General features: G+C 41.4%; 3 protein-coding genes across 5 annotated transcripts in view; all 3 read left to right on the top strand.

Moving 5' to 3' along the window:
* The first annotated feature begins 10,267 nt into the window (after window positions 1-10,267).
* Window positions 10,268-56,875, top strand: LOC311240911 (serine/threonine-protein phosphatase 2A catalytic subunit beta isoform-like). The gene is made up of 8 exons (XM_084329523.1): window positions 10,268-10,709; window positions 12,270-12,308; window positions 14,288-14,458; window positions 46,830-47,003; window positions 50,223-50,312; window positions 54,876-55,037; window positions 55,736-55,854; window positions 56,205-56,875. The coding sequence occupies exons 1-8, from the start codon at window positions 10,608-10,610 to the stop codon at window positions 56,275-56,277; spliced, it is 930 nt and encodes a 309-aa protein (XP_084185649.1). The 5' UTR covers window positions 10,268-10,607; the 3' UTR covers window positions 56,278-56,875.
* Window positions 56,876-60,356: 3,481 nt separating this feature from the next.
* Window positions 60,357-68,770, top strand: shld3 (shieldin complex subunit 3). Of its 2 annotated transcripts, none has more exons than XM_084329537.1 (3): window positions 60,357-60,433; window positions 64,516-65,313; window positions 67,895-68,770. In XM_084329537.1, the coding sequence occupies exons 2-3, from the start codon at window positions 64,696-64,698 to the stop codon at window positions 68,096-68,098; spliced, it is 822 nt and encodes a 273-aa protein (XP_084185663.1). In that variant the 5' UTR covers window positions 60,357-60,433; window positions 64,516-64,695; the 3' UTR covers window positions 68,099-68,770. The 2 variants fall into 2 exon arrangements, with proteins under 2 accessions (XP_084185663.1, XP_084185662.1); XM_084329536.1 differs by lacking the exon at window positions 60,357-60,433 and adding an exon at window positions 60,913-60,995.
* An 18,344-nt stretch (window positions 68,771-87,114) lies between these two features.
* Window positions 87,115-129,965, top strand: part of LOC311240881 (phosphatidylinositol 3-kinase regulatory subunit alpha-like) — a 68,239-nt gene continuing 25,388 nt past the window's right edge. Inside the window, exons 1-8 of one of the 2 annotated variants that reach the window (XM_084329483.1) lie at window positions 87,115-87,287; window positions 87,664-88,157; window positions 88,298-88,427; window positions 96,514-96,606; window positions 97,727-97,798; window positions 99,903-100,019; window positions 102,192-102,390; window positions 105,420-105,502. In XM_084329483.1, the coding sequence (XP_084185609.1) occupies window positions 87,966-88,157; window positions 88,298-88,427; window positions 96,514-96,606; window positions 97,727-97,798; window positions 99,903-100,019; window positions 102,192-102,390; window positions 105,420-105,502 (886 nt within the window). In that variant the 5' untranslated portion in view covers window positions 87,115-87,287; window positions 87,664-87,965. Of the gene's footprint in view, window positions 87,288-87,663; window positions 88,158-88,297; window positions 88,428-96,513; window positions 96,607-97,726; window positions 97,799-99,902; window positions 100,020-102,191; window positions 102,391-105,419; window positions 105,503-115,942; window positions 116,050-129,965 lie in introns of those variants that run through there. The other variant, XM_084329484.1, reaches the window with a different exon arrangement.

Genomic DNA, 129,965 nt, shown 5'->3' with positions numbered 1-129,965 from the left:
TGACTATCTGTATGTCATGTATGTCATATATGTCCTGATGAATTGAAAATGGGGGACCCTGGTGGAAACAAGACGAAAGTCTTTCTCTGGTCTGCATCCCCTTAACAATTGTGTGTATTGAGCTGTACTGTATTGTACCCATTCTGCAATCTGTTAATAAAGTTTTCAATCAATCAATCAATGTGCCAGCTAACTTGCTGTCAGGTAGAGCCTGGAGTAACCTTTCAATATCACTAACCTCAACCTGTTGAAAATCAAATGTACACCCTTTATCTTTCATTATGATATTCTTAATTATGTCATTTGATTTTGTATTGTTTGAGATGTGCATTCCCTGCCTGAGCTGAGATATCTTACTTGCATAAAAATCATTAAAATGGTTGGCAATATCACATGGTTTGGTTAGGACAATTCCATATGACTCAACAAAAGGTGTACAGACATTGGATTTTCTACCCATAATTTGATTTAAAACATTCCATAGATTTTTACCATCATTTCTCACATCATATAACCATGGTTTAAAATATTCCCTTTTTCTCACCTTATTTAACTTTGTGACTTGATTACGTAAGGAACGGTACTTTTGTCTGTCATCTGCAGAACTGGAACACACTGATGCTTTTTTGGCTACAGTATGTCTCTCTCATTCATTAAAATTCATTAAAAGCTACTATCTATCCATGGGGCTGATTTGTTTCTGACATAAATAAGTCCAGTGCAACCTCTGGGTCATCCTCACAACATACCTCCTCCCAGTTTATACCCAACATTTCATTAATAAAACCTTCTACATTAAAACTCTTATATGACCGTGAGTGAAATTTCAGGGGAGCTCCCACAGACCGTAGTACAATATATACATACATGAAACACATATAACACTGTACATAACAGAATATTTTAAATAAAGTGCATGATGAGTGGTAACAGTGATTATCAAGTCCAGGTAAGTGCATGGTGCACGTGAGGGGACAGTCAATGAGCGTTTAACAGTCTGACTGCTTGGGGGAAAAAGCTGTTCTTAAATCTTTAACTCTTGGCATGTATGGACCGGTATCTCCTCCCTGAGGGAAGGAGCTGAAAGAGGTGATGTGCTGGGTGAGACTGGTCCTTGATGATACACTTGGAGCGGTGGAGGCAGCGGGAGGTGAAGACGGAGGTGATGTTTGATAGAGGAGTCCCGACAATCCTGCCTGCCGCCTTCACCACCCTCTGTAGAGCCTCTTGCTCTGCCTTTGTGCAGCTGGATAACCACACAGACTTCACACAGACTGTCTGTACAATACTGCTGTAGGCCTATAATACTTATGTAAATAAGTAAGGCAATTGAAATATATCTGCAGTACAGCTCAATACACACAATTGTTAAGGGGATGCAGACCAGAGAAAGACTTCCGTCTTGTTTACATCAGGGTCCCCCATTTTCAATTCATCATAAATGTACAGTTCCCTCCCCCTTGTATATATTTACTGTATGTCACAAATGTAACAGTACTGCATGGTCTGCATCCCCTTAACAATTGTGTGTATTGAGCTGTACTGCATTCTGCAATCTGTTAATAAAGTTTTCAATCAATCAATCAATAAATCAATCAATCAATCAATCAATCAATCAATCAATCAATCGGTCACTGTACCCATTCTGCAATCTGTTAATAAAGTTTTCAATCAATCAATCAATCAATCAATCAATCAATCAATCGGTCAGGTCACGTGTACCCATTCTACAATCTGTTAATAAAGTTTTCAATCAATCAATCAATCAATCTGTTAATAAAGTTTTCAATCAATCAATCAGGGCCTGTGGTCACGTGTACCCATTCGGCAATCTGTTAATAAAGTTTTCAATCAATCAATCAATCAATCTGTTAATAAAGTTTTCAATCAATCAATCAATCAATCAATGAATCAATCAATCAATCAATCCCGCAGTGCAACGTGACCCAAATCATACGGCAATCTGTTAATAAAGTTTTCAATCAATCAATCAATCAATCCCGCAGTGCAACGTGCAACGTGACCCAAAATCACGTCACCATAAAGTTTTCAATCAATCAATCAATCAATCCCGCAGTGCAACGTGCAACGTGACCCAAAATCACGTCACCAAAATCAGCCAATGGAAGCGAGGGGTTGCTATGTGCGGTGCTTGTATGTGCGTGGCTTGTAAGCGCTGGTCTGAAGGTCTGCAGCTGGATACTATTGACTGCTTGGGGCACGTGACGTCACCCTCGGGTGCTCCTCGTCATCGCCCTCTGGGGGTGGCTGACTGTCTGTCTGTACGACGGTGCTAAGTACACTGGGCTGAGGTGTCTCTGTTTCTTCACACCTTACTCTGGAGTCCAGCTCTGGCTCCTCTGTCTGTCTTGCTCTCACATGTTGTCTTTGTGACAAACTTGACTAGCCTGTGTTTCTGCACGCTCCCTTTACCAGGATGATAAACTAGGAAAGCGGGGCTTCCCTTGTCGTGCCCTACAAAGAGTCCTTTTTCACATCTGGACTTGCGCTTTCCCCTGTCCGGCAGGTAAGCATGACACACTGATCCAAATTGGTGCCTTCTAGCTAGATTACACTTCTTTCCTGTCAGTGCTGTATACAGGGTGGTGCCCGTGTGCTTATTAAAGCACCTGTTTCTGGTGTAAGCGGCTTCTTGCACCGCATAATGCCATAGGCTCTTAGGTAAATTACTGTCTACTAGCTTACACCTAGCCATTTCGAAAAGGGTGCGCCATTTCCTCTCTGCCACTCCGTTCTGGTGTGGGGGATATGGACATGACGTCTCGTGTCTTATCTTGCACCGTCTCAACAGTGATTGGAACTCACTGTTTGTGAACTCGGTTCCATTGTCGGACCTCAAGCATCTTACGTTACCATAAGGGGCTACGTCTGCCAGGAATTTCTCCGTGGCCTGGAGTGCAGTGGAAGCTGCTGACCAAATTTTTAGGTGAAGCACAAATTATTATATTATATTATATATTAAATTATATTTTTTAAACATCCCCAACGCTGCAACACCCCCATTCCTCCCAGGTGTCAGGCTCCTCATTCGCTTCCATTCATTTTGGGGACCATGTTTAAATATCATACTTCTGAAGTATAAACAAACTATACTGCTGTGACGATTTCAATAAAACAGTCAATGGTATGCAAAACTGTACATATATATATCTAACATGTATTTACCACCTTCCTCTGCACGAGGCCACAGGTGGGTTTTATGTAACACAAGGACAATGAATGAATGAATGAATGAATGAATGAATGAATGAATGAATGAATGAATGAATGAATGAAAACTTTAATTAACAGATTGCAGAATGGGTACAATACAGTACGGCTCAATACACACAATTGTTTTTTTTTTATCCACTTTTTCTCCCATTTTCTATATTTTCTCCCATCCCAATTTCGTATCATCCAATTCAACCCTCCCCTGTCACGAACGCTGTTTCTTGCCTCCCACAAGCCGGCTGCAATGTGGACTAAGTCATACATAGCACAAGTCCCCTCCGGTACTTGAGGTAACAGCAGTCGCATCTTTTCACCTGCGCAGCTCGATCTCTCAGTGTCGAGGAGTAACGCGTGGGAGGCTCACGCTGCCTCCGACACTTCCTGATTCTACTGCGCAGGCGCACCAACCGACCTGTACGAGTCGCTGTCCACAATGCCCGATCCCCACCCATCAGTTTCCCACCCCCTAATACGGCCAATGTGTATTAGTATGAACGACCAGCTAAACTGAAAGCAATGTGGAGCGCTGGGCTCGAACAGGCGAGCCCAGCGTCTCCGCATTCGTGGCGAGCGCCTTGCCCACTACGCCACGTAGCCGCCCAATACACACAATTGTTAAGGGGATGCAGACCAGAGAAAGACTTTCATCTTGTTTACATCAGGGTCCCCCATTTTCAATTCATCATAACATGACATACAGATAGACAGTACTGCTACATCTATATATGACATACAGAGATATAGACAGTACTGCTACATCCAGACATTTATGACATACCAGATCTACAAATATACATTACTGTTTAAGAGTACAACGCCTGTCATATAGACCTATAGCGTTGGAAACTCTGATTAAGGAGAGGAGAGGAGAGGAGAGGAGAGGGAGAGGAGAGGAGAGGAGAGGAGAGGAGAGGAGAGGAGGGAGAGGGAGAGGGAGAGGGAGAGGAGAGGAGAGAGGAGGAGTGTTACAGTAACGTTACACAAACTGACATTCTAAAGCCGACACTTACCCATAAAGACGGTACCTCGATCGATCTCATCTTTCGTTGAATAGTGCAGCTTCTCCATGTGACGAGTCCGACTCGAGCCGCGTGCATTAATCCCATGTAAAATGTAAACAATAGCCATGTGCATCGCGAGCCAGCTTGTTGCATCAAATTGATGTTTGGCTTTTGTCTCCCGAGTGAAGTTAGAACTACACTACTGTTACGGACACGTATTGTTCTCTGAACAATTCGGCTGGCTAATGTTAGCTCACGTTAGCGTCCAGGCTAAGCAAGCTTTCGTTTTACAAACACTACAACTTACTTTTTTCTGATCCAGATGCATAAGTCTACTTCTTCATGTTGCTCAGTTGCTGGTTTATACTTCGGTCCTAATGTTGGCGCAAAGTTTAATTTAGCCTACTGAGTTGTTACAGCTGTACAGCTTACAAAACTACTATCTTGCTCTTTCAATGCTGCCTTGCGCACAGTCAAAACAGTCCAGCTGCAGTTCCGTAGGTTAGGTTTAGCTGGGGCCAATCTCAAGTTTCTCAAGTTTCTTTATTAGTTGTCATACTTCTACATGCTTCTTTCTGTTACATTTTGTATAAAAGTATTCTGTACTACTGTATGACAACTAATAAAGAAACTTGAGATTGGCCCCAGCTAAACCTAACCTACGGACCTGCAGCTGGACTGTTTTGACTGTGCAATGCAGCAATTTCTGATTGGATTTTCAAGGCTGTCAATCATTCAACCTCTGTGTATTGGATTGCAAGGCTGTCAATCATTCAATCCCCCATTCAATGGCAAGAGTTTAAATGCACAGACCGTGCTTAGATGATGTTAATAGCCTATTTTGATTGGCTATTATTTATTATTTATTTAACCCTGGGTCAACCTGTGCAGCCATCTGCACGAATATTTACTGCAGTCATTACTGCAGTGCAGGCCTGCTCAGAGCTGTCAATTTTGGCCATTTTTGAAGAAGAAAAAAATTCACTGGTATTTATTTTACAGAGGAAAACATTTATAATAAAATAATAATAATAATAATAATTTAAAAAAAATATATATATATGTAAATCAATAATAATTATGAATTATGAGTGAATTTGTGTTTCACGTGTTGTCATAGAGAAACCTCCACTGCTGGAGTGTGTCACTCTTTGCTTAGAGAAAGTAAACAAACACTGCTCCTGTGCACACATCTGTAAAAGACTGTACATATCTAAAGCCTCCTATGGACTCGTTGCTTACTGGACCGGCTAGATCCGTGTTAAGCGCAAGTGGTGCCTTTACTTTTTCTGTGGGATTTCTGTTTCTCGATTGAGTAAACTTCCCCGTTTTGCACACTACACATTCTTTGTCAGGTCTACGCTTTTCACCTTCAATGTGCATGCCTTCTGTCACTGCTTGCAGTTTCAGTAAATCCTCGTAATTACAATGACCCATAATCTCATGCCATGTCTGAATATCGTGACTGACCGTCACGCTACACATATCATTATTATCATTACACTTGTCGTTGTCATTACACTCTGTTTGCAGATAATACATTCTCTGGTACATCTTTATGTTAAACCGTGTACCGTCAGGCTCTACAAGAACATTTTTACCTTTATCGAAGAATACTTTGGCACCGCTTGCAGTAGCGGCTATTACAGAGAATAGTCCTTGTGGGAACGATGGTACGTAGACTAGAGAGCGTTCTTTAACGTCACTGTACGCCGGCGCCCCCCACTGTCCGTGAGGCATACCTGTGCGTCTCCTCTCTCTTGCGCCAACCCGTAGGTGCACTTCCCGTCTCTCCGGGTGGAAGGTGTTGTCAAAGTTCTTGAACCGACTCCTGTCGTTGATGACGTGGGACGACGCACCTGTGTCCACGATCAGTCCCTTCCTCTGGGCCCGCTGCAGCTGCGCCGGCCTGGCGACGCACGCTGTCCGCGCCCCGAAAGCGAAGTCTTCTTGTCCCGTTATTCTCCGGGCGTCGCCTCGATCCGTCTCACGTCGACCGTCGCCGCCATCTTGTCCGCTGCCGCCATCTTGTCCACAGCCGTCATCTTGTCCGTAGCCGCCGTCTCGTCCATGACCGTCATCTTGTCCATGCGCGTATCGCGCGTTCTGGTCGTGTTTCTTCATGCACGCTCTGTCTGTGTGCCCAATGGATTTGCAGAAGCTACACCAGACAGTCTTTGTGCAGTCGCCTCTCCGATGGCCTTTCTCTCCGCATCGCCAACACGCCAGCTCCGCCGTGGTCCTGGTCCTCTCCCTTGGCGTCGCTCGGGCCTTCAGCACCCTCTCTCCCGCCTCCGCGGCGGCTGGGTGGGTATCTTCTGAGGCCTCGAAGTTTCTTAACTTGGCCTTGAACTTTCCCAGCGTCATGTCCGCTGAACCGTGTGTTACCAGGAGTGTGAACGGTTTGTACAGCTCCGGTAGTCCTCTCATCACCATCGCCATCATTAGCCCATCGCTTGGTGCTTCTCCTGCACTCTTCAATGCCGTTATGGCCTGCTCAGCTCTGATGACGTATTCGGTCACCGTCTCGGTGTGCCCCTTCCTCAGTCCTGTTAGGGTTATGTAGAGGGCCACGACTCGGGGTCTTCCTTGCCCGATATAATGCTCTCTCAACACCCCCAGGCTTTCTCGGCCTTTGTCTTTAGTGTCGCGGAATATCAGCCCCAAGCTTGTGTCGTCGAGCAGTGGCGCTAACTCACAGTACGCGTCTGCGTTACGCTTGTCGTCCAGGGCTTGCTCTTCCGCCGTCAGTGGTCTCGTGGGGGCTGTCAAGATCGTCGTCTTTAGTCCAACACCGTGCATGCAGCATAACATGCGCTCTTCCCAGAGCTCATAGTCCTCTGCCTTTCCATTGAATGAGGGCCATTTGCTCCTTCCCTTGGTCGCCATCCTCTTGGTTGATGGTAGGCGTAGCTTTAGCTCTTGTTGGCCTAGCGTCTAGCCACGCGGTGCTCCCGGCGCTAACCTAGCCTATACTTCAGCTAAGCTTGCTACCCTTATTATTTCGCCCTGGCGTGATCTGGGCCCATAACCTGTTGACAGAATCTGGCTATGGGGCGACAATAATGTCGTCAAGAGGCATGGTTTCTATCTTTAGCCTTTGGCGTGGTTTATTCATTCACATGGTAAACAGCAGCAGTTCTAGAGTTCTCCTCTCTCTGAGAAGCAGGTGGAAAAGAGGGGGAGGAGACATCTCTTTAAATACTCGCCACCTGGTGGTATCATGAGTGGCTCCGCCTAGAGCGCCCTCTAGTGGAAACAGTTATATATGCAGTTAGACAGTTACTTGCAATCCTACATAGAACCTCTAACTTTAACAGAAAGGGTTAATCAATGATTTATCACGAATGTATCCAACATGAACGTGGTACAATCAATCTCTGGGGACTCTTGGTGTGTGTTCCCTGCATGTCCATTGGTCCCTAATCCACCCTTGATTGTTTTCACTTCCATTTCCCTACTTCCTCATCAGCTCAGGCATTGCAACTGAACACCTTTAGATCACAAGCTTGCTCCTCTTGCTGCTGATAAGCGAGGAAGTGAGCCCTGAGTTGCCAGTTTACCACTTCCTCCATTTATTATTGACATCAAACACACGTTATTACTTGCTAAAAATAGAAAAACATTTCTTTGTTGTATGGATGCAATGACATCCTCGTAAAAGGATATGTTGTGTTCGTCATGTCAGTTTGTTTGTGTGTTCCTGTACCTCATACGTGACCTCTTGCAGGCAGTCCTGGGCTTGTATGCGATCTAATTGTCTATGAATGCAGTATGGAGGCAGCATATCTGGAAACATCTATGTGTGTGTTTCTGTGTGCTGCATGTCTGTCCGCTGAGGTCTTTATAATTGTGAACATATAGAGCCCTGAACTAAATGCTCGGTGGGGTAGTGGGACAAAATGGTATTAGCAGACACATGGGATATTGCAGTTTGATTGATTGATTGAAAAGTTTATTAACAGATTGCAGAATGGGTACAGTACAGTACAGCTCAATACATACAATTGTTAAGGGGATGCAGACCAGAGAAAGACTTTCGTCTTGTTTACATCAGGGTCCCCCATTTTCAATTCATCATAACATATATGACATACATGACATACAGATAGACAGTACTGCTACATCTATAAATATATGACATATCAGATTTGCAAATACAGTACTGTTTGTGATACAAAAAGTGTCCAGAAAAAGAGTGTATATACATTTGACGTAGAAACTGTACATTGGAGGGGGTTGGGTGGGTGGGGGCTGTACATTGGAGGTGGGGGGGGGGGGGGGGGTTGGTAGGGGGGGGGGTACACTGTACACTGTACATTGGAATACTGACAAAGCCATACTTGGTCATTTACTGCACAATTGGGTTAGGACATTTGTAGGGGCCAGTTTCGAATTGCAGTCTCCCGTAGGTGTTCTTTGAGAGTGTTTTTGAAAGTGGGTGGTGATTCACATTCCTTTACAGCTTTGGGTAGGGCGTTCCACAATGATGTGGCATAATTGCGAAACGTGTTTAGTCCCTTGTTTGAGCCGAATCTGGGTTTCACATGATTTGTGGAGCTCCCTCTGGTGTTGTGGTATTCACTGACCTTTGGGAAGTATTTTGACATGTACATGGGTACCTTGGTCGCGTAGTGTATCTTGTAGACCAGGCCCATTGCAAGTTGCTGTTCCCATGGGTCTATTTTCATAACTCAGGATGAGCAAATATGTTAGAAAAATGGGTTCTGGTTTCCAGGGGTGTAAAGTACTTGAGTAATTGTACTTTGTTACAATACTTAAGTACTGTTTTGGGGGATTTGTACTTTACTCGAGTATTATTAGGTTTGTATACTTTGTACTTTTATTACATTACATTTCAGAGAAAAAAAACATACTTTTTACTCCTTACATTTAAAATGCAGACCTACAAAGTACAAATCTCACAGGTCCAACCATTTTAATTAGTATATTTTAATTGTTTATCTGGCCGAACTAACATTAACGTTTTTATCCTGCAACCGCAGGTAAACAGCCAATCAAATCCCCATCAATGTAAAATAAACTCGCCCATACCCATGCTGATTGCTCCTTGTGCAACACTAGAAAGCGGGGATCTTTGATTAAACACCTGCTATCAGAAGAATAGACAGTCAGATCAGCATTATGCTGTGGTTAATATTGTGATATTATTCAGGGTACTCCAGTCCAGTATTCTGTCTTTAATATTGTGATATTATTCAGGGTACTCCAGAATTCTGTCTTTAATATTGTGATATTATTCAGGGTACTCCAGTATTCTGCCTTTAATATTGTGATATTATTCAGGGTACTCCAGTATGCTGTGGTTAATATTGTGATATTATTCAGGATACACCATTCTGTTTTTAATATTGTGATATATTATTCATGCTGTGATGTGAATGCCATCCATGTTAGTTTACCTTCAATGGAGAATGGCATTCAATCATTTTAATGCAAAAAAAGTGTCCTCTGTTCTTTCATTTCAGCATTGTCTATCGCAGAACACATTCCATTGTGGGCAGAGTGTATGCTTGGTTTCATTCCAGCCTTGCCTAAACACCAGCTGATGATTTCACTAATTGGCTCACCTCTTCAACTAACTCACCTGGTGCAATGTATAGTTAAAATGAAAACTTGGCCCACGATGAAATGAGTTTGAGACCCCTGTGGTCTATCCCTTTAAAAAAATATATACTTTTACTTTTTAGTACTTAAGTACATTTAAAAGTAGGACTTTTTTACTTTTACTCAAGTGTGTTTTTAGCCAGATACTTTGAGTTTTACTTGAGTCCGATTTTGAGACGGTACCCATACTTTCACTTAAGTATAATTTCTGGGTACTTTTTACACCCCTGCTGGTTTCCCAATCTTTTCTGAGTGAGGTGACCCATTCTAGTAAAAATAAAAACGTTTATTATGACAGTTTTGTCCCCCCCCCCCCCCATCTTTTCCCACTAGATGGCACACATGTGTGTCTTGGAGTGGGCGGAAATGAGTGTGTCAAGGCCCCGTATGTTATTGTAGCTAGCTCTTTTAGCAGGTCGGCTAGGCGGTGTGACGCTGCTACATTCGATCGCGCTCGATTCTGCCGCATCGGGGAATTTCGATCCATCGACTCCCTCCGCACTAACTGTTCGTTTTGGACATAAGTAATCCTCGATAATATATCTATCATGATATAAAGTAATTGCACTCGTTGTTATTTGTTGGTCTTATCGTTGACTTGGGAACCGGTTTGGCGGGACTAGATCGGGCTAACAATACGGCAGGCTAACAGCTAAACCGGGCTAGGCTCGCAGAAACAACCCCAGTCGTTTGCATCAGATCGGTAGGTAGCTAACAGCTAGCTAACAATCTACCACGGCTGTCATGGAAGACAAGACTTTTACTAAAGAATTAGACCAATGGATCGAACAGCTAAACGAGTGTAAGCAGTTAACGGAAAACCAAGTCCGAACACTTTGTGAAAAGGTAAGTTAAACAAAGTCACCGAGTTATTTCCGAATGAAATCGACTATTGTCTGAATGTGGCCTAGATTGTGATCGTGGACTAGACTAATAACTGGGATGAATGAGGTCGGCTACATTGATCCTGGTCGGCGAATAATTGTCTCTGATGTTGAGTACGAGCTGGCCGACTACTACTAGAAAGAACACATATGGAAATGAACGCTTGTTAATTGCACACAACTAAACAATGTAAAACTAGGTGTTTTTCCATTATCATTTTCTCCCAAGGTTTAGGACGATGCATTTACAATCCCTAGTAAATTCCAGAAAGTAGTCTCATCCGTTTTTCTACCTAGATAACAGGGGTTTAATGGGCTGTTTACATCTCTTATCATGACGAGGTGGTCAGTATATCACATTAAGAAGACGAGCCATTGCCAATTCCGTGTTAAAATGTAGCTAGTCATAAGTTCAAATGTAACATTGTTGCACCATAACATAGTATTCGTAGTGTAGATTGGGAATTTTGCAAATAACTTTTTTATCAAGCATACTGATGCATTTGTTCCTTAGAAACCATCCATTGACTTGTTCAATTTTCTAATCACATCCCTGCCTAAAGTAGCCCTTATATGTGGCTAAATGAATGTGTAATGTGCGATGTAGGGCAACACCCACAGCAGCAGGCAACACAATGAGGCACAGGGTCAAAGATATTTTTAAACCTTGTGACAAGATGTCATTTGTTATTTGATGAAGGTAACACAAGCAAGGAAACACTTTCAACACTGTTGCCTATCAGAATGGGCCAATAAAGGTTTCCCTGTGTAACACTGATTTTTAGTTTCTTGAAAAACCTTACCCTCACAGAATAATTAAAGCAACATGCCAATATTATGGGAAATGTGCTTACCGTCTTCACCAGAGTCAGACAAGAAGATAAGATGCCAATTTCCTCTCTGTGCATTCAGTAGAAACCTATTGGGCTGCAAGCTAGCTTTGCTTTGCTAGCACAAATTAATATAAGTGGATACGGACTACTAGCCTAGCTTAAAACTCCTGGAGAGGTGTTTTTGGCTAGTGAACCATATCCACTTCTATTCATTTGTGCTAAGCTAGGCTAGCTTGCAGCTGGATAGCTTTCTAATGAACACACAGAACAAATAGGTATCTTATCTGACTCTGGAGAAGACAGTAAGTGCATTTCCCATAATGTCTTCATGTTCCTTTTAATTGTTTTCCAAATTAATTAAATCTGACAACCAGCCTGAGCCCAGTCCTCACATTTTTAGGCTTTTTCCTCACAACCGCTCCATATACTCCATTCACTTCTTTATTTTTATAAAAAAAAATTGCTGTGACCAGCAGCTATATAGGTCGCTGTCGGTTGGTTGGTCCACAAAAATCTGTGGTTGCAGCTATTGCATATTTGCACTTGTTTTAATAAATGTTCAATATTATTCCCCCCCCCCCCCCCCCCCCCCAACTTGTTTCTTACTTTTTGTAGATTTAACATTTTGCTGTGTGCTGTGACGGTACTGTTTGAAATGATACAATTTGAATCTTGTGTCTCCTTTCTAGGCCAAGGAGATCTTGACCAAGGAGTCCAACGTACAGGAGGTGAGAGGTTTCTGATGCTGTCAGGATGTGCACTAGCCTAGACGATGTTCCCCATGAGTAGATTTAGGCTGTTCAGCCACATTTTCCCCCAGGAGAGTAGTTAGTGGAGGCTCTAAGCACCTCGGAGGAAGGGGGCGAGCATACTAGCTTAAACTCGCCAACATTAATAATGCGCTTAGTACTGTCTTCTCCAGAGTCGGACAAGAAGATGGATACCATTTTTCTCTCTGTGCTTTCAGTAGAAAGCTATCCGACTGTATGATAGCTTGGCACAGCACAATGAATAGAAGCATATGCGTAGTGGTTAGCCTAGCTAAACTCCACGAGAGGTGTTCGCTAGGCTAGCTGCTATGCATCTGTTTCCATTCAGGACATCTGTGCAAGGGAGACCTGGCAAAGATGGCAGCATAAACATGCACCAAAATCATGATTTTCTTTTTTCGAGCCTCCAATCTGCCCCAAAAAGCAACTTGCAGATAGCTTCTTCCATGCTATGATATTGCCTGCATCTGCTTTAGCAGCTACTTAAGTCGATACAAAGAATTTGGTTTTCAGAGCCAATCTTAAGCACCACACACTTTTAACAAAGAACCCAAGGGAAACGTATAAAGCTGCTATTACACAAGGAAACAGCATACATTATTTCAGAATGAGATGTACTCGCAGACAGGAAAGAGTTAAAACATTGCTGAACACAGCGTTCTTGGCATTCGTGGAAAGATCAGAACGTTTGTTGCCAAGCAATAGAATGATGACTGTCTCGTCATTATGTGCGCCTACAAGAGTTGTTTAAATCCCGGCTGGATTTAAAATCTAAACTTCCTAGCTATGTTTTCGACTGCTTAGCTGCCTGTGAATGAATTACCACCGAAGAGGTGCTCTACAAGTTGTCATTTTTGGGCAAATTGGAGGCTTGAAAAAAACCTCATATGGCATCACGGCAGATTATGAATGTATCAGTGCTTTTGGCAGTGAAAAGGTGGAATACATGCACCCCTACTAAGAACCTGTGGGCTTACCCTATCTGTCAATATTATATCCATTGGATGTCCTTTCCTTGTAAGTAAGTTTAGATATTAAAGGAAATAAGTGATGACCAGTTGCTCTTAAAGATTGATTTCTTTGGAGCGGCTAAGTGGCGCAGTGGGCAAGGCGCTCGCCACTAGTGCAGGAGATTGGCATTGCTACCAGCTTGGCTGGTCGTTCATACTAACACAATTGGCAGTGTTAGGGGTGGGAAGCTGGTGGGTGGGGATCAGACGTTGTGGACAGCGACTCCTACAGGTCGGTTGGTGCGCCTGCGCAGCAGAATCAGGAAGCAACGGGGGCGGCGTGACCCTCCCACGCAGACCCTCGCCGCTGAGAGATCGCGCTGTGCAGGTGAAAAGATGCGACGGCTGCCGCCTCGTGTACCGGAGGGGACATGTGATGCAAGGCTTCGTCCACATTGCAGCCGGCCAGTGGGAGGCATGGCCTAACAGCGTTCGAGACAGGGGAGGGTAGAATTGGACAATACGAAATTGGCATGGGAGAAAAATAGAAAATGGGAGAAAAAGTAGATTAAAAAAAAAGATTGATTTCTTTGCATTTGGTTTTATATAAATTTAATTCGGTATTAGATTTAGTAGATTTATCATAATCTTCAGTACCTGAGTATATCTGTGGATATAATCCAATGATAATATCAGGTTGGTAAAAAACTAGGCAACCATTAGCCAATAACATTGTTGTCATGATATATCTGTTGTGCCATAATGGTCCCAATACGATATTGCCACAATATTGAAAATCAATGTTTCTCACGACAAGAGTGCATGTTTGGTTACTTGTTAAATGGATACAACAGACTGTCTTGACACTATGGCACGAAGTTGCTCATCAAAACACCTTTGGCAGACATTGTAACTTTAGTAACCCATTCCTTCTGTGAGATGCCCGGTCATAACAGTTATATTCATTGGTCCATACCCATTCTCTAGGTGAGATGCCCGGTTACGGTGTGCGGGGACGTGCACGGACAGTTCCACGACCTCATGGAGCTGTTCAAGATTGGTGGGAAATCCCCAGACACCAACTACCTGTTCATGGGAGATTACGTGGACAGGGGCTACTATTCTGTGGAGACTGTCACACTCCTTGTAACATTAAAGGTACAGTGTGTTTTTTAAGTGTTTTTGGTGGGGATCCAATTTGTGTGTGACATTTATGTGTCCAATGTATAGGCTTGCAATGTTCTAGGCATTGTATTGAGTGTTTGTGGTTATGTGTGGACAGTGGTAAATTGTAGATTGTTATGCTACTCATCACGTTAACCTGTTAAGCTGCAGCCATATTTTCAGGAAATCTGTCTAAACGTACATGCCCAAGTAAATGGAAGATTGCTCCACTTCTACAAGGTCAATTAGCATGTTCTTGGTATCTAGGGACATCTATGGGCCCCAGGGAATGTATTCCCAGTGTCAGAAATATTGTGTCTGTTTCTATGCTTGAGTAAATTGTACTGACACAAAGAATATAAATTAGAATAGTTTTTTTGCATCTTTGACGGTGAATAGCACCATGCTAACATTGAGGTTGGAGGAATTTAGCTCACTGAGCTCATTCAGCACCTTCTTGAGATCGAATGTGCAAAAGATCTAAGCAAATGAATAAAGGGGGAGATGATAAAAAATATACACTTTGACTGCTGTTTTGATAGGGTTAGGGTCTTTACTCTTGGCTACATTTAAAAAAGAAACACAACATTAATTAATACGGTCTGTATTGATTGATTTATGATGAGGACAGCAGGGACCACAACTTAACAGGTTAATTCCTTCCACAAGCACAGTTGTATGTTAATGTACATTAATGCTACGATGTGACATATTATATTGACACATTGGGCGCCATGGGTTATATCCATCAATATACCCAGTCTGCCACCGTTGAAAGCCTATGGAGATGTTTACCTTCTTTGCAGGGCTATAACTTTTTTTAATTGTATTGCTATATTGACATTACTATGGCCCATTCAACATCGATTATCTATCGTTCAGCATGTGGGAACGTTATATTTTTTCATTCATACATTGTTGTGTTAATACCTTCTAGAATATAAGTATGTTTTTAATCTTTTCGGCTGTAATTCCAAAAACAGTAGTTATAGGCCCTGAAGCATATGATAGATTATCGATTGGCGTTTGTTTCCTATACAGGGCTCTACGCTAACCTTTTCTAAATGAGAAAATTTAGGAGAGCACCCAAAAATATTTCAAGTAACAGAGTTTTTTTTATTTATTTTTTAAATGTATATTTGTACTGTGCGTGCATGTGCGAACGGGACACACATCTGTGCAATAGCACATACCACCAAAGTCACTGGCCCACTGTGTGTGTATCTGCGTGTGCAAACGGGAATGGGACACAGACATTTGAACTATTAAGTGATTAATGCCTACTGTGGCAAAGTTGTAGCCAACAACTAGGCCTAATAAGAAAGGCAGTGACATTGAACAAAAAGGAGACACTGGCATTACCACCAGGGCCATCAGTAGAGGGGACTGTAAGGTGCCCTTTCGGTATACTACCTTTGCTAAAACTGTGTTCTCTGTTAAAGGTGGTAACTACTAGGGTTGACCTTCGAAGCTTTTTTTGGCAATCGAAGCTTCGGGGCCGAGCTTCGATTTTAATTCGAAGCGTTGAATTTTTTTTATCTTATGTTGTGGGACTTGTACAGAACTTTGGTAAACTTTGTTCTTTTTAAATGTGCTCTATAAATAAAGTGGATTGGATTAATGAATTAAGTAGCCCCTTTCGTGACTGACGCAGCCAACAAGGTTTCACTCGGCTGTGTGATTTAATTCAAGGTGGATCGCTGTTGTCGTTTGAACAACTTCAGATTTCATGGGAACTACCAATCCCCCAAATCAAGAGATGAATTTTTAAGATGTTGAAGATGAATGAAGTAAGATTTTGATTATTTGAAATATGGCCTGTGTAGACTAAACGATGCACAGAATTATGTCAGTCTACAACAGGGGTCTCAAACTCAATTTACCTGGGGGCCGCTGGAGGTAGAGTCTGGGTGAGGCTGGGCCGCATCAAATATTCCACAAAAAAGGGTTTCAAGTATTCAAAAAAAAAGTACAACTGATCCAATCTTCTCAATCTTTAGCAATAACATTTCAGAACATGAACAGTTCTTCAGAACATGAATGGTTCTTCAGAACATAGGCTTCTCAGTGGTGTCAGTGGACTCATCCACATCTATGGAAATGCACTGTGCATTTTTTTTTCTATCACAAATCTGTTTAATCAAATCACCAGCCAGTATTTCAGTTATTCTGGTTGCTGTGCGATCTGAGGGGGATTTGCTTTTGTTTGCCTTCAAACATGGTCTCCATCACTCAGTCATACATTATTTTCAAATTGCTACCCTTCACAAGAGCTACCGTTTCTTGGCATATAGTCACATTGGTTTGGTGCTGGGACTCGGGATGAACGCATATTTTTCAGTCCATTCACCTTTGAATTGCAGTCGACTTTTCTTTTACTGACCATCTTTTAAAATGCCATATTTTTCTGCTGGCGAAACTAGGCTAGTAGCTACATTTATGATTAATCTCACAGAGATAAAACTGGGAGCGAGTTTACTGTAGATGCGCCGTCAACTCTGCTCTGACATTACTGAAAGAGAGAGACGACATGCAATCCGTGAAGACCTGCCCTACTCTGCATCTGATTCGCAGACTGTGGGTGAGGGGGGGAACGCTGACGGGATGCTGAATGTGATTGGACCAGACCCGTACACAGACAGACAGTTGTCAGTGCAGCCAGCCGCTTATGCAGAGCACTGCTCGCAGTCAGAGGAGATAGCGAGGATATATTTTCCTTAAACTTTACTTGATATCACTCCGGAATCACGTTTCAACCAAGTCACTAACATAACGTTGCTGTCATGAGCCTGCGCTATGGTAGCCTACAAGTGATTAAATAAATAAAACGTCCAACTCTCGCGCAACGACTCGGCGGGCCGCATTAACACTAAACATTGACGTCAAGTAGGGGGCCGCAAAATATCATCCCTCGGGCCGCAATTGGCCGTGAGTTTGAGACCCCTGGTCTACAAGGTCCGGATTCTACATGGTCCGGCAATGTAGATCTTGTAGACTCCACTACAGACTAATTATCAGTGAATGTTCATGCATTTTTAAGAAGGGCTACTTCCACAAAAAAACAAAGAACTCACCAAAACATCTCAGTAGCACCTTATCTAAATGTTCTATTTCATATATGGAGATTCATATTTATTTATGTATTGCATGCATTTCTACATTTTATTTCCTATTTTGTTTATTCATCCCAGTATCTTTCTTTCTTATGTGTGGAATTCTACAAGGCATTTACATTTAGTCATTTAGCTGACGCTTTTATCCAAAGCGACTTACAAGTTCTGTACGACAGGTCATCAGGAAGGATACAACTATCAGCTGAGTAACAATATTCATCAAAGTGTTGCGTGTTACAGTGTAGGTTCGTTTATTAGGACAAGTGCATCACAGTAAGGTTAGTTAGGGTTAGATTTTTTTTTTTTTTTAATTTTCAGATAATGGTTGAAGTGCGTCTTTAGTCGACGGCGAAAGATTGGACGGGATTCGGCTGTCCTAACTGGGGTGGGTAGTTCATTCCACCATTGTGGGGCAAGGACTGAGAATAGGCGTGTAGGTGGTGTATATGTGTTTGAGGATGATATCCTTCAAACAGGCAATAGTCATGATATAATTTGGGCAGTGGTGAGCTGGGTTACTTTCCTCTAGTTTATTTGTCCCCCGGCCCCACCCAATGGCCCCATATGCATGCGCGCACACACACACACACACAAACCGAAAAAAATTAAAAATTGGATTTTTTTTTTGAAAAATATAATTTTTATTTATTTTTAACTTCGATTTTTTTTTTTTATGTTCGAAGCTTGTGCCATCGAACGAAGCTTCGAAGCATTTAAGACAGCCCTAGTAACTACTGGAATAGCCTACCAGTTGTGATTAGAGAGTGCCCCACATACTCTATGTTCAAGACCCATCTTAAACTGCATCTTAAAGGAAAACTCCAACATTTTGGGAAATTAGCTTATTTAACATCTTCCCTGGAGTTAGTCAAGAAGATGTATACCTTTTTTGTCTCTGTGCGTGCATTTAGCTTTGGGAACAGTCGCTCCGTTAGCGTAGCTTAGCTTCATCACTGGAAGTGGGGGGGGACAATAGCCTGATGTTCCCTTACAGTATACAGTCACCAAATACACTCCAAATACAACTCAAACGTTCATGTAAACATGTTGTGACCTGTGTATTTACCACGTGGAGAAATAAAAAATAATTGAATTAGACAATTACGTTTTCTAAGCAAATATACTCTGAACTATTTTTGCCTAAGCACTCGTCTCTGCGCGCAGCCAGTTATTTCTACGTGAAGCCGTGTTTGTGGACATTCTCATTAATTCAAAGGATCCGAACCGATTGAAGTTTATGGATACCATGACTTAAAATCCTCTTACCTTGTGATTAAAAGCCTCCCCAATTTAGAAAACAGTAATCCAATGGCTGGTATTGATAATATAATACTAACTACTGCACGTAGCTAACCGGAGCTAACACAGAACAGGACGGTCAGTAAAGCAAATATAATGACTGCCTTTCTGGGGTTTTCAAAATAAAAGTGCAGCGTTTATAGCAGCGGAAAACGTTTATTTTGTACATTATCTAACATGAACACGAACCTAAACTAACGTTACAACTAACCTAAAGTTAGTTTAGGTTCGTGTTTTTTAAAATATATCGCATATGAGTAATGGAAATCATTCAGTTCTGTTTTACGGACTCTTATCTTTCTAAAAATATGTGTGGTATTGTAGATTTTTTTCGTGTAATACATTTCGTTTCATTAGTATAATGTGCTAGTGAGTACAATGGTCATGTGGTGTGACATGAAAGTTATTCTGTACAAAATTGAAAAGGGGTGTATTTTAATTATGTATGTCTATTTATCAGCATTCCTCATCACTACTATACACATTTCTAGCATTTCCTTGTGCAAATTAGTTACATTTTGCACATTTTTTCTTAATCAAAACTCATGGTAAGACGATTGCACTAAATTTGACTGTATTTCTAATTCATTTTGGCAAACCTTCTTGTAAAAACACCAAAATGCTAGAAATATTTGGTTACACTGTTATTTATCTGTCCCATTGATGATTTTAACATTTCTTACCAAAAAGCCTTCATAATTTCATAATTCTGAAAGTCACACCAAATTATATGCCGTCACGCCATATGATGAATCACACCACACAACAACCCGTAATGCAAAAACAAACAACCAAAAACATATGAATTATATCATGGGTTCAAATTAAGAATAACTTGTATTTTACATCATATAGCACTTGGGTTCTGAACAAACATATGAATTAATCGTCCAACCGTTACAATCAATTGTAATAATCATTGAAATTTCTTTTTAATAATTTTTTTTATTTAAGACATACATTAAATGTAGTCGAACATAACAGTAGAATCATTTTGAAAAACTGTTTTAAAATAGTGTCTCACAAAAGACATTAATAGCACTTGGGTTCTGAACAACTGAAGAAACATCGTCCAACTGTATTAATTCCAAGGTGCAGTCATTTGAATATTTTCCTATCAATTCTAAAAATCATTGAACATTTATTTCTTTTGTAATTCAAGGCAATTTAGTTGAACAGTGACTGAACAACAAGCCTCAATTATGTATTGCCGGCTCAGTACTGATTGAACAGAAGCCAGTCGTAGTTGGAAAGCATGGCAAACCGACTGCATTGCTGGGGTTGTGTGATTTTACTCAGTATTTATTTTTGGTGGTAGAAAATGCAGTCGGGCCTCCTTGGCCACACAAAAGCATTCTGCCTCCCAAGCTGCTCCAGACAATTCACCTTCAGCTCAACCTCATCTATTTCCATTATCTGCCCCACATATGGCCTTTCTCCATACTTCACTATTACAAATAGCCCCTCGACATACTTATCATCATCATCATCACCATCTTTGTCAATGAGATCTGACTGAACTTGAATGATGACGGGACCTTTGCTTGATGGGTCAGGTGGCACCTCAGCAGGAGAGCTACTTTACTCGGCACGGGGTTTTGTTGTGGTCAAACTCAAGTTGAGTTGGCTGGTAGCAATCTGTTTTCTCAGACCCCATGTCAAATCTTCACCTTTTTCATCCAAGTGTGTGTGTGCGTGCACGCGTGTTTATACTATGAGATTTCTAGATATACTGGGCTTTTCTACCTGTGTATAGCACATGTTGTACAACTACAGTAATATATTTTATATAGGGATGCCCCGATCACGTTTTTTGCCACCGAGCCATATCGGCCGATACCGATCGTTTTTGATAAAAAAAAAATTATAATTATTTTATATATATATATATATTTTTTTTTTATAAAATATATATATTATATAATTAGACTTGTACTTGTATTATCTGCGAGACATCGCCACCACGCAACAAGCTCCACTGTCTTTGTGTACTTGAGTAGCCTCCAGCTAAGGCCAGGATTCTCCGGAGCTGCAGCTGGACCCTATACTCGAGTAGCCTCGAGCTACGGCCAGGATTCTCCTGCGCTGCAGCTGGGCCCTATTGGTATAACGTTACTGTGCTTTGGTCATATCACATTCAACATGCCCTCAGCTCGAATACGCGTCGAATCAGTGTTATAAGACATTGATATCAGGAGCTATCTGTAGCTACTGCTAGCCGGATATATAACGTTAATATTTAGTATATTTGAGTTCAATGGTACATTTCGTTTTGAACAGTGAACTAACTTGCGCTAACGTGAGCTAACGGGTATCATACACGTCTCTACTAGACTATTGCTGGAGCATTTGTTGATATCAGGAGCTATCAGTAGCTAGCCGGCTAGATACCGTTGGGTTAGACAATGCCTCATCATGTATTAAACTAAAAGTAAATAGTTGACTGGGTCATTTTGTAACGGTAGCTAACGTTAGCTCAGGGAGACGCCGTCCTCCTGTCCCACTAGACTAGACTAGACCCGTGTTTACATGCGTGCGGGAGGGGCTGGAGGGAGGAGCAGACGCCGCACCACCCGGTGTCTGAGACAGAACTCAGCGAGTGAGATCGGTTTTGACGATCGGCGAAAATAAAGCATTATCACCGATCGCATATTTATACTGATTATCGGCCGATAACGTTCGGTGGCAGATCGATCGGGGCATCCCTAATTTTATACGTTTAATGGTTCAATTTACTTTTCTCGTCTTCTTCTCAGGACATCCTCTCTCCTTACAGGATCTCCATTTAGCCTCTCCCTGTATTCTGTCTGTACTTGCCATTCCTCTATGAAATCTGTCTCAAACTGAAAAACAAGTGAAAGGGAAATATTTCAACTACAACATCTTGTGGATAGACGTGGATTTAGTTTGAGAAATGGAATAGTAGGGAAGTAGGTATACCTTAGAAAACGTGTTTATAATACAGTGACAAAGTGTTAAAAGGACAAAATATTCATTAAACTTAAGTATTAGTTATAAAATATGTATGAAATAGCATTATATATGTAGGTATTAGTTATAAAATATGTATGAAATAGCATTATATATGTAGTTAAATGCAGTTCATATCATATAGTGTGACACATGAATCATATGGTGTGACGAGAAAACCCTGCCACACCATATGATGAAGTGTCACACCATATGATGTTTCATGAACTTAGCACACCATTGTGCATTGGGGTTATATGCTAGCATGCTAACAACATGCTCATTGGCACATGGCTATATAGATTTAAGTTTAGTATTGACTAAAAAGTATCTTATTTTTGGCATTTTTGCGTAAAATGCATCACACCAAAAGACAGTGTCAAAGGTCTAAAAGTGGAAGTGCCAAAATATACCTTTATATATTGAGAAAACTAAGAGGGCTAACTCACCTTCTAACCTTGTAATGACTTTTCAGAGATGTTGTCCTACTTCCTGAAAAGATGAAGGACCCCTCCACCACAAAGGTTTCCAAACAATTGCCTGTTGAAAAATATGAAAATGGTGTCACACCATATGATATCCAATTTTGGGACAAAATCTTTTTGTTTCTGGAGCATTAAAAATATTATGCCTAGACTTTTAGAAGATCACACTAACAAGTAGACATCTGAGTTGTCAATATGTAGTTAAATAAATAACAAATGCATACATTTTCTTGTTTTTATTCAAAATCAAACTTTGTAAAATTTTCGTGGGACAGTCGCACCATATGAGCTTTTACTCATTTGGCTGACATTTTTTAATAACTGGAACAATATTCGCAAAAATGCTCTGTGCATTCATATAATACTAAATGTTCTGTGCAATATAACAAAATGTTCTCATATCTTTTCATTATTTACTTATCTTTGACACTAAGGACTCCAAAAAGGCCATGTCACGTCAACCACCTAAATACACAGGTCACAACATGTTTACATGAACGTTTTGGAGTGTATTTGGTGACTGTATACACTGTAAGGGAACGTCAGGCTATTGTCCCCCCCCCCACTTCCAGTGATGAAGCTAAGCTACGCTAACGGAGCGACTGTTCCCAAAGCTAAATGCATGCACAGAGACAAAAAAGGTATGTATCTTCTTGTCTAACTCCAGGGAAGATGTTAAATAAGCGAATTTCCCAAAATGTTGGAGTTTTCCTTTAAGGCAAACCAGAACTGTGATCATTTTTAATCTGATTTAGTTTATGTAACTTGTTTCTTGTTTTTCTTGTTGATTGTCACCATGCTTTTACCCTAAGCAGGCTATTTATTTATTGAAAGTTTTGCTGTCTCCTGGTGTAAATTAGCTCTTGCTACAACCCTGCATGTTTACATTTTGTATTTTGTACTTGATGTTCATTAACATGTGCTGTCCCTATCAAATAAACTATCAAATCAAACTACTGCTACAAAAGTAACAGTCACTTAACTTTAGCTTTTGCCCCTTTTATGCATACAATGCCTATGTTTGGCTAGTGTTGTTCTTCTAGAAAAATAATCCTTTCAGGGTTGCCTATTGAAATACTGTACACCTCCAGTACAGAAACATTGTTTATTAGGGATGCCCCGATCGATCGGCCACCGATCGTTATCGGCCGATATTCAGTATAAATATGCGATCGGTGATCGGTGATAATGTTTTATTTTCACCGATCGTCAAACCCGATCTCACAAGCTGTCGCTGAGTTCTGTCTCAGACACTGGTGGTGCGGCGTCTGCTCTCGAGTCCAGCCCCTCCCGCACGCATGTAAACACGGGTCTAGTCTAGTGAGACACGGGAGGACGGCGTGTCGGCGTCTCCCTGAGCTAACGTTAGCTTAGCTACCGTTACAAAATGACCCAGTCAACTATTCACTTTTAGTTTAATACATGATGAGGCATTGTCTAACGGAACGGTATCTAGCCGGCCAGCTACCGATAGCTCCTGACATCAACAAACGCTCTAGCAAGTATAGTAGGTAGGTATGATACCTGTTAGCTGTTAGCTCACGTTAGCGCAAGTTAGTTCACTGTTTAAAACGAAATGTCCCATTGAACTAAATAATTCACTGAGGCGTTGTATTAACGTTATATATCCGGCTAGCAGTAGCTACAGATAGCTCCTGATATCAATGTCTTATAACACTGATTCGATGCGTATTCGAGCTGAGGGCTTGCTGAGCACAGTTAAGTAACGTTATACCAATAGGGTCCAGGTGCAGCGCCGGAGAATCCTGGCCGTAGCTCGAGGCTACTCGAGTATAGGTCCAGCTGCAGCTCCGGAGAATCCTGGCTGTAGCTGGAGGCTACTAGAGTACACACAGACAGTGGAGCTTGTTGCGTGGTGGCGATGTCTCGCAGATAATACAAGTACAAGTCTAATTAACTAATCTAACCCTAACTAACCGTACTGTCATGCACTTGTCCTAATAAACTAACCTACACTGTAGCACTCAACACTTTGATGAACATTGTTACTCAGCTGATAGAGTTGTGCCCTTCCTGATGGCTTGTCGTACAGAACTTGTAAGTCGCTTTGGATAAAAGCGTCAGCTAAATGACTAAATGTAAATGTAAATGTAATTATATAATATATATATTTTATAAAAAAAAAAAAAAAATTATATAAAATAAAATTTAATTTCTTTTAATCAAAAACGATCGGTATCGGCCGATATGGCTCACGACGATCGGTGATCGGTATCGGTGGCAAAAAACGTGATCGGGGCATCCCTATTGTTTATGAGTTTGCGTGTCAGGTAGACCAGGGGTTCCCAAACTTTTCAGGCCAGGACCCAGAAAATAAGGCGTCGGAGAGCTGCGGCTCAATGCACATCGTCAGGCTTTTTTTTTTCTTTTTTTTTTTCAGGTGACAGATTTTTTAAGCCAAATATCACTTCAATCCTATTAAGTTAGTTCAAGTTAGTTATTAATTTATATGTGCTATTTATGAGAGGGCTAACTTGTTGCAAAATAATAATGATAATAATAAAATACTATTGTTGCTTCGGTTGTTTTCAGCGTTTTATGTGCATAATCTGTTATTTAGTTTGAAATGTTCGTTGAAATAAGTAGATTTTTCGTTTTTGTTTATTTATTAAGTTAATATAAAACCATATAGTCACATTTTAGAATACAATAGAATAGAATTTTAGAATACAACTAGAAACACTGTCCTGGCCTGCTTCTAAGTTCAGTGGCCTGACAATTTTTTTTTTGTTAAATAAAAAAAGATTTTTTTTTTTTTTATCATCTCGCGGCCCACCCGTGGCTGCTCGCGGCCCACCTTTGGGTCGCGACCCCGACTTTGGGAACCACTGAGGTAGACCATTGATTGACAGTCGATTCTGCCAATTACGTCACACCGCTTGCACTCCGGCCGTCCGGCGCTGCAGCTGGACCCTATTGCCCACCTCTGCTGTTGATAACGCTAGCCAAGTTAGCTGTACACACATACACAGTGGGCCAGTGACTTTGGTGTAGGTGGTGTAACAATGCATCGCAATGCATCGATCCTAAGGGGAAAATTCAACTGCATTGATTTGAAAATGTTAGAATCGATTATCGCAATTTTTATGTGTACACAGTGTTGCTATTCTCATGTCAGTTACAGCCAACACAACGACATACGCTACTGCATCAATGTTATGATTAACAAAGCAAGGCATTCGTTTTGTTGCATTAACGTTATATTACTATTGCTATCAATAAATCTAGGTGTTCTCAAATCTATTGCTATTGGTAAGACTAGAATAAGTTACATTAACTTGTGTATCGGAAAACGCTCGCATATCGCAATGGCGGACTTTCAGGAAGTAAAAGAGAAAATGAGAGCTTCCGATTGGTAATTTCCCTTTTTTTTTTTTAAACCAGTCACGTCACTACTGTGATTGGACCGTTGGAAGCATGATTGAGGCTGTAATCTTCACTCGCACACCGTGCAAGTAATTGATTTTTTCGGTTCGCACACATATTTCTAGGGGCATATGCAAGCAATATCGTTGCACTGTAGAGCCCTGCTATACAAGCTATAGTAAAAAATTCAAATGTATATGATCGGTATACATTATGCTTAATCATGCGTGAAGGAAAGAGCGGGGGGGGGTCGTTTATAATTCCTTGATCGTCAGTAACGGCTTTATTTACTATGGGTTGATACGTTGATCAGATGGTTTGCAGTGAAATTAATAAACAATCGGGCTGAAAATAACGTTGGTGTCCTCTTCCCGTTCGCCGATGAGACTGGAGGAGAAAGATCCCAATTATTTGACGCCGATCTCCTACATCCATTTCCGGTTTGTATGGCGCAATAAACGCCGAAATCATATAGAATATTGCGTTATGAAAGCGATCCAAATGCACTATAGTGTTTGTCTGGAGTCCCGTAACAAGATGTGACTGCCGGAGGGATTTCCTCAACCGATCGGCACTTACGGTTTTGGCGAGTGTAACTCGCCCGACCATCCACCAGGCGGCTGTATTGAGGCGTTGCAATCTCATACAGGGTCCCGCTGGAGTCCGGAGGTTGGCTGGATGAATTATGAATGCCATAACGAAAAAATTAAATATTGATCCCAAAAACGGCGTATGTCGTTCTTGGCGTTCAACGCATGGCGGGCAAAAACGGCCTAACTCGTTCTTGGCGCAGGATGTGTTAAGGTACTCTTGTGTGAGGCTATGTGGACAGAGGTTACTACAGAACCTATATGAGGTAAAGTTCCATTGGCCAGAGAACAAAGGCTTACTTTGTTGGCTTTGTCATTACATAACCTTAATATCATTACACATACACAGCAGGTGTTAGCAGTCACTCCATCATTTTTAAAGAGCAATGTTTGCACATGGCCTTTCATCAAACTGATCTACATAATGTCATGTGATTGCATTTGCAGGTGACCTGCCAGGCCAAAATGAAGTAACCTGGCAGGTAACTTCAATTAGGGGGAACCCCATAGGAACACCACATTTTGGTGTAGCAGGTCACATGCAAATCACACCTCTGGAGTTGCTTCTGGATTGCTTATATTAAAACCAGTACCGACTTGCGAAAAATCCAATGCAGCTACTCCAGCTAGTATTACTTCCTCAGTTTGAGGAACAACTGTATGTAAACAGTGCTGTGATTATAAACACCGCTCTTCACAAAAAGTGAGTGTTTTCAAGATTATGTAATGACAAAACCAACAAAGAAGTTTTCAATTATTTATGCTTGGCGCCCGTATGGCCACCATTTTGTTTTCTGGCCTATGGTATTTCCTCCCAACCTCGTACTACGCGGCTGAGCGTACTATAGGGCAACATGCTTGAGATTGATCAGACGGGTGAACAAGTGAATTCAGGCTTAACTAAAACCCTACTTGCGTCCCTGAACTATCAGCGGAGAGCTTCCACAGCTTGTACCACGTCGTCTCTAGTCTGACATGGCTGTTTGTTTTGTCAGCTGCCAGTGACATGCGTACTGCCGCCAGCTGACAGGTGACACTCTGTTTAAGTGCTCTTCCCCACCCCGCACCGGCACTCCTAAATGTAGGGTTAGGTGACATTTCCTGTACAACTTGGACTGTGAAATGACACCAGTCGGATGTCTTTTATTTGTCTGTGTGACAACATATTTATGATGCGATTTTCATTGAATACCGCCTACTCTTCACCAATTTCCCTCATAAACTCCTTAGAATACCGCCGGAAATGAGTTCATATGAATGCATTAAATAAATAAATAAACAAACAAACATACATACAATTACATTTCATTGTTAAAGGCACCTTTGCATTTATCCATGACTGTATACCTTACAAAAGCAGTATACCTCCTAGCTCAACCTAAAGGTAAATGTGTGTCAAGAATCAGGTTTATATGGTGTGTGTGTATTTGAGGGTGTGATCTCTTGTCACTTTAGTGGGTTGTTACGCTGACTGTATAATACTGTGGAGATGGTGTTATTGCTTGTGTTGGTGTGAGGCTTGTGTGCATGTGTGTCAGTCATAGTGTTTTCATGTGCTCTGTGTAGACATGTGACGTTTCTCGTCGTGTTATAAGTACAGTGTGCCTGGCACCGTCTGGCGCTTGTCTATACCTGTGCACGACCCACTTTGTGTGTTGTGAGATTTTCAAGAGGTGCACATACTCACATAGCCCACATAGTCTACACATACTCACAACACCCCGTGTGCCAAGCCCATTTTACATGCAGGTCATACAACCATTAATGGACCATCACTCTGTGTGTGGTGTTGAGTGTAAGTGGGAAACTGTGGACGAGGCTTTTACTCTTGAGTTGGTCACACTGGGAGAGTTAAAGGTGCTCTGTGTGTGTGTGGTGTGAGGAGTAGACTGGTATTATTATTCATACTTGATGACGACTGTGTTAATGCTTGACACATTCGGAGTGACCACAGTACACCAGTCAGCATTTCTCCCCCCCTCATAACATTTGTGTGAAATCTCAAGAGCCTGGTCACATGATGACATACTGTAGAGTGGATATTTATTTTGCAAGCTGGCACTGGTTTTAATAGAAGTGCTCCCCTGAAGGTGGTCATACATAGCATGGATACACATAGAGAGGTGGGTAAGCAGGGGGAAATACACTAGCAAGGTACACACTTTATTTAAATTCCCATCTGTAGTGTTGGAGGGTGCTTGGTAATTTTGTGATGCGAGCCATGTCGATTTTTATATATTTTGTTTCTCGCCACTGAGTTGTGTTAAGAACTAATTCCTTCTGTACTTACCTCTGTCAAACTAAAGATGGTGGCAACAATGAAACTACAAACTAGGGATGCCCCGATCGATCGGCCACCGATCGTTATCGGCCGATAATTAGTATAAATATGCGATCGGGGAATTCCGATAATTAGTCATATTCGCCGATCGCGGAAACTGATCAAGTGGATATCTCACTCGCTTGTCTCAGACGCACAGGACCTGCAAACTGCTCCTCCTCCCTAGCCCCGCCCGTACCCGTGTAGAGTTTGTAAACACGGAGGCGGACCTCCTCTGCTGAGTCTAGATAGTGCATTCGACCTGAGCTAACGTTAGCTACCTAGCTATCGTTACTGTTTAAACAAAATTACCCAGTCAACTATTCACTTTTAGTAGGCATTGTCTAACGGTATTTAGCCGGCTAGCTACTGATAGCTCCGGATATCAACAAATGCCCCAGGAAGTCCAGTAGCCCATGTTGATATCTCCGTTAGCTTGCGTTAGCTGACGTTAGTTCACGGTTCAAAACGAAATGTCCGATTGAACTAAATAGTTGTCTTAACGTCATCTAGCCGGCTAGCAGTAGCTACAGATAGCTCCTGATATCAATGTCTTATAACATTGATTGAATGCGTATTCGAGCTGAGGGCTTGCTGAATGTGAAATGACCAAAGCATAACGTTACCAATAGGTCCCGCTGCAGCGCCGGAGAATCCTTTTTGGAGCTAGGGCTACTAGAGTACACACAGACAGTGGAGCTGTTTGCAGATAGCGAGCATTTTGACTTGTTGCGTGGTGGCGATGTCTCGCAGATAATACAACTACAAGTCTAATTATATAATATATATATTTTATATAAAAAAAAAGAAAAATTATTTAAAATAATTTTTAATTTCTTTTTAATCAAAAACCATCGGTATCGGCCGATATGGCTCACGACGATCGGTGATCGGTATCGGTGGCAAAAAACGTGATCGGGGCATCCCTACTACAAACGTATTCAGAGAAAAAAAAGATTATACAATATGTTGAGTAGGGATGGGAATTGATAAGATTTTATCGATCCGATTCCATTATCGATTCTGCTTATCGATCCGATTCTTTATCGATTCTGCTTATCGGTCCCTGCTAAATTTTTTATTTAAATAAATAAATTGGAAATGCAACAGAACTAAGCTGGTTAGAATAACAACATGCAACTTGACATTTCTGATTGTCATTTATTGTTGAGCCCCCATGTCAGAAAAATACAAAAACTGTAATTTGAGATTCTCTTAAAATGTATTTATTTTTAGAAATTTTTTATTCTTAAACTAATTTAATCTATTGAATAACGACCTGTTGAATGTAACTACAGTTCAATATCTTAAACTAATTTAATCTATTGAACCGTAGTTTCATTCAACAGGTCGTTATTCCTCTGACTTCTCTGTCTCTGGTCTTTCAGGTCTGTCCTGTAAGGTATTGGCTTGTGTTGCTACACGGACATGTTTGTATGTTGCACGGTACTTCCTGACTTACCTACTAGTAAACAGTCAGCGTGATCACACGCTCTCCGTCTCTTATTACCGGTATATGTGAACTAAAGAGTACAACAGCCCCCACTTTTTTTTTTTTTTTGTACCTGTACTACCTGCTGTCAGCTGTTATCTCTCTCTGTGTGTTTATGAGCTTCGTTAGCTGGTGTTAGCTTTAGCGTTAGAGTTAACTCTGTGGCTGTTAGGTTGCCCCGAATTAAATGAATGACTCGGTTCTAAAGCATTCGAGTAGTTTTCAATCACTGCACTTAGAAACAGTCAAACAGCGGGAGCATTTCGGGAGCATATGACCAAAAGAAAACCCAGGCAATTTCAAGCCTCAAATAGTCTGCCATGGCTACATGTGTGGCGCTAACGTTATTGTTTTGAAATGCGCAACTGTCAGAAACACCTGGCAGCGATAAGAGGAATCGATAGTCACGGAGGCATGCGATTCCAGGAATCGGACAATTAGGAACCGGCTCCCAACGGGAACCGGTTTTCGATTTCCATCCCTAATGTTGAGTACAATTATATTTTACTGCATGAGATGTTTTAAAATTTGTCATGATCTCAACCAAAAGCCTGGGAATTGTGCAGTGAGTGGTTGTCATGGTAACTAAGGACTCTGTAGCAGGAACCACTGGATGTATAGAAGCTGGGCCCCGTTCCCCGTACCTGGCTAACTGAGTTAGCCGGATAATTTTCAGCATAGCTTGACTTAAGCCAGACATTTCCATTCCCCGACGTCGGATTTTCTAAATCGCCATGGTAACAGATCAGAAAGTTTGAACCTGGTCGAGGGCAGGGTTAAGTTCAGTTAGCTGGATGAACCATGGCCACGCCCCGCAAAGAAATGCCAGCTCGCTTCCTGAAATATTTCTCAGTCTAGATCCCATTATGCCATTCTGAATTATGTTTTTGTGCTTCGTTTGAAATGTAAAATAATAGGTCTACCTAGAATGCTGATAATAAATCATATTCAGCCTATGAATTTACTTTGTCCTATATAATGCACGTCATATTTATACGGATACGGCGCTCGCGACACACAGTTATTTTAATAACGGACTAAACGGATCATTGCAAATGTGAATCCTGCAGGGATATTTTAATGAATGAAACCTATCTATCGGGTGTTTGGCTCTGATTAGTTTAATATTCTTCGCTGTCTATTTGCTTAACGGAGCACCCGGATGCGTTTCATTCAAGCTGAAGCGTCTATGCGCGGATTGTGGATATGAATTATGAGGAATGTGAATCTGTGGAGTATTTAATTGTATCACTGTCACTGTGACAGTGTCACACGTTATTGTGATATTGTAACTGGGATTAAAATATATAAGGAGATGCGCTGTTTGATGGATTTGATGACGTGACGTGACTTGATCAATTGAATGAGCCTTTGACGTTTTTGATGAATGAATTTGAGAAAATGCATTTATCTTTTCAAGCACTGTTATCTGATGATGAACATGAGGTGTCACTGGTATAAACCAAATCAATTCAATGCATGTATGGATTAGGTCAGAAACAGATTAAAACCTGATTAATAGTGTAACTGCAAGCCTCCCTCCAAGCCTCTCTTTGGAAACCATGTATTTATATAGTACATAATACCTAAGCACATACAGTACAGATATCCTCATAATATAATTCGTATCAATTAGATATACTATTTGGGCTTGTTTTTATCCTTATTCTGAAAGAGTTGAACTAATTATTTTCGCTAGCAAGATCTCATTTGATTATTCATTCCATAAGCCTACTGCCAGCAGGCACGTTTACAGAAATATAATCTGATTGATTGGGGTAATGAGGGATTTAAAATTAGCCTATAGATTATGCATTTAACTTGTCGGCGAGGCTATTGAGCCGTACTGCATTGTACCCATTCTGCAATCTGTTAATAAAGTTTTAAATCAATCAATCAATGCCGTTAGAAGATCAGGATTTCTGCGATCGACGCCTGCTGTCTTTTCAGCTGAGGCGGCCGCGCGCAATTATCCTGAGTCTCACGTCTGGTTCAAATGAACGAGACTGAATCCACCTTCGAGGAACAGGAACATCCCGGATTCAAACATCGGGTTAATTGAATCTGGATAATGGGACTTTTGATCGACTTAGTTGAACCAGGTACGGGGAATAGGGCCCAGGTCTAACACAATTCTGTGATTTTTTTTTCCATCACAGAATTGTGTTTCTTAACCAAATGAACAATTTTGTGTTGTCAGTAGTTTACCAGTTCTTGAAATATGAAAGAAAAACAATGATATGTATGATCGATGTCTGGATACGGGGGACTCCCCATTCAAAGAGATGGGGGTCTGATCTTGTTAATCCAGTTAGTCCCTGTCATCAAGATGGCGGCAGAGTGAACTGACTTGTCTTTAGAGTTTGATCTGTTGATGAAAAGCTAGCTTTTTGGAACCCGTTGTAAATCCAAATATAGGTCTGTTTTCAACCAGTACATTTTTATTTTTTACTATTTTACAGCCACAAAATATTGCACAATTATATATAAACATATTTGAATATACTCATTTGAAAATAATTTGTTTTCTAGTCTTAGTACTTGTAAGAAAACATGTATTGTATCCTTTCCTATTTTTGGTGGTGTGGCTTTAAGTTTTTTGGATCACTGATTGAGCCTTTAAGATGAACAAGACACCTAACAACTAGAGACGCCAGGCGCTTATCTGTGACATAGTCAAGTCGCACTGTCCGCAGCTCTAGAGGTTACATTGGTTCAACTTTTGTTTAGTGTCTTGATAAGACCAATGCTTTGTTGCGTACAGTGTCATGTGCTGGTCTTGCGTGTGTTTTCTATGTACACTAAAGCTCCACAGTGTCTTGTCCTTGTGTTCTCCCTCTGGCCTGATAAATAAACACGCCATGCATATTCTGTTCTTTTAAAGGAAGGGTTGGGGTTTTCATTTAGAACATATGATGTTCATGGGCTTTAGATTTGAAGATACATTTTTGGTGGGGATTTCTGGACTGTTCTTCAGTTCAGGACGCATACAACTAATTTGATATGGTTCTGGGATCGTTTTGGGGAAATAAAGGTGTAAGCCCTTAGCCCTGACCTGTGCACATCAGAAAGAATGAAGTGAAGTGTATTCTTATTGCGCAAAATCACATTACAGTGGGCTTCACAAGCACACAATGGAATAACACCCCCTGACCTAAAAATCTGAATGGAAAAAAGGGAAGACATTTCAGTGATTCAATGACAGACCCCCCCCACCAGGCAGGGTGCAGGGTGCAGGCAGGGTGCAGGCCAGGCACACTCACTCAGCAGAGACGGCCTGGCAGGGCACCACTTTCATTTCCAGGAGAAGACCTTGCACCTATACACGCATACACACATATAACACCCATACATAACAGACGAGACGGACCCATACATGTGCACAGACAGACTCCACAGCCACACAATTAAGATGAATAATAATACTGGTTTGATGCACTGCATTTACTGTATCTTTGTTTAGTTGTTTTCATCACTTGTTGCCACACCCTTTCTATGAATATTACACATATTCTTCCTCTACTCCAACCACCTGTTAGCAACTCTAGTCAATGGTGTATGAAACCACCCCTCTCTAAAGGACACCATTCAGGCAATTTCCACTTCCCAGTTATTGTTACTATTGTCCTCTGTATCGGGCAAATATTAGTGAAATTTCATGGATCGGTTATTGGCTTTTACATTTACATGTTGTCATTTAGCTGACACCTTTATCCAACGTGACTTACAAGTTCTGTATGACAAGTCAGCAGGAACTCTTTTAGCTGAGTAACAATGTTCATCAAACAGTGTTGAAACTTGGGTGCTGCAGTGTTGAGTAACTTGAGTGCATAGTAGTAGTAAAGACATTAGTATAGTAGGAAGAGTGCATGATAGAAGACGGTAAGAAGGTAAAGTGTCCACTAACAGCAGAGCAGTAATGCTGTCCCCGAATCCTCTTTTTGGGATTCGAACTTCATCAGGGTTTTTCAAACGAACCTTCGAACCTTCGTTTTTAATAATAAAAAAATAAAAAATCAGATTTTTATATATATTTATAAATATCCTCAAACTAAATCCTCAATTTGAATAAAGTGATTAATCTGAGTCTTAGAGATTAATTAAATTAGTCTTTTTCATTTGATTAAATCAACTTTCCAGACCCAGACCCAGCCCAGGGAGAAGCCCCAGCCCCACTAAATAAATTAAATCAACTTTCTTTAACACATTGTCCGCCATGCATTGTACCCATCCTATGCCCAGTCTGCCAGTGCTGTAACCCTATGGAGATGTTTACCTTCTTTGCAGGGCTATAACTTTTTAAATATTATAGCTAGAGTTGTTCCGATACCGATACGAGTATCGGAAAAGCCGCCGATACTGGCTAAAATGCTGGTATCGGTATCGGCGAGTACCCTCTAATGCTGCGCTCCGATACCATATGACGTAATTTATCAACAACACTGTGGTCTGTTGAGTAAGCATTATAAAACAAACGTGTGCTTAATCGATTAAAGTGTCAATGCCATTTGTCATTTTAACAGCAGATACTTTCTTAAATGTCATCGTCCCGACAGAGCGGTGTTGACGGAGAGCTCATGGGTTCGCTTGGTGGCTGGTGTTATTACTATTAGCATTGAACAGCTAACCGAAAGCTAGCTTTAACATTACCTTGGCTAAAGTTGGGGCTATTCATATAATCCAGCAATAATGGCTGCAGACCTGCAAGCAAAGTACAGCAAGTTGGCAAAGGAGTATTCCAAGTTAAATCACAATGTCACCAGTAACGTTACAGTCTTCTATGGTCTTCCCATATACCGGTAGCTCATGCTAGCTAACGGTAACGTTGTCATTGCACAATTGCACGTCGCGTACACAATTAATGACATGTTGCGGACAGCCATATCGGCGACAATGTTTAGCTTTTAGTGCCAAGTCTGAGTCTGAGGCGGAGTCTCAAAAGAGAATGTTGAATATTTATTGTGCAAAAATCACAACAGATGCGACTGCTACTGAACGGAGCCTTGTAGACAGACTGAGTAGGGTATATCTGCAGAGCCAGTGGGTAGCGAGTGCAGCAACGTATAATGTCCGTGTGGATCATTGGAGTAGGGTATATCTGCAGTGCTGAAGCCCCATACTCATTGATTAATGATACTAATACAAATCTATACAATCACCTGTTGTTGAATAAATACCATTACTTTCTAGTTATGACTAAAAAACAGTATATATAAAACAGTATTTGTTAAAAAAAAAAAAAAAAAATTATATTTATAAAAAATTTATATAATATCGTTTTTTTTTTTTTATGTATGCACTGGTATCGGATAAATATCGGTATCGGCCGATACCCAAAGCTTAGGTATCGGAATCGGATCGGAAAGGAAAAAATGGTATCGGAACATCTCTAATTATAGCTATATCAACCAGCGTTTCCGTTAGCCGGTAATTACCGGTATTTGACCGGCAAAATCTGTTGAAGTCCGACATATTTAATCTCTCCGGTCATAATGTCTGGTGAAAATAATTCCCTCTAAGCACAATTTGATTATTTGAATTGTATTCAAATAGGCTAAAATTAAATAGCCTATGTGATGAACGAAACAATCATTACATTTGTTATCGTTGCTTCACCAAGCAGCCGGTCTAATATGACGACGCTGTGTCAGCGAGAGCTTGCTGCTAGATTTGCGAAAAGCATGCAGCTGCAGACTCACAGAACCCACCAGCTTTGCTGGCACAGTGCAGTACACAGTGCGGTCCTGGAAACACAGCTGCTCTGCGGGTCTGCAGCTGGATGCTTCTTGCAAATCTAGCAGCAGCAAGCTCGCGCCGAGTTACAGCTTTGTCATAGACCGGCTGCTTGGTGTAGCAACGATGAAACAAATGTAATGAATCGTTCATCGCATAGGCTATTTAATTTTAGCCTATTTTAATACAATTCAAATAATCAAATTGTGCTTAGAGGGAATTATTTTCACCGGACATTATGACCAGCACCAAGTCGTTGGGAGATGGAGATATACATCACGCAAACCGCAAACCCACGATACTGTTGCCGTCTCTCTCTGCCAAATTTCTCATTTCTTCGCTTGATATAATTAATACAAATGTCCAATATAACGGAATTCGTTAGCTCATAAAAATGTGATTATAACAGACTGCTGTTTATTAATGTCGGGCAGACTGCCCACAGACACCTCAAGTCGGCAGCAGCACGCAGTCTCGAGGGACTTATTTTATTTGGAATATATTAATGACTGTATATATGCAAAAGTAGCCTAGTTTTAAGTTAAAATATTATAAATGCCTTGAGGATGTCATTCTTTATATAGGCCTATCAATTGTTTTTAAGCTCAATAAACTCTGACCGGAATTTATCCCATTTGTCCGGTAGAGTGAAATCTACCGGACACTCAGACCTGCAAAAAAAAATTCTAACGGAAGCGTTTCCGTTAGCCGGTAATTACCGGTATTTGACCGGCAAAATCTGTTGAAGTCCGACATATTTAATCTCTCCGGTCTTAATGTCCGGCGAAAATAATTCCCTGAGTCTAAGCACAATTTGATTATTTGAATTGTATTAAAATAGGCTAAAATTAAATAGCCTATGCGATGAACGAAACAATCATTACATTTGTTTCATCGTTGCTTCTAATAATGACCGACGTTGTCAGCGAGAGCTTAGTGCTGGGTGTGCGAACTTTTGTGAAGCTGCAGAGCCGGAGCAGCAGCAGCACAGTGCAGTACTCCAGCAGTACTCCAATTCAGCCATTTTCAATTCAATGTTGGGTGGGGGGCGCTGCTGTGCGGTCCCCAGAAAAGAGCCAATAACAGCTGAATCTGCTGCTCTGCATCGACATACTCTCGCAAATAAGTCATTGGGAGGTGGAGAGAGAGAGTCGTCACGCAAACCCACGATAATGTTGCCGTCTCTCTCTGCCAAATTTCTCAGTTCTTCGCTTGATATAATTAATACAAATGTCCAATATAACGGAATTCGTTAGCTCATAAAAATGTGATTATAACAGACTGTTGTTTATTAATGTCGGGCGATTGCCCACAGAGGTCTATTTGATTTAAAGTTGGCAGCAGCAAGGAGTCTCGGGACTTATTTTATTTGGAATATAATGACTTTATACGCAAAAGTAGCCTAGTTTTAAGTAAAAATATTATAAATCTACATGCCTTGATGATGTCATTCTTTTGTTTTGTTGTCATTCTTTTGCCTATCAATTGTTTTTAAGCTCAATAAACTCTGACCGGAATTTCTCTCATTTGACCGGTAGATTGAAATCTACCGGACACTGAGGCCGGCAACAATTTTTTCTAACGGAAACCCTGGCCTCAGTATGAGTTTAAGATGTGAACATGGTCATGTTTGTTAAATAAATAAAAAGAAGGGAAAAAAATATTTTTTTACTCCCATTTTTTTTATCCCGTTCTTCTGAAAATAATGTGATCTGCCCCCGATCACGTGATCGGATCGGGACATTCCTAGTTTAAAAAACTTTAAATATCAACATTATCTGGCCATCCTCAGTATTAAATACTATCACTCCTCTGACCTCATCTATGGGATGCGAGCATGCTCGAGCACACACATGGAAAGGGAGAATGGCTTATAGCAAACTTAATGATTTTAGAATATTTCAGCCAATGAAATTAAATGTTTATCATCAACTATCCAGTTCGTTTTTAGATTAAAATTTGTGTTAGACACATTGGACCGGTTGGTCTGTGTCTATTATGAAATGACAATTGTGAGTCATTGAAGGTCCGCGCTGGTCTGTCTATTTTGAAATGACAATTGCGAGTCATTGTAGGTCTGCACTGGTCTGTGTATTATGAAATGACAATTGCGAGTCATTGTAGGTCCACGCTGGTCCGTGTTTATTTTGAAATGACAATTGTGCATCATTGGAATTCTGATTATTTTTTAACTGGGCGGGTCTTAGGTATCGAAATGTGTCACCGATTGACAGAGTTCGGTACCCATCCCTAGCTTAGAGATGGAATTAAAGGAAGTTAGAATTTAGAGTTAGAAGTAGAAGAAATGTCTTTCATGCCCTGTTTGAAGAAGTGGCTTCGCCTTCTTACGCCATTGACTTGACCTAATGCCGCAAACAACGCGCACACCAAATGTTTCTGAATGTTCCCACCTCATGAAAAATGGAAACCCGCTCTAGTGCAGGGGAAGTTTTAAATGAGGATAACAAGGCACTCAGAACGACAACACCTCAGCTCTTTATAACTCGTGATGGCCTCAATCAGCCATGACTTTCTCTAGTTCAAGGTCTGCCGTTTCATCCGGAGGGCCCCACTGAACACCATTCATTTAAATTTCATGGCTTCCATCGTGGAACGGTTGCAAAGAGATCTCTGGAAGGACATAGAAAAACACACAGACACGGTGAGAAGAAACGATTAGTCCCTGTGTTTTGACCCGTTGCTTATTTCTTTGAGTTGTGATACTCTGTGTTTAACAACTGTTGGGGTTGTGTGTGGACCTGCCCTGCATTTAATTAAATTCGATAAAGTCATCTGTAGTGGTAGCCAGGCCACGTGAGCGGATCGGCGCTGCCGAGAAATCCGCTCTTCGCTCTTTAAAGCTTGGTCCGCTCCGCTAATCGTTCATGTTGACCCCGCCCCCAAGTCGCTCTCCGCTCGATCCCCGCTCACCTTGAATCGAGCGCTCCCCGCGCCAGATCGCTCGGCATTTTTTTTTTTTTTTTTTTTTTTGAGCATGGTGTAAATTAGCTCAAACTACAACAGTCTACACCCCCTGGGCCCCTTAACAATTGTTTGTATTGAGCCGCATTGTAATTGTACCCATTCTGCAATGTTAAATAACGTTGTTTATCCATTCACTAGCTCTATTAAGCGATGATAGGCTAGCCGAGCCACAATGCTATGGTCGCTGCCATTAACGTTAGCATGTAAGCTAACGTCAACAACAATGGCGTCGATACTTTTTCTAACGGGAGTGAGTGAAGGAGGAGGAGTGAAGCCTGAACAGGATATCACAGGTTCACCCTTCTCATTGGTTGAAAATGGCCTTCATGTTTGTACATCGCCATCTGTTGCTTTGGCATTGTACTGCATGTATATTACATCAACAGTGTTAAACCACTGTGAGCGACCTGGAGTGGATTGGAGCGGAGGAGAACTCTCGCTCCGGACGTCGCGCCGACTCATTTTAAAACCCACTCCTCGCTCACGTCAAAACCGGCCGCTCCGCGCCCCCGCGCCGCTCACGCTCCGATCCGCTCACATGCACTGGTGGTAGCAGGAAGGGATGGATAATATACACACACATAGTCAGTAGTGATGTGACGATTCATCGATTCGCATCGGTGCACCGGCATAAACATTCACGATGCGAGTGCACCGGTGGAATAAGTCCGCATTGGCTACAATTCAGGCTGAACTCGCGATGCATCTTGTTGTAGCGTCTTTGCATCGGTCAAAACCGATTCATTCATATAATTTCTAGGGATGCACGATAATTATCGGGCCGATATCAGCAATTATGACGTCATCCCGATAAACCCGATAACGTTATTAATAGCTCCGATAATATAATATATTTTTTGGTAAAAAAAATGCGGTGTGGGTGAATTGGAATGAAGTGCGTTTGTTTTGACTGTAGGCTCCTCCCGTTTTGTCAGTACTGTGGTACGACTGATAGCGTTTGGTTTAGGAACGGGGCGTTTTACACAAATCCAGCGCTCCCTTTCTTGGCTGTGACGTAGCCACGCAAGTTTCTGGAAGCAGCGCGGGCGTACTCGGAATTTCAGAGGAAAAAGTTTGCTTGCTATTTGTAATAAATGCAATGCAGAAGTTCCACAAGGAGGGAAAAGGGCAACAACTTGTAATACATCCAGCCTGACGGGTCATCTGCGGCATCACCACCGCTACGATGGTGTGTTATTGTGTTAACTTAGAAGCCTACGACGACGTGAGGAGCTAAGCAAAGCTATCCCCTTTCATGGCTGTGATGCAACCCTTGGTTGAATACGCAGTCACTTATAGCTCCGTAGTAGCCAGGTTAATTTGCACCACCAAGGACTGCTTAAAAGCTAGCGGCTTGAGCCCTTAGGTCATTTCTGTCAAACTTCTTTAATTTAGCAAACGACTCGTCAATAGGTACAAGCGTGCTCGCGCCGTCGTCGTGGGCTTTTAACACCGTAATTAGAGATGTGGTGATGTTGCAGGTGACTTGTTGTGGTGGTGATGTGAGGTGGTGATGTGTCCACTCAAAGCCTTTTTTTCAAGGCTCCGCTTTGAAAAAAGAAGAACAAAAAGCTTTGAGCGTCTTAGGTTGGATGTATTATAAGTTGTTGACGGATTGTGAATTTTCATTTGGAAAAATAAATATGGTCACTTTATCAGTCAAAACTGTTGTCTTGGCTTTTGTTTCTGTTGTCTGGTTAGGTCACATTTAAGTTGGTGTTAAGTTATTGTCCTGGGAAGTCTTTTTATGTATTATTGTATTGTGATATGTTTTGTTTCATGTTGAGAAAAAAAATTTGATCAAAAAAAAATGTACATTAAAAAATGTTTTATAATACAATAAATATCGGCTTGAGGAGCATAAAGTTATCGGTGTCAAAAAAGCAATATTGTGTGCATCCCTAATAATTTCCTCTCATCCACTTCTGTCAGCAGTGCACTGTGACTGCACACAGCAGAGACTATCTTTGCTTCGCTACTACAGAAGGCGAGAGCCGCGTCACAGTTATCAACAACAAACAGTGGAAGTCGAGGAGGAGACATGAATAGAATTGATCAACTGGCTAACGCTAGTAGCCTCTGGCTAACGCCAGTTAGCCGTTCAGCTAACACTAAACTACAGTGTCTAACTAACTAACGTGACTCTGCAACACAGTTCCATTAGTGAGGAAATGGGGGGGGGGGTATATTGAAGACGCTTGACAACAGGTTCAAAGATAACTTCACATTTATTGGCAATTCGTTTCTCTTTATATCGCTTCCTCCAGGTTCCAACTGTGTTGACAATGCAATCCTGGTGTGGTCAGCTACGGAGCATCAGAACGCTCAAACTCAAACGCTCTCTCTCTCCCTCTCCCTCTATCTCTCCCTCTATCTCTCCCTCTCCCTCTATCTCTCCCTCTATCTCTCTCTCTCTCTGTTCAATGATTTAAAGTGGCCAAACGTTACAATATAAATACTAATTGGATAGTTGATGATAAACATTTAATTTCATTATCTGAAGTCTGCTATAAGCCATTATCCCTTTGTGTGTGATTATTATTGTCTCACAGTAGTGTGTATATACATTGTGTGTGTTTTTAGCTAAAGTCGATAGAAAACACAGTACTATGCAAAAGTCTTCTTAGGCACCCAAGAGTTTTTATATAAATTGTCTTACAGTAGATTATTTTATTTTTAATAATAATATAAGCTGCATATAAGGAATACAACCAAATCCTCTGTCATACCATAAAATTGTATCAATATTTTTCATCGTGTTGAATCAAATCGTATCGAATCGTATCGTATCAACGGGGTGAATCGTATTGCATCGCCCGGTGCTTCAAATGTATCGTTAATGTATCGTATCGTTGGCACCGTATCGAGATGCGCATCGCATCGGCCTCAGTGATGGAGATGCACATCACTAATAGTCAGCAGGAGTTGGGCAACACTAGAAGTTCATGTTATTTTGTCCGTTTGGGATTTGTTGAGACAAAGCTGTCTTACTCCATGTATCTATGTTGTAGGTTGGCGTGTAAGCCTACCCATGTTGTATGTTTTTTTTTGTTTTTGTTGTTTATATTTTGTCTATTTGTGATCAGGCTCCCTCCAAAAGCTTTAAATAGCTTCTTGGGAGACCTGGGCCCTATTCCCCGTACCTGGTTCAACTAAGTCGATCAAAAGTCCCATTATCCAGATTCAATTAACCCGATGTTTGAATCCAGGCTTTCCCTGTTCCTCGAACGCTGATTCAGTCTCGTTAATTCGAACCAGACTTGATACTCAGGATAATTGAAAAGACAGCAGGTGTCGATCGCAGAAATCCTGATTTTCTAACGGCATTGATTGATTGATTGAAAACGTTAACAGCTTGCAGAATGGGTACAATACAGTACGGCTCAATAGCCTCGCCGACAAGTTAAATGCATAATCTATACTAGGCTAATTTTAAGTCCCTCATTACCCCAATCAATCAGATTATATTTCTTTAAATGTGCCTGCTGGCAGTAGGCTTAACACATTCCCGGCCATTGGGGGCCGTCTAATCTCACGCTATACGGCCAGCATTTTAAAACAAACTTGCATTGTGCGTGAGGCTGTTTGTAGAGCTAAATCTATACTTTATCTTTATCTATACTGTCCATTCTCATTGTCAATTGAGACCATAAACCGTCCCTTCAAAATGGCTTAAAGAAAAAAAAAATCATCAATACGTTCCCATTTTATAGCGTCTTGAATATAAGCATTATATGGGATTTGGTCTTGTATATTTCCTGGAAGGCGAGATACAGGGCTCTAAGCTAATAACATTAAATCGAATGGCGTTTCGGCACTACAGAAGCTAGAGCTAAAACTCAAAATGCATATTGTCGGTATTCATGGTCCACCATGAATGCATGAAAGGGGGGCGCGGGGGATGTCGTTTCTGATTATTGATTACCAATAACGCCGTTAGCCTCAGTAGCCACATTCGCTGATCGGCTGGTTGAGTATGATAACAAGGCCTGATCAGCATGTAATTTACGTGAAAAAGATCTTACCGTGGGCCGGTTGGATCCCCAAAAGGATTTCCCAGTTATCGATCGCCATCTGGTAGATCGATATGTCCATTGGCTGATGTATTCCTTTACTGCATAGTGAATTCGGCGTCGCAAAAGGTATTCCAAGCTACAGGCTACACGTATAGATTCCAGCAAACAGGAAACTCCATTCAAAGTAGGGCTGGGCGATATGACGATATTATATAAATATCGGGTACAGTTCATTAACGATACACTTTTTCAACGTATCGTGGATATCGTGATGTTTTGCCCAAGAGGATTGTGTCGCGTCAATCTGTCCACACGTTACGCGTTCATATCTCAGCCCGTGCTGAGATATGCCCATTCCGCGGTCTGTTAATAAAGTTTTCAATCAGACGGATGTATGGAAAGGCTTTTATTATAACATTCGTTGTAGTAAAATCATTATGCCTCATTTAGTCATCCTGTGGAGCACTGGTCTCCTACTCGACGGCCGCGGGGAGCTAACGTTAGTAGCTTTGTTGATGTTCAGCACACAGGACATTCAGGAAGTCAAAAACGAATAGCGCTTGCCGATTGGTGCTAAGAACAGCAGGGCGGGTGCAAGCGCTGTGACGTAATTGGCAGACTCGACTGTCGATCAAAATTATTATGTTTCCGTCAGAATGAACGAATGAAAACTTTATTAAAAGGTTGCAGAATGGGTACAATACAGTACAGGAGGATGAAGACCAGAAAAAGACTTTTGACTTTTTTACATAAGGGTCCTCCATTTTCAATTCATCAAAACATTTAGAGACATACATATATACAGTAGTTTCATAAAAATGCTAAAATGCTATTTATTGATTGATTGATTGATTTAAAACTTTATTAACATATTGCAGAATGGGTACAGTACAGCTCAATTAAAGGGATGCAGACCAGAGAAAGACTTTAGTCTTGTTTACATCAGGGTCCCCCATTTTCAATTCATCATATTTCATATCTAAATCATATAATATCTCATTGCTAAATATATGCAATATATAATCTAATAATCTAAATCTAATATAATATAAAAATGCTAAATGCATGGGTATTTTATTTTGTCTTTAATGTTAGCTTGCAAACTCGAATACTGTCTTGGTAAGCCTCATAATGAATTGTTTGGGGTAAAAAAAGAAAAACATCGTGATGTGTATCGTGTATCGCCGAAAGGTCAGAAAATATCGTGATATCATATTTAGGCCATATCGCCCAGCCCTAATTCAAAGTAAAAAAAAAAATCACCGTTCTGCCACAGGGAACACTGCATTATCGAGACAGCGCCCCTACGAGGATCTGGCCGGTAATGCACTTTTCAGAATTCCAAGAGTAGGGTAAATCTGCAGTGCCGCTCGGTGACATTGAGTAGGTTATTAAAATGGAATAAAAGCCAAAACAACCTTGCCACGGCCCTCTACCGTTGGATCCGAAACACGGACATGTCCGTAGTTGGCCGGGAACCAGTTAATGGAATGAATAATCGAATGAGATCTTGCTAGCGAAAATAATTAGTTCAACTCTTTCAGAATAAGTATATAAAAACAAGCCCAAAGAGTATCTAATTGATACAAATTAATAGATACTTATGAGGATATCTGTACTGTATGTAATTAGGTATCATGTACTATAATAAATACATCGTTCCCAAACTTTTCAAGGCGCGACCCCCGAAATAACGTGTCAGAGAGGCTTGGAGGGAGGCTATACAGTTTCACTATTAATCAGGTTTTAATCTGTTTCGGACATCATCCATACATGCATTGAATTGATTAACCTTTGGTTTATACCAGTGACACCTCATGTTCATCATCAGATAACAGTGCTTGAACAGATAAATGCATTTTAAATTCATTCATCAAATCCGTCAAACAGCGCATCTCCTCATATGTTTTAAACCCAGTTACAATAAGTTTAAGTACCTGGGGGTCCACATCTCAGAGGATCTGACATGGTCAACACACATAGACACAGTAGTAAAGAAGGCGAAACAGCGCCTCTACCACCTGAGACAGTTAAGGAAGTTCAGAGTATCAGGGAAGATACTCCAGTCCTTCTACTCAGGAGCTGTAGAGAGCATCTTGACCGGAAAAATCACTGCCTGGTATGGAAACCTACAGAGAGTGGTGCGCTCAGCCGAGCGTACCACGGGTATTGCACTACCTCCCCTGCAGGTTCTATACAACAAGAGGTGCAAATCCAGAGCCTGCAGGATAATGAAAGACCCTCACCACCCCAATAACAGCCTGTTCAAGCTGCTGAGGTCAGGCAGACGCCTGCGAACCCCAGCTACTAGGACAGAGCGGCTTAGGCTCAGCTTCTTCCCCCAGGCCATCAGAGCCCTGAACAATGAACATTGAGTGCCACAGAACACTGAACTATCCACACACAAGCACACATGAACACACACGACACGCACGCTGTGCACGCTCACACACTAGCAGCCACTTAACACTTTAACATGAGCGGGCACACACTCATGCCGCACACTTATGGCCAAAAGGAAAGGCCACTTTAAATTAGAATAACAGGAACAGTGTATTGCACTACCAAAGCTACCTAGCATGTCCTATATGCTCTGTAAATAACTATGTACAGATACCGAGATGTCACACCATGTTACCTGTTTATTGCACAATGTTGTTTTTTATTGGATTCTATTATATGTTGTAACACTGTATTGCACATCGTTGCGGGCAAGACCATCCGCATTTCATTGTATACTTGTATGCCGTGACAATTAAAACTCTTGACTTGACTTGAATATCACAATAACGTGTGAGTGACGGACAGTGATACAATTCAACAATCCACAGATTTAGATTCCTCGTAATTCATATCCACAATCCATGCACAAATATCCCAGCGCCAGCGGGATTCACATTTGCAATGCTCCGTATAATTATGACGTGCAATGCATTATTTAGTAAATCCATAGGCTGAATATGATTTATTGTCAGAATTTTAGGTATATTATTTTACATTTCAAAAGCCCCCTCTAGAAAAACGAAGCACAAACATTATTCAGAATGGTATAATGGGATCTAGACTGTGAGGATTATTTCAGGAAGGGAGCTGCATTTCTTTGCGAGGGCATGGCCATGCAGGTTATCGAGCTAACTGAACTAAACCCTGCGCTGGAGCAGGTTCAAACTTTTTGATATGTTGCCATAGTGATTTAGACAATCCGACGTCGGGGGAACGGAAAGGTCTGGCTTAAGTCCAAGTTATCCTGAAAATTATCCGGCTAACTCAGTTAGCCAGGTACGAGGAACAGGGCCCTGGCACATGCACACAAATGCGTCGTTGTTGTTTTCACATGAAGATATGTACATGTAATATATCGTGTGTGTGAATAAATTCATTCATGATTCAATACTCCATCCATTCAACTCTGCCATCTCAAATCCAAAGAATGTAATTATATATGATGAATTCAGCCTTTTTTATTTATTTTTGTCCCGGAACCATCCTTAAATCTGTTTGTACCAGGGCTCCAGACTAACTTGTCTACCAACTTTTCAGTTGGTCGCACTAGTTATGTGCATGTGAATCCCATGCACTTTTACATTTTCATTTCATAAACTGGGAAAACTCTTCACTTTTCAAGTTTTGGATTATACCTAGATTTTGATACATCACTGTATCTTGTGTCTCTGGTCTATCTGTACACATGTATTTTTAAACTCTTCTAGATGTGAAAAGGAGCTTCTTGGTGCCTATGGAGTAGTTTTGAGGTTCAATGCCTTGCTCAGGGTTCCTTTGGTAGTGATGGTGGGTACTGCAGATGAAATCCCAGCCATCCTCTTGTTTTTTTATTTAGCCTTTATTTAACCAGGTTTGTCCCAACCATCTGGTTAATAGTTGGCCTCTCTTAACCTCTAGGCCATCCTTCCACCCCCAGTACTCGAATCTCCTCACCTCGCTCTAACCTGTTCTCTGTTGGTTTCTGTCTACCAGGTGCGGTACCAAGAGCGAATCACCATCCTCCGAGGGAACCACGAGTCGCGACAGATCACACAGGTGTACGGCTTTTACGACGAGTGCCTGAGGAAGTATGGCAACGCTAACGTGTGGAAATACTTCACAGACCTGTTTGATTATCTGCCACTCACCGCTCTCGTAGACGGACAGGTAAGAACAGGACCGGTGATAGGAGAGAAAATGGGTTTTGTAAACTATTTTTTGTAAACAAATCTTCCTCCCCCGAAATGGCATAGTGCACCTTTTTAAGTTTGAACATATTAATAACTGTTAGCGGCTGGGTCTTTTTCTAAGACTGAGGGAAGCTGGGTCAAGGTTGGTAACCTTAGCTCAATCAGAGTTTGGTTTGAGATTGAGCAGACAACCTCCGATAGATTAATGTTAACAAACAGAACGGTAATAACAAACTAACTCTTGTCTCTTGCCAACTACTTGCAGTGGGAGATGTCACTTCTCTTTGGTGGTGAAACCTTCTGTTCAGGGCAGCTAATGTTACATAATGCTAAGCTACAAATATGGCAGTAGTTCATCAAATGAACGTATTGGCTAGCTTCCACATCCAAAACGATTGAATCCAAACTCTGATTTGCTTTTGCTTGGTTGAAACTATAACCTTAACCTAGAAGTGATTGGCCATATTTGTGATATCAGGGAATCCTTGGAAATGTCGCCATTATTAATACTCCATTTTAACAATGGTTTTTAATGTAGGGTATCAAAATTATCACGTATGTGACCGCTTATAGACAACATAGACCTAGTAAGCTTTTTATTTGTGGAGGAACATTAGGCTGATTCCTAAAAGTGAGACAGCTGCTGACTGTAGTCATCCATGCTATGGCATAGTACTGTATCCGTTAGAAAGCACTTTTATATCTAAACCAAGCCATAGCCAGCTAGAATTGATTGATTGATTGAATACTTTATTTTGACACAAATCGTAGGACAAAAACATTTTAAAAGACAAGACAATAACAGTGTCAACAACGCTGGTCAAAAATGGATAAAACACAATAAAGCCAAGGCTTGTTTCCATTGTGGTCCATACATGGAACATAAAAAGGCACAGAAACACAAATGGACATGTACACTAGACAGGATACATCCTAAATTTTTTTATAAAAACACCTAACCTGACAACTCATACAGTTAACTAATGTTAAAAGAAAATCCGCAACCCTTAAAAGCAACTCATGATAAAAGAAATAAAAGCCAAGTTATGATAAAAGAGATAAAAAATACATTTTAAGACCAATTTGAGTTGCTGCTGAGCCATGTTTTTAGGGCGGATTTAAATCCGAGAGGGGAGTTCAGGAGTTTTATGAATGTTGGCAGGGCATTCCACATTACCGTAGCCGAGTAAAAAAAATGCATCTTTCCCCATGCATGTCCTGACTCTCGGCGGGACCAGGTCCGTGGGGCTCCCTCTTGTGGCGTGTTTGTGGACATCTCCTACTTTATTAAAATAATTTACTAGGTACTTGATTTACTAGAACTTGATTATTGTTACTTCATTGCATCAGTGATTGGGAGATAATTAGGAAACCTTGATTATTTGTATATTATATATATATATATTAGTGCTGTCAATAGATAATTTTTTTTAACTACCGCTAATTAATCACAATTTTCTGTAATTAATCTAGATTAAAAAATCGCATTTTTCTACTTAAGACCGAAGCTTGTAAGAGATATTTACTTGAGTAAAATCATGGAATTAATGTAAAAACAACACAAAAAGTAAAAAAGTTAAGATTCAAATACTATTTTAATAGCTTTCTTTGAATACAGTTTCTCTCCTGTGAAATACATTTATGTTCAACAACCATCAACATTGACTCAGCTAATGGGCAGCTGATTGGCGCAGTGGGCAAGGCGTTCGCCACTAACGCAGGAGACGCTGGGTTCGAGCCCAGCTCTCTGCGTTGCTAGTTGCTACCGGCTGGCCAGTCGTTCATACTAACACAATTGGCAAGTGTTAAAAGGTAGGAAAAGCCGGTGGGTGGGGATTGGACGTTGTGGACAGCGACTCCTACAGGTCGGTTTGGTGTGGCGGAAGCAGGAAGTAGCGGGGGCAGCGTGAGCCTCCCACACGTTACTCCTCGCCACAGAGTTCGAGCTGCTGCGGTGAAAAGATGCGACACTGCCTCCTCGTGTACCGGAGGGGACACGTGATGCAAGGCTTCTGTCCTCACTACAGCCGACCAGTGGGAGGCATAGTCTAGCAACGTTCAAGACAGGGGAGGGAAGAATTGGATACCATGAAATTGGGATGGGAGAAAAATTGAAAATGGGGAGAAAAAGTGGATAAAAAAAAACATTGACTCAGCTAGACCGCTTTCTTATATCCGTGGCGCTAACAGAAATAAAAACAACCCAGGCCTATGTTAAAGTGCAGATTGGCTTAGAGGACGATAATGTCTTGTATGAACTACCAGTAATATAAATCATATTAACAACAAAAAATGTGTTCCATCTTCATGTCAGATGATTTTCAAAAAGGTGCATGAGTCAAAGCAAAAAAAGAACAAGCAAATATACTGCTGAAGTTCAGAACGTTGAACATTTTTCACTCCATATATTAATCTAGATTAAAAAAAAATTACGCTTTAAATAATTTTCTCTAGAGTTAAAGCATTCATTTTGACAGCCGTAATATATATATATATATATATATATATATATATATATATATATATATATATATATATATATATATCTAATACATGATGCACACATTTGGATAAAAATGCTACTTGGTGTAGATCTTGTATTTTGTCAAAAGTACAACCCCCCCCCCCCCATCATGCACGCACACAAGTCACCCTTTTCACCCCACATGAGTTTGCCGGTCTGGACAAAGTTTCAGCTGTGACACATTTTCCCACTTTAATCCCTGCATTGAAACTGTTTTCAAAACAAAAGCAAAGTGATATCACCATGGATACCTGGCTTAGCCCGTATTTGGGGTTGTCCATCGAAGACCTACAATGTACTTGTGTATGTTCTATCCTATTGAACGCTACAATGACACCTACATTATAATTATAAAAATATGGGTGCTTGATCTGTGGGAAAACAGCAAAAAATGCCCATCCCAAAATCACCAATTTTCTTTTTAAATGCGTGTTTTGGGTGAAAGTGGGTCGGTATGGGTCACACCTATATTTTGACCTAGATTGGTCGCCGCAAGAGTTGTCTGCCTGTTTCATAACTGCAGTTATGTACCAGTCCACGCAATACATTTATTTTTATTTTATTGATTTGAATAAGGTAACATCTGCTCTTCTTTCCTGTGTGTCTGTTTATTTGTGTGTGTCTCCTCTCTCTCTCTCGCTCTCGCTCTCTCTGCGTGTTGTGTGTTTCCAGATCTTCTGCCTCCACGGGGGCTTGTCTCCCTCTATAGACACCCTGGATCACATACGAGCTTTGGACCGCCTGCAAGAGGTCCCACACGAGGTACAGTCAGAGCGCACTCTGTACGGAGTTCTTTAGGCTCTGACGCACACCCCTCAACAGCTTCCCTACACTCGTATACGAGTTTGCTTGTATTTTCTCAAACTCTCATCATGCACACCAAGCACAGCTACGTGATCTTATAGTCTGGTAAGAAACGCGAAAAGGAAAACACCCCAGCTTTGTAAAAATCCACTTTCATCTGTAGTTAAAATGTTTACTTTTGCCTTCTTCTTCCCATGTTCTACGTTTTGTTTTTATAAAGCTGCTGGGGAGAATTAGATGGCGGCTGACAGTTTTATCAGGAAATGATAGCGGAAGTAAACATTTTAGTTACAGATGGAACTGTAAGAGTGGATTTTACAATGTTGTGGTGAGTTTCTTATTCGTCTCTTTTACCACACTGTATAGAATTTTACAACAACCAAGTAGGTGTGCTTGGTGTGTGAGTGCATGTTACGAGTTTGAGCCAGTATGAGTATCCCACTGGGTAGGAACAGAATCAAACCATTTCATATATCCAATCTGCTTCCCTGAAGAGATTGCACACTACTATGGTTTCCCTGATTGGTCCATTGGTCCGTCAGTCAGTAGTTGTTCAAAGATATCAGCTAACTAGTCCACAGGTTAGGCAATGTTAATTCCATGTATGTATTTACATTTGAAAGCTTCACGTATTATGATACTAACTCGACGTCTCCTTTCGATGAACAAAGGGCCACGCCCCCTCAACATACAGAGAGGGTGCACTAAAACAGTTATAACAAATCAAATGATACATCTGAAGCTGAATAAATTAGACTCCTGACATTAAATATTCTTCTGACTGAACATCATTGTACTGGTTCTTTAAGGCTCTGATGCACTTCCCTCTGCACACACACACACGTACTCTCCTTTCCAGATCTGACACAAACTATAAATACACATGCCCTGCAGAACTGATGCTTTCTGTTCATTTTGTAGCAAAAGCCCTGCTGCTTCAAGGACAGATACCTCCTTCAGTATTTTTCATTAATAGAAATCCTCAGCAGATGAAGATATTGAATAACGGGCCCTTTAGGGAACAGAGATACACTGGCTCCCATTTATGAGTATCTGTGAGATTTCGGACCTAAAATCTAAAAAAAAATTAAATATGTTTTGATTATTTTTCCACCTGGTCTAAGTGAAACGCGAAAGCAACATTTATCAGACATGCTATTCTTGCATAACAGATTTTCATTGGCTATCGATAATGTTGGCAGTTTTGTTGAGTGGCGCGAGATGCTGTAAAGACGTCAACACACTAGGAAACACACTAACACTGGATTGCTTTTGTAAAACTGACCAACCAGGGAAGGTTACTTGCAAGCAGTGCCGCAGTCTGCCACTCAACACTACTCAAGGGAGAGCAAGCATTGTCCAGTTAATGTGAAGCTCTGTAGAAACATCAAACTCTCAAGCATGAGGTACAGAAGCCAACCTAGACATAACCAAGAAGCTGCGATGGAGAAATGTCACCACCTTCATTCTCAAAATCGACCTGAGGGCAAAAGAAAAGCAAAAGAGTCCATTAGTCCAACTGCAGCCTTTCGCAGTAGGCAAGACTTCGAGAGGAGGCGGTTACAGGTGTTGCACAATCTGGTTGCAAAGAAGAAAAGATAAGGTCCTAACGTTAGTGTTTGAGCCAGGATGACTTGGGAGGGGTCAAGATGACCCCCTTTCAATTTTTTAGGGGGACACTGATATATTTGATTCATTTTCTTTGTCCCTTTCCTCTCCCACCTTCCTCTTCCCTGTGAACAGTTCAATATATACAAATCAAATGTGTTCATTCATTCAAATGGAGTGTTTATATATATATATATATATATATATATATAAAAAAGATTGTTTAGAAAATGTTCTGGTTTTTTTCATAAAGAGCAATCACATCCCTGAATAAGCAAGACATGGGTGCGGCTGGGTAGTGCAGAGACCCTGGTTCATTTAGATGGTATGAACCTCTTCACACATTATGCTCTCCCAGTGAAACCCCTAGCTGTTGGGTGAAAAGAGCTGGTGGAGTAAAAAGGTGAAAGATATTGAATCTTTTATGAAAAGGCAGCAATTCTTTTGTATGTTTCTTTTGACGAAGTGAGGCTCAGCGATCGACTGGTTTCCCCATTTTCTAATCTAGCAGCCGACCTCACATGACAGGGTAGCAGACACTGACAAAATAACTATTTCAAAACCAAATGCCCACAAAAGGTACAGCATAGCCTCGACTCCCTCCATCGAGTTGTGTCTCTATTGTCTCCTACCGATGCCTACACCGGCATGAGTGTAGGCGTATACTGGAAATACAACACAGGTAAAACGGCGATGACCAGTATGGCAAGCCTACCCGCACTGTACCATCCCTGCAGTACAGTGGAAATGAGCCTTAGGCTTCTAGTAGCCAGCCCCACATCACAAGGTAGCAGACACCCTGCTGCACTCCCACAGTACTAAACACACTACGGTCTTTGTTGCTCTACTGCTGACATCCAGACAAAAATCAAGACAGACTCGGGTCAGTAGCTGAAATGTCATCCATGGTACTGGGTTTCCCCTGGCATTTACGGAGTCTTAATTCTGTTCCAACTGGATTTAATTCTTCTCCGATTTAGCTCGGGCTTGTGGATAGGTTCACCTGCACTATTGGAATCTTTTTTTAATTTTGTATTATTGTTCAGAGATTGACAGCATAGATGGATGTCATAGTTTTAGCCATTGGTGTATACAGTATGTACTAATGCAGTACTAAGTAAGGACCCAGGCAATGACTGAAAACTGCTTTCCGACATTAGGTGGCAATGTGAGCGAGGGTTACACAATATTATAATGAGTCTCCTCGCTCTGCTTGCTGTTCTCCTAAATATTCACAATGACTGAAGGGTGTGTTCACATGTCAACCTGGGTGTTGTATCTAGTGCTGTTCTAGTTGTAATTACCATTGGCATACATCATTTTAAACCAGTACAAATCTGCCATGTCCGTAATTGAAAAGAGCATATAACCCAACTTCCCTTAACTCATTCAGAGCCACGCCCCTTTGACCATATTAGGGCTAGCGTGCCAATAAGGAAGTCAATGGGAGGACGGGGAAATTTGCGAACGCCTAAACTATATCTTAAATGATGGCTATGGGTCTAAAACACCCCTCGCTTATCAATGACTTGCTTGCAGTCAACATGTACGAAACTGATTGTTTTTATTAGTACATTTCCGTTTTTATACCGTTTTGAATAAGAGTATAGTTTTGGAGATGTCTAGTAATTCCAGAGAAATTCCGCGATAATAGCCCTTTACTGGAATACACAAAACACGTTGTCATTTTTCGGCTGATTTATGAATAGTTTTCAAATAAACGCTAGATTATCGATAGTAATTATGTGTACTTATGCACGCTAGAGAAGCGGGCTGAAAATCGATTATCCATTGATTGATTGATTGATTGAAAAGTGTATTAACAGATTGCAGAATGGGTACAGTACAGTACAGCTCAGTACATACAATTGTTAAGGGGATGCAGACCAGAGAAAGACTTTCGTCTTGTTTACATCAGGGTCCCCCATTTTCAATTCATCATAACATATATGACATACATGACATACATGCCGTGGATACAGCTAATGTTACGCACACACACATGTGTTGCAAAAAGATTAATCCAATTCCTGATCGCCATTCCAAATATTGATCGCGTTTATTGATCCAACGTTATAGCACCAAAACACGTAATCGAAAGCTGCTCCGAGCCTCCCCAGTTAATGTGGTAACGGATACTGCTTGCCCGAGAAGGGAAACCCTGGGAGCGGAGTTTTTTTCTGATGCACAGTCCCACCCAATCCAATCCAATGATGTGCAATACCATCCGGGAGATGATAGGTATTTGCCCTTTTCGAGCTCAGACCCATTCCCGATGATGACGTCAAGCTGGATGGATGAAAAATGAATGGATGCTAATAAAAGAAATGACGATTAAAACCCACGTTTTCTCGGGTCTTGGCACTCAACGCATGGCGAGTTAACCCGATTAATCTCGTGATTGGCACTGAATGAGTTAACATTGCGGTAATCTGTTCAAATTGACATTGTGATGTAATAGCGTTGCACGGTTGGCAACTGGTTGAGTGCAGGTCATGATGTTTATCTGGGCTAAATACAAGAATTTGAAGGAAACTCGAATGAATTGTCAGCTGGGGAAAAAATGCATTACAATGCCTCTTTTAAAGCACACAAGCGTGGAAAGGAAAGACGAAACGATCATTCACTATGGAAGTCATTCACATGCCTTATGCCAGGAAAAGATTATTAATTGATTAAAGGTTTCATTTTTACATTTTCATTTTAGGTGGTTAAAAAAATAAAAACACTTAGGTGGGCTAACTGAGAAGTTAATATAGGCAGGGAAAGCACATATGTATTTGTGCAGTGCTGCTAACTAGCTAGTGCGGCTGCCTACTGCCAAATGTTCTTCATTCCAAGTAATCAACTTCACTTCCCCTCTTGTCTCTCTCTTTTCTTCTCCCTTATCTTCCCTCTTCTCGTCTTCTCCAGGGTCCTATGTGTGACTTGCTGTGGTCAGACCCAGATGACCGCGGTGGTTGGGGCATCTCGCCACGTGGTGCTGGCTATACCTTTGGCCAGGACATCTCTGAGACCTTCAACCATGCCAACGGGCTCACCTTGGTGTCCCGTGCCCATCAGCTGGTCATGGAGGTAGGATCCAGGGCACTATACACATTTTTTACTAAGCCTACATTCAGTTCATTCAACATGGGGAAGACATGTTTAACTAGGCCTACATATTCAGCTCATTCAACATGGGGAAGATGTGTTTAACTAAGCCCACATTCAGTTCATTCAACATGCCGAAGACGTGTTTAACTAGGCCTACATATTCAGTTCATTCAACATGGGGAAGATGTGTTTAACTAAGCCCACATTCAGTTCATTCAACATGGGGAAGATGTGTTTAACTAAGCCCACATTCAGTTCATTCAACATGGGGAAGATGTGTTTAACTAAGCCCACATTCAGTTCATTCAACATGGGGAAGATGTGTTTAACTAAGCCCACATTCAGTTCATTCAACATGCCGAAGACGTGTTTAACTAGGCCTACATATTCAGTTCATGCAGTTCATTCAACATGCCGAAGACATGTTTAATTCAGTTCATTCAACACGGGGAAGACGTGTTTAACTAAGCCGACATTCAGTTCATTCAACACGGGGAAGACGTGTTTAACTAAGCCGACATTCAGTTCATTCAACATTGGGAAGATGTTTTTTTTCAGTCTCACAACTTCTGTGTAGATTCCAATAAGTAGGGGTCACCCCTGAAATCTCTTTTCTTCCATATTAAGTCCCTACTAGTTAACTTGTATGATAATGTACTGTTTTGCTCCACCACCAGGGCTATAACTGGGGCCATGATAAGAATGTGGTGACCATCTTCAGTGCTCCTAACTACTGCTATCGCTGTGGCAACCAAGCAGCTATCATGGAACTGGACGACACTCTCAAGTACTCTTTGTAAGTAGGAGCCACCACAAGATAATTGCTTTTTTAATTTGCTGGTATTTTAATTAAATGGCCTTCAGCTGATGACAGGGGTGATGCAGATAATTCTGTGTTTATTTCTTTGATTATTTTTGTGGCCTTTGTACTTAATTACATCTAAGTAGATACATTTTTTTAATGTTTGTGGTAGCTATATAACAGGGATGCAACTTATACAACTATTCATTTATGTGGGAGATAACTGTTCCCTGCTTTTAAATTTTTTTAGTATCAAATTAAAAGCTAAATATCATTTTAGGGACAGAAGACCTCTAATCACTTGACACTTATCCTTTTTTGTTTTTCTCTCCCTTCCCCTCCAGCCTTCAGTTTGACCCCGCCCCTCGTCGCGGTGAGCCCCACGTGACCAGACGCACTCCCGACTACTTCCTGTGAATGTCCAAAGCCATCCCCGTCAGTCATCCACAATAACCCCTCCCTCCCTCCCCTAAAATTAAATATACTGTACCAGGGAGAAGATAGACAATTGGCAAAAATATGAAGATGATATATATGGGAAAAAAGGAAAGAAAAATAAAGCCCACCCCCTCTACAGTTGTGTTTAGAATATGCTGTCATAATGCTGTGCTTATGGGAAAAAGAAAAACACATCACATGTTTTTAAGATATATTGTTTTTCTTTTTTTTTGTTTAATACATGTACATGAAAAACTACCAACGTGGACCAAAATGTGCCATATGATCCTTTTAAAACATGTACAATGCTCCGTTTTTCTTTTTCTTTTCTTTTCTTTTTTTTAGAACAGCACTATAACTCTACCTACCCGACATCACAACCTCACATCTCATGGCATATGTGCTTTTTTTTCTGTTGCAAGATGATAAAAAAAGAAAAAAGATTGCTTAAAATAGTAAGAGCTGTCATTTTTAGCTCTCCAGGCCTAATGCATTGGGCTACTGCCGGTGGTCATCTCAGCAAGCATCATACTGTAATTTGAATAAAGACAACGGACATTATGTCCTATTGACAACTTGTGGTTTTCAGTGTTTTTATTTAAATGTATTTTTACTATATTAAATACTGTCTTTGCACTTTTTCTGTAGTGTGCAATTATTTAATTTCTGTATCAGCTTGGGACCCAAATCACATCTGAATAGATTTATTAAACCTTTTATTTATACAGTTGACTGAGCAACTTTGAATCTTTTTCAGTCACACCTGTCTTCACATGTACCGTATGCTGGGATACACATACTGGCAGCTGCCCAGTACAAAACAGTCCGATAACGTTGACCACACGAGCAGTTAGGGTTCAAGAGCCCTGCGCGAGGGCACAGCCACACATCTGTCAGTTTCCCAGATCTTCTAGGAATTTGAACCTGTTGAAAAGCCCACTTCTCTGTTAGGCTAATGCCAGCCCATATCACTGCTCTTGTGAAGGTGGGAAATGTATGAAGTGGATAGTGGATCCATTGGGAAACAATACCATGAATGAATCAAAGCAATTCAGACATGCTTTCAAAATTGGAATTGTATTAATTCACACTTGTATTATTATGGTATTCGTCTGTAGACATCGGTCTCTTATACTGGGAGTCAAGCCAAGAATTGTAATTCTTTGGAGTCGAGACCCAATGTTGGTCCCATGCCATGCCCTCACCCCCCCCCCCCACACACATTCAGACTATTTCCTTTATGCCAGTGGTTCTCAAAGAAGGGTAAATCCAGGGGCCCTTGAGGAGGTTCCAGGGGGTCCCCTGAAAATTTTTATTGTTTAATTTAACAATTTATTTCACTAGATGTTAGTCCAATGAGAGAATATAAGCATGACTAATCACTAAACATTCTCCAATGTTATCTACTCACCTACAGTGTATATATTTATGGAATTATGGACTAAGTTATCTAATATGTCTTCTCCGATTAGGGTCCCTGAGACCAAATCGAATCAAATTGGGGTCCATTGCTGAGTGTATCATTGTGGTGGTCCTTGACATGGAAAAGCTTCAGAACCATTGCTTTAGGCAAGCAATAATCAAAGTCAGGTTTATTGTAATTTTCCCATGTGACATGGAAGCAAGAAATACAGTACTCTGGTCTCGGTTATAGCCATTAAATACTCAAATAAATACTGATCCTCATGATAGACATGCAAACTTATTCAATAACTCTAATAAAAATTATGAATTCCATAGAAACCTAGTCTAATTCAATCAAACTGATTTGATTCACTGATTTAAAGAGAATAGGTGCCATAAAGTGCTACGGTGCATGGCAGTGATGAGCTGTGACCAACTGTTAAGTAGTTTAGTTTATTTTTTTGCACAGTATAAAAACAACACTACAATAATGACAACTGTAAAGTACCAAATACAGTGCAGGAAAAGGCAGCAATATAATAATAAACATAATTATATTACATATAGCAAGTTGGAAAACAAGATCAATGTAAGGACCTTGTTGGAGTATGTGAGAGTAAGAAGTAAGTATGAGTGTGTGTAAGTTAAAATACAATACACTAATTACAATACACAAGTTACAATACACTGTTACAGTATAATAATCAGATGTTCCTTCAAACCTTTTTTGTACGTTTTTGAAGATGTTTTTTTTGCCAGATGGAGAAAATCATTCCATCATTTCACACCTCTATATTTAATAGAAAATTGCCCTCTGCATGTAAGAAATGTAGGAAGATGAAGATGTAAACATTGACGAGTAGAGTATGAGTGGGACAAATCATTGTTTTAAAAGTAGGTCATGTACAGGAATGTTCCCTTCATTAGAATTAATCTTATAAATAAAAACATATTTAAAAAATATTTATATTATAGATAGGCCTATTTAAAACCTGAAGTTTCGGAAATAGAGGGCCAGATGAGGCACGAGTCCCCGATGGGGATCATCCCTATGTTCCCCGGGTTCTATGTTCCCCGCTTTGATTGATTAATAGATTGAACATTTTATAAATTTGTATTATTTTATTAATTATTAATGTCCGCCTTGTTTCGAACGGTTAAGCTTAGGCCCTCGTTCGAACTGGTTACGGTTAGAGTTTGGAATCAGGGCTGGTGGTCTAAAATTTTCAATCAATCAAAGCGGGGAACATAGAATGAATGAAAACTTTATTTAACAGATTGCAGAATGGGTACAATACAGTACAATTTGTTCTTGTCAGAGACCAGCAGGGCTGAGTCCAGGGGCGTATCTAGACCCAGCACTTCAGTAGGGCACAGAAGGGCACCAACAACTACGAAGCGGGAGCGCGTAGCGCGGCCGCGGAAAAAATTTGGCCGGTTTTGGCCGGTTTGTGGGCGAAAATGGGTGGATTTTGTAACTATTTTTTTTTAACTTTATTTCGGTTTTATGGTTAGGTTAGGGTTATGTTATTTAATTATTTTGGGGAGCCAGCCCCCCAAACTCCTGAAATGCATAGAAATCTATGAAATAAATAAAACAATCTGACATTTATATTAATTAAAAAGAGCTAGCCACCCAAACCCCTAAAATACATAGAAATCTATGCATTTTGGAACAGTTACTATATATATAGTCAATAAAGCATTTAGTCATACTTAAAGTTTAAAGTGCTTTACTTGCATTGAACATTGCATTGAACATTGAACATTGAGGAGACATCATTAGAAAGCACAATGTATGTTTCCATAGTTACGCAGATGACACACAATTGTACATCTCCGCTGAACCAAATGATCACACAGCTATAAACTCCATTTCCGCCTGTCTCTTAGCAATAAACAAATGGATGACGAACAACTTCCTAAAATTAAATGAGGGCAAAACTGAAATCCTACTAGTCGGTCCTATAACAAAAAGAGAAATGTTACAGAGCAATATGGGGCAACTTACTCCTTGGATCAAACCCGAAGTTACAAGTAAGTGATCATCTACTACTGGTCTATTGAAGGTTCCAAGCCACAGTCTAAAGAAAATCAGGGATGCAGCCTTTGCTAACTATGCACCAAAGTTATGGAACACACTACCTATGGACATTAGGGAAGCTAGATCTCTTAATATTTTCAGAAATAAGCTAAAAACGTACCTCTTCACCATAGCCTTCTAATACACCCCGCTGTTGATTGTACTGTAGCACTATTTTACTCTGGCCATTCTATTGCATAATTTTACTATCTATTCTACTATTCTATTATTGCACTGTATTATTGGTGTGCAAACCAGTCAACTTACAAAAAAGAGCCTGTTGGAGGATTTCAACAAGATAAATGCAGTGCAAAATATTTCACTATAATATTTCAAAGCGAAGTAAAAAATATTATAATAATTATTTGATCATGTTAAATGATCATTTGATCATGTTAAAAAAGGGAAAATAAAAAACATTTGTTAAAAAAAAAAAAAAAAAAAAAAACATTTTTTTTTATTTTTATTTTCATCACTGGGGCACAGGTGATCATCACTAGGGCACGTGCCCTAGTGATAGTGGTCTAAATACGCCTCTGGCTGAGTCGTCCGCAAACAGGAACAAGTTGCAGGGGACCCGGGGAACATAGACATGCTCCCCTCCGATCGAGATGCGATCCGGAAAGTGCTTGCCCATACTAAATTACAGTAAGAAAAATAAGGATGCATCAGGCTATAATATAGAGTAAAAAGAAGACAGCTAGTGGTAACAAGGTGGCTAATTCTCCGTATTATGCCAATAGATGTATACTTTTTTGTATAAAACGATTCCATTTGTTCTCTCCAGCTCAAATTATCATCAACATAAACTCCGAGGAATCGCGTTGATGACACGTTAGCAGTTTAGGCATCTCAATAGAATTAATTGAAATTTTAGATAGAGATAGATCTTCAGAGCTGAGTACCCCCCCCCCCCCCCCACTGAAAATGATTAAATAAGATTTTGTATAGATAGTTCGATTAGATAGTCTCATCACAGCAATGATTGTATGTGGTGGTTGGTTGGGTTTGCTTAGTTGGATATCTTTCATAATGGTAGGGAGAGACGCGACCCGGAAGGCTGTCGGAGCATAATTCTTTGGTATGTCTCCATCTGCTGGACAAGACGCATGTACGCAGCCTCCTATCGCGAGACATCAAGGGAGCTGTCGCACAGTTGACTGTTTAGTTTATGTTAGCTATAACTGTTGCATGTTTAGCCAGCCTAAAGGTTCGTATTTTAAGTTGTAAACGCCATTCACTATAGCCTGATAGTAGTTGAGCAAATAGCAATTTTTTGTTGTTGTCGGTCAGCATGGTCGGTATTTACAATGACGTTAGATGTGTTCGCTATCCCAGCTAATGTTAGCTAAAACATTAACATTTAATTTGGGGGGATGTTTGAACATTTTATTATGTTCAAGTCACATAATCCATTATATCGAGTCGTCTGATTGCCCGCATGTTGCATCATCAACAATGAACTGCTCTGCCTGTCAACATTTTCCAATACATTTGACCATTCAGACTCCCTTTGTACACATAAGCAGTACCTACTGTATATTTGTTTGATTGATTGATTGAAAACTTTATTAACAGATTGCAGAATGGGTACAGTACAGCTCAATACATACAATTGTTAAGGGGATGCAGACCAGAGAAAGACTTTCGTCTTGTTTACATCAGGGTCCCCCATTTTCAATTCATCATAACATGACATACAGATAGACAGTACTGCTACATCTATACTTTTACCAGATTTGCAAATACAGTACTGTTTGTGATACAAAAAGAGTCCAGAAAAGAGAGTATATATACATTTGACGTAGAAACTGTACATTGGAGGAGGTTGGGTAGGTGGGGGGGGGGGACTGTACATTGGAGGTGGTTGAGAGGGGGGGGGGACACTGTACAACTGTACAAGCAAAACTGTACATTGGAATATTGACAACCATACTTGGTCATTTACTGTACATTGGAGGGGGTTGGGTTAGGACATTTACAGGGGCCAGTTTCAAATTGCAGTCTCCCGTAGGTGTTCTTTGAGAGTGGTTTTGAAAGTGGGTAGTGATTCACATTCCTTTACAGCTTTGGGTAGGGCGTTCCACATGAATGAATGAATGAATGAATGAAAACTTTATTTAACAGATTGCAGAATGGGTACAATACAGTACGGCTCAATACATACAATTGTTAAGGGGATGCAGACCTGAGAAAGACGTTTGTCTTGTTTCCATCAGGGTCCCCCATTGATGTGGCATGATTGCGAAACGTGTTTAGTCCCTTGTTTGAGCCGAATCTGGGTTTAACATGATTTGTGGAGCTCCCTCTGGTGTTGTGATCGTGGTATTCACTGACCTTTGGGAAGTATTTTGACATGTACATGGGTACCTTGGTCGTGTAGTGTATCTTGTAGACCTGGCCCATTGCAAGTTGCTGTACTCTGTCGTCTACTCTAAGCCATCCTAGGTTGTCAGAGTGGGCAGGGGTGAGGTGGGTTCTAGGAGTAAGGTCAAGCAGTAGTCTGACCAGTTTGTTTTGAGATGTTTGTAATTTTGTTTTTAGCGCCTTTGAGGTGCTTTGGTACCATGAGGTGCAAGCATAGTCGTAGTACCCTTGAATGAGTGCTCCTGCCAGAGTCTTCAGGGTATTCTTGTTTACCAGTGAGGAGATCCGGTACAAGAATCGAGTTTGTTGGTTGACTTTTTTTATTACATTGGATGCCATTTTGTCACAGGAAAGATTTGCCTCTAGGATGGAACCCAGGTAGGTAATTTCTTCTTTCCTTGTGACAATATTGTCACCCACTGTAACTGAGAAGCCGTCGGTCTTGCTGAGTTTGTTATTTGAACCGAAGAGAATGGACTCTGTTTTGCCCATGTGTAATGATAGTTTGTTGTCAGCGAGCCATATGCAGATCTTGCCTATTTCCGAGCTGAGGGTTTTTTCAACCTGTAACTTGTTCTTGTCAGAGACCAGCAGGGCTGAGTCATCCGCAAACAGGAACAAGTTGCAGTCACAAGCTGACGACATGCATTTGCATAAATTAGGAACAGTAGCGGTCCGAGTATGCTTCCTTGTGGAACACCACAGCTCACTGTGAGGGGGGGGGGATAGGGTACCGTTTACCTCCACCATCTGTTCTCTCCCCTCCAGGTAGGATTGCATCCAGCTCACTGATAGATTATCAAAACCAATTGCTTTTAGCTTGTCAATCAGAATGGTGTGATTGACAGTGTTGAAGGCCTTTTGTAGGTCCAGCATGACCATGCTGCAGTATTTGCCCGCGTCCACCTCTTGTTTGATGTGGTCGTTTAAATAGAGAAGGCATGTGTCAGTGGAGTGGGATGTTCTGAAGCCAGATTGGAATTCGTAGATTAGATTTTTTTTCCCGCAAGGTACTTTTCGACCTGTTCGTATTCGTATACAATTTTTTCCATGACTTTCGAGATGGAGGTAAGGATAGAAACAGGGCGGTAGTTGCCTGGGTCTAATTTACTGCCCTTTGTGTGCAGGGGTGTTACTCTCGCAATTTTTAAGTCCTTGGGGACGTGTCCCTGTTTTATGGAGAGGTTTATTATGTGTGTGATGACTGGGGTGATGGCGGCTGCTGAGTCTCTGAGGAATTTGGAGGGGATGTTGTCATGGCCAGTGGCCTTGTTCGGTTGGAGGGTGCTCAGTTTTTTGAGTTACTTATCTGTTGTTACCATTTCCAGTTTGAAGTTGTCTTTGTGGACCCCTAGGGTCTTGTAGTATGCTACTATGTGTTCTACCCCATAATGCCCTGAGTGGGAGGGTAGTTTGTTTACCAGTGTTGTGGCTATGTTTGTGAAGAAAATGTTTAAGTAATTGGCTACATCCAGCTTGTCTGTTTGATTGATTGATTGAAAACTTTATTAACAGATTGTAGAATGGGTACAATACAGTACAGCTCAATACACACAATTGTTAAGGGGATGCAGACCAGAGAAAGACTTTCGTCTTGTTTACATCAGGGTCCCCCATTTTCAATTCATCAGGATGAGCGTGTGATGAGCGTGTTTATGTTTGAGAATCTGGTTTTAAGTTTTTTTTACTGCAGCCTAGTTGATTATTGAGTAATTTCCAAAGTTCACATGGTTTGTTTTTGTTTTCCTCAGTTTTGTCATTGATGATTTTTTTTTGCTGTTTTGATCATGGAGTTTACGTCATTTCTTAGTCTGTTTCTTTCCAGTTTGAGTTCAGTCACGTGGGCTTGGAGTTCACTGCTCGTGCTTTTGGTAAGCTTTGACTGACTTTTACGAAACTCTGAGCATTTTTTGTCTCTGGTTTTCATAGCGGTCAGTATTTCAGTGTGCATCCATGGCTCAGTGCGATTTTTTGACATATGTCTAGATGCAACAGTACTGTCTACCTGTATGTCATATGATGAATTGAAAATTGGGGACCCTGGTGTAATCAAGACGAAAGTCTTTCTCTGGTCTGCATCCCTTAACAATTGTGTGTATTGAGCTGTACTGTATTGTACCCATTCTGCAATCTGTTAATAAAATTTTCAATCAATCAATCAACCGTTAAATAAAGATCAATTTTTTAGCACATTTGAACAAAACACACAGGACTATGTTTATTTTGTGGTTAACAATGCCTCGTATTTCAGTATTTATCACATTGTGTTGTAAATATGTCACCAAGACACATTACAGACAGTATATTTGTTGAAAAGTGTTTCGTAGCCTGATCTTTAATATGTTTGGTTTCTTTTTTGGTAGGCTATGGGGTAACTGGCTAACAACCAAGGCCAGTTGAACATTTTTCATGTTAAAACCTTCCAAGGAGTGGGGGCCCACGCACTGCCTCTGGATGTACATAGAGGAAACACTGGTTGTGGCAAGAAGAAGTTAATGAAGAAGTTAATACTGTTCTCAGTGCACTGAGCCCAGTCTATCTGCATGGAGGATGTGGTTCTGCATTACAAGCCTGGTGCTGATGAACTGAAGAGTGTGCTGGAGAGGACAGAGGGGGCTCTGGAGTTTTTCCCCTGTCGACTTCTACCTGCATTTGCCCCCTGGTTCCCCTCTGGGAGAGACCGGTGGCTGCCCATAAGACCTTCCAAGCCACCCCCTGTCATTACCTCAGGTATAGAAAATACAGTTCAAAATTGTCCCTGTGCTGACATACTTCCAGACCCTACCCCAACCCCTCTCCACGGCAGACCAGACCCAAATACACAAAACAAAACGACTCGATTATTGCCAGAAAGCAAACGACAAAAACACAAAGATAGTTTGCCCATCACTGATGCCATCCCAGACTCTATCGCACAAGCGGAGACTAAACCTTCACCAGAGGATAAACTACAAACGCACAAAGATGGCATCCTTGTTGCTGGCACAGCAAGGAGAAGGTCATGGAGTGTCTTTGCACAGAAAGGGCTTGTGGCCCAGAACTGTCGGTCTCTCTCCAAGCAGTTCCATAAGATTGTATGGAGCCACAGACTCCATCTGCGGCAGAGAGCCAGGTGGGTAATCTGTGAGCAGAACTGTGGAACAGCGGGTGATATAGAACAGGTCAGTAAACAATTAACATTATGTAAGCCATACTGTGGACGTGTTTACCTAGTGTTCTTAAGTGACTTTATACAGTGTTATTAGTGCATACATATTTATTATGGTGGGTGGTGCCATTGGGAATCTAATCCCTAACCCTGGCAGTGCGAGCGCCATGCTCTACCTACTACTGAGCTACACAGAAAGTCAAGCCCCAACCCTGGCAGTGTTTTTTGTGTGACCAGGATGGCATACACATGTAAATACAAAGGAAACAATTAAACTTTCCACTCAACCCCACACATACACACACACACACACACACACTATGGGCCTTTGACCCATCACTCTCTGTCGCCTCACAATTCCTCTTATCGACGGACAGTTTTATTCATATTGATTGATTGATTGATTGAAAACTTTATTGACAGATTGCAGAATGGGTACAATACAGTACGGCTCAATACACACAATTGTTAAGGGGATGCAGACCAGAGAAAGACTTTCGTCTTGTTTACATCAGGGTCCCCCATTTTCAATTAATCAGGACATATATGACATACATGACATACAGATAGACAGTACTGCTACATCAATACATTTATGACATACCAGATTTGCAAATACAGTACTGTTTGTGATACAAAAAGAGTCCAGAAAAGAGTATATACATTTGACGTAAAAACTGTACATTGGGGAGGTTGGGTAGGTGGGGCGGTTCGGTGGTCAAGTCAAGTCAAGAGTTTTAATTGTCACGGCATACAGGTATACAATGAAATGCGGGTGGTCTTGCCCGCAACGATGTGCAATACAGTGGTACATATAATAGAATCAAAGAAGAAAACAACATTGTGCAGTAACAGGTAGCAGGTAACATGGAGTGACATCTCGGTATCTGTACATAGTTATTTACAGAGCATGTGTGACATGCTAGTTAGTGGGGGGGGGGGGGGGGGGGTTGTCCGAAGGACAATTGGCTCAAAAAGTTAATGTCAAGCCCTGGCACATGAACGGACGGGCGGGGTCAGTTGTCCAAGCCATCCCTACAAGAGCTTGTTTTGCCGGAGTGTTTAGGACCCGCCCCCACACCACAGCTCGGTAGAGAAAATAATTATTTATTTTTTTGATCCACTTTTTCTCCTCCATTTTTCTATTTTTTTCTCCCATCCCAATTTTAGCCGTGCCAATTCTTCCCTCCCCTGTCTTGATCGTTGCTCGCATGTGCCCCCCACTGGCTGGTCGTAGGGAGGATAGAAGCCCATCACATATCCCCTCCGATACATGTGGAGGCAGCCAGTCACTTCTTTTCACCTGCCAGCGCGGACTCTCATTGGCGAGGAGTAACGTGTATTAGGATCACACTGCCCCCGCCATTTTCCTGTCTTTGCTGTGCAGGCGCCCTGACCGACCTGTAGGAGTCGCTGTTTACAACGTCCAGATTACCACCCATCGACTCCCCTCCCGCTAACTTTGCCAATTGAGTCAGTATGACGGCCGGCCAAAGCCGGAGGCAACGCTGACAGCCGGATTCGATACCGGTGTCTCTTGCGTTGGTGACGAGCGCAATGTCCGCTGCACCACCCAGCCGCAAACTACATAGTTTCTAATGGAGTGTAATAGCGGCCGAAGGCACACTCAGAACAGCATGCACAAGGTGCCCCGATGAATTATGAATGGCAATAGCGAATAAAAGAAATACAGAAGAAAAAACGTAGATCTACGTTTCTGTGACTGGCCCACACTCAAGCGCTGGGCCACAGAAACATAGTCCTACGTTAACGGCACCCAAAGTGTTAAAACATAAACTGTATTTAAAAACAAGCAAAATATAGAAACAGCATATTTACTTGCCTGGGTCCAGATCTTTTATGTAAAAATAAATAAATGAAAAAAACACATCATGGATGGGAGCAGCAGAGCTGTGTAAAAACATCAAGGATGGGAGAAGCAGACTTATGTAAGAACATCAAAGTGTCCGAGTGCGGATATGCTTATGTAAGCCTGTGGTAGTGAAAGGGTTCATGTCTGGGCACTGAAAATACATGTGTATACTATATACAGTATGGACCAGTAAACATCTGATTGCAGAGAGAACATTGGGCTTGGAATCATCTTCAGCTGAGTGTTTCCTAGTTGATAAATAATATCTATGAATAATTCTGTAATGCATCATTCAGTGATTGTAATCATGTGATGTTAGAGAGATGTTATTCCATGCTCTCTTCCAAATGATATGAGCAGTCTATGTTCCATACAGAAACAATACCTATATAACCATGTACTTTCTGGTGCAACTTTTTATATAAATGTGAAGAAAGACTATATTCAACATTTGATCTCTTCAATATTTAAATGTTAAACCATGTTATGTGTTGATGGTGGATGATTCCAAGGTGCTCCATACATACACACATGGCAGCGTGTAGTTGTAAATAAAAGATGATCCAGGTAGATCGTATGTATATTTCAGTTCACTGTGGGAAATTAATAGCTTTATTTCAAATGCATAGGGAATTATTTAAAACAAAATGTGTGTATTAATTGTTATTAATAATTAATTAATTATGCATTTGTATTTCTCTTGTTGTTATTCTGACTACAGGTGTGGAGAGAGCTGAATCGGGCCACTAGGAGCTCTAAGCTGCCAACGTGTAATGCAAACATCCAGAGAGACGTGGCTCAGATCTGGGTGTTCTGCGATGTGCTCTACTGTGAACATGTAGGAAAATACCTCAAGGAGGAGCTGGGACTCTCAGGGAAGATCACTCTGTCTGTCAATAAACTGGGGGAGATTTTTAGCTTTTAAGGAAACAAAATAAGGATTTTGTCGACACCTACCCTGTACTTTTACAAAGTGATTGCTTACACTGAGGCATCTGCACATCCAAATCTCTTGTGGTACATTGGAAGGAAACACTGTCATTTTAGCCCAAATGGGACCTCCTCCTTCATAATAATAACAATACTGTTTTAGCTGTTTTAAAAACAAATTCCACCAATATCGACTTTTTTAATTGGGCATTTACCTAAAATGTGCCAAGATTTCTTTCTGTTTTATGAGTTATGAGCTCTCACTCTAAATAAAATGCAGTGCAGTGGCATAATTTTATTGCATTGTCTTAAGATGATTCAAATAAAGTTCATATTTCTGTAGCTATATTATTAAAAAATAAACATGTTGGTGTTTTATGTGTACAGAAACACGTTATCAACATTTGCACTGTATTTATTTTACTTTTATTTTCTTTCTATCTTATGATGGAGTTTATTAATATTGTCAGTGGTCAATTTGTTTACATTTAACAATGTATGGTCATGAGATAAAAGTGAAGCCTGGAGGGGGTTCCCCCTTTGACTGACTGGTAGATTTTATGCAGGAGGTTATACTCCAGGTGTGATCAGAGGGATTCATTGAACTCTTATATGCCAAAATAGAAATTCAAAAATGTTGAACTTTTATACATCCAGCAGTTGTTGATGATGATGCTATGTTGATGTTGACAAGAATTAAAATATTTTTTTTCTAAACGGTATGCATATTTCTTTGCACAACTTTTTAAAAGTTGTGTATTTTTGTCCCACAGACACCCCCCCCCCCCCCCTGCCTTTTTAACTGTGGGCCCCAGTGGATAATGTATTAAAAAAAAAAAAATTATATATATATATACCCATAATGCAAGCCCCCCCCCCCCCCGATGAGAGGGATGACTCAACAACCTGACCAAGTGGCTGCATACAAAGTGGAGAAATGTGCACGTCACTGTCTAAATGTACCAACTACCAACTGATGCCTGGTAACTATTCCCCTCCCCTGTTCAATGTAACATTTCATCCAGATTATCTTCAGGCAGCTGCTTTATTCCATTCATCACATGCTTCTGTGTCTTGAGAGAGTGAAGCGTGTAGACTGGACTATATTCTAGCAGCCATGTATGCTGAAGCTAAGCGTGTGTGCTTAATCGTGCCCTTCTCAGTTCTCTGTCTCCCCTGCTCTGCTGCTGATGGTCTCGGATGTGAAAATCAGTAACATCAGTGCAATCATGTGTGATGAACAGCATGCTCTGCAGTACAGTAAGCCTGCAGCATTCGCATGATATTTGACCATGGGAGTCGGCCATATAACTTGGTCCACTCTGGGCTCTTGCATAGAGACAGACCTACATGGCATCTCCCACACTCGGATGTAGTGGAGGATTAACCCACCTAAACTATCATAGCAGTCTACAGATTATAGTTGTGAATAATTTGACCAGATAAGGATAGAATTTGCTGACGTAATGACATGTTGCAACATGGAGAGACCTTGGTTACAGCAATGGGCCCTGGCCTATATCTCGAGTGTGTGAATATGGTATGCAGACAGAAGGCTATATGGATGTAAGCATGGACCGCGGAACGCATTTGGAATAGGTATGGCCAATTAATTAATTAATAAAAAAAATAAAATAAAAAAATGTACACTCCAAAAGTTGGTAGGGCGTTGGTAGGAAACGTGTACCTGGTGGTAGTCCATGGCCTCTCTGTGGTATTTGCTACTCTCGTGTTTTTTAAAGGCATGTACAGCATTTTTCCAATTTTGAAATCCAAGCACTGAAAATGCATTCTCGTTGGTTTTGCTTAAACCAGAACCGAGTCCTTTCATTGTCCAAAGATGATTGTGTACAGAACAGTTTTGCTCTTGTTTGGCAAAACGTTAGCCATCTGTGGTCCTTGAACCACTTGGAATGAACAGACCGATTTCTCTGAGATGTACCTTCTCCCTGTATCCGTTTTGTACCTGCAAGAACAGCGGGGTCATCTGGTTGATTGGACTTTGATAGATCCCTGCAGCACTCACACTGCGCGGACGTAAATGTATTTGCTGATATACATTTGACTGTTAATGTTAATTAATGTTATTATTATTAACGTTATTAATGTTTACATAATGTTTGAGTTTGATACACCCAGGGGCGGACCTAGCACATTTGGCGTCCTAGGCGAGGTTCACCACTGCGCCCCCCCCCCCCAAAAAATAAAAACATCGCAAAACAGCTGGCCCTACCGGTTCTGCGGTCCATAGATGTAAGTGTGTGTGTGTTATGTGCATGCTATGTGGATGTAAATTTGTGTTTGTGTGTGATAGAAAGAGAGGGAGAGAGATGAGTGAAGGCTATGTATCATGTATCATCAGAAAGAGAGGTGTGTTGGTACATTTTCCTGTCGATAGTAAATCATCAGATTGGTGCAAGTTGAAAATATGCTCTTTTGAGGAAAATAAACGAAATAATACTATTTTTATTCAGTTTCTTTTTTTGACATAACAACAATAACAATAATACAACAATAATAATAATAATAAGACAAGACATAATATAAAAATGTAATATTCCAACAGACTTAAAATAAGAGACAATTATAAAGGAAAAATAGATACATGGACTATAATGAGCCTCCTGAGTCCCGTCCATCTCCAGACCCGGCAGCCGCGAGCCACAACCCGCAGAGACCCCGAACCACGGCCCCCCCCCAGTCCGAGCCCACGACCACCAGACCCAAATCAGAAGGGGATCAGAAAATATACATAGGACACCAGAGAATGAAATATAATAAATAAAACAAAAAACACCAACATACATGAACACTCGCTCGTTCTCTTGAAGTCTGGAAATGCTAAACCCCCGTCGAGTTTACTCCTCTGTGCAGTGGATCTCTTTAAGCATGGGCGTTTGTTGTTCCAGACGAATTTATATGCAGCAGAGTGCAGTTTTTGCCAGTAACCAACAGGAGAAGATAACAGTAGCATGGAGCTGATAAAGTTAATTCTGGGTAAAACATTCATCTTAATTATTGAGGCACGGGCCTGTAATGAGTTTTTTTAATTGGACCACCTGTTAAAATCATTCGTAATCCTGTCACCCAAGCTGGAGTAGTTATACTTTACTGTCTGGTTAATAGTGGGGAATATTTCAATCCCAAAACATTTAAAGTGCTCTACCATGAGTATGTTTGCTGGGAGGATGGTTGCCTTCGCAGTCTCATTGAGTGGAAGGAAGGCTGACTTTGGCCAGTTGATCTTAAATCCAGATAGACTGCCAAAATCATCTATTACTTGGTATTACGTTACCATTGACTACAGGAAGGCTCGTTGTCTGGTCAATGAAACATAATAAGGAGACGGTAGCCAAAGTCATTCATAAAGAATATTTAATATATAATTACCATGGTCTTTGTAATAAAGGAACATAAGATAATAAACAAAACAAACAGAACTATACAGACAGGATCAGCACCAGACGAAAGGGAGGACAGAATACTTATACACAAGGGGATGACGAGACAAGACACACCTGGGTTAATGGTAATTGGATACACCTGGGGAAAAAACAATAGGGACTACAACACTAGGACAGAGGACTACACCTAGACATGACGACTCACATTAGGAGCGCCTGATCAGGGCACAAACATAGACCCACACATAACACTTGGAGAAGATGAGGTAGAGAGACGGCGGGGTTCTGCATAAATAGGAGTACATCATCTGCGTATAAACTGATATGGTGATGTGTGCCCTTAATTGACACAGGGGATATAATCTGGGATTGTCTTATGTAATGAGCAGTGGCGTTGTTAGCCCTGGGCTTCCGGGGCTTTAGCCCCGGATGTTTTCTCCTAGCCCCGGATCTAGAAAAAAAAAATTACATTTTTTTTTTTTTTTTTTTACTTTTTTTTGGTCTGTGCTGAATGTTTGTTAGTATTTGGTATTTTTTGTTGGTTTTTAGTACTTTTAAACATCCATTTTTAGTAAGTAGTTTCCATTTGATCCTAGTATAATTTTTTCATTCACCGATTTGTGGACTTTTTTTTTAGTGTCCTGAAAGGCGCCTTATAAATCAAATGCATTATTATTATTATTATTATTATTATTATTATTATTATTATTATTATTATTATTATTATTATTATTATTATTATTATTATTATTATTATTATTATTATTATTATTATCATCCAGGAGGGAAAAGACACTTTGGATAGTAGGGACTGCATCTCTGCCTGTCCTGACCAGGAAACACTTTGCAACTGTGATCTCCTCTGGCAATAGTTGGATATTGTAATGTGTGGCGAGGGGTTGCAGCAATTCTACTGAGAGAAACTGGTCTGAGGCTGGATAACATGCCTGTATGCCTCTCATAAGTTGTTATCCAACTCATGAGAACCTGCTCTCAAGCTCTTGCAGCATTCTGTCGACGACTGGATAGAACAGTCTCTGTCTCAGCTGATCTCCTGAGCTGAGGTCTGAGCTTGTGCCACAAGATGACAACTGCATACTCGTCCATCCTTTTCTGCTTCCTCCTTTGGCTGGTAGTATGTTCCTCAATCCAAAGGCCATTACATATGGCCTTTGTCCTGTCATACATGTCCACTGCCATCTCTGAGGTGCGATAACCTTTGAGTGTGTCCTGCACTGTGCTTTTAAATAGTACAGATATTGAAGATGTGCACTTTAACGCAGCAGCACCTGGAGCCATCCATACCCATGTCCAGTGTCCTATAATAAGCTTTAATCGAACCCTGGTTCATTTCCTCGGATAGTCCGGTTGGTTTGGGGTGGTGTGAAAGCTCATTCACTCTTGCAAGTGAACCCTGCTGCGGTTCATTTGAGATGTGAATGCAAAGCGGACCAAAGGATGGAAAAGACCCAAAAATCTAATCTTTTTTTTATGAGAAGACATATGTATATAATGAAACACACAATACAGTTTTTTTTCGATTGCCTAAGCATGATTTTGAAAACGGGGCCCGGTGTTTCAAAACACACAATTAGCATAACCACACACACAATTATCAGAACACCTCAGATCCTTTGCTAAATTAAACACTTGTCAAAACCATACACTAATTTATAAAAACTACATTTTGTTACCATATGAAACACACGTTTCATATAACTTAATTCTGTTTGAACCAGGTTACACACAGTGCTGTGCTTAACCTAAAACACATTTAGCAATTCTACTTCTCAGTGATTAGAGTACTGTAAGTGAAGTATGCAGAGAATGTGCAAATATACAATAAATTCACCAAACACTACACAAGACCAATGCTGTAGACTGATGAAAATATAATTTATTTATCTACATATACCCAAATCAATGATGCAGACTGATGAAAAAAAATAACATTTTCTCTCCATATACCCAAATCAATGATGCAGACTGATGAAAATATAAATGTTCTCTCCATATAACCAAATCAGTCAACATGGAGAATCACAACAATACATGTCCCAGTTTTCATGCTACTATGTGCATAACACTGTAAGCTCAGCAAATATCAGACAAACATAAAATACTGTATCCAGTACAGGTTAAAATTACAGTAAAACAAATGTTTTTTTTTAAAACTGTAAACAGAAAATACTAGACATTATCTCTTTGCCTAGCTGGATCTGGCAAGATAATTTTTTGTTGTGATTGATGTCTGCATCATTGGTTGTCTTGTGTAGTGTTTGGTGAATGTATTGTATATTTTCACGTTCTCTGTGTACAGTACTTCACTCTCCTTCCATTTTGGTTGAAGACAGGTGAACTCACCTGCTGCATTTTTATAGTGCTTAAACCTGATTGGTGTATCTACAATTAAGCAATGGTGTGTTTGTGCATCTGATGGCTGTGTTTAACCAATGTGTGGTAATTTGACATTCTGTGTCTAATGTAATGCAAGTGTGTTTAGTGTTTTGCAAATCACTGTGTGTATTGTTTTGCAAAAAGTGTGAGGCTGACATTGTAGGGGTGCAAATCTGGGCCTATATTTTGCTCCTTGAGTGTAAGGTTTTGATAATTGTGTAATACTTTTGATTTGAGTGTTTATGCAATTGAAGAAAACTGTAAAGACTAGAGATGAACTGTTTATTTCTTTTGTACATAGGCTGTGCATATGTTTTGTTTGTTTGTTTATTTGCTTATGTGTATGATTCTTAACTGTGTTTTTATTTTGTTATTGGTGTATATGTGTGTATGTATGTACAGTATATGTATATATATTATATATATATATGTGTATGTATATTTGTACTCCTGTTGGGGCTTCTTGGACCAGATCAATGTTTTATCTGGCTAAATAAAGGTTAAATAAATAAATAAGAAACTGATGATTAACTTTGAATTCTCTATGGGGACTGCCCAGATCCCTCTCATGGACCTGGACCTCACTTTGAGAACCTCTAATGATTCTAGTTAATCAGTATTCATCTCTAATTACTCTAAAATTGCGTATTTCTGTGTTTAAAAAAAAAATAAAAAAAGGGGGGGGGGGGGGGTGGCCCCCCCTCCACCCCCCCGGGCTGAAGCCCCCAATGTTTTCTAACCCTAAAAACGCCCCTGGTACTGAGCTAGAGGTTCGAGTGATAAAGAGTCTGGGGCTAAGAGGACAACCCTGTCTAGAAGAGCGCGAGACAGAGAAGAGTGGTGAGCAGAGTTTCCCTGTTAAGATCATGGCCGAAGGCCCTGTGTAGAGATCTTTGATCATGTTTGTTTGTTTGTTTGTTTATTTACACATATAAAAACAATTACATATATAATACAATATAATCCACAAGGGATGTGTAGGATAATTGCCTAAAAACCCTCTAGGGGCTTGCATGTGGCATTCACCAGGAAGCAAAATTATATTATATCAAGATAAAATATAAAATCCCCCCCCCCCCCAAACAAACAAACACACACAAGCAGGCCTACATAGACACCGAAGCAGGCACCCATGCCATACGATTTCTGGTATAGAGAAAACAATTAATGACAGGAAGAATATATAATAAAACGAAAATACAATAACAAAATACAACAAGCCATCAGACCACAGTTTGTAAAGGAAGTCCATATGGGAAATATTGGTGATCTAGGAGATGAGATTTCAGTGCTCTTTTGAATTTCAGAAAAGAAAATTCCAAAATATGTGGAGGCAAAGAGTTCCACAACTTTGACCCTCGGTAGAGCAAACAAAACTGAGATTTGATCATGTGAATGAACCCCTCACCTAACCCCATCCTTCTAATCTGTCAAAGGCCTTCATCGCGTCTAAGGACATGACAGCCGTAGGGGTTGCGACATCCTTGCTGGCATCAATCACGTGCAGTAACCGTCTGATATTATCCGTGACCAGTCGGCCTCTTATAAAGCCAGTCTGATCGGGGTTAACTAGAGATGTCATATGCTTCTGAAGTCGGATGGCTAGCACCTTAGCATATAGCTTGAGATCGGCTCAGAGGAGACTTAAGGGTATATAGCTGCCACATTCGGTGGGATCCTTATCTTTCTTGAGTAGGACAGATATAAGTGCCATATTGACATTAGGGATGTCCCGATCCGATCACGTGATCGGGGCCGATCACGTGATTTTCCGAAGATCGGGATCAAAAAAAGAAAAAAATTGGGATTTTCTTTTTTTTTAACTTTTTTTTTAAAACAACAAACATGACCATGTTCACGTCTTAAACTCATACTGAGGCCTTAGTTTTGGTTTTAAATTGCATATCATCATTCATTTATTTATTGTCACACAGAGCAGAAGAATTTTGCCAAAACAAACCAATAGTATCCAGCTGCAGAACGGCAGACCAGACTGTGATGATTAAGGATGTTATGATTACTTTGCACCACTAGGTGTCAGTATGATAGGCTCTGATAAGTAGACATCCAGGAAGTAAGAACGACCATCTGGAGATAACATGTAACTTGTGCTGTGGGAGTAAAATAAAGTACTGGTGTTCATGAGCAAGGACTCAACTCGTAATTGAACCACTGAACAAAACATGGTACCAGGAGTAAAAACTACATTGCGACAGGTGGCATGGATTCCTTAAAGCCACCGGAGAGTTTGAAACTAACTGGAAATGTCGACAGCAACTGGCGTACCTTCAAACAGCAGTTCCAGCTATACCTTGTGGCCTTGGGACTGGAAAACAAGTTGGATTCCAGGAAGGTAGCATTACTTCTAACAATAGCAGGCCCACAGGCCATAGAAGTGTACAATACATTTGTGTATGAAGAGGAAGCGGATAACATAAATTTGGATAAAGTGTTTGAGAAATTTGATGCTCATTGCTCTCCAAAAAAGAATGAAACATATGAGAGATATGTGTTTCGTTCTCGGATGCAACAACAAGGGGAACCTTTTGATGTTTTTCTGACTGACCTGAAGCTTAAAGCACATTCATGCAACTTTTCAACACTGAGGGATTCCTTGACCAGAGACCAGATTGTTTTTGGAGTGGAGGATAAAAAGGTCAGAGAAAGGCTACTAAGGGAAACAGAGCTGACACTAGAAGGGGCCGTCAAGATCTGCCATGCGAGTGAGCTGTCCCATAATGCATGTGAGGACATTCGGTGAGATGGCAGCAGGCACAGAAAATGTGGGTCATGGTGCAGATGTGGGTGCCATTTCAAGCACAGGAAAAAGACACACAAAGACACGGCCTGCACAGCGGACGGACGACAGAGTGTGCAGCTGCAAGCGCTGTGGCTCGCAGCACAAGCCAAGGCAGTGTCCAGCCTTTGGTAAGAAATGCTTTAATTGCCAGGGGAGCAACCACTTTGCTACACAGTGCTTCGCAAAAGGAAAAGAGAGGGGGACAGGAAGATGTGTAAACAGAGTGGAGGACACTGATCTGAGTGACTCAGAGAATGAGAAATTTTTTGTTGCCACAGTGAACAGTGAAGTGAATGCTATTAGAGAAGATAAATGGATAGCACCACTGTGGATAAACAGGACTCTAGTCACAATGAAATTGGACACTGGAGCAAAAGCCAACTTGATCAGCATGTCTGACATCAAAGAAATGAAAGATAAGCCAAATATAAGAAAGAAAACACTTGCACTGAAAGACTACAATGGACAGAGGATTGACTGTCTAGGCACATGCACGCTGAATGTAACAGTGAAAGAAAAAGTGCATCACCTATTCTTTTCTGTTGTTGCTGAAGGACTTGATTCACTGCTGGGTGATAAAGCCTGTGAAGACCTGGAGCTGGTGAAAAGAGTGTATCGCATCAACACAACTGTGAGTACACCAAGTGACTCTGTTGACTCAATAGTACAGAGCTTTGCAGATGTCTTCAAGGGTTTTGGTGTATTGCCATTCACATATAAAATCCAGCTGAAAGCAAATGCACAGCCAGTGGTGCATGCTGCACGAAGAGTTCCGGCACCACTGAGAGACCGTGTTAAAAAAGAACTGGACAGGATGACAGTGCTGGGGGTGATACAGAAGGTAGAGGAACCAACAGAATGGGTAAATTCTATGGTGTGCGTGAAGAGAAAAAATGGTGACCTGAGAATATGTATGGACCCAAAAGATCTGAATGAAAACATAAAGCGGGAACACTACCAGATACCCAAGCGTGAGGAAATCACCAGTGAGATGGCTGGTGCCAGATACTTCACAAAGCTTGACACAACACAAGGCTTCTGGCAGCTGAAATTGGATGAAAGCAGCACCAAGTACTGCACCTTTAATACACCTTTCGGCAGATATTGCTTCCTCAGACTGCCTTTTGGAATCTGTTCAGCATCTGAAATATTTCACAGAGCAGTGGAACACATCATCGAAGGGATGGAGTTCGAGCCTATGTTGATGACATCATCGTCTGGGGCTCCACAGTCCAAGAACACAATAAGAGACTGACCAACGTGCTGGAGAGGATACGAAAGTTTGGACTAAAGCTCAACAAGAGCAAATGTCAGTTTGGAGCTCAAGAAATCGTCTTCCTTGGAGACAAGCTCTCTGCACAAGGTGTCCAGGCTGACCAGGAAAAAGTCAATGCCATACACAACATGCCAAGGCCCACAGACAAGACAGGTGTGCTACGCATTATGGGAATGGTCAACTTCATAGGTAAATTCATTCCTAACCTATCTGCAAAGACAGCCTGTATTCGTGAGCTCCTGCATAAAGGGGATGAGTTCAAATGGTTTCAAGTTTCAAGTTTCAAGTTTCTTTAATAGTTGTCATACAGAAGTACAGAATACTTTCATACAAAATGCTTCTTACTGTTACGCTCCAGAGACTGTGCTAGACAAGATAGTATCAAATAACATAGTATAGCATGTAATTTAGAAGAAGAAAATGAGGTCACAGTGTTCGGTATAGACATATGTACAATGTTCTGAGTTACCATATAATATACAATACTATGCAGTGTACTAATGTACAGTACTATATAGTGCAAAGCAGAAATGGGATGAGGTACAATTTAGGTACAATTTACAGTAAGGTGTACGAGTTGTAGTGCAATCCTTCATCAATAAATATAAAGTGTGGGGAGTGGGTGCTACAGTGTGTTTGTTTAAAGTGGGTGTGTGCTATAAAGTGTGTGGAGTGGGTGCTACAGTGTGTTTGTTTAAAGTGAGTGTGTGCGTGTGGATGTGTGTGCTATGTGCGTTTGGTGGTTTGTTGTTGTGTAGTGTTCATTGTTCGTTTAGCAGCCTGATGGCCTGGGGATAGAAGCTTCTTCTGAGTCTTTCTGTGCTCGCCTTGAGACTCCGGTATCGCTTGCCTGACCGCAGCAGTTCAAAGAGGCAGTTGTTCGGGTGACTGGAGTCTTTAATGATTCTCTTAGCCTTGCCCTTGCAACGCTTGTTGTAAATGTTCTGGAGGGTGGGGAGCCCCCCTCCAATTGTGCGTTCGGCTGAACGTGTCACTCTTTGTAGTCTGCTTCGGTCTTGTGCAGTGCTATTCCCAAACCAGGAGGTGATGTTGCCAGTCAAGATGCTCTCTATTGTACATGAGTAGAAGTTCTTAAGGATCTTCTGACTGACTTGGAACTTCCTTAGGCGCCTGAGGAAGTAGAGGCGTTGTCGTGCCTTCTTCACAACACTGTCAATGTGTGGCATCCAAACATGAGCATGAGTGGCAGAGGCTCAAAGAGACACTGACAACTGCACCTGTGTTGGCATTCTATGACTCGACGAAGAGGATCAAAGTGTCGACGGATGCCTCCAAGGACGGAATTACAGGAGTACTCCTACAGGCTGAAGGTGAGCATTGGAAACCAGTGGCCTATGCATCCAGGTCCATGACAGAGAGAGTGTAGATATGCACAAATCGAAAAAGAATGCCTAGGGTTAGTGTTTGGCCTAGAGAGGTTTCACAGCTACATATATGGCCTACCCTCCTTCACTGTAGAGACAGATCATCGTCCTTTGGTTGCAATCATAAAAAAAAACTTAAATTAAATGTCGCCAAGGATTCAGCGCATGATGATGAAAATGCAGAGATACGACTTTGAGCTGATCTACACACCAGGAAAACACCTGATACTCGCCGATGCGCTCTCACGGGCACCCACAGGGAAAGGTGTGAGCACGACTGAAGAAGATGTTCAAAACCATGTCAACATGGTGGCTGCTGCGCTTCCTGTATCAGACACAAAGTCCAGACAAATAGCTGAAGAAACAGCAAAAGACACAGAGCTGCAATGTATCATTGGAAACATGCAAAATGGATGGCCTGTAGGTTCCTGTCCACTGCTCCACGACATCAGAGGTGAACTGAGTGTTGTTGATGGACTGTTGCTAAGGACAAATAGAATTGTCATTCCACAAGAATTGAGAAGGGACATACTACAGAGGATCCATGAAGGTCATCTCGGTGTCGAGAAATGCAAGAGAAGAGCGAGAAACGCTGTCTTCTGGCCTGGGATCAACAAAGACATTGAGAGACTGATAAGTGGATGTGAAACATGCCAGAGACATAGGAACAAGCAAACCAAAGAGCCTATGATGGTAGCTGATGTCCCAACAGCACCATGGGATAAAGTAGGAATGGATTTGTTTCATCTCAAGGGTAAAGACTATGTAGTGGTCATTGACTATCACTCAAACTTCCCTGAAATGGCATTGCTATCAAATACATCATCAACCTGTGTTATAACACATACAAAATCGATCTTCGCCAGACACGGCATACCAAACACAGTGGTGAGTGACAACGGGCCATGCTTTAAGAGCAGAGAGTGGCAGGAATTTGCAAAACGGTACGGCTTCAAGCATGTGACATCTAGTCCTCTGTATGCACAGTCAAATCGAAAAGCTGAAAAAGGAGTCCACATCCTCAAGCAGCTCCTGAAGAAAGCTGCTGACAGTGACTCAGATCCCTACCTTGCTCTTCTGAGCTACAGAGCATCACCCCTCGCTTGCGGACTGTCACCTGCTGAGCTGCTGATGAATCGAAAGCTGCGTACCACACTGCCGAGTTACTCAAAGAAAAAGAAACATCCAAAGTTGGAACAAAAGCTACAACAACAGAAGATGAAACAGAAGTCATTCTATGACAGAACAGCCAAGCAGCTTCCACCACTATCAAGCAACGATACAGTTAGGATTGAAGATCCTGATGGATGGAAGACAAAAGCCACTGTTCTTCAAGAAGTAGCTCCACGGTCTTTCACTGTGAGAACAGAGGAAGGTCATATCTTCAGACGTAACCGTTGCAGTCTTCTGAAAACACAAGGGACTGTTCGAGAGCTCAGTGAAGCCCACACTGAGTCTGAGTCCGTCTCTCCACCTCTGACAGACTATAACCCTGACAACAGTCCAGGTGAACCTGTCTTAAGAAGAAGTGCAAGAGAAATCAGAAAGCCTGAAAGACTGGAGACTGAAGAAAGCAAAAAAAAATATATATATAGAAAAAGTGTGATAGAAAGATTTTATATATATAGTGTAGTATGTATTAATTATGTTAATGTGGTAATTGGTTAAAATGATGTGTTAAAGAAAAAATGGTTAAGATACCTGACACCTGTAATTTAGTTTTGCTACCGTTTACAGAGAAAGGGGGATGTGATGATTAAGGATGTTATGATTACTTTGCACCACTAGGTGTCAGTATGATAGGCTCTGATAAGTAGGACATCCAGGAAGTAAGAACGACCATCTGGAGATAACATGTAACTTGTGCTGTGGGAGTAAAATAAAATACTGGTGTTCATGAGCAAGGACTCAACTCGTAATTGAACCACTGAACAAAACACAGACCACCAAAAAATTTATCGGATCGGGAAATATCGGTATCGGTAGATACTCAAAATCACATGATCGGGATCGGATCGGGAGCAAAAAAACATAATCGGGACATCCCTAATTGACATCCCTGGAAAAATTGCCCTCTTCGACTGAGTGTAAAATCATTGAAAGTAATAAGGGACAGAGTACATCCCAGAACGCAGTATAGAGTTCCGGTGGAATGCCGTCCCAACCAGGAGCCTTGCCCCGCTGCATGTCAGCAATTGCCTCCCTGAGCTCATCTAGTGTGATAGGTTCAGCTAACCGTTTAGCGTCATCCTCTGAGATTTGTGGTAAGTTAATTTGACTAAGATAGTCCTCCAGCTTGGTATGATCATAGACCACTTCTGACTCGTACAGGTTGGAATAAAACGAGCTAAATGTATCGTTGATTTTGTTGGGGTTGGTGGTTATCTCCCCCTGTTGGTTCTTAATGGCAGGGATATCTGCAAATTGTTCACTGGCCCGTATCTTCATAGCCAGTAGGTGACTAGGTCTAGAGCCATGAAAGTAGTAGTGTTGTCTTGTTCTGTGCATTTGAAATTCAGACTGTTGTCTTAAAATGGAGTTAATCTCCTTTTTCACCAATTTAATTTGGAGCTCCAGTCGGCTAGAGTAGCTGTGCTGCATAGAAGACATCATTGTTTTATGAAGCTCTTCCAATTCTACTAACTTGGAGAGACGACCCTTGCCGAGATTGGAAGCAAATAGAGTGGTGTTACTTCTAATAAACCCCTTAACCGAATTCCATCAAATTCTGGGGTCCTGTACTGATCCAGCATTAAACTGCAAGAATTCAATGAGCTTCTCCTTAAATTGTAGGTTAAATTCCTCGTTCTTCAGCAGCGTTGAGTTAAAGCGCCATCTAGGGGCACGGGATGTTATTTTACTGAGTGAACACTTAAGGAGGATGTATTTGTGGTCTGACAGTGCAATGGGCCTCAAGTCAACGTCAAAGCTATCGAATAGCCTAGAGGAAGAAAAAACATAATCAATTCTGGAAAAAGTTTTATGTCTCGCGGTGAAAAAAAAGTAGTCTTGCGCGGTTGGGTTAAGTAACCGCCACATATCAGTAACCCCTGTGTCTTTAGACCAGTCACGTAGGGCCGCAGTAGCTTGCTTCTGATCGTGGGTTTCAGCATCACCGGACTTATTAATCAATGGATCCCAAATGGCATTGAAATCAGCACCCACTATTAAAAGGGTATTAAATGAATAGTACAAACACCATGCCATCTTTCAAAACATACTGGTAATCTTAACCAGCCAATGGCATGGTAAAACCTATTAAAAATATACACCATCAATGCGTTCACCTGCTATTAACCTCAAAGCCATCAAGGTCAAGCCAAAGCAGACCTCCTCTAAAGAAGTCCAACAAATAAAATTAGCCCTCCTAAATGTCAGATCACTGAATAATAAAACATTTTTAGTAAATGATCTGATTAAAGAAAATAACTTAGATTGCATCTGCCTAGTAGAGACATGGCTCAATAATGACACAGCTACATCAATAATGATAGAGGCTTCTCCACCAGACTATAATTTTTTATCAAATACCCAGAAAAAATAGAAGGGGGGGGGGAGTTGCAGCCATTTCTCCTCAAAACTCGTTTAGAATCACGGAACTAGGCGAGTTCATGTCGATGGAATATCTTGCCATTGAGCTCAAAACAGAATCAACCATTATCGTCACAATATACCGACCGCCCAGACACTCACCAATATTTATACAGGAGCTCTCTGAACTGATCTCATTATGTGTTACCGGATATGATAAGGTGATCCTAATTGAACATCCATTTTAATAAGAAAACAGACTCCAAAACTATAGAGATAGAAAATCTACTGGATAGCTTTGATCTAACACAACATATAACAAATGCAACCCACAAGCTTGGAAATACATTAGACTTAGTTATAACAACAACTGGGCTAAGCATAAAAAATGTCTCAATAACTGAATTACCTGTCTCCGACCATCACTGTATATTTTTTGATACTCAAATAACCCTTACTAAAACAAAAAAATAAATCATAGTTCAAAAGAGGCTCCTAAACGACAAGGCTGAATCAAAGTTCATTAATCTTATCAGACTACATGAACCACACAATCATGACAGCTCTCTAAATGAAATGGTAGAAAATCTCAATGATGCACTGTCATCTGTATTAGATTCTGTCGCCCCATTGTGGTTAATGTGTTGTCTTGTTTTGTGAGAATGTCAATAAAAAAATTTGATCAAAAAAAAAGATTCTGTCGCCCCACTAAAAATGAAAAAAAAGAAAACCAGAGCCTCGCCCTGGCTGAACTATAATGCGGTCAACAAAGAAAAAAGGAAATGTCGTGCAGCAGAGCGAAAAAGGAGAAAAACAAAAACCACCATATGCTGTGATATATACAACGATACTTTAACTGCTTATAATAAAACCATCCGCTTAGCAAGGAAAGACTACTTCTCTAAAATCATTACAGAAAACGCTGGAAACTCCAGAATCCTTTTTTCCACTATTAATCTACTACTCAACACTGCCCCTACACCTCCTCAGTCATCAGCGGTTAAGTGTGAAGAACTTGTACTATTCTTTAACAACAAAATAACCTTGATCAGAGCCAGCATTACTCATGATGGAAATAAAGCTGATTGCAGCAAACCGTGCAATGTAACCATGAGAAGATTCACATGCATCACATTAGATGTACTCTGCAAAACTGTCTCAGAATGTAACTCCTCCACCTCAGACATTGACCCTATACCTACAGCTTTCTTCAAACGGGTGTTTAATAGTGTTTCAAGCCCTGTGCTAGATATCAGAAACACATCCCTTAGAACTGGTATTTTCCCAGATGCCTTTAAAACAGCAGTTGTAAAGCCATTACTAAAAAAACCTAACTTGGATAGTAATGAAATGGCAAATTATCGTCCAATATCCAACCTACCATTCATTAGCAAAGTACTTGAAAAGATAATTTCAGTTCAGATAAATTCTTTTCTTAAAGAAAACAACATCTTAGAAGAATTTCAGTCGGGATTCAGAAAATATCATAGCACTGAAACTGCCCTCACCAAAATAATCAGTGACCTCAGGCTAAACTCTGACGAGAATAAGATCTCCATCCTTATCCTGCTAGATCTCAGTGCAGCATTTGATACAATCGATCACGATATTCTAATCGATCGTCTTGAAAACCTTTTTGGTTTCTCAGAACATGTGCTAGGCTAGTTCAAAACATACATCAGAGGGAGGAAATTCTATGTTAGACTAGGAGAGCACATTATGTTTCAAGGAAGCGCCAGTGACGTCAGCGAGTTCGCGGACAGCGTTGTATGCTTCATAACAACAATCGCTGACAGTATTGTCCCCATGAAAAAGGTGCAGGTTTTCCCAAACCAGAAACCGTGGGTGGACAGTACTATCAGAGCAGCTCTGAACTCTCGCACCACTGCTTACAACCTGGGCAGAGAGTCAGGAAACATGGAGGAGTACAAGGCTACAGTCTATACTCTGCGCAAGGCTGTAAAACATGCAAAACGGACATATGCTGATAAACTGGAGACACAAATGGCACAAAACGACACAAGAGGCTTATGGCGGGGGACTGAGGACAATAACTGACTACAAAGTCAGCGCCCCCTCAATGGGGAGCGACGACGCCTCTCTCGCGGACAAACTCAACTCTTTCTACGCTCAGTTTGGTGTAGACAGTGGCGCCGCTGGCTCAATGGCTAGTGACGTCACTGGCGCGCCGGCTGTTGTGGGGGGGGGGGGGGGGGCAACCGCGGGGACGCGGGGACGCTCTATCGTTGTTGGAACACAGTGTGAGAAGAGCATTTATGCAGGTGAACACCAGGAAAGCGGCTGGCCCAGATGGTATAACAGGACGCATACTTAAGTCCTGTACCAACCAGCTAGCCCCTGTGTTCACCGCCATATTTAATCAATCCCTGGCGGAGTCAGTGGTCCCTGCCTGCTTCAAGATGTCTACCATCATCCCTGTACCGAAGAAACCCTCCCCAACATGTCTCAATGACTACAGACCGGGTGGCACTCACCTCTGTGGTCATGAAATGTTTCGAGAGGCTGGTCAAGGATCACATTTGTGCCTCCCTCCCCAGTGATATGGACCCTATGCAATTTGCATACAGGACAAACAGGTCCACTGACGACGCGGTCTCCCAGGTACTGCACAGCACCCTCTCTCACCTTGACCGCCAGAAGGGGGGCTATGTGAGACTGTTGTTCATTGACTACAGCTCAGCGTTCAACACCATAGTCCCCACCAGACTGGACAAGCTGATCGAGCTGGGTCTGAGCTCCGCTCTGAGCGCCTGGATACTGGACTTTCTGAGCGAAAGGCCCCAGACGGTCAGGGTGGGGGGTCAGACCTCCAACACCATCACCCTGAGCATCGGGTCCCCCCAGGGCTGTGTTCTGAGCCCCCTGCTGTACTCACTATACACACACGACTGTGTGGCCAAGTTCAGCTCCAACTCCATAGTGAAGTTTGCGGACGACACAGTGGTGGTGGGGCTGATCTCGGACAACGACGAGAAGGCCTACCGGGAGGAGGTTGAGATACTGGAACGCTGGTGCCAGGACAACAGCCTGCTCCTGAACATTGGTAAAACCAAGGAGCTGATCGTGGATTATAGGAGAGGACAGCAGGGGACACACACACCACTGAGGATAAACGGGGCTACCGTGGACAGGGTGAGCAGCTTTAAGTACCTGGGGGTCCACATCTCAGAGGACCTGACATGGTCAACACACATAGACTCAGTCGTAAAAAAGGCGAAGCAGCGCCTCTACCACCTGAGACAGTTAAGGAAGTTCAGAGTATCTGGGAAGATACTCCAGTCCTTCTACTCCGGAGCTGTAGAGAGCATCTTGACTGGAAACATCACTGCCTGGTATGGAAACAGCACGGCACAGGACAAGAAGGCCCTACAGAGAGTGGTACGCTCAGCCGAGCGTACCACGGGTATTGCACTACCACCCCTGCAGGTTCTATACAACAAGAGGTGCAAATCCAGAGCCTGCAGAATAATTAAAGACCCACACCACCCCAACAACAGCCTGTTCAGGCTGCTGAGGTCAGGCAGACGCCTGCGAACCCCAGCTACTAGGACAGAGAGGCTTCGGCTCAGCTTCTTCCCCCAGGCCATCAGAGCCTTGAACACTGAACACTGAACTCTCCACACACAAGCACACATGAGCACACACACGACACGCACACACGCTCACACACTAGCAGCCACTTTAACATGAGCAAGCACACACTCATGCTGCACACGCCCACACTTATGGCCACTAAGGAAAGGTCACTTTAAAAATAGTATAGTAGAGATTGTATAAAATAGCAATGTACAGATAGACCCAGTGCCCCATCCGTAGCTAACAGTGTATTGCACTACCACAGGACCTAGCATGTCCTTCATGCTCTGTAAATAACTATGTACAAATACCGATATGCCCTACTATGTTATTGCACAATATTGTTTTATTGGATTCTATTATATGTTGTTACTACTGTATTGCACATCGTTGCGGGCAAGACCACCCGCATTTCATTTTACACTTGTATGCCGTGAGTGACAAATAAAACTTTTGACTTGACTTGAAGCTTAACCAGTGTAGAAACAGGCGTCGGCCAATCAGAGAGCGTCTTGCCAGAAATGCGGCTACGGAAGAAAATAACGCTCACTGGAGCATAAAATCTAGGTTACCGGATCTGACGTCACGACCCAGTCTGTGCCTTCCCTATCGGTAATCTGCTAACGTTAAAGCAGACAGCTAAACCAGACTATCTTGGTCTGGAGCATATAATCAATCGACCAACAAACGGAATATATCCGATTTGTAATATCTGTATCTGACACTTTTATTCGCCGTTTCATAATGGAACCCATTCGCTATTGCGCTGCAGATATTTGCCCGTGAAAAATAAGGTAAGACTAAGATAACGGAACCAGCAGGGTTAGCTAGACGGCTAGCATAGAGTATTGTCGCTTCACATTTCCTGGGGCCATTTGGTGCGTGTGTGGCGGTGTGCCTGATCTGCAAAGCTTTTGTAATGCCTGACACGTCTACTGTAACAGTATAAAGCCCCACTGATTATATTTTACAATTCTACGTGACGTTTGCGATCCAATTCGTAAAGGAAGTTTGTGGATATCGTAACACAAATGCTCTCTTGTTTAATTCGACGAACAAAGAATACTCGACCGAGATTCTCAGGTTGATGTCGAGACAGCCAGCTGAAGCAATGTTTAAATCAACAATATACTGTGTATAACCTGAGACATTTGTTTACCTATCCTGCAGGTGCATCTGACGGGACCACAGATGTGGGCGTTACCTTTTATGAGACTTCTCTACATGAATCATCGTCGGGATGTATTGATTGACAGGCTGTCACTTAGGTTGGACGGATGACAGGACATTAGCAGAGATGGAGACGGGGGAGACCTACAACTCTAAAAGCCATGCTGAGTTAGTCTAGCTACTCCAAATTATATATAACAATCTCAGGCAAAAGAGAATCCTATTTTTGAAATAACATATAAACCCTCGTTTTCTTTTTAGTTGGTTACCATATAGCCATACTCTGTCAACACATATCAAAAATGAGCTCAGAGGGATTTCAGTACAGGGCACTTTACGACTATAAGAAGGAGAGGGAGGAGGATATAGACCTCCATGTAGGGGACATGCTGCTGGTCAGTAAGGGGCCCCTGCTGGCCATGGGGTTCGCTAATGGTGCTGAGGAGAGGCCCTCTGAGATTGGCTGGCTGCCAGGCATCAATGAAACAACACAGGTAAGGAAGGCATGATTCATGGGCCAAGGTAGTGACAGACTGATAGCGTGCCTATTAATTTTATGTTTAATATGGGAGAAACGTGGATTTCTATACGAGTAATTCTTTTTGATGATTTATCTTTCCATATTGACCCACAGGAGAAGGGAGACTTCCCCGGGACGTATGTGGAGTTTGTTGGCAGGAAAAGGATGTCCCCGCCCACTCCTAAACCCCGCCCTCCCAGACCCCCTTCCACCACGTCGACCAGGGCTGACTCAGAGTCTGACGGTGAGTGGATAAAAGGAGCCTAAACCGAGGGATGCACCAATACTCATTCTGGATATTGGGCAGGGTATTGTTTTTCCTCCCCCTGAATACCAAAACCTGATACCAACAGCGATGTGTAACATGTCAGAAATCAAAGCAAAGCCACAGAAATAACATGTCAGAAATCAAAGCAAAGCCACAGAAATGCATGTCAGAAATCAAAGCAAAGCCACAGAAATAACATGTCAGAAATCAAAGCAAAGCCACAGAAACGTCTAACTTGTCAGAAATCAAAGCAAAGCCACAGAAATAACATGTCACAAATCAAAGCAAAGCCTAGTTTTTCACACCTAGCTTTAGTTTTTGTTTTAGTTTTAGTTAACTATGACACCTTGGATTGGATTGGTACTCCGTATCGGACCATTACTTAAAGTTTCGTACTCAGAATCGGTATCAACAGTGAAAAAGTGGTATTGATGCATTCCTACCTAAAACCGTCGTTGTTACGACCAATATCCCCCAAAATAAACTATAAGGCCACTTATAGAATTTAGAATCTTGTTTATTTTTTTTTATAATAATAAAAAGAAAAGTGTTGAAGCTGCAAACTGTAGTAGATCCAGAACGGCAACCACAATATGGGTGGTAAATACAGCGGAGAAACTGGACATGGTAGTTGTTCAATAAATACTATGTTGTCGGTCGAAATAGCATCTTAACTCATTCAGGGCCAACAGCGCCCTCTGCTGATGCCCTTCTGGGCCAACGCTGTATCCAATGGAGAATAGGACTTATTTGCGAGTACTTAAAACATATAAAATATAATAGCAATAGATCTAAATAACACAGTGGTCGTCAACAGGGATGCAGTGGTGGGTGGACGGGGTACCACGCCGTCCTAGTAGTTCGCTGAGCAGAAGTACGCGCAATCGCGTACGGATGTGTACGCGCGCGCACACAAAAATGCGTTCACAATTGTCACTGGACTCGTCGCGCCGTGCGCCAAGTACCCGGCGGCCAGCACTTATCTATCACCTAGACTTTGCATAATAATAGGATACCGATAGCATAACAATGAACGAGAAGAGCCAAACCAAAATACAAGCCTGTACCAATTGGTGGGGGTTTGCTTGAGCTGTGGAACCTCTCACTATGTGACAATGGTCCCGACTGGAAGGATCAAGGATGAGGCATTAAGTTGTGCTTCAGAAGGAAACTGTCCTGTAAACTAAGTTACATTGTTAATTTAGTTTGTATTTACTTTTCTAGTTTAAGTTCATTCAATTAAAGAAATTGTAACTACAATTACATTTAAAACATTGTTTGTTTTTCAACCATATCTGTTGACAATATAATTTCTTTATATATTGAAGGCTACATCATGCTACCTTTTTCAGCTTCTCTATTTCAAGGCAATATTTACAAAAACGAAACTAAAACTAGTAATTTCCTATACAAACATGTTTCCTACTATTTATTCTGCATAATAATAATCTGTTCTGTGCGCGTGCGTGCACATGGCGTCCTGGCAGTTCCCATATTACGACTGCACCACTGGTCGTCAATGAGTTGCTTCCTGTCAACATGCATGAAACGGATCATTTTTTCATACATACATTTCCATTTTATACCGTGATGAATATCAATATATTTCTAGAGCGTTCTGTCTCATCTCAATAAACCCCAGCAAATCGAGCTTAAATGTATTTCCTTAGAAATCGTGCCATTTGTCGCTTGATTTATGAATAGTTTTCAAATAAACGCTAGATTATAGCTATTATATGTGTACTTATGCACGAAGAGCAGCAGTGTCTGAAAAATCGGTTCTCCGTACTTTGGTCGGCGCGACCTCACACACACACACACACACACACACACACACACACACACTCCGATGGCGGTGATAGGAACATCTGATTACCCCAAGACTCGTAACATAAAGGCCTTACCTCACATCTGATGTCATGCAAGCACTATTTAATGGGTTGGGAAGTTTGGCTCACCAGAATAAACCGGAAGTAACTAGCCTAGGTGTAATTTTAGACTCTGATTTAATACCCACATAAATAAGGTGACCAAAACAGCCTTTTTCCATCTAAGAAACATTGCTAAAGTTCGATTGTTTTTAACCCAACAGGATGCTGAGAAATTGATTCATGCTTTTATTTCAAGCAGACTGGACTATTGCAATGTTTTTTTTACTGGTCTTCCAAAAAAATCAATAGACAAGCTACAGCTAATTCAGAACTCTGCTGCTAGCATATTACTCCAGTTTTAGCAGCGTTGCATTGGCTCCCTGTATCTTTTAGAATTGATTTTAAAGTCCTTCTACTTGTTTTTAAAGCTCTTAACAATTTAGCACCATCGTATATTTCCGATCTCCTGTCCTTTTATGTCCCCTCACGAGCCCTAAGGTCCTCCACAGCTGGTCTTTTAATTGTTCCTGTGGTGCCCCAAAGGAAAATTGGGGCATCTGCTTTAAAATTCTATGCACCACAGCTGTGGAACACAATCCCAAAAAATATTAGAGGCTGGCTCAGTGGACATTTTTAAACGACAGTTGAAAACATACCTTTTTAATATTGCTTTTAATTAGCAACTATTTATTTTATTATTTTTCTTCAATACTCGATTTTATCCATTTTCTTTACTTGTGATTTTAGACTGTGGTTTACTTTGTTATTTATTTTTTTAATCTGCTATTATTCATTGTTTTATCTTTCTTTTATCATGTAATGTGAAGCACTTTGGGCTGCATCTTGTATGAAAAGTGCTATATAAATAAAGTTATTATTATTATGCAAAAAGATTAATCCAATTCCTGATCGCCATTCCAAATATTGATCACGTTTATTGATCCAACGTTATATCCAAAAACACATAGATCCACGCTGCTCCCAGTCCCCACAGTCAATGCAATAGTATCCAGCTGCATCCCCGAGAAGTAAAACCTGGACCGGACTAATTTTTTTGCTGCACAGTCCCAGCCAATGCAATCCAATGATGTGCAATACCATCCAGGAGACGTTAGGCGGCGATATTTGCCCTTTGCGAGCTCAGACCCATTCCCAATGATAACGTCAGGCTCGATGGATGAAAAATGCAGAATGTACAGTTCAAGCCACAGACTCCAGACTATAGACCTGATACCACCACACGTTAGTTTTACTTCTCTTGCTTTGGGAGGATTGTTCATGTCCACAAATCTTGAATAAAATGTCCAATACCTTAGAAGTAACAAATAGGAATTCCTAAATTGGTTGGTGTTCCCCCTTTTTTTTATATAATTTTCTTTTTTAAGCAGTGAGCAGCCATCCTCTAATTTAAGGGTAATAAACATTTGGTGAAAGCTATTCGTTATTCGGAAGCACACCTGGGCCCCGTTCCCCGTACCTGGCTAACTGAGTTAGCCGGATAATTTTCAGCATAGCTTGACTTAAGCCAGACATTTCCATTCCCCGACGTCGGATTTTCTAAATCGCCATGGTAACAGATCAGAAAGTTTGAACCTGGTCGAGGGCAGGGTTAAGTTCAGTTAGCTGGATGAACCATGGCCACGCCCCCGCAAAGAAATGCCAGCTCGCTTCCTGAAATGATCTAGATCCCATTATGCCATTCTGAATTATGTTTTTGTGCTTCGTTTGAAATGTAAAATAATAGGTCTACCTAAAATGCTGATAATAAATCATATTCAGCCTATGAATTTACTTTGTCCTATATAATGCACGTCATATTTATACGGATACGGCGCTCGCGACACACAGTTATTTTAATAACGGACTAAACGGATCATTGCAAATGTGAATCCCGCTGGGATATTTTTAATGAATGAAACCTATCAGGTGTTTGGCTCTGATTAGTTTAATATTCTTCGCTGTGTATTTGCTTAATGGAGCACCCGGATGCGTTTCATTCAAGCATATGAAGCGTCTATGCGCGGATTGTGGATATGAATTATGAGGAATCTGAATCTGTGGAGTATTTAATTGTATCACTGTCACTGTGACCGTGTCACACGTTATTGTGATATTGTAACTGGGATTAAAATATATGAGGATATGCGCTGTTTGATGGATTTGATGACGTGACGTGATTTGATAAATTGAATGAGCCTTTGACGTTTTTGATGAATGAATTTGAGAAAATGCATTTATCTTTTCAAGCACTGTTATCTGATGATGAACATGAGGTGTCACTGGTATAAACCAAAGGGTAATCAATTCAATGCATGTATGGATTAGGTCCGAAACAGATTAAAACCTGATTAATAGTGTAACTGCAAGCCTCCCTCCAAGCCACTCTTTGGAAACCATGTATTTATATAGTACATAATACCTAAGCACATACAGTACAGATATCCTCATAATATAATTCGTATCAATTAGATATACTATTTGGGCTTGTTTTTATCCTTATTCTGAAAGAGTTGAACAAATTATTTTCGCTAGCAATATCTCATTTGATTATTCATTCCATAAGCCTACTGCCAGCAGGCACGTTTAAAGAAATATAATCTGATTGATTGGGGTAATGAGGGATTTAAAATTAGCCTATAGATTATGCATTTAACTTGTCGGCGAGGCTATTGAGCCGTACTGCATTGTACCCATTCTGCAATCTGTTAATAAAGTTTTAAATCAATCAATCAATCAATGCCGTTAGAAAATCAGGATTTCTGCGATCGACACCTGCTGTCTTTTCAGCTGAGGCGGCCGCGCGCAATTATCCTGAGTCTCAAGTCTGGTTTGAATGAACGAGACTGAATCAGCGTTCGAGGAACAGGAAAATCCCGGATTCAAACATCGGGTTAATTGAATCTGGATAATGGGACTTTTGATCGACTTAGTTGAACCAGGTACGGGGAATAGGGCCCGGGATATACTGATAGACAGGGTGATTGTATAATAACACTTAACTTAAATCCAGTGATGTTACTGTGAGTTAGGGCTGCTGGATTATGACAAAATAACAATCACGATTATTTTGGTCAATATTGTGATCACGATTATTTAATTTACTCATTGACTTTGGAAACATTGTGCATCATGCAGTGGCTTTCTTTGAAATGTAAATATAATTAAACTGAAAAACAAAACCATGACCTGGCTCAAAGTCTTGACCTGGCTCAAAAACTCGACCTGGCTCAAAATCCACGATCTGACTAAAAGACTTGACCTGGCCTAAAAAATGACCTGGCTCAAAGGATTGACCCGTCTTAAAAACATGACCTGGCTTAAAAACATGACTTGACTAACCTAAGGTCGCGTTCACACCTACCCTGTTTGTTCCGTTTTAAGTGAACCATGGTTCCTTTAAATCAATAGTCCGTTTCGTTTGGAGAGGTGTGAACACAAACCAAACTATTGTGAGGACCAAACAACCGAACCATGGTCCTCTTGAAAAGTTGGGACTCTGTCCCTTTCAAAGTGGAGCATGGTGCAGTTTGCTGTTGGTGTGAACGCAATCGAACTTTATATAGTACCTAATCTAGGAGGCAAAGTAGCCTACAGTGAGTGCATTGTGGGATGAAAACGGGCTACATTGATCCCATGTCTTGCTTCCTCATACTCTGCCTCTACCGCTCGTATTTGGCAGGCACACCATAACAAAACAATGACAGCCATGATGGCAATCGCAAACCGGCGGTGTGGCTCCATTGTTGCTGTCATTCACTACAAGGATTCAGGCACAGTGGCGTAGTTTTGGTATGGCAAGGTATCGTGCTCAATCTGAAATACTTTTTGTCATTTGTGACAAAATCATCTCATTTCCGTGTCATTTGTGAGAAATGACAGCTACCAAATCCATTCCGGGACAACGCTCCGTAATAGTCAGACTCGCGCCAAAATTCACCTTTTACTGAAATGACGCCACTGTTCAGGCGGGATTTTCCCTAAAATGATCTGTCCAATAAAAATCTAACAATCTAAAACCCCTTACCTCCCTCTCCCAAACCGATCTTGTATCTCAATGGGACTTCCTGGTTAAATAAATGTAATTTTTATTTTTTTAAATATATAATAAAATTGCGTTTTTTTTTTCTTTTTTTTGCGATTTGATAATTGCATCATTCCAAATCGCGATTTTGATTTAAAATCGATTAATCGTGCAGCCCTAGAACACGGCCTTAAAGTTGATTATCCTGTTTTTATAATTGCTGGAAGCCAACATTTTATCAATTGCCCAGCCCTACTGTGAGTCGCAAAACAAACTGAGCTTCCTCCATCTGTTTCCTTACTGAGAGCTGTAGAGCACCTCTCTACACACACACACACACACACACACACACACACACACACACACACACACACACACACACGTATGCATGTATGTTGCACACTCAACATACCTGCTTCATACACACACATCAGGCTATATGTACAGTGCAGCCCGTAAGTCTGAGTTATAGATAATATAAAATGTCTTGTCAGTGACCTCTTCCTGTCAGATATCTCCATTGACTTCCATATTAAGATTAGACACAGAAAAAGTCACTGAAATGTCACCATCTGTACTTTCACTTGGAGTGACAGGAGGGTGATGATTTATATTTTCTTTTAATCCTTCACATTTCTTTCAAATCCGAGACTGGGCACAACATAACTCAACTGCAAACTTCTTGTTTCCATGACATGATGTATGTTACAACAAGAATCCACATTTATGTAACCCCTTGTTTCTTGACATTCAATGACTGCTACATGCACTCAGCTGAATACAGACATGGGCAAATACATGCACCCACACACAGACAAAATCTTCTACAGTTGCTACTAGGGGTGTAATGGTATTTACACCAGAATATCCCCAAAGGGTATCAATAAAGGTATATCTTATCCTATCTTATATCTTATCTTACACAGAAGCCATGGTTCGGTACAACAGGCAAAAAGCATCAAATCCCAAATTAATTTATTTTGAACAGACGGTAGTGCAAGTTATACTTAGTTCCACCTAGTGTCGTATAGTCCGCCCTGAGAGAGTTGGTACAGCCTGGCCATGTAGTGTATCAAGCAGTAAACACAACAGTGAACATACACAATGGTTTTGGCCGCGTCTGCTTTGGTATCTAGAGGATGCTCAAAAAGTAGTTGTTCTGTTTTTTTGCCTAGCTCCAGTAATTGGGATGCTCAGGATGCTAACAATGTCTAAAATTACTTAGCTATCAAAATCCCCATATTGCTAGCTAACGTTATCGATATCAATAGTTACATGATCTTGTTGCATGTAGCATAATAACATACGCAAAGATGACCTTGTCTGTTTGCCATTTTGAACTATAACGTTAGTATAATAACGATTGATCGTTGCCACGGCTGCTATACTTATCTGTCACATACATGTAGATCGACCTCTGCTCTCGGACCCTTCACCTCCTGACCAGGGTCACACTCGCAGGCGTTTATTATGATCATTTAGTACCATCTTGTGGTGACAGATGCACATTGCACTAGGAGCAGAATAACGCAACAATACTAGAAGTATTCTTCGCATGGCTGCACATACCGAACCGTGACATTGTAGGACAAATACACGTACCCTTACACCCCTAGTTGCTACACACTTCCACTGTTACACACACGCACACACACACACACACTCTCTCTCACACGATGCTTTAGCAGCAGGTTGTTAGTCAGAGCTGTGGTTGCTGCTGACAGGGCAGTGAGGGCACATAAGTATTCTGAGGAAGGAAGTCTGTACACTGTGTGTGTGCTCGCATGTGTGTGTTTCGGAGTGGAAAACTTAATAGCAGCCAAATGCTAGTAAATGTTGGCTGTGGTTGGTAAGTTGCTCTACTGTACCAGCCACTTTGCCTGTAATCAAACACCATTTACTGTTCTTTTTTATATTCTTCTATAAGAAAGCTACTTGGGTAAATTACTGACCATAATTGGTCAATTTGGGGATTTTTATTGGCCAGTGAATAAAAACATTTATAAACGTATACATTTTGTTTTGTCCAAGGGAAGCAACAGTTGTGATTGGAGGATCAAGAAAAGTCAATTACAAGTCTTTTGTCTTTCTACACACATGTTTGTATTGTGTTGAATTAATATTTATGTTGGAATTGTTATATTGTATTCATATTGTGTGTGTGGTCCAGGCTTGGTGCTGACAGACCTGCCAGATCAGTTTGGACCTCCAGAAACGGCCCCGCCTCTCCTCTCCAGACTGCTGGAGGCCATCGAGGCCAGAGGTATAAACCACACCACAACGACAGCTCTTTGTAAGGAAAGGGACTTAGAACAAACTTTGAGACGGTAACAGTACAGTACGGTAACTACAGGGTGTTACATTTCTACAGGCATTTCTTAAATGTCCCTTTATGGGTATCGTTTGTGCTCTAAAAAGAAATGCAATGAATTTAAATAGATGGCAAATTAGAATTCAAGATAATTACAAAATTCACGATAAGAAAATAATGATAAAATGGTGTGTGAGTGCAATATAGGGTATGGCTGCAGGTTTGACCATTTGGAGAGAGGATTGGTTGCCACTGGGCAAAAACCTCTCATGACTTCACTTTATGAAGCATTCAAAAACCATAGTTTTGTGGAAAAATACTTACAATAACTGAGCCTTTTCAAAACAATGAGCGCTCTCAGAAATTCTGCACAAAATAATGTCTTTTTAATGTTTTATAAGGCAAGGCCATACAAAGATTTAGTTAATGCACAAATCTACCCCATGGATTACCTTTCTGCAGTTTTGGAATCTCTAAAGGTTAATTTTGATATGATTTGGAGTGGAATGGGAATTATCTTTAACACACACCCTAATCGTCCATACTCTCAACATTTGGACAGTTTAAAACCATCATCACAAACTTGGACATTTTGTCTTCTGTGGATCAGCAATGTTTCATGTTTTAGTTTCAGAAATGATTCACCCACGTCAATGTTCTCCTTTGGTTAACCCTTTCACTACCACACTACCAAAGGGTTAATTCTTTCACTGTGACAATACATAAGGTTAACCCTTTCACTGCCACACAACAAATGGTTAACCCTTTCACTACCACACTACAGAAAGTTAACCGTCTGTAGTGTGGTAGTGAAAGGTTAACCTTCTGTAGTGTCATGGTAGTGAAAGGGTTAAGAGAGCAAGTTGGCAAATTGGTTTAAGGTTCGATTAAGTGTCAGGACTAGTGTCGGCAAAAACCTTTGTTGGAAGTTTGGGATTGAACTTGGATGTTTTGGATTTCCAGGCAAATGTTTGTCTTCAGGCCCAAAGATTACAGAAATGAGATTGTGACTTTAGTCCTATAGTGTATCTAGTACTGCTGCTGACGTGTGTTCATGCTGTGTTGACCCCAGGTCTGGAGAGTACAAGCCTTTACAGAAGCCTCGGCGGGATGGGCCTGGACACCAGACAGCTGGCTGATACCGGTGAGTAGACACTGTTCATTTAATTTTTTTATGTATCTGTTTTTTTTTTTTTTATATATATTTTTATTGCAGGATACTTTGGATACATTCCATATTGATGCACACAAGCAAACTTATTTTTCTTTTTCGTCAAAGACTATTTTTACAGCGGTATATAACAACAAACATTCTTTCATTTGGCGGATTTATACATAAAAATGAACAGGATAGCTAAATAAGATTCTTGCTGGAAAATAGGAAAGAGACCAAAAGACCAAAACATGTTGTTTTTAACCAGGCAGCTTGATGCTTAATTTTGGTCATCGATGATCACTTGTCTCAGGTATGAGCAGGAGTGGTGGGCGTTGTCTTCATTTGCCCACATGGTACAAAATTGTTCACATCCACATTTTACTTGTCAGGCATGTAATCCGAGCCGATTGCAGTCTTTGTGGTCCCTCAGAACAGCGTGGAATATGTGTTTCAAGCACCCAGCGTTGGATCAATAAACGAGATCGATATTTGGAATGGCGGTCAGGAATTGGAATAATCTTTTTGGAGAACATCTGATCTGAGGTAAGGAATCTATTTGACCAGTCTTGGGGTAATCAGAGCTTTTTTCACAGATATATCAACGTGTCCCCTATATGTGTGTGTCAAGTCAAGTCAAGTCAAGAGTTTTATTTGTCACGGCATACAAGTATACAATGAAATGCGGGTGGTCTTGCCCGCAACAATGTGCAATACAGTAGTACAACATATAATAGAATCCAATAAAACAACATTGTGCAATAAACAGGTAACATAGTGGGGCATCTCGGTATTTGTACATAAGTTATTTACAGAGCATGGAGGACATGCTAGGTCCTTTGGTAGTGCAATACACTGTTACTGTTGCTATACTATTTTTAAAGTGACCTTTCCTTTGTGGCCATAAGTGTGGGCGTGTGCAGCATGAGTGTGTGCTTACTCATGTTAAAGTGGCTGCTAGTGTGCAAGCGTGTCGTGTGTGTGCTTGTGTGTGGAGAGTTCAGTGTTCTGTGGCACTCAGTGTTCAGTGTTCAAGGCTCTGATGGCCTGGGGGAAGAAGCTGAGCCGAAGCCTCTCTGTCCTAGTAGCTGGGGTTCGCAGGCGTCTGCCTGACCTCAGCAGCTGGAACAGGCTGTTGTTGGGGTGGTGAGGGTCTTTCATTATTCTGCAGGCTCTGGATTTGCACCTCTTGTTGTATAGAACCTGCAGGGAGGTAGTGCAATACCCGTGGTACGCTCGGCTGAGCGCACCACTCTCTGTAGGGCCTTCTTGTCCTGTGCGGCTGTGCCGTGCTGTTTCCATACCAGGCAGTGATGTTTCCAGTCAAGATGCTCTCTACAGCTCCGGAGTAGAAGGACTGGAGTATCTTCCCAGATACTCTGAACTTCCTTGTGTGTGTGTGTGTGTGCTGATCAGGAAATAAGAGAATCGATTTTTCAGCCCGCTTCTCTAGCGTGCATAAGTACACGTATACTATCGATAATCTAGCGTTTATTTGAAAACGATTCATAAATAGGCTGATAAAATAAGTTTTTTGTGTATTCCAGTAAAGGGCGATTCCTGCAGAATAAATTTTTTTCTGGAAATTTCCAAAAACGAGCGTTTTTCAAAATGGTATAAAACGGAAATGTACTCATAAAAAAACTATCCGCTTCGACAATGTTGACTGCAAGCAAGTTATTGATAAGCGACGGGTGTATTAGACACATAGCCATAATTTAAGATATAGTTTATGCGTTCGCAAATGTGCTCGCCCTCTCATTGCATATAGAGCGTTGGCACTCCAGCGCTAAATCGTGAGCCCCCTGCTGGCACTCAAAGTGTTAACACACACTGTGTGTACTATATGTTACTTTATGTTTATAGTGTCCTATGTTACTTTATGTTATATATTGTCGATCCTTTTATATACACAGTGGGAAGGGGGGAACATGATTTCATTTTTCTGTATGTCTTGCACATTATGGGAAATGACAATAAAAGTTGACTTTGACAGCCAGGCATATGGGGGGAGCTGTTTCAGTTCTAGGGCATCAACTGTGGGCAGCCATGTAGACTGTGTTCCCTACCCTGACTGAGTTGTGTTTGATTTCAGACGTGGAGCAGCTGGAGGTGCAATCTCTGTGTGACGGAGTTGTAAGGTTCCTGCAGGACCTGCCCGGGCCAGTCCTCCCCACCTCCCTTCAGGCTGACATGGTCTATGCTGTGCAAGGTCAGAACCGCTATCTCTACAAAAAAGTGCATAATGCATTTTTTTATCCCCCCAAAATGATGGTGTCTGGGATGTAATGGATTCACCCTGACCGCCGCATTGTCTACCTCAAATCCTGGGTGTGAACGCGACAACTCTCATAGTTTTCATTCTAATCTTTTCAAATGTGCTGTGCACATTCATGACCCCTATGGAAAGAATGCTGCTGATTTTAGTTTGGGAAAAAACTAAAGGTAAACAGGAAATTATGTATTTCTTATGAATGCTTTGTCCTTGACAAACATGTTTGTCCTACGACAGCAAGGACACCTGAGATGTTTTGATTAATTTCATCACATGGAGGCACTATTCCCACTAATTTCATCACATGAAGGCACTATTCCCACAAAAAAGTGAACTACTCCTGAACGTGGTAATCTGCAAGATCACTTTAGTTGTTTTGATGATAAGCAATAATTGCTGTTGCGTTTTTCACTGTATTGACTTGCTTTCCATCTTGGAAATCCATGCTAACTACTGAGTGAGTCATCTATTCAAACAATTCTATTCCAAACAAACTGCTGTTGCTGCTGTTGACGTAAAACACATCACTCCGTGTCCCAGATGATTTCCCCAGGAATGTCCTACCAGACAGCCCTGTTTAGAACAGCAAATGTAAAAGTATTCATGAACTGGGTATAGGTAGAATCACTATTGTGTATCAGTATGCAATGGAGAGTGACAAAATAGACATTTATTCACATGACATTTTTGAGATTCTTACGTTTTAATGACTGATGATGACTGATGACTGATGATGACTGATGATCATGGTAAAATTAGTAATTTGTTTTTAATTTCCTACTGTTGATATCAATATAAAAGTGACACAACAAATGGCCCCCATTTACATTAAATTTTTTAAATTTTTTTCACTTCCATTTCTATGTGTGGCATGTAGTGACCAGCATTTTTCAAAGTTATATAAAGGCAGTTGGTAGGCTGAAACGTTTGACCAGATTAGGGGCATTGGTCAAAAGGCGCCATTGAGTATTTGAGGCATTTCGGGGATAAATCTTGCCGTGTCTAATTTTGTGTTATTTTTATTACATCTACACAAAGTAGATTCTGAATGGTAAGGGTATTCTACTGTTTTAATTAAATGTGTACATTTAAAATTACAGCCCCACATACACACACACATTGATATTGATAGAATGAATCCAGTTTACTCAACAATAAAAACAACAACTAAACCAAAACGAGACTGTGTCACAGACACAGGGCTAGCTTGCTTAGAACTACTGCATTTTGGGATTCCCTGATTTTGCTACTGTAGGTCGACAGGTTGGAATTGGGCTTGTGACCCTTGTCACCCTCTGTCTCCCTCTGCCTCTCATCTAAATGAAGAACAATGTTAACAGACGCGTAACAACGGAATCGATGACTCAAGTCAACCACACTGACATGTGATGTCACACTAAAGCCTTTATCATGCTTAGCTAACCTTTTAACTGAAATGAAGGCTGGGTACGAGCGGGAGTGGGTGATTGAAATGGAATGCACTGCCCTCATGCAGACAACGAATAAATCTAAAGCTCTAGGGGGGTAAAGGTGAAGTAATCAGTAGTAATGAGTCAGAAAATATAGGTCGATTTCTGTCAAGGATTATTATAATTAAGTATAAGTATTGTTTGTTTACTTACTCTTTCACTTATATAGTTTGTTCAGTCATTGGTTCTCGCACACTGGGAATGACGGAAAATTGCAATGCACACTAAAATGTGCACACTGCTGTCGACTCGCTTCACTTGAGTTTTCCATAGTCCATGGAACGGCACTGAGGATGGCAGCGGGGATTCCCCCCCTGAGGGGAAGTGCAGAGGAGAAGTCAGCGATGTTAAATGACTAATGAAACGCAGCCTGTGTCTCTGTGTTGTCAATCAGTTAGTGAAGCAGAGGGTTTTCCCCAGAGATATTGGGTCCCCTTTGACTTCCCACTAGTATTGCTTCCGATTCCTGCTCATATATCTGCTTAATACAATGTTTCAGTATTGGTTTCATATATGTTTCACTACTTTCTAGTATATTCATCCATATTATTTTCATCCCTGGCCTGTAGTACCTTACCTTCCAAATCACATACCGCCCTGCAGATGTCTGTAACGCACCATGTTTTCCCCTCAACTCCAGAGGTGAGAGACCCAGAGGAGTGTGCCCAGGTGCTGCGGGGGTTAGCCAGCTCCCCGGCCTGCCCTGCCCAGTACGGCCTCACCTTCCTCAGCCTGGTGCGCCACCTGGCCAGAGTCTGTCTACAGAGCTCCAGGAACCAGCTGAGCCCCAGGACGCTGGCCGAGGGATTCAGCCCACTGCTGTTCAGACAGCCCGCTAGGTCAGCGTCTCAGACAGGCCCAACCAGACACACACACACACACACACACACACACACACACACACACACACACACACACACACACACACACACACACACACACACACACACACACACACACACACACACACACACACACACACACACACACACACACACACACACACACACACACACACACACACACACACACACACACACACACACACACACACACACACACACACACACACACACACACACACACACACACACACACACACACACACACACACACACACACACACACACACACACACACACACACACACACACACACACACACACACACACACACACACACACACACACACACACACACACACACACACACACACACACACACACACACACACACATATTTTAAATACTTAATTTGAATCTGCAGATCAAATCACATGTACATAGGATCAAACTATTAGGGCGATATGGCCAAAAATGATATCGCGATAATGATATCGATAACGATATCATATCACGCGATATCGATATTGTTTTAAGTATTAAAAATACTTAAATGTTACATCCCCTCACACACTCCAGTTCTCAGGCTGCAGCTGGTTTGAAAGCGAAAGTAAACGGGCTTCTCTGCTGGCTGTGGCTCCAGGGGAGTTGAACAGTTCTGGCTCTTTTCTATCTTTTGGTGCTTTTCTGGTGGACAAACCACCGCACATGTGCACTGTGACTGGAGACTAGCTCTGCTAGCACACATAGCCTACTGTGTACAGACGGTTTCAAACTGTATTTTACATTAGAAAGCAAACAAAATAAATGGGACAAGAGAGAAATAAATCTCAATTTGGTCAGTATTGTCATTTGGACAAGCAAAGCCATTACTTTAAGTTGCAGGCAAGAAAGACAAGTCTGTCTACTGTCTCTGGGTTTAACACACAAAAAAAAGAAATTGTTATATATTTTTTTCAATATATATTTTTTTCGATATCGATTATTAAAATATATCGCGATAATTATCGTTATCGTTATATCGCCCAGCCCTAACACCAGTACACGTCAGGGTTAGAAATTAACGGGGGCTTGGGGCAAAATGCCCTAAAAAATTGACCAAATGCCCTCGAAAATCAGTTAAGGGGGGCAAAAAAAGCCCCAGACAGTTTACTAATTATATATATAATTATATATATGCTCTACAGTGTGAGCATTTCACTCGCATTTGCCCCTAAAAATATGTGTGTGGAAACCGAAAAAATCATTTACTTGCAGTGTGCGAGTGAAGATTACAAACTCTGTAGTGCTTTTTTCGCTCCGCTGCTAATCGCAAGTTATACATTCAGAATCAGACCACGCAAAAAATTTCATTTTTATTTTGAGCGAAAGAGAGACGAGGAGAAAGAGGAATCCGGCGAGGCAGCTAATGTTACTGAGGTGGATAACGTTATTTTGACGGCTGTTAACGCCGTGTGTGTGCGCGTGCGTGTGTGTGCGTGTGTGCGTGTGTGCACGCGAGATATAGAGAGAGGGGGGTGAGAGAGATGAGGAAGGGGAAAGAGAGCTGGGTGTGTGAGAGAGAGGGGGGGGGGGGGTGTGTGATTACTCGGCCCTTGTGTGGGTGAATGTAACAAGTTCCTAACGTTTTCTTTCCCCTATTATTTCATGCACACTTTATTCATTGTTTTAAATTATTATTTTCTTTTAAGTTATTTTGTGCATCACTCTGTTTTGAATTTGATGCAAATTTGCAATGCATGAGGGTCATCCTTTTGTGTTAAATGGCTGCATAAAGAAAGCATTTGTTAACTCATGTTGATAAAGAGTATTAAAACTTGAAAAAGATCCGTTTAAGGTAGATTAAAAAAAACGATTAATTTGGAATTAATCACGAGTTAACTATGGACAGTCATGCGATTAATCATGATTAAATATTTTAATCGATTGACAGCACTACTAATAATATATTCCATTACCTTTCCTATCTGTATCAAAGTCAAAATGTTGGTATCTTGACTACACTACAACATCCAAAAGCAGCTTGACAACCGATATCCTTTGTGTCTATAGTAGGCATGGGCCAATGTGTGATTTTGGTGGTATGTGCACAGATGTTTGGCCCTTAGTATGCACACGCACAGTATAATATGCATGTAATAAGGCTGTCCCCGAAGCCTGTTTTTGGGATTCGAACTTCGTCAGGGTTTTACGAACGAACCTTCGAACCTTCGTTTTTAATAAAAAAATTAATAAAAATAAAATTAATAATAAAGTTAATTATTATAATTTTTTTTTAATATCCTCAAACTAAACTCAATTTGAATAAAGTGATTAATCTGATTAAATGAGTCTCTTTTTTTATTAAATCAACTTTCTTTAATGAATATAACGTTTTTTTTTAATACTATAATATTAGTGTAGCCTAATCTTTATCTTAACTGAAGAAAAACCACATTGGTTCAAACAGAATGAATAGACACATAAAAGAAACGTAAAAAAAAATATATATATATATATATTTTTTTTTTATTAAAAATTAAAAATTCAAATTTTGATTTAGAATTCGAATGTTATAACGAACGAACGTTCGAACATTCAGGATCAGCCTTAGCATGTAATAAATAGTTTGTTAATAAACTGTTACTTGAACAAAACTGTGCTCCTAAATTTCTGTGTGCTCCTAAATCTTTATTTATTTAAATTTTATTTAGGAGCACATAGCTCCTTGGGAAAAAAGTTAGTGTAGAGCCCTATATATGGAGACATTAACATTACGTTATCAAACATAGGGACGAAGACTGTAAAAAAATACAGTGCTTTGCGCCACCAAGACAGCCGCAGCCACAAAATGGCATATGGTAAGTGTCGACAATGTTTTCAAATTTTTATGTTAATTTTCATCATAAAAATGCTGTGCCCCCGAAATACAAAAAAAGCCCCCGAAAATCAACTAAGGGGGGCAAAAAAGGCCTGAAAATGTAAAGTTAATTTCTAACCCTGGTACACGTTAACCTGACTTGTATTGTGCTCTGTGTTGTTGTCAGTGGAGAGTCCAGTCCAGATCCGCTGGTCCAGATCTTGGAGGCCCTGATCACCAGCGAGCTGAACATGAACCAGGCTGCACCAGGTGCGTTTGCTTTCTATCGTTCAACAGGATTGTGCAGCGCAATATAAAACAGCCACCGTTTCATTTGAATATTGCCAATATACAGACGGGGGGACAAATAAAATTAAAATAAAAGCAGACATAAAGTGTCTTAGTAGTAGTTAGTAAGGTGTCGGAGTCAGACCACTGCCAGGACAGCTTCAATGAACCTTGGCATAGATTCTACAAGTCTCTGGGACTCTACTGGAGAGATGGAACACCATTCTTCAAAACATATTCCCTCATTTGGTGTTTTGATGGTGGTGATGGAGAGCGCTGTCTAACATGACGTTGTCGTTCCAAAATCTCACATAGGAGTTAAATTGGGTTGAGATCTGGTGACTGCGAAGGCCATAGCATATGATTCACATCATTTTCATACTCAAAACCATTCAGTGACCCCTTGTGTGCTCTGTGGATGGATTAGTCCTGGAAGAGACCACTCTCTTTCAGGGTAGAAATGTTCCCTCTGACTGAAGCTCCTGCTGTTCGTGCCCCATGAACCCTCTTTCAAAGTCACTTCAATTTTCACTTGTCAATTTTCCTCTTTCCATCTTGATCCAGAATCTAGGTCAACTGGGCTGCTCAGCGTGTTGATCATCCATGCATGATATACGTATGTGTTTTGAGGGTTGTGAGCTGGGTCACGTGCATGTAGCCCCACAAGGAGGTGTGTGTACACACACACAGAGTGGGAAGTCCCTTTATCTAAGTATTTTAAGTACATTTTGAGGTACTTGTACTTCCATTTTAGGATATAATATTCTTTTACTCTTCTACATTTTAAAGTAAATATACTCTTATTTACTCCACTACATGTGTCTTGACAGCTGCTAGTACCACTAGTTACTCTGAAACATATAGTACAAACTTAAAATTAAGTTTGAGGCACTCGACTCAGTTGACGACTGTAAGAGGAAGTGATCGGCAAGCGAATGCACTTTAATGCACTCTTTAACACTTTCAGTGCCCAGCAGGGGGCGCACATTTAGTGCTTGAATGCCCACCATCCACTTCAATGTTAGCATTAATATCGCCTAATCTATGTGTCTAATCTGCCCGTCGCATTATCAATGACTCATTTCCAGTCAACATTGTCGAAGTGGATTGTTTTTTTATCGGTTCATCGTTTTATAGCATTTTGAAAAGCCCTCGTTTTCACGGAAAAAACAAAGATTCCATGATAATCGCACTGTACTGTAATATTCTAGAACGTTGTCATTTTTCTGCCTATTTATGAATCGTTTTCAAATAAACGCTAGATTATCGATAGTATATGTGTACGTGTGCACGCTGGTGCCGCGTGCTGAAAATCGATTCTCTCGGTTCCTGGTCGCTCTTATAGTCAAACAGCCATATCACATTATAGGGGAAAAGCTTATATCTACGTGAAAACGGGTCTGATTATCCTAAGACAGGTAAAATAGATTCCTTACCTGAGATCAGATGGTATCCAAATGGATTATTCCAATTCCTGATCGCCATTCCAAAAATCGATCCTTTTATTGATCCCACGCGTATACTGTAAAACACATAATACATGCTGTGCTGAGGGTCCAGAATAATAAAAAAAAATCAGAGAATTCTCGTGATGGGCATTTAACCCATAACCCGAGAATTCTCGTGATGGGCTTTCAAAGTGTTAAGACTTTGAGAGGTCACTGAAATACCAGAACCTCATTTAGAATGTGTACTTTCACTTTTGTTAATTTGAAGGAAAAATCCACTCTGAGATACTAGTAGTAGAAATAGACAATTGTTGATGTTGTTCAACACATTCCAGGAATTATTTTCTGATTAAATGTTGTAATGTACCCGTTTGTCTAATCCTGCCAATCCGGTCTACCTCTACTTTAGTTGGAGAATAACTAGATTTCCCACAATGACTTTCGACAAGCCTAACTCACCACAGCTAAGGGAACGTTCACACCTATGGTCAGAATAAAAACTGACGCCTTAATTTTGTTGCAGTGTTTATTGATTCGGTTATGGTTCACATTGCTCGGAGGCCGACTGAACCAATAGGGTCCAGCTGCAGCCCCGGAGATGTTCTCTCACAGGCAACTTCCGCCAGCCACACGACATTTCTGCCGCTGACAGGACACGCGCTGATTGGCGGAAAATACGGAAGTATTTCGAAGTACGTCTGACGTATCTCGAAGTACGTCTGACGTTTCTCTACGTCCGTTAGCGAACGTTAATTGAACGTCAAAAGCAAGTACGTCTCCGCTGACGTGCGGTTGTTGAGAGTGATTGATTGAAGAGTTCCTTGTTCCATGAGGGGGGGGGGGGGGCTTGTATTGATCAGGTTAGTAGATATTGTACCGATCAGGTATTACAGATCATATCCGCATGAAATAAACTAAAATGTTAAAACCCATTTAGACTGTTTATCATTCCTGTACTGTTTATACTCTGCTCCCAACCACCTCCAATGTACAGTCCCCCCCCACCTACCCAACCTCCTCCAATGTACAGTTTCTACGTCAAATGTATATACTCTCTTTTCTGGACTCTTTTTGTATCACAAACAATACTGTATTTGTCATAAATGTATAGATGTAGCAGTACTGTCTATCTGTATGTCGTGTATGTCATATATGTTTTTTTTATCCACTTTTTCTCCCATTTTCTATATTTTCTCCCATCCCAATTTCGTATCATCCAATTCAACCCTCCCCTGTCACGGACGCTGTTTCTTGCCTCCCACAAGCTGGCTGCAATGTGGACTAAGTCATACATAGCACAAGTCCCCTCCGGTACTTGAGGTAACGGCAGTCGCATCTTTTCACCTGCGCAGCTCGATCTCTCAGTGGCGAGGAGTAACGCGTGGGAGGCTCACGCTGCCCCCGACACTTCCTGATTCTACTGCGCAGGCGCACCAACCGACCTGTAGGAGTCGCTGTCCACAACGCCCGATCCCCACCCATCAGTTTCCCACCCCCTAATACGGCCAATGTGTATTAGTACGGACGACCAGCTAAACTGAAAGCAAATGTGGAGCGCTGGGCTCGAACTGACGAGCCCAGCGTCTCCAGAATTTCGTGGCGAGCGCCTTGCCCACTACGCCACGTAGCCGCCCTATGTATGTCATATATGTTATTATGATGAATCGAAAATGGGGGACCCTGATGTAAACGAGACGAAAGTCTTTCTCTGGTCTGCATCCCCTTAACAATTGTATGTATTGAGCTGTACTGTACTGTACCCATTCTGCAATCTGTTAATAAAGTTTTCAATCAATTTATTTATCCTTTATTTATCCAGGAATGTCCCATTGAGATACAAGATCTCTTCTTCCAGGGAGTCCTGTCAATCAGACAGCGTTTGCTCTGTACCTACCTGTATTCCAATAATTGATTTGTCCATACCTGAGATCCATAGATGTCCCTAGATATATCTCAAAATACTGAGGATAAGGTGTAACAAATACAAACATAGTTCAGTTATTGGGTTGTAATGCTAAAATGCGTTTCAAATCTAATGGCATTACATAACGATTTACAGCTTTTAGGTAACACAAGTGTTATTGATCTAAGCGATGGTTATTTCAACATGTAAATGCAATAATAAACTGTAGAAGAAATCAGTGTTTTTAGCAATTTGTAAAAAAAAAAATTATTTCCATTGCCGAGAACCAGTCCCATGGCCAAATGATGGTTGAAGGCGTTATCTAGAAGAAAGCACAAACATAATTTCTGTTAGGCCAGTACAGCTCTTGTGCATTAATCTCTTCAAATAAGGGACAATAATAGGACAAGTAATATTTCTGTTGCAGATAATCACCCAGACACAAAAACCATGCTACATATGCATTACTGACATAGAAAATCTAACAAAAAGACATAAACAGTCACTTTGCACAGGGTGTCCAGTTGTATGTCCAGAGTTAATAATATTGTATATTGTTTACACTGCCTTTTTATTCTATTTTTACTTCTCCACTGTACTATAATTATGTGACCTGACCTGTACCTCTATGTCTTCTACTACCTGTACCTCCCCTCCCCATGCTGTACTATAATTATGTGACATGTACCTCTATGTCTTCTACTACCTGTACCTCCCCTCCCCCCTCCCCATGCTGCTGAATTTATCTTATCTTATGAATACAAGGTAATAATAAGGCTTACCTTGTAATTGCATTTCTCCATCTTTGTTAAAGTTGTTTGCTTTTGACGTTCAATTAACGTTCTCTAACGTAGAGAAACGTCAGACGTACTTCGAGATACGTCAGACGTACTTCGAGATACATCCGTACTTTCCGCCAATCAGCGCGTGTCCTGTCAGCGGCAGAAATGTCGTGTGGCTGGCGGAAGTTGCCCGTGAGAGAACATCTCCGGGGCTGCAGCTGGAGGCTACTCGACTGAACACGGATACTGAGGAGATGTAGCCTACCTTCACTCTGGGTTGCCAGGTTGTGCGGGAATAATTAAGCGTAGTGTATGAAGGGGATATGACTGTTTCTCAATCTAATCTGGCAACACATATCCCCCTGATCTCATTCATAACACTATACAACTTAAGACAAAAAAATACTATGTTTTCCAATTCACTGTCGGTGATTAATTATGCGCCACTGTCTAGGCTTCTGTCACCTGAATCATCAATGCAAGGTATTTGTTTAGTATCACAACATTATTTGGCTATTTTTTACTTACCAGCTGTGAAAATAATATATGGGAAATGTCAACAAAAACTGCCTCATTACGTGAGCGATTTCTCAGGTCTTCTCCTGCGTTTGGTTCGGTTTGCATTCACACCTCAAAGGGTTCACTCAGACCACCTCAGACAGCAGGACCAGGGTGCAGTTGTTGATTACTGATACCAAAACCTGGCATTTGCTTTTGGAAGTTTTAGATAACATTTTCTATTATCAAACAGTTCTTTAGCCACAGTCACAATATCGTCATGTGACATCGGGTCCAAAGTTCTTTTGCTAATTTGCTGTGGGTAACTGCAAAATACTAGACCAAACTGCTACATAGACCCAGAGATTGTTGCATCATTTCCTTTCTTTGTTGACAACCCGGACCGTCCTTTAGCTCCTCCTATTTTGACACCCTCTCCCATTTTTGCCATTGTCACCTTGTTTAACACTTTCTGCGCCAATCGCGTAATATTACGCGTGTGCTCGACAGCGGTTGAGTGCCAAACACGTAATATTAAGCTTTTAGATCCTTTGATATTTTCCCTCTGATCCCCGTTCTAAATCATCATCCGGGTCATTCTAGCCGTCCCGGGTCGTTTGTATAAGTTGGAATTGCAATGCCGATCGACTATCACCAGGTGGCAGTATCGTCTGTGTCTGAACTGGAATTGCATTGGCGTGGATACACGTTTTTTTTGGTAGGGACTCCTCCTCCTGCTTGAACAGAGATTCACATTGATCACCTCGAAATTCCGTTGCCTAAGCGTATTTTACCATCGAAACGTGTATAGACATATAACGGAACGTAGACTAATCTCGGTCACTCTCTTTGTCTAGGAACGCCCAAAACCGAATTCGGTCATGCCCCATTTTGCGTGACATCCAGGCTTTTTTTTACTGTCAGCGTTTGGGAATTTCATGTCGACAGGTAGGTGAAGTTAAATTATACTTATTTTAGAATATATATATATCAAATTTCATGAGTATTCATCTATATTTAGTCATCTAAAGACTATTAGATATGAACGTATGTACCAGTAAAAAGTGGGAATCTCTAGAATGTGTTTTGGGCGACGGTGTTTTCAAGTGCGGGTAGCCTATCAACTTAACGTTATACACAACACTTTCTGTTGTCAGTAGATGGCAGCATTGGTTTAAAAGGTGAAAATGTTATGACTACAAATCCCAAGACCTTTAGCAGCTAGTTCACAGGTCAGCACCGGATTAGGAAAACGTGATCTGAACACGCAGCGTTAAACTATTAATGCCACCTGAATATAGTGACCGAGAATGGTCACCTAATTATCTTAACAAAAGTGCATCATTAGCATTATGTTTGTTGTCTAAAGGGGTATATAAAAAGAAGCAGGGAAGCTGGACCAGCACACTCAGGTTCAAATATTTAATAGCAGCCTGAAGTGGAAACAAACATGTTTCGGAACTCTTGTTAACAAACATGTTTCGGAACTCTTGTTCCTTCATCAGTGTTATGGCTAGCCTGATGAAGGAACTTCAGGCTGCTATTAAATACTTGAACCTGAGAGTGCTGGTCCAGCTCCCTGCTTCTTTTTATATATCACTTTATGGGATTTCAGCACCCAGTGTCGGATTTTTAGAGCGCGGTCTAACTTGACATTTGCTGTCTAAAGGGGAACATAATGGTACAATTTAAGATTTTAATGTTATAATATAAAGGACAAATAAAACATTGTTAATTTGTAAGAAACCTCAATGAAAACGGCGCAGGGTAAATTATATTCGCTGTTATGAAAATGTGATAGAATCCTATAAAAATGTGGACGAATTTGGTCACTGTGATGTTACACTGGTAATGTCAATGCGATCACTTGGAATTATTCTTTTTGGAATACCTTCTGGCTATATTCTATGTTTATTTTACCGAACCTGAAACGTGTTTTTCTAACTATCACAGTTCTGTGTTTCACCGGACGTAAAACATGCTCTGCAAACATGACCCCCCCCCCCCCCCCCCCCCTCTTGATGATTTTGTGATGGTACATATGTACATGTTATATACCTTTTTGATTTGGGGGTTCAGGGAATCGACCAGAACGATTCGGGCTTATTGCACATAACACGTTTTATCTCGCAATCTATGAAAAAAGACTGGATTATCTTGGAAATGCGCAATGTTTAGCATGTAATAAACTACAAACTACAGTGTGTAGAAACAAAAAAAAATTCCATGTTGCACTTCAAGTAGTGTCTGTCAAATGAGCCACACCATTGTCTCCACAGCTATAATACAGAACACACACACAGCTTTGCAAACATAGTGAAACACAGTGGAAACGACTATCAAGCTGGCCATCTAGCGGTAGAGATGGATAAAACGGCTGGCACTGAAAGTGTTAACAAACACAACATGTCCATGTCCAAAGTTGTATTGTAGTAGAAATCTAGTAAACAATCTACAAAAACAATCATTTGAATACTTAAAATATCTTAGTTACAACCAGATTGTGCTAGCAAGGCTGAGAGACAGAGTAGCCTTGGGCGAGCTTAGTTTGTTTACATCAGGGCTTCTTGTCACCTTGCTCTCCTCTAGTGGTCAGAAAACGGTTATTGCCGTTAAGTACATCGAAGCATTTGAGGGTGGACTTTTTCTTTCATTAAATAGCAGAGATTTGAATATTTAATTGAGAAGTTTGAGGGTATTCCACCTTTACCCGAGACCCTGCATGTCTAAATATTTCCTTTATATTATCAACCCTGCTCAATGAGAGAGACGGAAAGCAGAAGATGGATTGATTGATTGATTGATTGATTTGATGTAGGGAGGAGAGGATATGATGGATGTATTGATTGATTGATTGATGTACGAAGGATAATCAGTCAGCCAGTCGGTCGGTTGAGAGGGTGACATCATTGCGTTCCAGAGCACATGAAAGATGCAGCAGTGGACGGGGGAGGGGTGTGTCGCCTCGGCGACATCACCGGCATCACAGGATTGGCCAGGGGTGGCGGTGACATCACACATCTCCAAGCAGCTCTCCAAGCAGCTGTGCTTTGAAATTAGGCTGTTTCTTTCTGCAACACAGCGGCTGGACGAGAAAGAGGGGAAAGAGATGTATAGATGTACTGTATATGTATTCATATCCATGTACTGTGTATTATTTGATCTTAATACAAGATATTGAAAAAGAGAGAGAGACTGAGAGATACATGGGTATTTGTCTAGATGTGATAAAGGAAGATGAATAAGAAAAGAGATGTATCATCATTGATATTGAAGAAGAATATTTTTTATTTGATTGTATGTCTGTGATGTAGATGAAGATGGATGATATAGCTGTCTGCTGATCTGTGTTAGTCTTTAGTTGTTTGTGAAAGGACATTTCCTAGAGGGGGGGGGGGGCATAAATAGATTTTCTTCATGATGCAGACATATGCAGCAACACTTTTTAGGATAGATTAGGATCCATGTAATGGACTGCAGCTGGAGGGTGCTAGGAGGTTTGGGAGAGATGGAGGGAGTGTGATAGGGATGAAGAGAGGGACGGAGTAAAAGATTATTAGCCTCAATCAAATTTTGTCTGTGAGGATGCAGTGGACTAGAGCCGGACAGGAGGAGGGTTGGAGCAACGCAGGGAAGAGAAAATGAGAGATAAAAAAATCAAATCAAGCCCAGATTTCCGTCAAGATCCGCCTGTTTGCTGAGACCAGGATCCATGCAGTCAACCGGAGCTGGACAGTATAGGAGAGAGGAATGGACGATGTAGACGGACGCAGAGGAGACATACGGACATAAGGACAACGGACAGCATCGGCTTATTTGTGTCTTTAGGAGCCGTCCGTTTGCTCAGGTCGGTGTCTCTTTTAACGGACTTGCAATGAGCTGGAGCTGTAGATGGGGACAGGAGTGAGGGGGAGATGGAGAGCGACGATGGGCAGTGGGCTGAGGCCGAGACGATTCACGGAAGAGAGAAGATCCTGTGCTACATAGACATGCAGACCCCAGGTAGGAATCCAGCCAGGGATGCAGCCATAGCACTTATTCACTGTCCGTATTCAGAGCATTGTCAATGATGTCACGCATTATCCTACCAATATGGTGCGATGCCATAAACACAGCTCATTGGCCGTGGGTTGTCATTCAGTGATGATAATCGCCAGTTATTTGATTACAATCCCCTCTCATTTGCCTAGCGAGATGTCAGCGATGATGATGTAATGGAATACTATAATAATAGATTTGAATAAACTTTGAAGAATTTGCCAAATATGAATCCTTTACATAACTTTCAGTGAACAATACAAACTTTGACCATTAAAGCTCTGGATTTTCTTCTCACTTTTAAAAACATGTGGGGAAAAAAGGCAGACATTTACATTGTGTCATTTAGCTCAGGGGTTCTCAACCTTTCTGCTGCCAAGGCACCCCTGTATTCAATAAAATATTCCAGGGCACCCCTACATACGATACATTTTCCGGTCCGGTGTTTATATAAGAAACCGGGAAACACATTTGTGTGTATATGCAGGCTATATAATGCATTATTAACAGGTGTTTCAGGTCTAAATGGCTTAGTACTGTTGACATTACACTGCTTGTAGTAGTAAATCAAATAGCATATTTCTTTAAATAAAATTACAGAGAATTATCACTAAAGTGCCATCTGTTGCAGCTGCACACTTTTCCATAAAAATAGCATATTTGGATAAGTGTGACCATTTCTCAAAAACTGAAAATCATGTATTTTTTTTTTAAATACAGAAAAGGATCACTAAAGTGCTATCTGTTGCAGCTGCATTGTTCTCCATAAAAATAGCATATTTGGATAAGTTTGACCATTTCTCAAAAACAGAAAATCATGTCTTTTTTTTAAATACAGAAAAGGATCACCAAGTTACCATTTCTCAAAAAATATAAATAAATACAGAAAATAAGCACTCGTTCACTCAGTGGACATTTCTAGCTCAATGCGAGGTCTGCTGCTGCTGGCTAATAATACGGTCAATACGTGGGGAGATCTTTGACAAGGCAACACGCATGTCATCCTCAAGGCTCAACTTGGCCCTATATTTTGTTTTCAGAGCTGTCATGGATGAAAAGCCAGCTTCACACAGATATGTAGTGCTGAATGGTGTCAACACCTTAACTGCTGCATCATGAGATACTTGGTACTCAGCACCACACTCTGAAACGAGCTCTCCAGGTGGTATCAGATGAGATTTCAATGAGTTCTTCCAAGAGTTTGGATGGAGATGTGTCAGGAAGCTTTGTCTCAATGTTGTCTGTAAAGGTTTTTTTTAATCCAGAGTAACTTGGTGATCCTTTTCTGTGTTTTATTAAATAATGATTTTCAGATTTTTAGAAATGGTCAAACTTATCCAAATATGGTATTTTCATGGAAAACAGTGCAGCTGCAACAGATGGCACTTTAGTGATAATTTTCTATTTTTTATTAAATTATAAAAAAAAATCTTTATCTCAAGGCACCCCTGGCAGCTCTCTGCGGCACCCCTGTTGAGAACCGCTGATTTAGCTGACTCTTTTATCCAAAGCGACTTACAAGTTCTGTACGACAAGAGAGTGAACAGTTTCAAGTACCTAGGAGTCCACATATCCGAGGACTTGACATGGACCACACACATTGACAGTGTTGTGAAGAAGGCACGGCAACGCCTCTACTTCCTCAGGTGCCTAAGGAAGTTCCAAGTCAGTCAGAAGATCCTTAAGAACTTCTACTCATGCACAATAGAGAGCATCCTGACTGGCAATATCACCTCCTGGTTTGGGAATAGCACCGCACACAAGACCGCAGCAGACTCCAGAGAGTGGCCCGTTCAGCCGAACGCACATTTGGAGGGGGGCTTCCCACTCTCCAGAACATTTACAACAAGCTGTGCATGGGTAAGGCATTTTGTATAAATGTATTCTGTACTTCTGTATGACAACTAATAAAGAAACTTGAAACAAGTCATCCGGAAGGGCACAACTCTTATCAGCTGAGTAACAATGTTCATCAAAGTGTTGAGTGCTACAGTGTAGTTTAGTATATTAGGACAAGTGCATGACAGTAAGGTTAGTTAGGTTTATAGAAATAAAAAGAAATTATGAGCGGTGTGACTCTGGCTTGTTTTTAGGGAGGTGGGGACCACCCCCGAGTTGAGGGAGGAGTTCATGGTTGCAGTTAGGAATTGGAGAATGTGGGCGCTCCAGTAGCACACCACATAGCTCGCTGAGTCGCGAAGCGGTCGTCCCGGGTTCGTTTCCCACACCCGGTGATAGGGATGGGAATTGATAAGATTTTATTGATACGATTCCATTATCGATTCTGCTTATCGATCCGATTCTTTATCGATGCCCTTATCACTTCCTGATGCATTTATAATTTAAATAAATAAATTGGAAATGCAACAGAACTCAGCTGGTTAGAATAACAACATGCAACTTGACATTTCTGATTGTCATTTATCATTTATTGTTGAGCCCCCATGTCAGAAAAATACAAAAACTGTAAAAGAATTATTAACTATACACTTAAATAAAATAATGTATTTGAGAACCACTTTAATCTATTGAACTGTAGTTGCATTCAACAGGTCGTTATTGCAAAAGAGAATTTGTTAGCAATAACCTACCTGTATAAATAAAGGCCAATTCAGTGTTCTCTCTCTGCAATGAGCATGGCTATTTAGGTCGCAATATCGAGCCCTTTAGGTTTTCCTAGTCAAGGAATCAAATGGTCTGCTATGGCTGCATGCGTGGCGCTAACGTTATTGTTTTTAAATGGGCAACTGTCGTAAAAACATGGCATCGATAAGAGGAATCGATAGTCACGGAGGCATGCGATTCCAGGAATCTGACAATTAGGAACCGGTTCCCATCGATTCCGATTCCCATCCCTACCCGGTGGCCATATGTTGCATGTCTTCCTCTCTTCTCCGGTTTCTCCCTCTCTCCTCTGTCGGTCCTGCGTGGCCAAGAAAAAGCTGTCTGTCCTGCGCGACCAGGAAAAAACAAATAAAGATAATTTTAAGGAATTGGAGAATGTCTGGCTCTATGGTCTGGAGGAGTGGGAAGGGTAACTGGTCCAGCTGGCATGTAATGGGACGGTTCGACGTTACCAGTGTCAGGGTCTCGGCGTCTGTAATGGGAGAGAAAGATGACAGAGTGAAGGATGAGCTTCTCGATTCAGTATTTGGAATGGGTGGGGGTTGGGAGAAGGAGCTGCGGATGTTCTCCACTTCAAAGAAGATTGCAAAGTCTTCGCCAGAGGTGGGGGGGGGGGGGGGGGGTGAGGAGGGAGGACATGGTAGCATGCAGTTTGCGAAGGTTCTTGGCAGAGGCCTTGATCCTATGGTGAAAGAAAGAAGCTTTGGCAGTAATGGTTTTGGCGAATGCTAACAAGAGGTTGTGATATGTGGTGATGTCAGCAGTGAGGCGTGACTTTCTATACTTCCTCTCTGCCGCTCTTTCTTCTCACTGCATCCGTCAGCCATGGACTGGGTGGGGAATGGCGGGCAGGTTTTCTCAGCGAGGGGACAGAGCTTGTCGAAGGAGGTTGAGAGGAGGGTGGAGGTTGCCGTATCTGGGGGGAGAGCAGAGAAGGTGTCACTCAAAGGTAGAGCGGATAGTATGTCAGAGGAGAGGGTGGAGGGGGATATGGAGTGCCGGTTGCGTCTGACTGAGACGGTTTGAGTTGGAGTGGATGGCTTGGGGTTAAGCAAGAGAGCTAGTGAGAAGGATATGAAGGAATGGTCAGACACATGCAGGGGAGTTACTGTGGTGTTAATGATGCTGGAGTTACGGGAGAATATTGCCTGCTTTGTGAGTGGGAGGCATGACGGTGGGAGTCAGGTCAAAGGATTGTAGGAGGGAGACCACTGTGTCTGACTGAGATGAGTCAGGCAGGTTGAAAAATCGCCCATTGGAAGGAGGAGGGTGCCGTCTTCTGGTAAAGAGCTGAGAAGCATGTCCAGCTCATCTGGTAAATGATCGAGTGGGCCTGGGGGGCGATAGAGAGTAACAATGGTGAGTTTGAATGGATTAGAGACAGATACTGCATGATATTCGAGAGAGGAGAGTGACAGAGTTGGAAGTGATATTGTGTCTGTGGATCATGAGGGAGAGGTCAGAAGACTGGTGCCTCCACCACTTCTGGAGGGTCATGGTGTGTGAGAGAAGTTAGTTAGTAGATAAGGCTGCCGGTGTAGCTGGTGTAATCCAGGTCTCAGTTAGAGCTAGAAGCTGGAGGTTTTGACTATGGCAGTCTGCTTTCCTGACAGCTGATTGACAATTCCATAAGCCTCCACGTACAGTGATAGGTATATTTGTGGCTGTGGGGGGGTAGGAGAGGTTTGCAGGGTTGCTCACAAATTGGCGAGGGTGACTTGAAGCTGGCCTGGTGGAAGAAAGTGTTGGGATGGGTAGGAAACACATTGTTGAAGGGGATAGGTGTGAGTAGCAGGAGGAAAGGTGAGGGGGAGGGAAGAGAGAGGTAAAGCACAATTATTCAAGGATGGTCTACTTAGCACTTGGATTCCTCCTCGGAAAACTCCTTTGTCCCTCTTCGTTCTCGACGCTTACCCAGCAAGGCTTTAAATCCCTATCACTAATTACTGACGTCTAACATTAGAAAAGCTTACCCTACGTTTCAGTTTAAAGCAGTTTCTCGGTAGCGGTCTGTATCCTTCTTCCAGCAGTCAGTACAGAGTGAAAATCTACACTGGCTGAGCTGCTGTATTTAAACAGAAACCTGGCCCTTGATGGCTCAGGCCATGTCCAGACGAAACCGATTTCAGTCGTATCAGTCAAAGTATTTGATCGTATGCACCTTTCATCCACACGGAACTGCGTTCTAGCAGCCTGAAGACGCTATTTTCTGAAACCGGCTCCCAGAGTGCGCAATTCTGAAGACGCCCCCCTTGCGTCACCGTCTTTACAAGTGATACGACTCTTTTCCTGAACCGATGACATCATAGCCCACCTCTCCCTTAACCCACATGTGCAAACTCCCACATCACAACAACAATAGCTAGCTAGAGATTAGCGTCACATAGCTGGCCTTGTTCTGAAAACCCAAGTAGTATGAATTAATGAGAACTTTATTTAACAGATTGCAGAATGGGTGCAATACAGTACGGCTCAATACACACAATTGTTAAGGGGATGCAGACCAGAGAAAGAGGTTTGTCTTGTTTACATCAGGGTCACCCATTAGCCAAGCACATATCTCTCTCTCCTGCCGTTTAAAATCCTCTTCATCACCGATTGCCTGTAGCTGCATTTGCGCTGCGGTGTCTCTCCTATCCGTTGGAAACTAGCGTCCGCTCAAAAGCACAGAACCGTTTAAAAAAAAAAATTATCGAAAACAAAGACAACACTTACGGTCGGGGGTTTTCAAAATAAAAGAGCGATGTCTAAACAGGAAAGAAATTTATTTTGTAAATTTGTGGAATGCACTTATTTCTTGAGACGATTTTGTTCTTACGGAAACCTTTTTTTAAATAAACAAAATGAAAACGAAAAAGATCAAAATCTTTTTCGTCTGGACAAGGCCTCAATTAGCTAAACAAAATGGCAGTTTTAAATACCCCCCGACTCAAGTCACCTGAACAGAGTTCAGCTTTAAGATTTAACTAACTGAATTAGAAAAGCTTACCCTAAGTTTCAGTTTAAAGCAGTGTTTCTCAGTAGCTGTCCTTATCCTTCTTCCAGCAGTTGTCGGTACAGAGTGGCTTTATTTATGTTCTCTTGGTGTTGTTGTTGGGTTTTAATATTGGGGATGATGGGGGAATTCTCAAATGCCAATACTACTCTGAATGGATAGAACGGTTAATTCTACAGTGGTATACTACCTAAGATGGCTGCCATGAGCTCAGAGACCAATAAACACCCCATAAATGTGTTGCCTCATATTCATATTTAGCAGTATGACACAACTAACTAACTAAGTAGATCAACTAATACTACTGTCCCCTACTGTCAAAATATTCCTACCATTGGCAGTACACCTTAGGAATGTGGCAGGATGGCAAACAGGAAAACCTTTTATTACAAGTGAGTGGGATTGTTGGGTCCAAAAGCTTGAGAAATTGGACCCTGATATCTCTTGCTTTAGTGTGGGAGTTAGGGGGTCAATAAAGATTTATGTTCCACATGCAACTCCATTGTGGTTCCCCTTTTTATTACCATTTTTATTCAGGTTCTAGTGCTGGTCGGAGCAGTAAAAATCTTATTTCTTCTTATTTGGATATTCTATGATGGTAGAAGCATTCAACATAAACATAACGCCAAAGCTACTTGGAGCATGTTCGCGGTGTGTCATGTCTACTTATGGATTGCAGTTAGAGAGAACGCTTCTATTACAGTCAATGAGAGAAGCTACTCTGGTCACAACAGCTGCACCTGGGCTTCCTGTGGCTGATCTCTATTCTTCTCCCTCTCCAGGGTGACAAACTAGTTCAGTGGTTCTCAACCTTTTTACACCAAGTACCACCTGAGAACGTAGCTGGCTCTCCAAGTACCACCATATGACCGACGTTAAAATACAGTCTATTCAGCTATGGACAGTTCACGCAGGAGGCACATTTATTCCTAATAACATTATTTATTGTTAACTTTTGTCAGCCACAGCCACAATGTATAAAGGGGTAGCACTAGAACTAGCAAACTCTTCCACACAATTCTCATACAATGCAAGGGGCATTGAGAATATAATAACTCTCACATAGCAAGTGAGAAAATTGTACTAAAAATGTCAAACTTAAATGTAAAAATGTCACATACAAGATTTACAGTGCAATGACGATATACTTTTTTCTTTTTCAAATGACAGTGTAGCCAAGACACCAGGGCCCTCATGTATCAACCTGACTTACGCACAGATATGTGCTTAAGCCGTGCGTACGACCATTCCTAAGCAAAGTGTGGGATTTATCTATTTGAACTTGTGCTTGACTTTGTGCGTATATTTAAGCACCTCCTTCATTTGTACCGCAATTTGGGACCCAAATTGGAGCTATAAGCTTAAAAGCTTTTCCGTGCTTATTTGAGAAGGTCCAGCTGCAGAGCCGGAGAGACAGACAGCAGAGAGACAGACAGACAGACAGATAGACACTGTTCCACAGTGTGTGTGTGACCACTAGTCTCCTAGAGACCCCCCCCCCCTCTGGACCACCTCCCAGTAGAGACCCCCCCCCCCTCTGGACCACCTCCTAGTAGAGACAAGTTTTCTGAAATTTATGTTTATATATGCAAATGAGGCACTTCCCCATTAAATATGTGGACATTTATGGATGCAATAAGGCAAAATGAAGTAAAATAAACAACTAAATGTGTGTTATTGACGTTTTATTGTCACTAGTTTCATAGAAGACATGTTTAGGAAGCAAAATATAACAATCTCAAAATCAACAAAAAAAGTATATTTGCCTATTCACCTGCAGTGTCTCGCCTTAATCCTCATCTTCGTCTTCTTCCTAGAGAAGTCTCTACTAGGAGGTGGTCCAGAGGGGGGGGGGGGGGGGGGCTGAGTCTCACGCATGCACATACACACACACACACACTGTGGAACAGTGTCGGTCTGTCTGTCTCTCTGCTGTCTGTTTCTCTGCTGTCTCTCTCAAAATAGTATAAGTGCTATCTTGGCCCTGAGAGTTGCTCTCCGGCTCTGCAGCTGGACCCTTCTCAAATCAGCACGAAAAAAAGCTATAAGCTTATAAAACGATTTAATATGCTAAACTTCGTTTTAAATTCTTTAATTCACTTTTGTTTATTTCATAAAGATTTTCCCGACATAATTCTACCTGCCCCGACCAGATCCGTGACTCTGTTGCGATACAGATGAATTATCTACTCAGAAAGCTTATAAAACGATTTAATATGCTAAACTTTGTTTTTAAATTCTTTAATTCACTTTTGTTTATTTCATAAAGATTTTCCCGACATAATGCTACCTGCCCCGACCAGATCCGTGACTCTGTTGCGATACAGATGAATTATCTACTCAGAATAGTATTATAAAGTGGCTATCTTTTATGCTGTAGATCACTGCTGGTATGTGCGTGCAGAACCTTTATTTCAGCGGGGACTGTAGTATTTATTTGACGTTACTGTACAATATATGTGTATTAAAAGACGGAGCTGTCTTTTATTGTATTATAATAATAATTAATATTCAAAATAAATTAAGAAAGGCATTCTTATTCCAGCATGCATTAATGACACTAACGGGCAACGGCAAAACAGTGGTTAATGGTCTTTATTAGTGTTTGCGGTGTCCAGGCAGCAATGGTCTATTAGGAAGTTAATAGATATAATATCCGACAGTGTACAACACCCTCTGCTTAGTCCACTTTTCCACATTTCATGGGGGTGTTCCATTACCGTATATGGTTAATCGGGGCGGTTTTGGTATGCAAATATGTGAAAGTGTGCACGAGCCTCAGCGTAGAAGCAAGGTGATATTTATCATGACAGGTGTGCGTAGGACCTGTGTACGCACGTGTGATAAATCCCGTTTTTTTTGTGCGTGCACACATTCTAAATTCTGTGCTTAAGTATGGAAATAGAACATTTTCTACGTCACGTTGATGAATGAGGGCCCAGGTGTAGGTCTCTTACTGAACAATCAGTGTTTTTCTCATCTCACCCACGTCTAGACACCCATCACCAAGAGAGAATTGTACACATAGAAATAGAGATCCTTAGGCGGCTGAGTGGCGCAGTGGGCAAGGCGCTCGCCACTAACGCAGGATATGCTGGTATCGAGCCCAGCTCTCGCCGTTGCTACCGGCTTGGCCGGCCGTCATACTAAACACAATTGGCAGTGTTAGAGGGTGGGAAAGCCGGTGGGTGGGGATTGGACGCTGTGGACAGCGACTCCTACAGGTCGGTTGGGTGACGCCTGTACAGCAGAAACAGGAAGTATCGGGGGAAGCATGAGCCTCCCACGCGTTACTCCTCGCCACAGAGTTCGAGCTGTCTGGTGAAAAGATGCGACAGGCTGCCTCCTCGTGTACCGGAGGGGACACGTGATGCAAGGCTTCTATCCTCACTACAGCCGACCAGTGGGAGGCATAGTCTAGCAACGTTCAAGACAGGGGAGGGAAGAATTGGAATCACGAAATTGGGATGGGAGAAAAATAGGAGAAAAAGTGGATAAAAAAAAAATCTTAACACTATGCCGTCCGAGAACGAGTATATACGTGTTTCGAAAAAGAGCGTTGTGGACCAGAGCCACGAGTATATACGTGACGAGTTGTTATTGTTTTATTCCATATTTATAACGCTTATTAGGTACCCGATCCACTACCAGCATCTTTTCGGATATTTGATTTTCGAAACATGCAGTACCGGCCAAACCCGCTTAGGGGCGCCATCGCTCCACTGCAGTATCATGTGAATTTAAAAAAAAATTAAAAAGTACAGTTCTGTGTGCGGATCATAGTTCCTTGATCCCAGCCGAACATCCTCCATCTTGGATCAGCTTGGCGAGCGGTTTTTTCAGCGTGGAATAATAGGATTTATGATTAGCCAATGTGCATATCGATCTACCAGAATCCGATGACTGGTGAGGAAATGCTGCCGGCGATCACATGGCCTGACGGTAGGATAATATTACCCCAAATTACAGCTGGATTGGACATTGTTTTATAACGTAACGTGATCGGTCAATGAAAATGCTATATTGAACGCACATTGTATTGCGGATCAATAATAGTAATCGGCGTTCCTCGCCGCCCCCATTTCATCCATAGATGCTCTGTAATAGTCCGGATGCGACGCAGTTTGTTTTATTTCATTCGTATATATACAGCAGAAATGGCGTTTGAAATTATCTAGCTTCCTGCAGAAAAGCCTAGACGAAAAGTGCGTTATACCTTATATTCACGATGCTATAAAATGACAACCAACCGATGGATTTTTATTTTCTTTAAGCCATTATGAAGGCACGGTTTATGCACTCAAGTGACAATGAGAATGGACAGATAGCAATACTATAAATGATATATAAAGCTCTTAGAAAGTACATCGGTTTGTTTACTTTCTGCTGTCCTCTGAGGCCTAAATCCCCGGGCCGCGCCGGTCGTCATAGTGTTAAACTCTTGCTTCTTTTCACGGCAAATGCTATCCACTGCCTTCATCAGTCTTCAATAAACTCGCCTTCTGTAAAAGGTTTGCACTGTTTTGCAATTAACATCGCCACTTCATAGCTTGCTTTGGTGCAGTTTTCCTTTGAACGGCACCGCTCTGTTCGCAAATTAGGCACACCGCACACACTTGCTTATGTATTTCGTGAAAAAAAACATTCTAATTTCTACCGCTCCTGGAAGCGGCAGCCCTCTTCATCAACTTTTCTTTTTTTTAGGTGCATTCGCCATGGCTATTATTGCAGGATATAATACGTGGGTATTACGTGCGCAGTATGCGGTTGGCGCAGCATTCCTTGCCAGCATTCCGGACATAGTATGGGGGTCATCTAGCTATTGCTAGAGAAGGTGCTGCCACCATAAGGTGAAGAAAGAAATTACAACTTGAACTTTTATGAATAATTCATTCTTGTTTGACAGTGCTGGCGGGCCATTCATAATACAATTTAGGAATGAAGTCACGTTGAGATTCCAGGGATCCCTCCGAGTACCACCAGCAAGGGGGCCCAAGTACCACAGGTTGAGAACCACTGACCTAGTTAGAGCTACATAGAAATGCGTTTGAAATGTTTTTAAATGTCTTTAACCCCTATAACACCCTTTGTCGTGTGGCAGTGACCGGGTTAACCTTCTGCATTGTCGCAGTGAAAGGGTTAACCCTTTGCTAGTGTGGTAGTGAAAGGGTTAAAATGAATAATATTATGCTCCCAGCTTCGTTGTACCAGGGCGATGCAAGGCAACACATTATACTATGCATGCCATACATACAATCCTCTGTATATATATTTTTTTTTATTTGATTTGATTTATTTACAACAAACGTATAACAACATTGACAGATCAACATTTGTATTTGCCTTGTCAGGGATAGAACGAAATGTCCAGGACTTATTTCCATCGTTGTCCCTGTTGTTTCTAGTTGCAAGTGGCACGTTGGGATCTGAAATGCATTGAGCATTCTTAGTGCATTTTCTAAAGTGCATTAGTAGTAGTATTCATGTTTCAATTAAAAAAAAAGTATAAAAAGCATCATTCATGTTCATTGGTGCATTAAAAGCAATACTTATTTTCATCAATAAAGTGCATAGAGACGATACTCATCGTTCAACAGAGGTTCAGCACATAATACAGTTGCACCAACATTACAGTGGCAGGTTACTAAACGGCTGCTCCCTTATCCTGGATTTGAACACTGCAGCACTCTCGGTTTCCTTGATATTGAGTGGTAGTTTGTTCCACTCCACTGCACCTCTATATCTTTGTTTTTTCTCCTTTTTCTATTTTTCTCCCATCCCAATTCAACAGTGCCAATTCTCCCCTCCCCTGTCTTGAACGTTGCTCGCATATGCCCCCCACTGGCCGGTTGTAGGGAGGATAGAAGCCTTGCATCACGTGTCCCCTCCGATACACGAGGAGGCAGCCTGTCTCATCTTTTCACCTGCCAGCGCGGACTCTCATTGGCGAGGTGTAACGTGTGGGACGCTCACACTACCCCCGCCATTTCCTGTCCCTGCTGTGCAGGCGTCCCCCAACCGACCTGTAGGAGTCGCTGTCCACAACGTCCAGATTACCACCCATCCACTTCCACCCGCTAACTCTGCCAATTGAGTTAGTATGACGACTGGCCCAAGCCGGAGGCAACTCCGACAGCCGGAGTCGAACCCGGTCTCTTGCGTTGGTGACGAGTGCAATGTCCGCTGCGCCACCCAGCCGCCTACTGCACCTCTATATCTAAATGACAAGAGATAGCGTCGTTGTTAGGATATTGAAACATAACATCTGACCTGCTTCTGTCTCACCGCATACGCACTAGGGATGTGAATGGCAGTATTTTGCGAGTCGACATGTCAGATTTTTTTTTTTTGCGTTTTCTTTTTTATTCCTGCCTTTCAGCAACACAATTGCATGGAGGTGGATGTTCATTAATCCGTTGTGTCTGACCACATGGTGGTGGATGTTCATTCATCTGCTGTGTCTGACCATCTGCGTCCGTTCTAAATACATTTTATTTAAATTTTTTATCCACTTTTTCTCATTTTTCTCCCATCCCAATTTCGCCTCGCCAATTCTCCCTTCAATTCTCCCCTCCCCTGTCTCGAACGTTACTAGACTATGCCTCCCACTGGTCGGCTGCAGTGAGGACCAAGCCTTTCATCACGTGTCTCCTCCGGTACACGAGGAGGCAGCTGTTGCATCTTTTCACCTGTACAGCGCAATCTCTCAGTGGCGAGGAGTAACGCGTGGGAGGCTCACGCTGCCCCCGATGCTTCCTGATTCTGCTGTACAGGCGCACCAACCGACCTGTAGGAGTCGCTGTCCACAAGGTCCAATCCCCACCCACCGGCTTTCCCACCCCTAACACTGCCAATTGTGTTAGTATGAACGACCAGCCAAGCTGGTAGCAACACCGAGAGCTGGGCTCGAACCCAGCATATCCTGCATTAGTGGCGAGCGCCTTGCCCACTGCGCCACTTAGCCGCCCTCTAAATACATTTTCAATGACGAGTAGCCGGCTGTTGGACAGTGTTAATGTTGTCAGTCTCCGACAGATTTGTGTCCATTTTGATCTACAGAAAGGTTTGGAGAGGGTGAACTGACGGATACGTTACCATCCGCAAAGCTGTTGTTTCTGCAAAGGCACGATTACGTTCGGTTATAATTTTAAAATAAACCAACGGATAGTAATGCCTTCAGTCAAATGTATACCCGTTCATTGACGGATCAATAGTTGCAACGTTCGCAGCCTAGTTGCATACCATACTTACTACAATTACTGTTGACACGGAGAACACATAGAAAGTCTGTTGTTTAGTCGACACATTGTCACATTTTCTATTTGGGTTTTGGGGACTAAATAGGCTGAATTAGAAAACAAACAGAAAACAAGCAGTAGATGCAATTTTCTTGCTGTTGCAGCCAATGTTGAATGAATAGCGTAGAGACTGCTTTGCATTTAAAAGAACACGCCAACATTTTGGGAAATTAGCTTATCGTCTTCTCCAGAGAGAGACAAGAAGATAGATACCAGTTTTCTCTCTGTGCGTTCATTAGAAAGCTATCTGGCTGCACGTTAGCCTAGCTTAGGGCAATGAATGGAAGTGGACATGGCCGGTTAGCCTAGGCATTGTCCAACTAACACCTCTCCCGAAGGCTAACCAGCCATGCTTCCATTCATGGTGCTAAGCTAGGCTAACACGCAGCCAGATGGCTTTCTCCTGAACGCACAGAGGAAACTGATATCTATCTTCTTGTCTCTTTCTGGAGAAGACTATAAGCTAATTTCCCAAAATGTTGGCGTGTTCCTATCTGTGCATATAGACATTCTGGGTATCTGCAGACTAGGGGCGGCCATCATACAACATAGGTGACATTTTCTGTAACACTGTGTTGGTCCCTCTGCCAGAGGACAGAAAATACACCATGTTTAGTGGTTGCAGGGAGGGCTGGGCAGCTATACATGTTTTACACAGATAGTCACACTGTAAAGAAAATAATATTAATTTCCATGCATGTGACTACAGCAATATAAAGCATGCAGAGAGTACAAATCAAGCGAACTCTGCAGCAACAGTAGGAGCAGAATGTTGGCCAAGGCAATAATACACAGAGGTCCATTTTGACAAACTATGATCAACATTTGATTCGTTATGATTTTGTGGCTTACACTGGTATCGCCACCGGTTTGATCCCATTCACCTCAACAGTCCAAGTGTTTGATGACAAGCCTGGCTGCTGGTAGATCTACTTACCTTTTGGTGGAAAATATGAATATGAAGAGTGTTTATTCCTGATGACGTACCCCAGTAGCTGGGACATTCAAATCCACTGGAATTTATTATTTGACCCTAGATGCTGACAAATATTGGTGATGGAAATGATGCTATTGGTCACGGAAAAGTCACGTGGAAGAGACATGGAATAGACTTTGATCAGTGTATGATCCCTGCTGTTGCCACAAAGGTTGGCAGGGTATCATCGCCTTTAGTGACAGTGAAATATTGTCACATTTCCTATGAATTAATCAATGCACAATGACAAGGGGGACGTGAGCAAGTAAATAGTTGTTTCTACTAATTTCCCTTAAAATGTTGGTAATGTATGTAACGTAATACAGAACACATGCAACAACATGTTCCCATTCCCTCTCACATTCTCCTCAAATCAATACTTTATTTTAATCTTCTGCTCTCCTAGCAGTGTCTGAAGGAGACTAAGGCCTAGTCCACACGTACACAGATATTCAAACATAGCATGTTTCGGGAAATCTCTCCATCCTCACAACAATGTAAAAACACTCATGGAATGACCTGATTGCATGACCTAAAACCGTTTTCATGTGGAAGAGAGAATGTACTGTACCTCTTGGGCCCCCATGTCCGCCATATTGGAATTTTGGCCCTCGAGGTCGGAGCTCCTGTGAGCGGGAGGACACCTTTGACGAAAAGGTGTCAAAACTGCCTCATCTCGGCTGAGGGGAATTTTCATAAATGTCGAAAATGTTGCGACTTGTAAATGTGTTAATTATTGTTAACTTCTCCAGCTGTATAATTGAACTTGCTGTTTAAAGAACTACAGTTGAGTCGTAAGGGAGGGGCTGAGTACTTTCACTGTCGGGTGTCGGGGACAGACGTGCAGACATAACGGCTACCAAATCCATTTCGAGACAATGGATCCAGTTGGCTACTTTGTTGGCAATGTGAAATATGAAGAGAAAGCTTAATATCTTTAGAAACGTTTATATCTCCGTAGCATCAAGACAGTGCGCATCAGGCGGAAAGGTGACCATACCTCCGCTTGGTTTTAAATTGTTCGGGAGACTCATGTGAATTATGCAAAGTAGAGCAAAGCCTTGTAAATTGCCATTCCCCCTTTCTGTGTGTGTGTGTGTGTGTGTGATTGATTGATTGAAAACTTTATTAACAGATTGCAGAATGGGTACAATGCAGTTCGCGCATTTACCGGTAAGGGTATAGGTGCGGAAAAGTGACCATATCTCAGCGTAGGAAGCTCTGATCGACTAGTGCTTGGTTTTAAATTGTTCATTATTGATCATGTCTCTAAAACAACAACAGCCCGAGCTGTGAGTGAATGGACCTGTCTCAAACCCTGCCCTCTTTTCTTGATCCTCCAATCACAACTGTCGCTTACCTCGGACAAACTTGGTTTGTCCGAGGTAAGCGACAGTTGTGATTGGAGGATCAAGAAAAGAGGGCAGGGTTTGAGATAGGTCAATTACGCAAAGCCTTGCCATTCTGCCTTTCTGTGTGTGTGTGTGCAGTGGCGCTGCTAGGGTCTATTGGTGTCCTAGGCAGTAATTCTTAGGAGGGGCCCCCAACCAGTGTTCATCTCCATTATGTGACAAATAATCTGACACGAATACAAATATACTAAATAAACTTTTTTTTAATTACAAATGTGCAACTTTCTAAGTCTATTATTATTATTATTATTATTATTATATATATATTTTTTTATTGATATTTTTGCACAAATCTTCCAAATATTCACAAGACATCTTTCCACAGCATAATATGCAACATCCAAGATTTGTCTTTTTCTTTTTTGTAATAACATACAAAACATACAAAAGACTCATACAAACATATTAAAAACTGACATGGAAATTAAAAAAGCACTTACAAAAAAAACCAACGTTACTATACATTGTGC

Source organism: Notolepis coatsorum (assembly GCF_963971535.1).
Source record: "Notolepis coatsorum genome assembly, chromosome: 1".
Lineage (NCBI taxonomy): Eukaryota > Metazoa > Chordata > Actinopteri > Aulopiformes > Paralepididae > Notolepis > Notolepis coatsorum.
The sequence above is the reverse complement of the archived record's forward strand: the minus strand, read 5'-3'. Positions and strand labels throughout refer to the sequence as shown.

What these genes read in the sequence shown, in the direction of transcription:
- LOC311240911 (XM_084329523.1), top strand. Translation starts at nt 10,608, where the DNA reads ATGGAAGACAAGACTTTTACTAAAGAATTAGACCAATGGATCGAACAG. An exon ending in AGGAGTCCAACGTACAGGAG is followed by an intron (nt 12,309 to 14,287) that starts GTGAGAGGTTTC and finishes CCCATTCTCTAG; the next exon opens with GTGAGATGCCCGGTTACGGT. An exon ending in CCGCTCTCGTAGACGGACAG is followed by an intron (nt 47,004 to 50,222) that starts GTAAGAACAGGA and finishes GTGTGTTTCCAG; the next exon opens with ATCTTCTGCCTCCACGGGGG.
- shld3 (XM_084329537.1), top strand. Translation starts at nt 64,696, where the DNA reads ATGGAGGATGTGGTTCTGCATTACAAGCCTGGTGCTGATGAACTGAAG. An exon ending in CAGCGGGTGATATAGAACAG is followed by an intron (nt 65,314 to 67,894) that starts GTCAGTAAACAA and finishes TTCTGACTACAG; the next exon opens with GTGTGGAGAGAGCTGAATCG.